The following is a 107169-nucleotide window of genomic DNA, read 5'->3' on the forward strand; positions in this document are numbered from 1 at the left end:
ATCTCATCCTGAATTATAGTTCCCATAATCCCCATGTGTCATGGGAGGGACCTGGTAGGGGGTAATTGAATCATGGGGGCAGGTTTTTCCCATACTGTTCTTGAAGTAGTGAATAAGTCTCACAAGATCTGATAGTTTTATAAATGGGAATTCCCCTACACAAGCCCTCTCTTGCCTGCCACCACGTATGATGTGACTTTGCTCCTCATTTACCTTCTGCCATGATGGTGAGGCCTCCCCAACCATGTGGAACTGTAAATCAATTAAACCTCCTTTATAAATTACACAGTCTCAATTATGTCTTTATTAGCAGCATGAGAACAGACTAATACACAGGGTTAAACTAAGAAGAATTGATTTGAATTACAGACTGGCTATCTATCACATTGAGCATCCTCAGAGGGAAAGATGTGTAGACAATGCTATGCAAAGATTTTCTTAGAAACATTTCTAATGGGACTATTTCATATTGGAATCACAGATTAATCAGTGAATGTTTTGTGTGTGAAAAGGAACCTCAGAGACTACCTTGAAGCTACTGTCATGTTTCTGAATACTTCAATGTAGAAATACAAAGTGTGCTTCCATTTTGGTCACTCATACCATGCAAGTAAATGAATAGCTGAATACCTTTGATTTTAAATGTAATTATGACCTTTAGAAATAACAACTGGTTTAAAAATGAGCCAAAGTGTAAGTAAAATGGGCAACGGATATACTTTAGTTTCCAAAGAACATTTATAAGAAAAAGTCATGTTTCCTTTGCAGCTTTCAGTCTTAGAGAAAAGACTTCATCATCTTATATGTGATGCGACTTTCTGGGCTCCTGACATCTTTATAGAGTTTGACTGGAATTTCCTTCTCTTGAAAATGAATGGGCATTTTCTTGCTCTTCACACTCATAAGCTTCACTCCCAGGGGGCCCAAGTTTACATAATCCTATGGGGAACAGACACAAAAAAAGAATAGGAGAAGTGATTCAGCAAATTACCAGCTTTGATAGATTAGGCTTGCTTTATTACAGTTGGCCTTTATCTGACAGAGTTCATTGCCCCCTAATTGCCTGATGCTGTGTAAAACATGAAATATGAGAGCCACTATAAATGAGAAAAAAACAAAACACTCAGTAAACTTATATACCCAGTAGGGCATATACAGTAGGAAAGATCTCCTAAAAAGCAGGCAGCAAGGCTGGAAGGCTTGTCTCATAGTGGGTTAATGGGGGAGGGATGCTGGCTATAGTTAGTGCAAAACTATCTACAGTATGTGAAAAGAAAATAAAAACATGGGACCCCAATTCACTTTGCCAAAAGGAAAAAATTAAGCTGAAAGCTGAGTCATGTAAGCAACTACCTTTCCTTTTGTTCCTAAGCAGATACGTCCAGATAAAAGGTTTGCTGTCTCCACAGGTAGCTACTCTATGTTCACCTGATCTTTTGTAAAGTGCGAGGTGAATACATAATTGACTGTTCCCCTACCTGCTCCTTTTCTCTTGCAACATGTGGATGACTGTAACTTCCTGCCTTCCCCTCCAGCCCACTTTTCTCCTTTAAATATTGAAGGCCTCCAAGTCATCTTTGGAGACAGGCACAGACCACACACTGTTTCTGTGATTTTGAGGTTTTTTTTTTTTCCTCCCAGGTATTATCCTTAACATTGGCAAAATCAGCTTCTAAATTGATTGAGACCTGTCTCAGCTACCTTTTGGTTTACAAGTCTAAGGTATCAACAAACAGAATTAGAAGTCTAACTGACATGAAATCCATAGCCAACCCAAAACTGGGTGGACAGAGCTCATGCCCTACCCAATGTCCCTTCCTCCAGTAAGTCTCCCATGCCATAACTCTTGCTTTTTAATTCCTTGGACACATCACTTTAGCAAACCTTTCTCAGGTGTTCACTATATGCCAGGCCCTGTATCAAGTCCTGGGGTGCAATGATAAGCACAGACTGATCAGGGACACAGGTACAGGTGGTCTGTTTACTCTTATATGGTAATTGTTGATTTTCTTACCTGTCTTCTACAAGTCTATAAGTGATTTGGGGGCAAGGCCTGCTGTATAGGCATATTCAAGATTTCATTTCTTGCTGTTCTCTCCCTTAAATGCACAAGCATTTAACAAGGACCTGGCATGTTGTGGGGTTCTCAATAAATATTTATTTGAGTTTAGAAGAATCAAATAATGAAAAAGGAAGGTGATGTCTTATTTCTCAAAATACATATAATTCTATTTAGCTTTCAAAATATGTAGTTGTAATAAATGAAAGATAGGAAAAAAGCAAGTTGATGGAGACCTACCACATATTTCAGAATCACTGGGAAGAGAATTCTCAAGTAATACACCATGGCCATGGCAGTTTGACTACATCAAAAACTTTCATGGGAAGTAAGGTCTTTCATTCAACCAAATGGTATGCAATTTGGGGATTTTGTAGACAACTGTCCACTAGCCTGAGATCATCACGACATCCCAGGAGTCATGATTCCAAGATACTCATGGAGGCGTTTCAGTGCTAGAGGAACTAGAACTTTAGTCTTTAAATCATCACTTGATGGCAGCAGGATTGAATGTAGTTAGTTAAAATGGTTTGTGTTGGTTTATTCAGTTTCTTCTGCTTTCTTACATCATTTTTTCCACTACCAGACTTTAAGTTCTAGGAGAGCTTTTAAAGTACCAAGAGGGAAAATAACAAGGGATGCCGGGCGCGGTGGCTCAAGCCTGTAATCCCAGCACTTTGGGAGGCCGAGGCGGGTGGATCACGAGGTCAGGAGATCGAGACCATCCTGGTTAACAAGGTGAAACCCCGTCTCCACTAAAAATACAAAAAACTAGCCGGGCGAGGTGGCGGGCGCCTGTAGTCCCAGCTACTCGGAGGCTGAGGCGGGAGAATGGCGTGAACCCGGGAGGTCCGGAGCTTGCAGTGAGCCGAGATCGCGCCACTGCACTCCAGCCTGGGCGACCCAGCGAGACTCCATCTCAAAAAAAAAAAAAAAAAAAAAAAAAAAAAAAAAAAAAAAAAAAAAAAAAAAACAAGGGATGGCTGTGGGAGTAACTGGAATGTACTAGAAAGAAGTTTTAAAATTAAAAGGCTTAATATTCCAGGTTTTAATGAATGGTATATGTGCAATCTGTACTTTCCAAAGATAGCCTAATTCATATCCTATACCATGTGCTTCTCTTACAATGTGATACTGACCTTCCTCCATCAAGATGTAGGAGCTATGTTCCTTCCTCTTGGATGGAACTTTGTAACTACATCAACCAGTAGAATATGATGGAAGTGACAGTGTATGATTTCCAAGGCTAAGCCATATAAAACTAACTCTTTCTTTCTTTCTTTTCTTTCTTTCTTTCCTTCTTTCTTTTTCCTTCCTTCCTTCCTTCCTTCCTTCCTTCCTTCCTTCCTTCCTTCCTTCCTTCCTTCCTTCCTTCCTTCCTTCCTTCTTCCTTTCTTTCTTTCTTTCTTTCTTTCTTTCTTTCTTTCTTTCTTTCTTTCTTTTCTTTCTCTCTCTCTACTTCCTTCCTTCCTTCCTCTTTCTCTCTCTCTCTCTCTGTCTCTCTCTCTCTCTTTCTTTTGAGACAGAGTCTTACTCTGTCACCCAGGCTGGAGTACAATGGTGCTATCTCTGCTCATTGCAACCTCTGCTTCCCAGGTTCAAGCGATTTTCCTGCCTCAGCCTGCCAACTACCTGGGATTACAGGCACGCACCACCATGCCCAGCTAATTTTTTCTTTTTTTTTTTTATTTTGAGATGGAGTCTTGCTCTGTCGCCCAGGCTGGAGTGCAGTGGTGCAATCTCGGCTCACTGCAAGCTCTGCCTCCCAGGTTCACGCCATTTTCCTGCCTCAGCCTCCCAAGTGGCTGGGACTACAGGCTCCTGTCACAATGCCCAGCTAATTTTTTTGTATTTTTAGCAGAGACGGGGTTTCACTGTGTTAGCCAGGATGGTCTCCATTTCCCGACCTCGTGATCCACCCTCCTCGGCCTCCCAAAGTGCTGGGATTACAGGCGTGAGCCACCGTGCCCAGCCTAATTTTTGTATTTTTAGTAGAGAGGGGGTTTCACCATGTTGGCCAGGCTGGTCTCAAATTCCCGACCGCAGGTGATCCGCCCGCCTCAGCCTCCCAAAGTGCTGGGATTACAGACATGAGCCACCACAGCCAAACTGCTGCTTTTATCTTGGTCTCTAGGATTGCTTGTTTTGGGAGAAGACGGACACTATAACAAAGGAAATTCAAAACACCCTGTGGGGAGGCACATGTGAAGAAGAAGTGAGGCCTTCAGTTTAGCTAGCATCAACATGCTAGCCATATGAACAAACCACCTTGGAAGTAAAGACTTCTGCCTAAACCAAGCCTTCAGATGGGTGCAGCCCTAGCCAACATATGGTTGCAACTGACTGAGAGTCCACCAAGTGAGAACTGTCTAGTGGAGCCCTTCCTAAATTTCTAACCAACAGAGCCCTAAGGGAGAATAGTTATTGTTATAAGCTACTAGGTTTTTGGGATTGTTATGTAGCATTAGATAACTTACTTTATATACTATTAATGAAGGCCTACAAAGGAATAATGGAAGCAAATTGGGCAAGAGTAGGAGTGAAAATGGTATCCAAATGAGAGATATGAATGGTGGGCCAATTTTACTAATAATTGCAAATGGAATTTTCAATATCCATATTTTAGGTTAATTTTCTCAATTAATAAAACAGCGTTTTCTTGGTAGTCAAAGTTACGTTCTTATGAATCTTACCTTGAAATCCTTCTCATCCTCATATAGTAAGTACTTCATATCAGTGTCCCCAAACTCTGTGCATGAGTTTTCCTCTTTATCTGTCTTTACATACTGGAGATCTTCGATGCTATTTTCATGACTAAGATGTAAGGTACTGCTTTCATCTGATGAGGACATCAAGTCTCTACTTTCTACTTCTATGGGTTGCAATTCTGACTTCTCTTCTTGGATGAATACAAAGGAATTAATTATGTATACATTTTGAACATATAAAAATAAAAATGCAATTCATACTTTGTCACATTTTAAATTGGATAGAACTTTGAGAACTGCAAATGTAGAATTTATGTATTATAGTAAGAGGGAGTCCCATTTGTAGAAACTCCAAGTTGTATTTCTTTCTGTCAGCTAATAAGTTAAAGTAATTATATTGGTGCCTATGTATATGTTGTCATTTTGGTTGGCTAAATAGGGCCCTAAACCTTGCCAGTGTAGATAGCAGCCTCATCCCTCTCCACCAGTATTTATTTAATTTACTGTGAAACATAGTGACCTTCATTTGAAAGTGGTACTGCAGAGAGGAGATAGATTAGGACAAGCACTGCAAGAGGAGAAACTGAGAGAAGCTGGCAGGTAACTAGTCTCTGAATAACTTTTGTATGTGGGGCACCTGCTCACAATAGTTAAGTGTATTTTAAATAGAAAAACAAGAGTTTGAAAAAAATCACCATCATTATTGCAATAAAATAATACCTATATGTGTTTCTGGCAATTCCAAAGGCATTTCTTCAGGTGGCACTTCTAGTCCAGCAGCTTGGGTAAGATATAGTCGCCTAAAAGAACAAATAAGAAAAACAGTCTATCAGTCAATAAATATTGTATTGCATGCTTACTAGGGTCTATCTCTCTACTAGGTGCTAGAAATGCATAGATGAAAAATGATACATAATTTCTACCCTGAGGAGCATAAAGTCCAATGGGGTGACAGACAGCCTTACAGTATTTTAAAGTCATGATGTGTACCATGATGGGTAATTAGCATAGTGTGAGAATGCTGGGATGCAGAAAGAAGCAGCACCTGAGTCAGCTTTAGGAGGAAGCAAAGTTTTCCTGGATGAAACCTGAGCTTAGTCTTTGATATGGTTTAGCTAGGCCCACCCAAATCGCATCATGAACTGTAGTTTGCATAATCTGCATGTGTTGTGGGAGAGGGACCCAGTGGGAGGTAAGTGAATTATGGGGGCAGTTACCTTCATGCTGTTCTCATGTTAGTGAGTTCTCATGAGATCTGATAATTTATAAGGGGCTTTTCCCCAGCCTTCGCTCTGCACTTCTTCCTGCTGCCATGTGAAGAAGGTCATATTTGCTTCTCCTTCTGCCATAAATCTGTTTCCTGAGTCCTCCCCAGCCTGGTAGAACTGTGAGTCAATTAAACCTCTTTCCTTTCTAAATTACTCAGTCTTATGCAGTTTTTTTATAGCAGCATGAGAATGGACTAATACAGTCTTGAACCTGGAGGTGCTTGCCAGGGAAGAGCTAGGGGTGAAAGAAGAGCATTCCAAATAAGGGAATAACACACTTAAAGTTCAAAAAAAATGAGAGTGAGCGTGGCACTAGTCAGGTCACTGTTGTAGTATTTCCGGTGTGGAATGATAGTGGCCTGAAAGACATGGTTTTGAAATGAAGAGAGAAAGAGAAAGCGAGCAGTAGGAATCCAAGATGCCATCTAGGTCCTGGCTTTCATTTAGTGGTATGCTTCACCTACAAGCAGTGAATTGATGTCCATATGCTGTTGTAGCTCTCTCTACATTGTTTAATTCTGTGCTCTCCTTTTTAGAGTGTCCGCTGAATTTTTAATCAGAAAATATGATGCTTTGAAAACTCTGTATGGCATTTCCATGAGGTTTACCTGAAGACAGCAGGAAGTAATTGAACACTTGCAAATGTGCAAACAACCCTTCATGCTTAGCAGCTAAGCAACCAAAGTGAGTCCCTTAAATTAGAGGCTGTCAGTTATTTAAGAACATGAATAAAGTGTTATCCAGATGCTAATGGCTCCAGCAAATACTGTAACTACATAAAATATTTACACCTATGAAACCTTCTAAAAACTTAACTTTAGTTAAGGCAAGTTTAGTAAAGGTACCTTAGTAAAGATAAGTTTCACATGTAGCTGTGGTCTGCAGGGAGACATGTCTGAGGCTATAGAATTCTTTTCTTTCCTAGTTTTACCATTGTGAACAATTAAGATCTTTCTAAATGCCATAACCTTCAGGAATCTAGCTTTTTCTATTAATCACTAGTTTACTGTCACTTCTGTACTACTACAGGGTAACAACACTTGATACTTAATGATATGGAAAATAGTTCAAAAGATGTTCTTATTGTAAGTTAGTGTTAGATTTGTAGGTATTGGCCCACTTAGCCTCAGCCCTGTGGCACTGGAGTCCCGGGCAGTCACCTCTGGCTGACAGTTTCCTCATCTGTTTGTCCCAGTGTGTCAAACAAATCCTATGACATTCTATGTGAGTTGTGATGGGAAAAAGTTTGAGTAGCTCTACATAGGAAATGTGGTAACTCTGTTAACCACAGTATCCCATTCCTCATCCAAATAGGAAAATAGAACTTCTTCTGTGTCCACTGGAGACAGTTCATGTCTATTTCTTACCACCCTACTAGTATTTTACAAAACTTAATCCTCAACAAAGAGATGGAGGGGGAAGTTACCATAAAATATAATATGTGTAATATTCCTTTGGCTTGGAAATGGGTACAGTAAAAGCTCCTGAACGCCCTCAGGTTGTCTTTCTGCATAAGAAGTCTAGTAGATAACTGAGGGCTTTCACATTTTCCGGTTTCTTTATGCGGGTCTTTCTAAAGTGTCCAAAAACAGTTGCCTCAGAGAGTTTACAATCTAGTAAAGCAGCAGACATTAAATAAGTAATCAAAAGTGTGATAAAGGTTGGTTACAAAGGAAAAGTTCAGGGTGTTGTGGAAGCATATAGCAAGGACACATATATCAGTTCCTATAAATGTCACCCATGCTGTTTCTTTTCCCTTGGAAATATTTTGCCTTCATTTCTTCCAACTCTGAAGCTAGACTAAGCATTCCATTCCTCTCAGTAAGGAAAGCCAGCCCCTAAAGCACTGATGAACAATGTGGATTTTACAGAAGATTTTTACGGGGAAGAGCGAGGATGAGGTTAAATTATATACTGCACAGTAAACAACTCAATGAAAAATCCCCATTAAAAGTTTCTCAATCTCCCATTCTGTTCTTGCCAAGTCCCCTCTGGCCTATGAAATAATTCCCTTTTTTAAGAATTATTAGCACTTTACAACCATGTCAGAACAAAATCAAATATACCAGACTGAGTTGATCCAGGTAGAGACACAAGTCTGGCAGTTTAGAGGGTAGCTCTTTCCTAAAGTTTAGCCAGTTCAGAAAAGAAGGCAGTGGACAGCAGGTATAGCAGTAGTTAGAAACCACATTCCAGGAATGCCTGGCAGAGATTAAACATGATTCCAAAGGCAGCAGCAGCAGATGACGAGGATTAGAGGTGGGACAGGAATGTAGCACTGGAGACCTGATCACAGAGAGGAGGGCTGGCAAAAGGGAGCATTGCCTACTGGGCAACAGTGAGCACCTACCCCTGAGGGGCCCTCTAGGGCATCAGCTGAAGAGACTGGACATACAGGAGTTCAGTAATCAGTCCTCATTCAGCCTCATCTCATCTATATTGGTATCTACTGTCTCTGAAGCACACAAGTACTCATGCAAAAAGGGCAGATGGCCTCATTCCTCTATCCTGCCCCACCCAGCTTATCTCCCAATTTCTCTAATCTTGTATCCTGATACCCATCATTTAGCCTGGCAAACAAGGAACCCATAATTTACCTGTATCCACCTTTCTTGGAAAACAATAGAAAGTTTAAAAATAACAAATGCATGATCATGTCTCAAATAGTAGTTTTCCATGTCACACAAACAATAGGAACTACTTGTGTAGACAATTTTTCTTGGCTATTCCCCCAGGTTCAACTTAACATCTGCTTTAATTCCTAGACCTAGACATTTCTCTCCCATACTTGCACACATGCACCCTACATTTGTGTGACTTACCCTCTCTTCCTAAACATGCTATTAGATTATTTTTTGGTTTTGACTACTTGTCTAAATTATGAGTGCCATTTTGAATTTTAATTTTATATTCAAGGGCCCTAGGTTTCTGTCAGGATTAATATATTAAGACTTTTTTGTCAGATAAGGAAAGCAGCTAACCAAACATACATACCTTTATAAGGTGTATGCACCACTTGGTTTCTTGTGTGCAAGAACAAATGTGACTTGAAATGCCAAACTCTTTTCTCGGCCTCCAGAGTAGTTTTGATTCTTTCAACCAAAAGAAATAATTCTACAATACATAGGAGCCCAGATCACCTCCATGAAACTTCCAGCAAGTGGATCACCTCTTCCTCTGTGCTAACTCTCTACGTCCTCCATCTTCTGCTGTACTGTTATGTACTTACTTTCATGACCATTATCCCTGCTGGTCTGGAGGCTCCAGAATGTTGGCAGTTATGATGTTCATGTTATGTGCTGGCTATTGGGACTCCAGTGCATTGCAAGAAAAACCAAGCCAAACTTTACATTGTACCAACGGTCAATAGTAATAATCCTATACCTTCATCCATTTTGTGTGTTACTTTCTTTTTGACTACTGCTGGAGCACTGAAGAATTAAATCATCTTTTTTTTTTTTTTAAAGCAACTTTTTACAGTAGATACAAATGTTTACAAAATACTCTATATATATTAACAATTTTCACCTGGGTATCTTGAGATCCACAAGTCTACAATTGAATAGTTGATCAATAAGCACCAAATTTTCTGCTTCCAGTTCATGAATAGCATTTTCTAATTCTTCAACTTCCTTCCTGTGAATTGCAACCTGTTCTCAGAAGGAGGGAATGAATGTCGGTACTTATTGATTCAGTTCTATTAAGTTTTCTTTTCTTTCTTTTTTTTTTTTAAGACAAGAGTTTCACTTTTGTCGCCACGCTGGAGTGCAGTGGTGCAATCTTGGCTCACTGCAACCTCCACCTCCCGGGTTCAAGCAGTTCTCCTGCTTCAGCCTCCTGAGTAGCTGGGATTACAGGCATGTGCCACCATGCCCAGCTAATTTTGTATTTTTATTAGAAACAGGGTTCCTCCACGTTGGTCAGGCTGGTCTGGAACTCCTGACTTCAGGAGATCTGCCCACCTCGGCCTCCCAAAGTGCTGGGATTACAGGTGTGAGCCACCATGCCCCGCCAAGTTCTATTAAGTTTTCTATAGTAAACTCAACTTCTAAAAGAGCATTTGCCTGAGGGGAAGACCTATTGTGTATCATTTATTACCGGGCTTGCTTTGTCCTTCCTCCCTAAAAAGGAATAGGTGGAAATCATTTTTAGATCATCAGTAGAACCTGTCTGAATAGTTAGGCAGTTATTATAGAATAGCAGGAATTGTCCTTTTCTACTCTTCAAAAACACTGCTGAACTTAGATATGAGCCAGAGGCAGAGATAACTAAGAAAACATGGCTTAATGTTTACTGAAGAAATGGACTAACTTTGGTACATTAATTGGGCCTGTAAAAAAGGAGAAGAAAAATAATGTGGCTAATTCAAATAGGAAAAAATGTCCTGGTTCTGTTGCCAGAGTTTTCATCTGTTTTTATTTTTTATTTTTCTTTTTATTGATTTATTTATTTTTTATTATACTTTAAGTTCTAGGGTACATGTGCACAACGTGCAGGTTTGTTACATATGTATACATGTGCCATGTCCATGTGCTGCACCTATTAACTTGTCATTTACATTAGGTATATCTCCTTATACTATCCTTCCCTCCTCCCCACACTCCATGACAGGCCCTGGTGTGTGATGTTCCCCATCCTGTGTCCAAGTATTCTCATTGTTCAATTCCTACCTATGAGTGAGAACATGTGGTGTTTGGTTTTCTGTCCCTGCGATAGTTTGCTTAGGATGATGGTTTCCAGTTTCATCCATGTCCCTACAAAGGACATGAACTCATCTGTTTTTATGGCTGCATAGTATTCCATGGTGTATATGTGCCACATTTTCTTAATCCAGTCTATCATTGATGGACATTTCGGTTGGTTCCAAGTCTTTGCTATTGGGAATAGTGCCGCAATAAACGTACGTGTGCATGTGTCTTTACAGCAGCATGATTTATAATCCTTTTGGTATATACCCAGTCATAGGGTTGCTGGGTCAAATGCTATTTCTAGTTCTAGATCCTTGAGGAATTGCCACACTGTCTTCCACAATGGTTGAACCAGTTTACAGTCCCACCAACAGTGTAAAAGTGTTCCTATTTCTCCACATCCTCTCCAGCACCTGTTGTTTCCTGACTTTTTTTTTTTTTTATTATTATACTTTAAGTTCTAGGGTACATGTGCATAACCTGCAGGTTTGTTACATATGTATACTTGTGCCATGTTGGTGTGCTGCACCCATCAACTCGTCAGCACCCATCAATTCGTCATTTATATCAGGTATAACTCCCAATGCAATCCCTCACCCCTCCCCCCTCCCCATGATAGGCCCTGATGTGTGATGTTCCCCTTCCCGAGTCCAAGTGATGTCATTGTTCAGTTCCCACCTATGAGTGAGAACATGCGATGTTTGGTTTTCTGTTCTTGTGATAGTTTGCTAAGAATGATGGTTTCCAGCTGCATCCATGTCCCTACAAAGGACGCAAACTCATCCTTTTTTATGGCTGCATAATATTCCATGGTGTATATGTGCCACATTTTCTTAATCCAGTCTGTCACAGATGGACATTTGGGTTGATTCCAAGTCTTTGCTATTGTGAATAGTGCCGCAATAAACATACGTGTGCATGTGTCTTTATAGCAGCATGATTTATAATCCTTTGGGTATATACCCAGTAGTGGGATGGCTGGGTCATATGGTACATCTAGTTCTAGATCCTTGAGGAATTGCCATACTGTTTTCCATAATGGTTGAACTAGTTTACAATCCCACCAACAGAGTAAAAGTGTTCCTATTTCTCCACATCCTCTCCAGCACCTGTTGTTTCCTGACTTTTTAATGATTGCCGTTCTAACTGGTGTGAGATGGTATCTCATTGTGGTTTTGATTTGCATCTCTCTGATGGCCAGTGATGATGAGCATTTTTTCATGTGTCTGTTGGCTGTATGAATGTCTTCTTTTGAGAAATGTCTGTTCATATCCTTTGCCCACTTTTTGATGGGGTTTTTTTTTTTTTTTTCCTGACTTTTTAATGATCGCCATTCTGACAGGTATGAGATGGTATCTCATTGTGGTTTTGATTTGCATTTCTCTGAGGGTCAGTGATGATGAGCCTTTTTTCATGTGTCTGTTGGCTGCATAAATGTCTTCTTTTGAGAAGTGTCTGTTCATATCCTTTGCCCACTTTTTGATGGGGTCGTTTGATTTTTCCTTATAAATTTGTTTTAAGTTCTTTGTAGATTCTGGATATTAGCCCTTTGTCAGATGGGTAGATTGCAAAAATTTTCTCCCATTCTGTAGGTTGCCTTTTCACTCTGACAATAGCTTCTTTTGCTGTGCAGAGGCTCTTTAGTTTAATTAGATCCCATTTGTCAATTTTGGCTTTTGTTGCCATTGCTTTTGGTGTTTCAGACATGAAGTCTTTGCCCATGCCTATGTCCTGAATGGTACTGCCTAGGTTGTCTTCTAGGGTTTCTATGGTTTTAGGTCTAACATTTAAGCCTTTCATCCATCTTGAATTAATTTTTGTATAAGGTGTAAGGAAGGGATCCAGTTTCAGTTTTCTACATATGGCTAGCCAGTTTTCCCAGCACCATTTATTAAACAGGGAATCATTTCCCCATTTCTTGTTGTTGTCAGGTTTGTCAAAGACCAGATGATTGTAGATGTGTGGTATTATTTCTGAGGGCTCTGTTCTGTTCCATTGGACTACATCTCTGTTTTGGTACCACTACCATGCTGTTTTGGTTACTGTAGCCTTGTAGTATAGTTTGAAGTCAGGTAGCATATTGCCTCCAGCTTTGTTCTTTTCCTTAGGATTGTCTTGGTAATATGGGCTCTTTTTTGGTTCCATATGAACTTTAAAGTAGTTTTTTCCAATTCTGTGAAGAAAGTCATTGGTAGCTTGATGGGGATGGCATTGAATCTATAAATAACCTTGGGCAGTATGGCCATTTTCACGATATTGAGTCTTCCTATCCATGAGCATGGTATGTTCTTCCATTTGTTAGTGTCCTCTTTGATTTCACTGAGCAGTGGTTTGTAGTTCTCCTTGAAGAGGTCCTTAGCATCCCTTGTAAGTTGTATTCCTAGGTATTTTATTCTCTTTGAAGCAATTGTGAATGGTAGTTCACTCATGATTTGGCTCTCTGTTTGCCTGTTAATTAGTGTATAGGAATGCTTGTGATTTTGCACATTGATTTTGTATCCTGAGACTGCCGAAGTTGCTTATGAGCTTAAGGAGATTTTGGGCTGAGATAATGGGTTTTCTAAATATACAATCATGTCATCTGCAAACAGGGACAATTTGACTTCCTCTTTTCCTAATTGAATACCCTTTATTTCTATCTCCTGCCTGATTGCCCTGGACAGAACTTCCAACACTGTGTTGAATAGGAGTGGTGAAAGAGGGCATCCTTGTCTTGTGCCAGTTTTCAAAGGGAATGCTTCCAGTTTTTGCCCCTTCAGTATGATATTGGCTGTGGGTTTATCATAAATAGCTTTTATTATTTTGGGATACGTCCCATCAATACCTAATTTATTGAGAGTTTTTAGCATGAAGGGCTGTTGAATTTTGTCGAAGGCCTTTTCTGCATCTATTGAGATAATCATGTGGTTTTTGTCTTTGGTTCTGTTTATATGATGGATTACATTGATTGATTTGTGTATGTTGAACCAGCCTTGCATCCCAAGGATGATGCCAACTTGCTCGTGGTGGATAAGCTTTTTGATGTGCTGTTGGATTTGGTTTGCCAGTATTTTGTTGAGGATTATTGCATCGATGTTCATCAGGGATATTGGTCTAAAATTATCTTTTTTTGTTGTGTTTTTGCCAGGCTTTGGTATCAGGATGATGCTGGTCTCATAAAATGAGTTAGGGAGGATTCCCTCTTTTTCTATTGATTGAAATCGTTTCAGAAGGAATGGCACCAACTCCTCTTTGAACCTCTGGTAGAATTTGGCTGTGAATCCGTCTCATCCTGGACTTTTTTTGGTTGGTAGGTTATTAATTATTTGCCTCAATTTTAGAGCCTGTTATTGGTCTATTCAGGGATTCAACTTCTTTCTGGTTTAGTCTTGGGAGGATGTATGTGTCCAGGAATTTATCCATTTCTTCTAGATTTTCTGGTTTATTTGCATAGAGGTGTTTATAGTATTCTCTGATGGTAGTTTCTATTTCTGTGGGATCAATGGTGATATCCACTTTATCATTTTTTGTTGCATCTATTTGATTCTTCTCTCTTTTCTTCTTTATTAGTCTTGCTAGCAGTCTATCAATTTTGTTGATCTTTTCAAAAAACGAGCTCCTGAATTCATTGATTTTTTGAAGGGTTTTTTTGTGTCTCTATCTCCTGCAGTTCTGCTCTGATCTTAGTTATTTCTTGCCTTCTGCTAGCTTTTGAATGTGTTTGCTCTTGCTTCTCTAGTTCTTTTAATTGTGATGTTAGGGTGTCGGTTTTAGATCTTTCCTGCTTTCTCTTGTGGGTATTTAGTGCTATAAATTTCCCTCTATACACTGCTTTAAATGTGTCCCAGACATTCTGATATGTTGTGTCTTTGTTCTCACTGGTTTCAAAGAACATCTTTATTTCTGCCTTCATTTTGTTATTTACCCAGCAGTCATTCAGGAGCAGATTGTTCAGTTTCTATGTCGTTGAGTGGTTTTGAATGTTTCTTAATCCTTAGTTCTAGTTTGATTGCACTGTGGTCTGAGAGACAGTTTGTTTTAATTTCTATTCTTTTCCATTTGCTGAGGAATGCTTTACTTCCAACTAGGTGGTCAATTTTGGAGTAAGTGCTATGTGGTGCTGAGAAGAATGTATATTCTGTTGATTTGGGGTGGAGAGTTATGTAGATGTCTGTTAGGTCCACTTGGTGCAGAGTGAGTTCAATTCCTGGATATCCTTGTTAACTTTCTGTCTCATTGATCTGTCTAATGTTAACAGTGGGGTGTTAAAGTCTCCCATTATTATTGTGTGGGAATCTAAGTCTCTTTGTAGGTCTCTAAGGACTTGCTTTATGAATCTGGGTGCTCCTGTATTGGGTACGTATATATTTAGGATAGTTAGCTCTTCTTGTTGAATTGATCCATTTACCATTATGTAATGGCCTTCTTTGTCTCTTCTGATCTTTGTTGGTTTAAAGTCTGTTTTATCAGAGACTAGGATTGCAACCCCTGCTTTTTTGTTTGTTTGTTTGTTTGTTTTCCATTTGTTGGTAGATCTTCCTCCATCCCTTTATTTTGAGCCTATGTGTGTCTCTGCACGTGAGATGGGTCTCCTATATAAAGCACACTGATGGGTCTTGACTCTTTATCCAATTTGCCAGTCTGTGTCTTTTGATTGCAGTATTTAGCCCATTTACATTTAAGGTTAATATTGTTATGTGTGAGTTTGATCCTGTCATTATGATGTTAGCTGGTTATTTTGCTTGTTAGTTGCTGCAGTTTCTTCCTAGCATCGATGGCCTTTACAATTTGGCATATTTTTGCAGTGGCTGGTACCCGTTGTTCCTTTCCATGTTTAGTGCTTCCTTCAGGAGCTCTTGTAGGGCAGGCCTGGTGTGACAAAATCTCTTAGCATTTGCTTGTCTGTAAAGGATTTTATTTCTCCTTCACTTATGAAGCTTAGTTTGGCTGGATATGAAATTCTGGGTTGAAAATTCTTTTCTTTAAGAATGTTGAATATTGGCCCCCACTCTCTCTGGCTTATAGAGTTTCTGCCAAGAGATCCACTATTAGTCTGATAGGCTTCTCTTTGTGGGTAATCCAACCTTTCTCTCTGGCTGCCCTTTACATTTTTTCCTTCATTTCAACTTTGGTGAATCTGACAATTATGTGTCTTGTAGTTGCTCTTCTCGAGGAGTATCTTTGTGGCATTCTCTGTATTTCCTGAATTTGAATTTTGGCCTGCCTTGCTAGGTTGGGGAAGTTCTCCTGGATAATATCCTGAAGAGTGTTTTCCAATTCGGTTCCATTTTCCCTGTCACTTTCAGTTACACCAATCAGATGTAGATTTGGTCTTTTCAGATAGTCCCATGTTTCTTGGAGGCTTTGTATGTTTCTTTTTACTGTTTTTCTCTAAACTTCTCTTCTTGCTTCATTTCATTCATTTGATCTTCAATCACTGATACCCTTTCTTCCAGTTGATTGAATTGGCTACTGAAGCTTGTGCATGTGTCATATAGTTCTCGTGCCATGGTTTTCAGCTCCATCAGCTCATTTAAGGTCTTCTCTATGCTGTTTATTCTAGGTAACCATTTGTCTTTTCTTTTTTCAAGGTTTTTAGCTTCTTTGCGATGGGTTTGAACATCATCCTTTAGCTTGGAGAAATTTGTTATTACCAGTCATCTGAAGCCTTCTTGTCTCAACTCATCAAAGTCATTTTCCTTGCAGCTTTGTTCCGTTGCTGGCGAGAAGCCACATTCCTTTGGAGGAGAAGAGGTGCTCTGAATTTTAGAATTTTCAGCTTTTCTGCTCTAGTTTCTCCCCATCTTTGTGTTTTTATGTACCTTTGGTCTTTGATGATGGTGATGTACAGATGGGGTTTTGGTGTGGATGTCCTTTCTGTTTGTTAGTTTTCCTTCTAACAGTCAGGACCCTCAGCTGCAGGTCTGTTGGAGTTTGCTGGAGGTCCACTCCAGACCTGTTTGCCTGCGTATTACCAGTGGAGGCTGCAGAACATCAAATATTGCAGAACAGCAAATGTTGCTGCTTGATCATTCCTCTGGAAGCTTCATCTCAGAGGGCCACCTGGCCGTATGAGGTGTCAGTCAACCCCTACTGGGAGGTGCCTCCCAGTTAGGCTACTCGGGGGTCAGAGACCTACTTGGGGAGGCAGTCTGTCTGTTCTCAGATCTCAGACTCCATGCTGGGAGAAGCACTACTCTCTTCAAAGCTGTCAGACAGGGACATTTAAGTCTGTACAAGTTTCTGCTGCCTTTTGTTCCACTATTCCCTGCCCCCAGAGGTGGAGTCTACAGACGCAGGCGGGCCTCCTTGAGCTGTAGTGGGCTTTACCCAGTTCAAACTTCCTGGCTGCTTTGTTTACCTACTCAAGCCTCAGCAAAGGTGGGTGCCCCTCCCCCAGCCTCGCTGCTGCCTTGCAGTTCGATCTCAGACTGCTGTGCTAGTAGGGAGTGAGACTCTGTGGGTGTGGGACCCTCTAATCCAAGTGTGGGATATAATCTGCTGGTGTGTGGTTTGCTAAGACTGTTGGAAACGTGCAGTATTAGGGTGGGAGTGACCTGATTTTCCAGGTGCCATCTTTCACAGCTTCTCTTGGCTAGGAAAGGGAATTCCCTTCCCCGTTGTGTTTCCCCGGTGAGGCAAAGCTTCTCCCTGCTTTGGTTTATGCTCCATGTGCTGCACCCACTGTCCTGCATCCACTGTGTGACAAGTCCCAGTGAGATGAACCTGGTACCTCAGTTGGAAATGCAGAAATCGCCGGGCACGGTGGCTCAAGCCTGTAATCCCAGCACTTTGGGAGGCCGAGATGGGCAGATCATGAGGTCAGGAGATCGAGACCATCCTGGCTAACACAGTGAAACCCCGTCTCTACTAAAAAATACAAAAAACTAGCCGGGCGTGGTGGCGGGCACCTGTAGTCCCAGCTACTCGGGAGGCTGAGGCAGGAGAATGGCATGAACCCAGGAGGCGGAGCTTGCAGTGAGCTGAGATCCAGCCACTGCACTCCAGCCTGGGCGACACAGCGAGACTCCGTCTCAAAAAAAAAAAAAAAAAAAAAAAAAGGAAATGCAGAAATCACCCATCTTCTGGGTCACTCATGCTGGGAGCTGTAGACTGGAGCTGTTCCTAATCGGCCATCTTGAGGGGGGAATCCCAGTTTTTATCTGTTTTTAAGAAGTGTATTTTGTTGGGAGGCTGAGGCAGGAGAATCACTTGAACCCGGTAAGTGGAGGTCTCAGGCTGAGATCATGCCACTGCACTCCAGCCTGGGTAACAGAGTGAGACTCTGTCTCATAAAAAAAAAAGAAAAAAGTGTATTTTGATAACTTTTGTCCAAAGAGGGCTTGATAGTGGGAAGAGTATATAGAAGAATGTTACTAGATAGAACCTCCAAACTCACCTCTCCACCACCCAAAGCAGCATGAGCTACACAGGTGCTGGGTTAGGAGGTGCTCATGGTGACAGAACAGAGCAACAGGAGAATTAGAAGCAAGAGCATATAATAGAAAGAGGTATGCTGGTGAGAATAGTGGTGATATAAACTGGAGGAAGTAATAAAAGTCTTGAGGGAATATGATGAAAGAAAAAAAGCACAGGGGTTTAGATTCAGTATCTCTTGTCAAGAGCTGCCAAGAGTGTAACTGAGATGGGTACTTAGAAGGAGATGATAACATTTTCTGCTTTGTCACTGAAATTTAACTGTATTTTGGTATCTTAAAACATTCAGTATGTTACCACATGCATATCTCTATCACATGATCTTTTATTAAATGCATGAATTCTTAGCAAATAACAGAGAAACCAAAAATAAAAATAAAAAATTAGCTGGGTATAGTGGTGTGCACCTGGACTACTTGGGAGACTGAGGCAGGAGGATTGCTTGAGCCCACAAATTCAATGTTATAGTGAGCTTGATTGCACCATGACACTTCAGCCTGGGTGACAGAGAAAGACCCTATCTCCAGAAAAAAAAAAAAAAAAAAAAAAAAACCTAAAAACATGAGATAGGGCTTGCTCTGTCACCCAGGCTGGAGTGAAGTGGTATCATCTCAGCTTACTTCACCTTCAACCTCCTGGGGCTCAGGTGATCCTCCCACCTCAGCCTCCTGAGTAGCAAAACTGCAGGTGTGCCACCACACCTGGCTAATTTTTTTTTTTTTTTTTTTTTTTTGGTATTTTTTGTAGAGATGGAGACAGGGTTTCATCATGTTGCCTAGGTTGGTCTCAAACTCCCGGGCTGCTTGCTTTGGCCTCCGAAAGTGCTGGGATTACAGACGTGAGCCACCCGGTCAATTATTTATTTATTTATTTATTTATTTATTTATTTATTTATTTATTTATTTATGCTGTGTCACCCAGACTGGAATGCAGTGGCACGATCTTGGCTCACCACAGCCTCTGCCTCCTGGGTTCAGGCGATTTCCTGCCTCAGCCTCCATGGATGCCTTCCACGGGCACCAGCCATCACGCCCAGCTATTTTTTTTTTTTTTTTTTTTTAGTAGAGACGGGGTTTCATCATCACACCTGGGATTATAGGCATGAGCCACCACGCCCGGCCATAAATTCTTATTATGGGCAAGGTTCAGAGCTAGATATAGAAGGATGCAAGGGTGAATAAGCCTTGGCTCCTTCCCTCAAGAGAGCTTATAATCCAGTGATAAAAACCACCAATAATTATAAAGCAATACCAGTCCCATGGAAAAGGCTTAAATATTGCTGGTGGCTTGAAGTCAGAAAGAAAGGCATATATTATTAATCTGCCTCAAACAATTTAGTAAAACCATTTAAGTCCATAATACTAAATTACAAAGCTAGGGTTTGGTGTTTTAGGATCTCATATGTTGAGAGATAATTATGTTGATTACAAGCTTGAATGCCTTAAGGAAAATTTATGATTTTTCAGATGTCAAAGGATGAGAAAAAATATTATAGTTAGGCACTGTAAACAGAAGGAATTAATACAATATTTGGGAGATGTTTGACCTAAGGGCCGGCATGCTTGGGAGGTAGCACACACAGTTCTTGGTCTCTTTCCAAAGCTGGAAATGGGGGCCCTTTTGAGATGCTGCATCCACTCTTTCAGGCTAAGGCTCTCCTCTGACATCACGTATCCCTTTAGAATAGTAATGTGCTCCTCAATAGCTATCCCCCTCAGTATTTTGAAATGTTAGGGAATAAAAACTAGTTCTTTTTCATAACCCTACAAACACCTTTGGATTTCTGGGGTCAGAAAGTAAAAAGGAGGAAGAAGCGGAAGACCATATTTCCTTCCCTGCCTCAGCCGCCCCCCAGCAAAATGCCCAAGAAATGTACATAGAAACTGGGAGAGATAATTTAGTTAAAACATTAAGTTGGGGACCTAGGATCCTGATTAAAATATATGTTCTTGAAATTTTCTCCTGAAAGATACAAGTTAGCCTTATGTCTCCTCATACTTGAAATCCGGATGGTAACTTCCTTGATTCCCTTTGTCTAGTTTCTCCAGCTTTCCATTTGTTAATCTCAATCATTTGGAAATTCCAGTTTCCTTCATTTTCTAATAAGCATGCTAAATAAAACCAGATAATTAAAAATCATGTAGTGTTACTTATTACAACTAATACATGAAAAAAAGAAAATAATTATAAATTAAAACAACAAGAAAGACAATCATGTAACAAAACAGCTCTGTATCCTTCCCAGTGATCTAAATATTTCTTTATTGCTGAGATATAAATGTAGAAATATTTTCATTAGTTCCATTATTAAATATCCTTTGTTACTCATTCTAAACTTTCCCCAAAGAAATTAATTAACATATATTGTTCTGTTTCCAGGCAATTTTCAGTTCTTGTGATGGTACCAGAAATAGTTTTAATTACTTTTGCAAGTAAATTTAATAATGTTAAAAATGAATATTTATTAAAACAAAGACAAATTAAATCTATTAAATTTTCATAAAATGATTTGTTATTTTATTTTATTTTATTTTTTGAGACAGGATCTCATTCTGTCACCCAGGCTGGAGTATAGTGGCCTGAACATGGCTCAGTACAGCCTCAACCTTCCAGGCTCAAGTGATCCTCCCATCTCAGCCTCATGAGTAGCTGCGACCACAGATGTGTGCCACCATGCCTGGCTACTTAAAAAACAATTTTTTTTTGTAGAGATGTGGTCTCACTATATTGCCTAGGTTTGTCTCAAACTCCTAGGCTCAAGCAATCCTCCTGCCTTGGGCTCCTGAAGTGCTGGTATTACAGGTGTGAGCCGCCATGCCCCAGTGATAAAATAAATTTGTTCTTTATTATAAAGTTCTTTTTGTTCCTGATGCCATTAACCTTAGACTTTTTTTCCTGTCATTTATTTCCATTGAACTGTGAGAAGCAGAAACATAATTTCTGGCTTTAGTAGGAAGAGTCAAGTCATGAAAACAGCCCTTATTAGTCAAATGCAAATTTTTTTGTAGCCATTTTACCTAAACCTAAGATTTATAACTTCTCATGAGATTAAGTGAATTGAGGCCGGGAGAGGTGGTTCACACCTGTAATCCCACCATTTTGGGAGGCCGAGACTGGTGGATCACCTGAGGTCGGGACTTTGAGACCAGCCTGACCAACAAGGTCGGGACTTTGAGACCAGCCTGACCAACACTGTGAAACCTCGCCTCTACTAAAAAATAGAAAAATTAGCCAGGTGTGGTGGTGGGCGCCTGTAATCCCAACTAATTGGGAGGCTGAGGCAGGAGAATCGCTTGAGCCTGGGAGGCGGAGGTTGCAGTGAGCCGAGGTTGTGCCATTGCACTCAAGCCTGGGCAACAGAGTGAGGCTCCGTCTCAAAAAAAAAAAAAAAAAAAGTATTGTTAAATTATTTGATTAGGATCATACTTTGTATTTAATAAATGTATAGGCCGGGCGTGGTGGCTCACGCCTGTAATCCCAGCACTTTGGGAGGCCGAGGCGGGTGCATCACGAGGTCAGGAGATCGAGATCATCCTGGCTAACAAGGTGAAACCCCGTCTCTATTAAAAATACAAAAAAAATTAGCCTGGCGTGGTGGCGGGTGCCTGTAGTCCCAGCTACTCGGGAGGCTGAGGCAGGAGAATGGTGTGAACCTGGGAGGTGGAGCTTGCAGTGAGCCGAGATTGTGCCACTGCACTCCAGTCTGGGAGACACAGGGAGACTCCGTCTCAAAAAATAAATAAATAAATAAATAAATAAATAAATAAATAAATAAATAAATGTATAAGAAGTAAATTTATCTCTAATACTCTTTTTCTTTTTTTGAGACGGAGTCTAGCTCTGGTTGCACAGGCTGGAGGGCAGCCGCGCAATCTCGGCTCACTGCAAGCTCCGCCTCCCAGGTTCACGCCATTCTCCTGCCTCAGCCTCCCGAGTAGCTGGGACTACAGGTGCCCGCCACCGCGCCCGGCTAATTTTTTGTATTTTTAGTAGAGACGGGGATTCACCGTGTTAGCCAGGATGGTCTGGATCTCCTGACCTCGTGATCCGCCCGCCTCGGCCTCCCAAAGTGCTGGGATTACAGGTATGAGCCACTGTGCCCGGCCCTCCCTAATATTCTTTAACTGTTGAGCTCACCTTGAGGTTTTAAAATTATTACCTTTAAAAACTTTTTTTTTTTTTTTTTTGAGACTGAGTCTCGCTCTTGTTGCCCAGGCTGGGGTAAAGTGGCACAATCTCTGCTCAGTGCAACCTCCACCTCCTGGGTTCAAGCGATTCTCCTGCCTCAGCCTCCCATGTACCTGGGATTACAGGTGCACTCCACCACGCCCGGCAAATTTTTTTTTTTTTTTTTTTTGAGACGAAGTTTCATTCTTGTTGCCAGGCTGGAATGCAATGGCACGATCTCGGCTCACTGCAACCTCTGCCTCCCGGGTTCAAGCAATTCTCCTGTCCCAGCCTCCCAAGTAGCTGGGATTGCAGGCATGCACCATCACGCCCGGCTAATTTTGTAGTTTTAGTAGAGACAGGGTTTCTCTATGTTGATCAGGCTGGTCTCTAACTCCCGAACTCAGGTGATCCTCCTGCCTCAGCCTCCCAAAGTGCTGGGATTACAGGCGTGAGCCACTGCGCCTGGCCCATGCCCAAGCTAATTTTTGTATTTTTTGTAGAGATGAGGTTTTATCATGTTGGCCAGGCTGGTCTTGAATTCTTGACCTCAGGTGATTTGCCTGCCTCAGCTTCCTAAAGTGCTGGGATTATAGGCATGAGCCAACAAAATGCCCAGCCTTAAAAATTGTTAATACCTTTTTAAAAATTGTGAATTCATCCTAGTTAGTTTGGGGAGATAGTATGAACTCCTATTCACCATGACTTAATAATGACAATTTAAAGATAATTGTCAATTATCATAGAAAGCATATGAATGTTTAAATTCCTTGTTTCCTAGACTCACTATACTCAGTCAAATAGAGAGCAAGAAAAAGGAAAGAGTAGAAGCTGACAGTGACATTTTTATCTTGAGTGTCTGGGCAGATGGTGAAAAAGGAAATGTAAGGAGGAGAGAATATTTGAGGAGAAACTTAATGAGTTCTGCTTTAGGTACACTGAGTTTGAAGTGTCTTTGGGATATCCACATGAAAATATTTGGCAGGGAAAAAAATGTAGTTTCGGAGATGAGGACACACACCAGTTAGTGCTGAAGATGTATGTTTGTGAATCACATAAGAATAACTCATTAACAAGAACTGCGTGTAGCTGAAGCGCGTCCCCTCAAAAGGCAATGAACTTTGTTTCATAGATGGCATTGAAGCACAGGTTGGGTGGCTACTTTGTATCTAAAGAGAATTTCAAGTAGTAGGGTAGATTGGGCTAGATAAGCTTAAGGTACCGCTGTCCTCATAAACCGGAAACAGGCTACTAAGAAATAGAATTCAATGACTCTGTTTGACTGCTAGAGTTCAAACTTCTCTGCATGGCACACAATGTGGGCCAGACGTACTTCTCCATTTATTATGATAGATGTGCCATACAATGTAAGATGTCAGTAATAGAGGAAACTGGCTGTGGCGTATATGAGAACTCTCTTAGTATCCTTGCAATAATTCTGTAAATTTAAAACTGATTTTAAAAGTTTATTTTTTAAAAAAGCAGTCAAGAGCAAAACCCCTTTCATGCTTCCTGGAATCTCTGAACTTACTGGAGAGTCATTCATTGAACGGTTTTATGCAGAAGATTGACAAGACCAGGTTTATGTTTCATTTATTTATTTATTTATTTATTTATTTAATCATTTATTTTATTTAATTTTTAAATGTTTTTAAAATTTAATTTAATGTTTTGAGACAGAGTCTCACTGTGTTGCCCAGGCTGGAGTGCAATGACACAATCTTGGCTCACTACAACCTCCGCCTCCTGGGCTCAAGCAATCCTCCTGCCTCATCCTCCCAAGTAACTGGGACTACAGGCAGGTTTATGTTTTAGAAAGATAACTCTGAGGCAGTGTGAAGGAGAAAGGGGAAGATTCCAGTCTAGGCAGGAAACAAAACCAGGTAAGACACAATTGAAAGATCTGGGTGAGAGATAATGAGGCCTGAAATAGGACGATAGCAGAGAAGGAGAGGTAGTCAAAGTAGAACTGATGGGACTTGGAGGCCTTCTGAATGTGGTGAGTGAAAAGAACATTTCTAAAATAGTTGGCTCTTTGGCCAGGGGTGGTGGCTCACACCTGTAATACCAGCACTTTTGGAGGCCGAGGCTGGTGGATCACTTGAGGTCAGGATTTCGAGACCAGCCTGACCAACATGGTAAAACCCTGTCTGTACTAAAAATACAAAAAAAAAAAAAAAAAAAAAAAAAAAAAAAAAAAATTAGACGGAGCATGGTGGCATGTGCCTGTAATCTCAGCTTCTCGGGAGGCTGAGGCACAAGAATCACTTGAACCTGGGAGGCAGAGGTTGCAGTGGGTCGAGATCATGCCACTGCATTCCAGCCTGGGCGACAGAGTGAGACTCTGTCTCAAAAGTAAATAAATAAATAAATAAAATAAAAATAAAATATTTAGTGCTTGAACAACACATGCAGATTTTTTGTTTGTTTGTTTTAGATGGGGTCTCGCTCTGCCACCCAGGGTGGAGTGCGGTGGTGCAATCTCAACTCACTGCAACCTCTGCTGCCTGGGTTCAAGTGATTCTCCTGCCTCAGCCTCCTATATAGCTGGGATTATAGGTGCCCACCACTACGTATGACTAATTTTTGTATTTTTAGTGGAGATGGGGTTTCACCATGTTGGCCAGGATCCACCTGCCTCAGCCTCCCAAAGTGTTGGGATTACAGGCATGAGCCATTGTACCTGGCCAACATGCCAATTTTTTTCAACCAAACACAGATAAAAAATGCAGTATTCCTGGGATGCAAAACCTGCCTATACAGAGGTATATACTATAAACACGCTATAACCCATGCTATATACTATAACCCATGTTATAAACATGGGCTCTGCTGGGCTGACTGCCAGATTTGAGTGTGCTTGGATTTTGGTATAAGTGGCGGGGTGGGGGTGGGGGTCCTGGAACAAATCTCCTGAGTATATACAGGCGGTGACTTAACTCGCAAGTTTCTGGCTTGGGTGACTGGATAATGGTGGAATCCTTAAGTGGGACAGATAGAGTAGGAGAGGAGGTAGTTCTGGGAAAAAGGGAAGATGCAGTCAGTTTAGGAGTTTGAGATGTCTGCGGTGCATTTAGGTGGAGTTGCACAGCTGGCTGTTGAATATGTGGGTTTAGAGCCTGGGATTGAGATCAGTTTCAACTTGGGCGGCATGCTTTTTAGGCCTGCAACATAATTATTGTCCTTAGACACTTCTTCCCTAGTATACTGGGAAGTATACTGTTTCCTGTTTTTCTCTTCATCAGTTTACTTTCTTGTTTTGCTGACATACATGGTTAAGTAAATTCTTGAGAAAGCATGAGAAGTGTTGTGAGCCCTTGCATTTCTGAAAATAGCTTTATTTGTCCTTAATCTAGTTTAGCTGAGTATAGAACTCCAAGTTAAAAATAATTTTTCATCTGAACTTTGCTATTGAAAAAATTGAATGTCAGTTTGGGTCTTATTCCTTTGTAGTTAACTTCACCCCCACCTCCACCTGCTTCTGCCAGAAACTTTTAGGATTTTCTTTTTGTTCTTGGTGTTCTGAAAATTCATGTCCTTTTCAGAACCCTGATATTTTCTTCTATTATTTCATTGATGATTTCCTTCCCTCTGTTTGCCCTTTTTTCTTTCTTTGAGACAGTCTGTCACCCAAGCAGGAGTGCAATGGTGTGATCATAGCTCACTGCAGCCTTGACCTCCTGGACTCAAGTGATTCTCCCACTTCAGCCCCGCTGAGTAGCTGGGACCACAGGCATGCATCACCATGCCTGGCTAATTTTTTAAAATTTTTTGTAGAGCCAGGATCTTGCTATGTTGCCTAGTCTGGTCTTGAATGCCTGGGCTCAAGCAGTCCTCCCACCTCAGCTTCCCAAAGTGTTGGGATTACAGGAGTGAGCCACTGCTCTGGTTCTTATTCTTTCTTTCTGAAATTACTATGTATTAGTTGGATATTGTACATCTTACATTAGTACTCTATGTCTCTTATTTTTCTTCTTCCCCCTTTTTTTTTTTTATTGTGGTCTTCCCTGTTTTGAGAGTTGTTCTCTGTTCCCTATTTTATTTTATTTTTGAGACAGAGTCTCAATCTGTTGCCCAGGCTGTAGTGCAGTGGCTTAATCACAGGTGACTGCAGCCTCGACCTGCTGAGCTCAAGCAGTCCTCCCACCTCAGCCTCCGGGGTATTTGGGACTACAGGTGCTCACCACCATGCCTGGTTAACTTTTCTAGTTTTTGTATAGATGGGGTTTCACTATGTTGCCCAGGCTGGTCTCAAACTCCTGGGCTAACGCGATCCTTCTGCACTGACTTCCCAAAGTGCTGGAATTACATGTGTGGGCCACCATGCCTGGTCTATTTCTTGTTTTATATTTTATTTTTGTTCTTAAAACATCTTGTTCTATAAATAAAATACCTTCTCAGATTTAAAAAGTATATATATATATTGAGATGGGAGTTTCACCATGTTGCCTAGGCTGGTCTCAAACTCCCGCACTCAAGTGATCTGCCTACACTGGTCTCCCAAAGTGCTGGGATTATAGGTGTGAGCTACTGCACCTGGCCAGATTTTTTTGTTTTGTTTTGTTTTTCCACTCTGTCGCCCAGGCTGGAGTGCATTGACGGGATGTTGGCTCACTGCAACCTCTTCCTCCCGGGCTCAAGCGATTCTCATACTTTAGCCTCCCAAGTAGCCTCCCAAGGTGGCATGCGCCACCTTGCCCTGGTAACTTTTGTAATTTTAGTAGAGATGGGGTTTCACTATGTTGGCCAGGCTGGTCTTGAACTCCTGGCCTCAAGTGATCTGCCCTCCTTGGCCTCCCAAAGTGCTGGGATTAGAAGTGTGAGCCACTATGTCTGGCCAGATTTTTTTGATTATACTAATAAAAGACCTTTACAGTTCCCTAAATTTTTTCTATTTCTTCCACAGGCTGTTTTTGTTGTTATTGTTTACTTTTTATTTTGTTGTTAATTCACTTGGTCTTTCTCTTCTGTTGTGCTAAATGTACTCAAATGCCTGGTGGTCCTTGGATGTCTATTTATATTAAAGAAAAGTCTGGGGAATGGCATGGATTTTCCCCACCACTGTGTAAACAGGTCTGTTTTCATACCAAATTTTTCCTCTGAATGGGAATGTGGACTGGAGACTGTATGTGGTATGGCAGGTGGTGTGAACTGGCAAATCCCAAAGGATGAGAAGGCAGGAGTGGGATATTAGGTTGTGGCTTCCTAAATGCCAACATAGAAAGGATTTTCTGTGGGGCACAGAAACATCTAATGTCTACACTAGAAACCTTTGCCTTTATCTGATAATTTGTTTAGTGTTCTCAGAGGACAGTCATCAGGTTCTTAGTTCAAAAGTAAACACTTTGGTGGTATGTGAGGGAAATTGTAGAGGGTGATGGTGGATGCTTACTGATACAGATATTCCCTATTCAGACCATCAAGTAACCCTCTTGTTTTCTGCTCCAGTTCCCATTCCCACCATCTATAGCTCACACAGACTCTGAGCAGAGACTCTCCCAGGTTTCCAAAAACATTGAGTTTTGCACATCCTCTGTAGTTCTCTTGTAACATCTGGCCCAAGTAATAGCTTCCCGTTTCATCCAACAACATACTCTCACATCTGCTTTTTGTCTTTCAGAAGATTTCTGAAATCTCACCTGCTAGTTAACTCCTCTTGTTCTCTTTGTGGATGAGTTCTTTTTGTATTTTTATAATTTTTATAATTTTATTTCAGTGGGCCCTCCGGAGAGGTAGGATGCAGCCTACCATCTTGAACTACAATAAACAGTTCACAAAGGTTTTAACCTAGCTGCTTCCTTCACCTATGATCTAAGCTGTTTATTTGATTAATGCCTTTAATGAGTATATCTATATTCATTGACATTCATTCATTCAATAACTAATGAGCACAGATTATTTATCAGGTGCCATGGACATATAGTTGAAAAGCTATAGCCTGCTCTGTGTATTAATGAGACAGATGCATAAATAGACAATTTCAACATATTTTAGCAAGAGCTACAATAAAGCAAGGAAACACTGGGGAAGGAGCACCCAAAATTTCCTGGAGGGATTACAAAATGATTCACAAGGAAATTGATAATCAAAGTCCAAGCCTGAGGATGAGTTGGAGTTTTCTAGACAGATGAGGGTAAGGAGATATGGAAGGAAGAGCAGACGACCGGCATGTACAATCTAGGGAAAACAGTACAGTACTTCATAACAAAGAATTATCTGGTTCAAATATCAGTGGTACAGACCAAAGGAGACCATGTCATCCAAAAGAGGCAATTTAACCCAGCAGAGAATCAGCTTAGAATGGTCCTTTAGACTTGCCCCATCACCCAGGAGGAAGTAGGCTCATGAGGAAGACCAAATCAAGTTTTAGGACATAAAGAAACTTTGCACATTTGAGTTTACTGTGTGAATTATAAACCCCAACTTTTTTTTGGTTATTATTGAGATTATTTATGTTATTTGTTGAGTAACAGCTTGTAGTGAGATGAGGACTCCACTTGAATTTTATTTTGTCTCAGTCAGTCAAGGTACCATGCTTTTCTCATGACTTCAGTTCATAATTAAAAGTCATTTCTAGTTAAAAAAAAGTGAGAACGAAGAAATTGTTTTTGATAAATTCCACTTACCTCTTTTTTGAGCCAGTCATTCTCCCAGATCTCTAGATAGCTGCCCTTGTCAATGAGCTTTACAGCATTCTAAAAGAAAGTTTCCGGGTTAAGGAAGAGTTGCCACATGCTGATTCACAATTTTAGCAACAGTGATGTGCAGTTAACCTGCATTTAGATTGTGTCTGCAATTACTTTAGGAACATACTTAAGAACTTTTGGTTTGGTTGTTCATTCTTTACTATCCTATTATATTGCTTTTTCTGATTTACACTGTCCATTATAGGTGATTTGGAGAACTGGACAATGTGTAACTGACCATTCAATTGACCTGCATTGTGACCAAATCTGACTGCTATGGTGAAATCATGTTTCACAATTCAGATGGCTAAACTGCAGTGATCAAACATTCTTTAAGTTTATAGTCACAGACATAATCCAACATATAGCAAAAACATGAACAGATTACTATCTTTTTAATTTGAAAAGATTTTGCATGTCAGTAATAACAACATACATATTTGTAAATCTAACAGCAAGTAGTTTCAGGATAGGCTGTAGCTGGATAGTCTCCTGAAGAAAGGCATTTTAGACAAAGAAGACAAAATAGTCTTACTTTGTCAGTAGGTTCATGAAATATAAATTTATTTTCAATTACATGGATATTGAAAAGAATTTTATAGTGAATAACCAAATATATTTCTCTGTAAGATGCTTTTATATGGATACCATAGTACAAGTTTAATATTTAGTAACTGAAGGGCACAACCAAAAGAAGAAAAATTAAGAAAAATAATCTAGATCATAAACATGGACAGAAATGATTGAAAAGTGTGTTAACCGTAAATTTATGTTAAAGTCTTTTTTTTTTTTTTTGAGATGGAGTCTTGCTCTGTCACCCAGGCTGGAGTATGGTGGTGTGATCTTGGCTCACTGCAACCTCTGCTCCTGGGTTCAAGAGATTCTTCTATCTCAGCCTCCTGAGTAGCTGGGATTACAGGTGCCTGCCACCATGCCTGGCCAAGTTTTGTATTTTTAGTAGAGATGAGGTTTTACCATGTTGGCCAGGCTGGTCTTGATCTCCTAGCCTCAAGTGATCCACCCGCCTTGGCCTCACAAAATGCTGGGATTACAGGTGTGAGCCACCATGCCCAGCCCTATTAAAGTCTTTAAGAGTTGAAAGATTTGCCATAAAAGTTTTTCTTTAGGTCATGCTTATTAAATTACAAGTGGACCTATATTTCTTAGGAGCCAGGAATTTTTATACTCCAGCTACAACTAATAATTCTAGTTTCCTCCAACATAGAATTTCATTTGGACAAAAGCAAGAAGCTGCTCCTAACTGAAGTTAATTGGCTAATGGCTGAATTCACTAACAGTGGCTCGGCGATTTCAACCTTAGTTACACATTTGAATCTCCTAGAAGCACTGAAAAATCCAGAAGTCCACACAACATCCCAGGGCAATATATCAGCCTTCTCCATGGGTGAGATACAGGCATCACCTGAGTTAAAAAAAATTTCTCAGGTGACTCTAATGTGCATCTGAGGTTGCACAGCATTGTGATTATAGGATGTTGAACTGTATGATAAAATAGCCAGCTAAAATGAGGAAAATTCATTCAAGCATGTGAGTGTTTGACATTATGTGGAGAAAAGAAAATGTATAGTTTAGTGATTAGGAGCAGTGATCTGAAGGAGCCCTCCTGAAATGAATCTGGATTCTCCCACTTGCTCTGGGCAAGTCATAAAACTTCTCTGTGCTCCAGTCTCCTCATTAGCAAGTCTCTATAGCTTACTGGATTGCTGAGGGAGTTAAATGTGAAATGCTTGAAAGAATATTTAGAACAGTCCTCATGATATATGCTTGAAGCTATATGCTTATTTGGCCTATATATCTACTTTGAATCATCTTAACTATGGTCAGATTACTTAATGGTTGATTTCACCATGTGAGTGAGTCAGATTCACTTATAAAGTGACTGAATTGCATGAGCAAACAGATTGCTGATCAGTTTTCCAAAACCTTCTGTATTTGTGTAAATTAGTAAAAATAATGCAATAAGAGAGTAAGACTAAAAGAACAACTAAACCAACAGGGATGCAACAAATAACAGCAACTGAAATTCAGTAAGGAACCTTTTTGAAAAAAGACCAGATGTTTATGATTCTGAGAAAAGAATGTCCCAGATGAACAGACAATCTCAGTGGGGGACCTCACTGAGGTGAGGATAGTTTGAAAAGAGGTCAAGACTGTTAAAAAAAAAAAAAAATTCAGGTATTTTATGTAAAAACAAAGGAATTAGAGAACATATAAGATTGAAAATTATGCCTCAAAAATATATTATGTCCCAAATTTTTAAAGTGCCAGCAATGTAGAGTACACTCTTCTAGGTTTAGATATATAAGAAAGTACTTTTTAGACAAATTATATTTCATTTTATAATTCTTTCAAAACTTTTATTTCAATATTTTGTTACAACCATTATTACAGGTTGAGCATGCAAAATCTGAGAATCTGAAATCTAAAATGCTCCAATGAACATTTCCTTTGAGCATCATGTTGGCACTCAAAAAATTTCAGATTGTGGAGAATTTCACTTTTTCAGTTTTGTTTGTTTGAGACAAGGTCTCACTTTGTTTCCCATGCTGGAGTGCAGTAGTGCAGATACGGCTCACTGCAGCCTTGACCTCCTGGGCTCAAGCAATCCTCCCTCCTCAGTGTCCCAAGTAGCTGGCACTACTAAGCTGGGACTAGCTGAGACAGGGTTTTGCCCTGTTGCCCAAGCTTGGTTCAAACTCCTGAGTTCAAGCAATCCACCCGCCTTGGCCTCCCAAAGTGCTGGGATTGCAGGAGGGTGCCACTGCACCCAGCCCGGACTTCTTTGGATTTTGGATCTGGGGATTTGAGATGCTCAACTGGTATAATACAAATATTCCAGAATCTGAAAAAATTCAAAATCTGAAACATGTGTCAGATAAGGGATATTCAACCTATATTTCTTATACTTAAAAAGATAACTGATTAATAATTCACTGATTAGCCAAGAGTGGTGGCACACACCTGTAGTCCCAGCTACTCAGGAGGCTGATGCGAGAGGATTGCTTGAGCCCAAGAGGTGAAGACTGCAGTGAGCTGTGATTGTGTCACTGCACTCCAGCCTGGGCAACAGAGCAAGATCCTGCCTCAAAAAAAAAAAAAAAAAAAAAAGATAAAAAAAAGAAAAAATTCACTGAGCTCTTGTTTCTTGTGAGAGATTATAGTACTTAAATCATCTCATTTAATCCTCACACTATTTCTTTAAGGTAAATACTAGTATTATTCTTCATCTTATAGGTTAGGAAACAGAAGCCCAGAAAAGCTAAGTAACAAATTCATTATACAACCAGTAAGTGTAGAACTGTGATTTGAACTCAAACTATCTACCTTCAGAATCCACATTCCTAGGTTTGGATATAAAAGAAAGTATTTTTTAGAAAAATTATATTTCATTTTATAAATCATTCAAAACTTTTATTTTAATATTGTGTTACGGCCATTACTACAGGTTGAGCATCCCAAATCTGAGAATCTATCCAAAGTTCTTAACCACTATAATATACCCAAAGAAAAAATAGTGGGAAAATGTTTGTTTTGTTCTGTTTTTAAGAAAATTGAATTATACCTGTGTGGCCCATTCCTTCTTTTGGTCCAGCTGCAACAAAGTTTCTTTGGTTATTTTCTTTCTAGCATCTTCCAGAGTGATTTTATAGTGTTCTTAAAAAAAAAAAAAAAAAGAAAAGAAAATTAAAAGCCTTATCAAGGCTGATTCTAGGTAAAACTATGACGTCAGTAAATTTTATTTTCCATCATCCTCAGTTCTCCTTTCTACACATTTTTTTTTTTTTTCTGAATTTTCAGGGTACATTTTTACTGAAGAATCTAGTTCCTCCAGTTGGAAGATAGACTCTAAGAATTTACTAATACGTTAATGTGAATTAGTTTAAGATCTCTTACACAAGAACATTTGTATTTTCAAAGGACTCTCTCTCCAAAGGCAGAATTTCAAACAATTTAGCATTTGTGTGGCAGTCTACCCTTCATACACACAACTTACTACTCCACAACAGAAATATGAAGACTTTATTATCTATTCAAGTAGCATTCTGTCTGACTCCATCTAACTAGATTTCCACTATTCTTGGCATGTGTTTCCTGGGGCAGGAAAGACAGAACGAGGAGAGGAGAATAGGGAGGGAGTAAGGGGGCTGAGAAAGTTGATAGACCTGGTCATAAGTTAGGCTCAGGTGAGAAAGACAGACAGAAAATGAAGCACAGGATTCTCTGTCCTCTCAAGATTTTTGTATGCTCACAAATGTCATTATTGAGAGAGCAAAGAATCATAAAATTTTAGGCCTTGAAAGATGCTTGGAGATCATGTAATCAATATTCCTTCTTAAGGACTATGAGACACTGTGACAGCAAGGCTGCTTTAAAGAATGGAGAATAAGAAAGCTGGACAGATGAGTCCAATTTGTTCATTCCTTTTTTCAACAAATAACTATCAAGTTCTTTCTGTATGCCAAACAGTGTGTAAGACACTGCAAATATTACTGGTTAAGACAGAAAAAAACCCTGTCCTTGTGATATGTACATTCTAATGGGGAAGCGAGATCATAAATAAGTAAACAGGTAAATAAATAATATTTCAGGTGGTGATGTGTGTGAGGAAGGAAAACTAAAATTCTCAATTTTAGATCGGGTGATCAGAGAAAGCTTTTTTTGAGGAGGTAATCAGGGACTGAGTTAGGTAGTCAGTAATGTGAAAAATGAGGAAACTGTACTACTCCAAATGAGTTAATCTGAGAATAATCAAGGTTAGTTGTGTTTTATTAGTTCCGTGTTATATGTTCCCATTAGTTGTGCTTTATTTATATAACATAGGTGGACAATTATTTGGAATTCAGAAAGTATTTTCCCATACAAATGATGTTGAAAATCATGGCTGCTAGATTTCTGGACAGATTCAGAGGCTCACTAAACTTATTCTACAGCTAAACAACAGTATTGTACTAACAGTACTATTGAACCTTATTTCCATTTAGGACAGCAGTCCCCAACCTTTTCTGCATGAGGAACTGTTTTCGTGGAAGACAATTTTTCCCCACATTGGGTGGGAAAGGGGGATGGTTTTGGGATGATTCAAGTGCATTACATATGCACTTTATTTCTATTATTATTATATTGTAATATATAATGAAATAATTATACAACTCACCATAACGTAGAATCAGTGGGAGCCCTGAGCTTGTTTTCTTGTACCTAGATGGTCCCATCTGGGGGTGATGGGAGACAGTGACAGATCATTAGACATTAGATTCTCATAAGGAGCATGCAACCTAGATCCCTCACATGTGCAGTTCACAATAGGGTTCACGCTCCTAAAAGAATCTAATGTTGCTGCTGATCTGACAGGAGGCGGAGCTCAGGCAGTTATGCAAGTGATGCAGAGTGGCTGTAAATACAGATGAAGCTTCACTTGCTTGTCCACTGTTCACCTCCTGCTGTGTGACCCGGTTCCTGACAGGCCACAGACTAATATTGGTCTGTGGCCTCGGGGGTTGGGGACCCCTGACTTAGGGCATTGTTTCAAAGGGAAACAGATTCAGCCAAAGCAGAACCCTCAGGGATTTTATGCTGTAGGGAAGGACATCTGCAGGTCTGGTCTTTCAATTGACCAGGAGCCCAACTAAGGCAGCTGCCACCGGAACTCTGGCCAGAGAGCTGGGCAAGAGTTATTCAGCCCTCATCTATACTTTGTACTAGCATAGCAGTTTCTCCTATTAGATGAAATTGCTAAGAGCAGAAAGTAAACATTTCTCTTCCATATATTTTCATTACTGTATCCCTGGGACACAATACATGCCAAAAAATACTTTGAAGAAAATCAAACTTGGCAAACTGCAAGTCTTTGGTGGGCAGTGATCTGAGGCTTCAGCACCAGAAAGCAAATATTGGCTCTTCTCCTTCTCTGGCAGCTTTGGTGGGGAAGGGAAGAGGGAGTAGAGAGAGAGAAAAGGAGCATTCTCCTAACTTGTGGGGTGGCCAGAAAAGGTGGTCAGGAGAGGGCAGTTTCTGCCTCTAATAGAGATGGACTAGAGTGAGGCAGTAGTTCATAAGGAAGAATTCATTAGGTTTTTGGAGTTAGTCTAATTTGACATCTAGAGAATAAGAAGTGGAAGGCTTTATTATTCCAACCTACATATTCCCGTTTATACAGCCTGCATTTTTCTTACTTATTTGAACTAATCTCATGAATATTTTAATCCTTCCAAACTCATTTTCTGATGGAATTTCTTTTTTCAATTCACTCCAGCCCATCAGCTTAATGCTGGTTATTTATTTGAACTTCTACCCTACAAAACACAATAATCAATCTAAAAGTTGCAATGGATCAGGAGCATAATGGATTTTACATTCTTAGCATCTAAAAGAAACCATAAAACCTGGAGCTTGATAACATGAAATATTAATTCTTTGCTATAAATAATTTAAAAACAGATTATCAAATATACTCTGACTAAAGATGTAGCTTTTTCGATTGCCTTATTAATACTGAAAAAGCAATGTTCATATTTGATTCTCTTCCAACTTCCATATAAAATTGTATGGACCATTTTTCTTCTTAAAAACACAGTACTCAGCACAAGGGTGAATGTGAGAATCTCATTGTTACCCTTTGTGATTCAGATGATGCTTCTGGTAACAATCATTTATTGGTGAATGCAGCCAAAGAAAGTAGGGGCATGTAAAAGTCTCCTTGTAAAAGCTCCAGACACTGCAAATGGGAGCTTGGGAGATTAGTACTGTGCAGAAGACTCCTTGCTTCTCAGACATCCCATCTAATGGGGTCCCTTCCCAGAAGCTGACCCCAAACTGTATTGGCTAAAGTTTGCTTTGCACTGTTGCACCTTTCCTGCTGTGTCTGGCTCTGCTTTGGTTTACTCCTCCATGGCCTGTTGAGAACTTTGTTATCTACTCTTCTCTGACTTCTGGGGTCACATAGCTCCATTGTGGTGACCCTCTCCTGTGGCAGTGGCCTCTTCTCAGCCCCTTTTGGAGCAAACTGAGCAGGAGCTAGCAGAAACACTGGCCAGGTAGTAATCTCTTTAGAGCCGCCCCAACTCACTGAATCAGATTCAGGGGACTATTTGAAGCAGATGGATTTGGGGCCTAACACATCTCGGTTCAAATTCCTGTTCCATTTGTTACTAACATTGTGAGTTTGGTTAAGGCAGTTAACTTCTCTGGGCCTCTGTTTTCTTATCTTTAAGCTGGCCTAATTATATCTAACTCAACGGAACTTGTAAGGATTAGACAAGACATGGATAAGCAGATGCTAGAAATGTGAGTCCTCTTGGAGATCACCTAGGGACTCTGATTTTATAGGCAAGAAAAGTAACATTCAAAGAAGCAATGTTACTTTTTTGTAAGGAGTCTTGAAACTAATTTTAAAAATTTTGCTGTTAGTGTACAAAGAACTCTTAAGAATCCCTGTCCTGTGCCCCAGTAAAGGACAAAAATAAAAATGCTGTGTGACTGTAGTTATCTAATGACTTGTAATAACCTCTCACCTTCTGTATTCCTGGGCTTAATCTAAGGTTCCTTTTCCTTTTATTGAGGAGAAGTAGTCTTGGCCTGGATGTGTTAGTGACTTTTCTATACTGGTATCCCAATATCCCATTCTAGCTAAAGTTCAGGGAAGCAGATCTAAGTGTTTTCTGCTCCCACCCCTGGGTTTCAGGGGAGGCTGCTGAATAAGGCAGGTGACTGAGGAACAGTTTGTGCCGGGGCTGACTGGTGACCCATGAGGTGGCATGGACAAAGGCTGTTGGTCATCTTTGATGAGGTGGATGATGGCACCAGCTGTCTTTAGAACTGAGCTGGAGAATACTGCAAGAACTGTTTTGTGGGAAGTAGAAGAGAAGGGGGACAGGTATGCAGAGCAAAGCAGAGGCGTCAATGAGAGGGACAGTCACAGATCAGGGGAGAGAAATGTCGGGAGGAGCCATGCCTAGAACCACCGCTGATATTATTCTGTCTTCAGTCTTCCCTTTCCTATTTGTGTTACAGCCAACAAGCATTACTGTTGGGAAGTCAAGCAACTTAATTTTTGTCTCTCTCCTTTAAAACTCATACTGTGAGGCTATTGACTTCTGCTCAATAAAATATATGGTAAATCCTATGACTTCTGGTTTCTTTGTGGTAACAAAAGGTCCTCCAACAAGTAATTAATATGTCCAGAATATTGGAACAATTTAAACTTCTTTCAAAGTTATGCCAATCCCCCTTCCTAACTTGGGCCTGCTGCCATTTCCTCTGCCTTGAGCTTCTGTGATTCCTCTCTCAGTGCTGAAGGAAAGAGGGGAGTATGGAAAACGGTAAGAAAGCTCTCACTTGACTGATGCTGTCTCAAGCTCATGTCCACTTTCGGGACCTAGATGGCATTTAAGGCTGATGCATTGTCTCATGGGAGTGTTTTAGTAGGTTCTTTGGAGGACAAGCTTCCCATTTCAAATGCTATTTCATCTGCATTCCCTTGATCCAGGGCAAGTACTGTCCTTAGAGGTTGGTAACAACTTTTCTGTTGGTCTCTGGTTTTCAATTCTGCACTCCCCTCCCACACAAACAAAATCCCTATTTTTCTGTTGGGGACCTATCACCAGCCCCCAACACCCTAGTCAGCTGTCTCAGGCAAGATTTCACATGACTGTTCCCCAACACTCTCATAACAAGTCGACAAGAGACACTCCTCCATTCTTTGCCCTGACAAACTCGGGAGTGCAGGCCCAGCCCAGGGCAGCAGCCATCTCTTTTGTGTTCTGCTGTCAGCGCGGTTAGCTCCTCAGCCATGTATTCCCTAGATTTCTCAGGGATGAGTCATAAACTAGACCTGAATGCCCAAACTACAGGGGACACATACTGAACCATCTGAGAAATCTCTCTGAAGACCTTTCACCCAGATTTGAGATGGAGGATGAATTACCTTTTACCTACTCCTTGGTGGGAGAAAGAGTAGGACTGATAGCACACCAAGAGCTCTTTCCAAAAGTTGTCCCCTAATTTCTAACAACCTTTTCCTCTCTAACTTCTTGTATAGACTGGAATTCGATGGTCAAAGGTGTGAAACTGGTTTTCTTCTTCATCAAATTGCAAATCTATGTGGCGGTATCTCATTTCATTTTGCCACTTCATTGTAAACTGAGACTTTAAAAAGTTATAATATCCTGTTTCACTTACAGCAACCTCCCAGCGCCCAACAATAGCCTGAGTCTATCTCTGTTCTTTGCATATAAAGCAGCCTAACTAACACAAACCCAATAATCATTGGAGGAGAATTCCAGGAAAATCATGAAAAAAGGAAGCCTGTGTAGAAGGTAGGAGAAAAAGAGGGGATGATGGTAGTAAGCCTTCAGATAGATTGATTTAAGAGTCTTGCTCATATTCATTGTGTCCAGTTAGTGGTTCCCAATATGTTTTAATAGTTCCCCTGGTGGAGTGGCTGCTGCTACCTGGATGGTTAAGAGAAGTCCCTAAAACTAATGGAAAATAATACAAGCCCATAACAACCATTTTCTTATGGCTGCGCCCCATGGCTTGACCAGCAAGTAATTCAATATATAAATGTTTTTACCACCCCAAAGTTGAATACAACCACATGAAAATTTAAAGTCAAAGAAATCATCCTAGTTAATAATTAATTCATTAATTTAAGACAAGGTCTCTGTCGCCCAGACTGGAGTGCAGTGGTGCAATCTTGGCTCACTGCAACCTCTGCCTACTGGGCTCAGGTGATCCTCCCACCTAAGCCTCCCAAGTAGCTGGAACTGCAGGTGTGCGACACCACACCCAGCTAACTTTTGTATTTTTGGTAGAGATGGAGTTTCACCCTGTTGCCCAGGCTTGTCTCTAACCCCTGAGCTCAGGTGACCCACCCACTGTGGACTCCCCAAAATGCTGTGATTACAGGCGTGAGACACCATGCCTGGCCCAATCATCCAAACTTCTGATCAAGATAATGGGTTAAGTTTATATGAGAAGATCACTTTTCCTACTTTAAAAATGTAAAATAAATACTGGCTAAAATATTTAAAAATTTGGAAACTACCAGAACAATAACTTTTAAAAAGTATTCTGCTGGTTAACAAATGCGTAGGCAGATCAGTGAATCAGAATAGAGAGTAGAGAAAAAGATTCAGATATATATGAGGAATTAAAGTATAATAAAGTTAGCACTTCAAATCAGTACGATAAAAATTGATGATAAATGATGTTGGAACACCTGGAAAACCATTTGGTAAAAAAATGAAGTTGGATTGCGCTCTCACACAAAAACAATGACTTAAATATGAAAACAAAACCATAAAAATTTTAGAATAAAATATTGGATAATTCATTCGTAATCTCATAAACATAAAATCAAAGACTGGTAAGTTGGGCACTTTAAAAGCACAACATTTCTTCATTAAAAAAACCCACAAACAAAAAAACTAATGACAAATGGGAAAAATATTTGCAATTTATATCACAGTTAAACAGCTAATTTCTTTAAAATATAAAAAGTGCCAAAACACAATAGAAAAATGGGTGACATGTGAAAGTTCATGGAAAAGGAAATTCATACGGCTCTTGAAGTTATGAAAAGACACATTCAGTGTCACTTTTAATAAAAGAAATGGAAATTAAAACTACAATGAGATACCATTTTCTACCCATAAGACTGACAAAGAACAAAAATTTGGATACCACCCCCTGTTGTTGAAGATGTGGGAAAATAGGTATCCTCATGCATACTGGTAGAAGTACTACTTGGTACAACCTTTATGGAGGGCCACATTTATCACAGTAAAATAAACAGTCTGTTTCACACAACCATTTCTTTCAGAGACGCACATAAATGAAATGACATAAATACAAGAATATTTGTCACAGGACAACAAGGTATGTGTAAGGATAGTTATTGCAGCATTATTTGTAATAGTAAAAGACTAGAAACAACCTTAATGCTTATGTGTAAGAAACTGGTCAAAAAAATTATGGTTACCAGCCTGGGAAACACAGTGAGACCTCTACAAAAATAAATAAAATTAGCTAGATATGGTGGCACATGCCTGCTCTCCCAGCTACTCAGGAGGCTGAGTTGGGAGGATCGTCTGAGCCTGGGAAGTTGAGGCTGCAGTGAGCTGTGTTCACGCAACTGCACTTCAGCTTGAGTAACAGAGTGAGACCCTGTCTCGAAAAAAAAAAAGGGGGCCGGGTGCGGTGGCTCAAGCCTGTAATCCCAGCACTTTGGGAGGCCGAGACGGGCGGATCACAAGGTCAGGAGATCAAGACCATCCTGGCTAACACGGTGAAACCCTGTCTCTACTAAAAACTACAAAAAACTAGCCGGGCGAGGTGGCAGGCGCCTGTAGTCCCAGCTACTCGGGAGGCTGAGGCAGGAGAATGGTGTGAGCCCGGGAAGCGGAGCTTGCAGTGAGCTGAGATCCAGCCACTGCACTCCAGCCTGGGCGACAGAGCGAGACTCCGTCTCCAAAAAAAAAAAAAAAAAAAAAAAAAAAAAAAAAAAAAAAGAAAAAAGATTTAAAAAAAAAAGAAAAAAAAAGGTACAATAAAACAATGCAACCACTGGAAGAATGAGGCAGTATTAAGATATACTGATTTAGAAGGATGTTCATATTGTTACATGAAAAGCAAGTGAGCCATCATATATATAGCATGCTATTTCTGATATATACATATATATATATATGTATATGCATAGAATATTTCTGACTGCTACATAAGAAACTGGTAATAGTGGGAGAGGATTTGAGTGGGGACAGAGGGAGTAGCAGGCTGGCACTCTCATTCTCTTTTCAGAAGAAGAACCTTTTGACAAATTGAAACTCTAAGCCCAGACTGATATGGGGCCAAGTTTACACGACCACTGTGGTGCAGAGGCCCTAAGCTGAGAAACTTACATACAAATTGGTCCACAAGCAGAAAGCCCTGACAGTGGAATGTGGGAACCACCCACAGGAACCCCTCCACAATGCAGGGCACTATTTCCAGCTGGGTCCTGGACTATCATCCACCCACAACAACTCTTTTGGGCCATATTTCCCCCATTAATTCTGTCCTATGACTCTTCTGTGTCTGGGTCTCTGGTGTTCTTTGAAGCCACTATGCTTGCCTCAGTAACAGACAGCTGGCCCTCATCGTGTCCAGATCCAGTTCTGGTAAGCTTCATTGCTCCTGATGGCATCCTACTCTATAGCCTCTCCACTTCTCATCTCATGTTTGTTCCCCAGTTTTTCCCTGGTTACAACTTAATTGACTTTGACATTTCTCCATGATGATTCTGGCTATCCAGTGTGGCTAATCTGACTTAGCTTGCCCCACGTGAATTCTCTTTCTAATATAACCTGGCCTCAGGACACTTCTATTTTGGTGGAATTGCCCCTGCCCCCAGTGTGGAAACATACAGACCCCATCCATTGAATGAAGCTTCTTTCTTCTTTTTTTGAGACAAAGTCTGCTCTGTCACCCAGGCTGGAGTGCAGTGGCACAATCACGACTCCCTACAGCCTTGACCCTGGGGCTCAACTGATCCTCCCATCTCAGCCTCTCAAGTAACTGGGGCTACAGGCACGAGCCACCACGCCCAACTGATTTTTAATTTTTTTTGTAGAGATATGGTCTCATTATGTTGTCCAGGCTGGTCTCAAACTTCTGGGCTCAAGCGATTCTCCAGCTTCAGGCTCCCAAAGTGTTGATATTACAGGCATGAGCCACCGCATCCAGCCAGAAACTTCTTTCTTAAAGTCAATTGGTCACAGGGCTTCTCCACACCACGCCCCACCCGCCCATTTCTTTATTTCCCCTTCTCAGTTTCACAGGTGGTCCTGGGATCATTTTTCTGCTTCCTCCCTCCACCTTTACCCTTAGGCTCACAGCTGCTTGTGCTGACAGCAGAATAATGAATGATTCAGGGAGTACGCACTTTTTTCTTCCACCAATGTATGCCCTACTAAATATGTTTTTTATTAAACTTGAACTAGTTTTGTTGCAACTGACCTGACATTTTCTCTGCATTCTCTTTTACTGTGTTGATGTCATTTTGTAAGGAGGTAATGAGTTTAGCATGTCGTTCACTCCCTACATTCTTGTACTCCTCCCAATATTCCTTTTCACTGAGTTTCTCAAGAAATAGTTTCTCAGCATTACTTATTTGCATGCGCATATCTGTTGAAAAAAGACACTGTGTCATTTCTGTTTTCCTTGTAACCATTATATGTTGCAATCTGGTTTTAAGAAGTTAAGATCTGATATTAAAATACTGTTAACTCATAAATACTATTTGATATCTAAAATTTAGGGAATTCTAAACTATTCAAACTATTGTTATCTATCTCTCCTGATTCAAAATCTAAGTAAAATTAAACTTCTGATTATAAAGTAGATGTGTGGTTTGAGGGTTGATTGAAATACATAATAGACAACCCATATGCCTAGGAAGCTGCAAGTTTACATCATTCCTGTGATAGCTTAATAAAGGTCCTATTTTGTATAGTGTATCATATGATATGTATTCTTTATTAGTAAATTGTCATTTTTCTGGCCATTATACCCTCTGAGCAAAAGTGATTTCAACTTGTGTCCTTCCCAGATCCTTGGCAACCATTTTTGTAAGTAAATTGTTTGATGCAGTCATCTAAACTTCATTTGTTTAGATTTCTCTTGTATGAAATAATAGCCTCTGATGGTCATACTAACATGTCTTCTCCCCCACCCTTTGGTAAAACCAGAGTAATAGGTAAGTTCCCAAGTTAAATATTGAACTATTTCAAGGATATAAACTTTGTTTGCTAAACATGATATTCTATTCAATCTTTAGGCCAAATATCATGTTGCTGAATATTTTTGAAAAAGAAGCATTACAAAAGAGTCAAGTACAACGAACTTAATGGCTGTTTGTCTCATCACCATACATCACCTTGTTTGAGAGTTCTTTGAAGGCAAGACTACGTTATATTCATCTCTGTAAATCCAGCACTTAGCACAGAGCCTGGCAATTAGTTGGTGCTCAATAAATGTCTGTTGAGTGACTGAAGCATTTCAATCAGGCCAGGGTGATATTCTTCAGTTCAGAGGTCCAGAAGGACTCAGGACTCATCTTTTTCCAAAGATGTACATGAGATACTAATTTTTTTTTTTTTTTTTTGAGATGTAGTTTCACTCTGTTGCCCAGACTGGAGTGCAGTGGCATGATCTCGGCTCACTGCAACCTCCTCCCAGGTTCAAGTGATTCTCCTGCCCAGCCTCCCAAGTAGCTGAGATCACAGGCACCCACCAACACTCCCAGCTAATTTTTGTATTTTTAGTAGAGACAGCGTTTCACTATGTTGGCCAGGCTGGTCTCGAACTCCTGACCTCAGGCAATCTGCCCGCCTTGACCTCCCAAAGTGCTGGGATTACAGGCGTGAGCCACCGTGCCTGGCCACAAGATACTATATTTAAAATCTCTTAACAAATGGTGCTTGTTATTTTCATTAAACAATTATTAATACTACTATAACCTAGATGGGTAGTTGTTCTCTCATTCGAGCAGACTGCTACTGTCTAAGGCCTGTGCCCCATTTGGCCTTTGAAGGGAGGGTTGGTAGATGTCACTGAAGATTGTAAAAGGGAGAAGGATGTAGTGGCTGTTTTTCTACTTAGAAGCTTTTCCCTTCCCTTCTAGTAACACACACGCCCCAGAGATTTTTGTTTGTTTAAGCTGAGATCTGACAGCATATGAGGCCTTGCATCCAGGTGAGAAGCACTCTGTCTTTCTGTGTTAAGTGATGTGAAAAGACTAACATCTCCTTTATGCTTAGGCTAGTTTGAGTTGGATTTTTTATCCTTGCAACTGAAAGAGTCCTTACTAAAAGTTGGATGAAAAGGGTTGCAGCAGTAGTTTTCAAACCTTACTGTGCATAGGAATCCTCCAGGATCTTGTCAGAATGCAGATTCTGATTCAGTAGGGCTGGGTGGGGCCTGGGAATTGGCATTCTAACAAGCTGACAGGTGAAGCACCTGCTGCTGCTTCACACCAAAATGAGTTGCAAGGGACTACCTGGGGCATAAAGTGACTACTTTGGAAATGTTTTCCAGACACTTCTGTTCTCTTACTTTCCCTTTCTTCCTCCATGTCTGTGAGCTTCCTTTCTTCCCATACATGTCCAGTCCTCCTCTACTGTGCTTAGCCATGCAATGTGGCCCAGTCTTGTATGACACATCCCCATGCTCAGCCCAAGCCATAAACAGGCACATCTCAACTAACTGGGCCCATTCCTTTAGAAGGCAGTTTAACGAGTATGCCTGAGCATCCTTTGGGGTCTCACTCCCATCTCAAGGGACTTACTAAAGTATTCCTTCCAAACGTAAGCAGAACTCTCTTGGAAAGAAGTCGTGCAAAATATACTATCTACCATGTCATGACATCCCTATTGCCAATGAAGAGACTTGGGTAGGAGGAGGTCTATGGGAACAGTTTTGGACTCCCCTAAAAATGAAACTTGCCTGTTGATGTTTGGTCTTGTAAATGATTTCACTCAAAACAACAAATATCTATTGAGTGGAGAGTCTGCTTTGTGCAAAGTGCTCAGCTAAGTAGGCACTTGGAGAAATCCAGAAATACGTGGATTTCCTAAGGGCTAACAAATGATAGCACTTAGGTCTCTTTCTTGTGTTTTCCAGCTTCCTAGCAGGGATGTTATTTATGGAGGTTTTGGAAAAAGTGGTCCTAGAAATCTTAGCAGTAAGTTTAGAATGAAGGAATAGGAATTTCAAAATGAGTATGTCAGAACTGCATGATTTACCCTCAGTACCACGGTATTTCCTAAGCCTACAACAAGAGTATGCCCTGCGTCTTTCATTGCCTGCACCTAGTGTCATTACTACCCATGTTCTCCAAACTTCCCCTTTCCCAACTCTAATCCCTATTTCCCCCTAATGGGGTGCTTGGCTCCCTTAGAGATATTGGGGGAAACACTTTTCATGGTTATATTCGCCTTATCATTCCCAAATCTAAACTGAAGCTGAAGCCAATGAAACCACCAAACAACAGAATTAAAAAAGAAAAAGAAAAAGAATAAAATCCTACTAAGAGTAATGGTGTTTAACAGGATACTGTCCTGTTGTAAGAGTCAGATGAGGCCAGGCATGGTGGCTCATGCCTGTAATCCCAGAACTTTGGGAGACTAAGGTGGGACTATCCCTTGAGCCTAGGAGTTCAAGACCAGCCTGGGCAACATAGCAAGACCTTATCTCTACAAAAAAGGAACAAAATTCCCAGGCATGGTGGTGTGCACCTGGAGTCCCAGCTACTTGGGAGGCTGAGGTGGGAGGACTGCATGAGCCCGGGAGGTTAAGATTGCAGTAAGCTGATTGCACCACTGTGCTCCAGCCCTGGGTGACTGAAGTATACCCTATCTCAAAAAACAGTCAGATAAATTTCATCAGTTTTTGATCACTATCCTTCTTCCACCTCCTTGTTTGGCTTAATTACCTCTACCCACTTTATTATTTCCCTCTCCTGCCCATTTACCTACATGTGTTTGTGGTTGTGGTGGTAATGATGCCATTTAAAATACACTCACAGCACTTTGAACATATTGGAAGAATAAAGCATTAATATATTCAAGAAATAACTTGGCACAATTCTATGATAGTTTTCTATGTTCCTAAATCACCTCTCAAGTTTTTTTCCTGGTCTCTTTCAAACTTCCATTTTTCCTTCATTGCTTCTTCAACATCCTCTCTTGTTACAACTGGCAATCCCTCTGCCTTCTCTTCACTCAGTTCTTTTAGTAGATGCCGTATGTGCCAAATCTGTTCTTCTTTTAAGCGGCTATTCTATCATGAAAATCAACAGTAATTCATGTTTGATCAACTATGCACACTGTTTTTCCTCAAAATAGAGTCAAGAAGCTCCCCGCCTTTGGGTGTCACAGGAAGCCAACTAGGAAGCCTGGACTTCTCCTTCCACCAGGCATGATGAGGTGGTATCCCTACTTCCGCTGGCAGAGCAATGCCAATAAAAGCTAGGTAAAACAGAAGATTACAAGTAAGATCTAGAGTCTTATGACATTATACAAAAATGTCCTACTAAGGTGGCTGACATCTTTTTTTTTTTTTTAGAGATGAGTTCTTGCTACGTTGCTATGCTGCTCTGAAACTCCCTTGGCTTCTCAAAGTGCTGGAATTACAGGTATGAGCCAGCAAGCCTGGCCTATAACAAGAGATTCATGTTATTGGAGTATTAGAGGGAGAGAAAGAGGGCAGGACTGCAAAAGTACTCAAATAAATAATGGCTGGAAACTTCCCAAATTTCCAAGAGACGTAAGCCTATGAATTCAAGAAGCTGAGCATACCCCAAACAAGATAAGCAGAAAGAAATTCATGTTAAGACACATCATAATCAAACTTCTGAAAACTAAATACAAGGGAAAAGTCTTAAAAGCAGTCAGAGAAAAGCCACACCTTACCTATAGGGGAAAAAAAATTAGCGTACAGGGCATACCTAATTAGAATATCCAAAATCTGGGCAGCATGTAGTGGTTCATGTCTGTAATTCCAGTGCTTTGGGAGGCAGAGGTGGAGGGATTACTTGAGGCCAGGAGTCCAAGACAAGCCTGGACAACATAGTGAGACTCTGTCTCTACAAAAAATTTAAAATTTAGTCAGGCATGGTGGTGCCTGTAGTCTCAGCTACAGGCTGAGGGAGGCATTGCTTTAGCCCAGGAGTTTGAGGTTACAGTGAGCTATGATTGCACCACTGCACTCCAGGTTGGGTAACAGAGAAAGACCCGGTTTCAAAAAATAAAAATAAGAAAATTCAAAATCTGAAATGCTCTAAAATCTGAAACTTTTTTTTTTTTTTTGAGATGGAGTCTTGCTCTGTCACCCAGGCTGGAGTGCAGTGGTGTGATCTTCCTCACTGAAACCTCTGCCTCCCCGGTTCAAGTGATTCTCCTGCCTCAGCCTTCCAAGTAGCTGGGATTATAGGCGCCCACCACCACACCCGGCTAATTTTTTTTTTTTTTTTTTTTTGTATTTTTGGTAGAGATGGGATTTCACCATGTTGGCCAGGCTGGTCTCGAACTCCTGACCCCAGGTGATCCATCAGCCTTGGCCTCCCAAAGTGCTGGAATTACAGGCATGAGCCACTATGTCCAGTCTAAATTCTGAAACTTCTTGAGTACTAACATGATGCCACAGATGGAAAATAACACACCTGTTGTCATGTGACAGGTTGCAATCAAAATGCAGGCACGCCAAACACAGTTTATTCAACATCCCCAAGGGAAAAATAAAGTTAACTTCAGGGTATGTATATAAGGTGTATATGCAACATAAATGAATTTCATGTTTAGACTTGAGTCCCACCCCCAAGATATATCATTCTGTATATGCAAATATTCCAAAATCTAAAAGAATCTGAAACTGGAAACACTTCTGGTCCCAAGCATTTCAGTTAAGGGGTACTCAAACTAAGTCAGCACGTTTCATCAGAAACCATGCTAGCTAGGAGAAAGGTAATAGGAAGTGGCACATTATTTTTTGTGTGATGAAAGTAAAGAACTGTCAATCTAGAATGCTAGACCCAGTGAAAATATCTAACAAAACATGTATAGGACTTGCATAGTGAAAGCTAGAAAATGCTGTTTAAAAAAAAAATCAAGATCTGGGCCTGGCACAGTGGCTCCTGCCTGTAATCCCTGCACTTTGGGAGGCCAAGGCAGGTGAGTTGCTTGAGCTTAGGAGCTCAAGACTAGCCTGGGCAACATGGTGAAACCCTGTCTCTACAAAAAATTTAAAAATTAGCCAGTTGTGGTGGTCCACGACTGTAGTCCCAGCTACTTGGAAGGCTGAGGTGGGAGCCCAGAAGGTTGAGGTTGCAGTGAGCCATAATTGTGCCACTGCACTCAAGCCTGGGTGACTGAAGGAGATCCTGTCTCAATAAATAAATAAATTAAATAAAAATAAAACAAGATCTAAATAAATGGAGAAACATACCATGTTCATGGATTGGAAGACAGCATAGTAAAGATATCCCAATTTTGATATACAGCTTTAATATAATCCCTATGTAAAACTTAGTAAATTTTCTTTGGGTGGGGGGGCAAATATATACAAGATAATTCTAAAATTTATATGGGAAGACAAAGGAACCAGTATAGCTAAGATGATTTTGAAAAACAAGAATAAAGTAAGAGGAAATAATTTACCTTATTTCAACATGTATTATATAGCTATAGTAATCAAGACTATATGGTATAGACAGAGGGATAGGCATAGAGATCAACTGAAGAGAACAGAGAACTCAGAAACAGACCCACACAAGGTGGGGCGTGGTGGCTCACGCCTGTAATTCCAACACTTTGGGAGGCTGAGGCGGGCGGATCACTTGAGGTCAGCTTAAGTCTACTAAAATTATAAAATTAGCTGGGCATGGTGGCCAAATAGAACAGCTCCAGTCTACAGCTCCCAGCGTGAGTGTTGCAGAAGAGGGGCGTTTTCTGCATTTCCAGCTGAGGTACTGGGTTCATCTCACTGGGGCTTGTCAGATAGTGGGTGCAGGACAGATAGTGAGTGCAGCCCACCAAGCATGAGCTGAAGCTGGGCAAGGCATTGCCTCACCCAGGAAGTGCAAGGGGTCAGGGAATTCCCTTTCCTAGCCAAGGGAAGCTGTGAAAGATGGCACCTGGAAAATCGGGTCACTCCCGCCCTAATAATACTGCACTTTTCCAACGGTCTTAGCAAACGGCACACCAGGAGATTATATGCTGCACCTGGCTGGGAGGGTCCCACGCCCACGGAGCCTCACTCCCTACTAGCACAGCAGTCTGAGATTGAACTGCAAAGTGGCAGCCAGGCTGGGGGAGGGGCGCTCGCGATTGCTGAGGCTTGAGTAGGTAAACAAAGCAGCCAGGAAGCCCGAACTGGGTGGAGCCCACTACAGCTCAAGGAGGCCTGCCTGCCTCTGTAGACTCCACCTCTGGGGGCAGGGAATAGCCAAACAAAAGGCAGCAGAAATCTCTGCAGACTTAAATGTCCCTGTCTGACAGCTTTGAAGAGGGTAGTGGTTCTCCCAGCTCAGAGTTTGAGATCTGAGAATGGACAGACTGCCTCCTCAAGTGGGTCCCTGAACCCCGAGTAGCCTAACTGGGAGGTACCCCCCAGTGGGAGCAGACTGACACCCCACACAGGTGGGTACCCCTCTGAGACGAAGCTTCCAGAGGAACAATCAGGCAGCAACAGTTGCTGTTCAGCAGTATTCGCTGTTCTGCAGCCTCTGCTGCTGATACCCAGGCAAACAGGGTCTGGAGCGGACATACAGCAAACTCCAACAGACCTGCAGCTGAGGGTCCTGACTGTTAGAAGGAAAACTAACAAACAGAAAGGATATCCACACCAAAACCCCATCTGTACGTCACCATCATCAAAGACCAAAGGTAGATGAAACCACAAAGATGGGGAAAAAACAGAGCAGAAAAGCTGGAAATTCTAAAAATCAGAGCACCTCTCCCCCTCCAAAGGAATGCAGTTCCTCGCCAGCAATGGAACAAAGCTGCAAGGAAAATGACTTTGATGAGTTGAGAGAAGAAGGCTTCAGACGATCAAAATTCTCTGAGCTAAAGGAGGAAGTTCGAACCCATCGCAAAAAAGCTAAAAACCTTGAAAAAAGAATAAACAAATGGCTAACTAGAACAAAGAGCGTAAAAAAGACCTTAAATGACCTGATGGAACTGAAAACCATGGCATGAGAACTACGTGATGCATGCACAAGATTCAGTAGCTGATTCGATCAACTTGAAGAAAGGGTATTGGTGATTGAAGATCAAATGAATGAATTGAAGCAAGAAGAGAAGTTTAGAGAAAAAAAGAGTAAAAAGAAACAAACAAAGCCTCCAAGAAATATGGGACTATGTGAAAAGACCAAATCTACGTCTGATTGGAGTGCCTGAAAGTGATGGGGAGAATGGAACCGAGTTGGAAAACACTCTTCAGGATATTATCCAGGAGAACTTCCCCAACCTAGCAAGGCAGGCCAACGTTCAAATTCAGGAAATACAGATAATGCCACAAAGATACTCCTCGAGAAGAGCAACTACAAGACACATAATTGTCAGATTCACCAAAGTTGAAATGAAGGAAAAAATGTTAAGGGCAGCCAGAGAGAAAGGTCGGATTACCCACAAAGGGAAGCCCATCAGATAATAGTGGATCTCTTGGCAGAAACTCTATAAGCCAGAGAGAGTGGGGGCCAATATTCAACATTCTTAAAGAAAAGAATTTTCAACCCAGAATTTCATATCCAGCCAAACTAAGCTTCATAAGTGAAGGAGAAATAAAATCCTTTACAGACAAGCAAATGCTGAGAGATTTTGTTACCACCAGGTCTGTCTTACAAGAGCTCCTGAAGGAAGCACTAAACATGGAAAGGAACAACCGGTACCAGCCACTGCAAAAATATGCCAAATTGTAAAGGCCATCGATGCTAGGAAGAAACTGCAGCAACTAATGAGCAAAATAATCAGCTAACATCATAATGACAGGATCAAACTCACACATAACAATGTTAACCTTAAATGTAAATGGGCTAAATGCTCCAATTAAAAGACACAGACTGGCAAATTGGATAAAGATTCAAGACCCATCAGTCTGCTGTATTCAGGAGACCCATCTCACGTGCAGAGACACACATAGGCTCAAAATAAAGGGATGGAGGAAGATCTACCAACAAATGGAAAACAAAAAAAAGCAGGGGTCGCAATCCTAGTCTCTGATAAAACAGACTTTAAACCACTAAAGATCAGAAGAGACAAAGAAGGCAATTACATAATGGTGAAGGAATAAATTCAACAAGAAGAGCTAACTATTCTAAGTATATATGCACCCAATACAGGAGCACCCAGATTCATAAAGCAAGTCCTTAGAGACCTACAAAGAGACTTAGACTCCCACACAATAACAATGGGAGACTTTAACACCCCACTGTTAACATTAGACAGATCGAGACAGAAAGTTAACAAGGATATCCAGGAATTGAACTCACCTCTGCACCAAGTGGACCTAACAGACATCTACAGAACTCTCCACCCCAAATCAACAGAATATACATTCTTCACAGCACCACGTCACACTTATTCCAAAACTGATCACATACTTGGAAGTAAAACACTCCTCAGCAAATGTAAAAGAACAGAAATTATAACAAACTGTCTCTCAGACCACAGTGCAATCAAACTAGAACTCAAGATTAAGAAACTCACTCAAAACTGCTCAACAACATGGAAACTAACAACTTGCTCCTGAATGACTATTGGGTACATAACAAAATGAAGGCTGAAATAAAGATGTTCTTTGAAACCAATGAGAACAAAGATACAACATACCAGAATCTCTGGGACACATTTAAAGCAGTGTGTAGAGGGACATTTACTCAATGCCCACAAGAGAAAACAGGAAAGATCTAAAACCGACACTCTAATATCACAATTAAAAGAACTAGGGAAGCAAGAGCAAACACATTCAAAAGCTAGCAGAAGGCAAGAAATAACTAAGATCAGAGCAGAACTGAAGGAGATAGAGACACAAAAAACCCTTCAAAAAATCAATGAATCCAGGAGCTGGATTTTGAAAAGATCAACAAAATAGATAAACCACTAGCAAGAGTAATAAAGAAGAAAAGAGAGAAGAATCAAATTGACACAATAAAAAATGATAAAGGGGATATCACCACCGATCCCACAGAAATACAAACTACCATCAGAGAATACTATAAACACCTCTATGCAAATAAACTAGAAAATCTAGAAGAAATGGATAAATTCCTGGACACACTCTCCCAAGACTAAGCCAGGAAGAAGCTGAATCCCTGAATAGACCAATAACAGGCTCTGAAATAGAGGCAAATAATTAATAGCCTACCAACCAATAAAAGTCCAGGACCAGACAGATTCACAGCCGAATTCTACCAGAGGTTCAAAGAGAAGCTGGTACCATTCCTTCTGAAAGTATCCCAATCAATAGAACAAGAGGGAATCCTGTACAAAGAAACTTAAATCAATCAATTCCAAGCTTTGAAGAAGATAATTTCCTAGAGTATATTTCACCATAATCCACAAGTTTTTAAGTCTGAGTGTAAATGTTTAACGACTACATAGAGGTTCTAAATTTTATACTCACTCTTTCATGGTATTTTTGGTTTTTTTCCCTAAGTGTCTTTATTTGAAACATAAATCGCTCCACTGCATTTTCCTTTATTTGACATCTGAGAATCAACAAAGATAAAATGTGTTAGAATCATTTATCTTAGGAAATAAGAAAAAATTTTAAAAGTATTTGAAGTGAATTATTAAATGTATTATGAAAACACATTTAGGGATAAAAACCTCTCCTAAATGGTTCTGAATCTATTTAACTCACTAAAATATATATTGTAGAGATAACTTCAAGGTTTTTTTTTTTGAAAAAAATCTCTGTTCATGTTTTATATTTGTAATTTTATACTTTCTAATTGTTTATAAATAATTTAGCCTAAAGGAAAACTAGGAGAGGGCAAACAGAAAGCATGCTTTCTAGAATTCTAAAAACATTCAGACAAAAATGACAAACAAAGCTAAGAATTTATAAGGGAAAGCTCACCTTCTTGAAATACTAAGGTAAACTAGGCATGCCTATTGGTTCAAGTTCATTAGTGTGCTGTCTCTTCTACAAATAATAAAAACTTCTTTCCTGGCACAAATACATTTCTTTAACACTCAACAAGTATTTGTTGAGTGGCTGTAAGGTATGAAAGAGATAGAATAGTGCAGAAAGACTTTCTTATAGGCTATTTGATAGCTATTTGAGGTGTTAAGTATAATATATCTCTTTAAAAATGGGCTGGGCATGGTGGCTCAGACCTGTAATCCCAGCACTCTGGGAGGCTGAGGCAGGTGGATCTGGTTTTGTTTGTCTGTTTGTTTTTGAGACAGAGTCTCACTCTGTTGCCCAGACTGGAGTGCAGTTCCATGATTTTGGCTCACTGAAACCTCTGCCTCCTGGGCTCAAGTGATTCTCCTGCCTCAGCCTCCCGAGTAACTGGGATTGTAGGTGCGCACGACCATGCCCGGCTAATTTTTCTATTTTTCGTAGAGAAATAGAGTGATCTGCCCGCCTTGGGCTCTCAAAGTGCTGGGGTTACAGGTGTGGGCCACCGTACCTGGCCAGCAGGTGGATCTCTTGAGGACAGGAGTTCCAGACCAGGCTGGCCAACATGGCAAAACCCTGTCTCTACTAAAAATACAAAAATTAGCCAGGTGTGGAGGTGAATGCCTGTAGTCACAGCTACTCAGGAGGCTGAGGCATAAGAATCGCTTGAACCCGGGAGGCAGAGGTTGCAGTGAACCAAGATCATGCCACTGCACTCCAGCCTGCGCGACAGAGTGAGATCCAGTCTCAAAGTAAATAAATAAAATAATTTTAAAAAATTTATAGTATATCTTGTATCACTGTGATCTAATAAATCTTATAACTTTAAATCTGAGACCAAAATAAGGCAACAGAAATGTGTTACCTAAACCCTTTGGCTCAATTAAAAACAAAATAAAACAAAAACAGAAATCTAGTACCTCTGTAGTAGAGCAAAGAGTAGCTAAAGAATGAGAAACTCTGGTTTTAAATCTTGCCCTTACCACTTCTTGTTCTTGTCTACATGATCTCAGGCAAGTCAATTCCCTGGGCCTAAATGTCCAAGCTGTCACATGGGATAACAATACCTAGCTCTGCATATTATCATAAGGATTAAAATAAGAAATCATATGTGAATGTTTCTAGCATAAAGTAAATGCTTAGCAAATTTCAGTTGAATTAAACCTTATATCCTTAGCCCTTTCCCCCAAACATCAATTGTATTTGTAACATTGTATACTCAGTAGAGAGAAAAACTAGGCTCTTTCTTTCCCAATAATGAGAAAATGCAACATTTAAAAAAAAATCCTTTACTGGTCAAAAACCTCTCTGTTTGGATACTATGAAACTTGAATTTTAGAGCTGATTTTCCAGTTCTCTAAGGATATTTAACCTCCAGAAATAAGAGGATTGATGGAGATGAACTCTATGCTTCCTTTTCAGTTACAAAATTCTGCAATTTAAATGGACCAATATTCCCTTTCAAACAGTCATACATACAATGTAGATTTAAAGAGCTGAAAGGTGTTCAGCACTGTTTTGGGCATTATAGAGACAGTTTTTTTTTTTTTTTTTTTTTTTTTTTTAATTGTACTTTAGGTTCTAGGGTACATGTGCATAACGTGCAGGTTTGTTACATATGTATATTTGTGCCAGGTTGGTGTGCTGCACCCATCAACTCATCAGCACCCATCAATTCATCGTTTATATCATGTATAACTCTCCAATGCAATCCCTCCCCCCTCCCCATGATAGGCCCCAGTGTGTGATGTTCCCCTTCCCGAGTCCAAGTGATCTCATTGTTCAGTTCCCACCTATGAGTGAGAACATGCGGTGTTTGGTTTTCTGTTCTTGTGATAGTTTGCTAAGAATGATGGTTTCCAGCTGCATCCATGTCCCTACAAAGGACGCAAACTCATCCTTTTTTATGGCTGCATAGTATTCCATGGTGTATATGTGCCACATATTCGTAATCCAGTCTGTCACAGATGGACATTTGGGTTGATTCCAAGTCTTTGCTATTGTGAATAGTGCCGCAATAAACATACGTGTGCATGTGTCTTTGTAGTAGAATAATTTATAATCCTTTGGGTATATACCCAGTAGTGGGATGGCTGGGTCATATGGTACATCTAGTTCTAGATCCTTGAGGAATTGCCATACTGTTTTCCATAATGATTGAACTAGTTTACAATCCCACCAACAGTGTAAAAGTGTTCCTATTTCTCCACATCCTCTCCAACAACTGTTGTTTCCTGATTTTTTAATGATTGCCATTCTAGCTGGTGTGAGATGGTATCTCATTGTGGTTTTGATTTGCATTTCTCTGATGGCGAGTGATGATGAGCATTTTTTCATGTGTCTGTTGGCTGTATGAATGTCTTCTTTTGAGAAATGTCTGTTCATATCCTTTGCCCACTTTTTGATGGGGTTGTTTGTTTTTTTCTTGTATATTTGTTTGAGTTCTTTGTAGATTCTGGATATTAGCCCTTTGTCAGATGAGTAGATTGCAAAAATTTTCTCCCATTCTGTAGGTTGCCTGTTCACTCTGATGGTAGTTTCTTTTGCTGTGCAGAAGCTCTTTAGTTTAATTAGATCCCATTTGTCAATTTTGGCTTTTGCTGCCATTGCTTTTGGTGTTTAGACATGAAGTCCTTGCCCATGCCTATGTCCTGAATGGTACTACCTAGATTTTCTTCTAGGGTTTTTATGGTATTAGGTCTAACATTTAAGTCTCTAATCCATCTTGAATTAATCTTCGTATAAGGAGTAAGGAAAGGATCTAGTTTCAGCTTTCTACTTATGGCTAGCCAATTTTCCCAGCACCATTTATTAAATAGGGAATCCTTTCCCCATTTCTTGTTTCTCTCAGGTTTGTCAAAGATCAGATGGCTGTAGATGTGTGGTATTATTTCTGAGGACTCTGTTCTGTTCCATTGGTCTATAGCTCTGTTTTGGTACCAGTACCATGCTGTTTTGGTTACTGTAGCCTTGTAGTATAGTTTGAAGTCAGGTAGCGTGACGCCTCCAGCTTTGTCCTTTTGACTTAGGATTGTCTTGGCAATGCGGGCTCTTTTTTGGTTCCATATGAACTTTAAAGCAGTTTTTTCCAATTCTGTGAAGAAACTCATTGGTAGCTTGATGGGGATGGCATTGAATCTATAAATAACCTTGGGCAGTATGGCCATTTTCACGATATTGATTCTTCCTATCCATGAGCATGGTATGTTCTTCCATTTCTTTGTGTCCTCTTTTATTTCACTGAGCAGTGGTTTGTAGTTCTCCTGGAAGAGGTCCTTTACATCCCTTGTAAGTTGGATTCCTAGGTATTTTATTCTCTTTGAAGCAATTGTGAATGGAAGTTCATTCCTGACTTGGCTCTCTGCTTGTCTGTTACTGGTGTATAAGAATGCTTGTGATTTTTGCACATTAATTTTGTATCCTGAGACTTTGCTGAAGTTGCTTATCAGCTTAAGGAGATTTTGGGCTGAGACGATGGGGTTTTCTAAATATACAATCATGTCATCTGCAAACAGGGACAATTTGACTTCTTCTTTTTCTAACTGAATACCCTTGATTTCTTTCTCTTGCCTGATTGCCCTAGCCAGAACTTCCAAGACTATGTTGAATAGGAGTGGTGAGAGAGGGCATCCCTGTCTTGTACCAGTTTTCAAAGGGAATTTTTCCAGTTTTTGCCCATTCAGTATGATATTAGCTGTGGGTTTGTCATAAATAGCTCTTATTATTTTGAGGTACGTTCCATCAATACCAAGTTTATTGAGCGTTTTTAGCATGAAGGGCTGTTGAATTTTGTCAAAAGCCTTTTCTGCATCTATTGAGATAATCATGTGGTTCTTGACTTTGGTTCTGTTTATGCTGGATTATGTTTATTGATTTGCGAATGTTGAACCAGCCTTGCATCCCAGGGATGAAGCCCACTTGATCATGGTGGATAAGCTTTTGGATGTGCTGCTGAATGTGGTTTGCCAGTATTTTGTTGAGGATTTTTGCATCGATGTTCATCAGGGATATTGTTCTAAAATTCTCTTTTTTTGTTGTGTCTCTGCCAGGCTTTGGTATCAGGATGATGTTGGCCTCATAAAATGAGTTAGGGAGGATTCCCTCTTTTTCTATTGATTGGAATAGTTTCAGAAGGAATGGTACCAGCTCCTCCTTGTACCTCTGGTAGAATTCAGCTATGAATCCATCTGGTCCTGGACTTTTTTTGGTGGGTAGGCTATTAATTGTTGCCTCAATTTCAGAGCCTGCTATTGGTCTATTCAGGGATTCAACTTCTTCCTGGTTTAGTCTTGGAAGAGTGTGTCCAGGAAATTATCCATTTCTTCTAGATTTTCTAGTTGATTTGTGTAGAGGTGTTTATAGTATTCTCTGATGGTAGTTTGTATTTCTGTGGGGTCAGTGGTGATATCCCCTTTATCATTTTTTATTGCATCTATTTGATTCCTCTCTCTTTTCTTCTTTATTAGTCTTGCTAGCGGTCTGTCAATTTTGTTGATCTTTTCAAAAAACCAACTCCTGGATTCATTGATTTTTTGGAGGGTTTTTTGTGTCTCTATCTCTTTCAGTTCTGCTCTGATCTTAGTTATTTCTTGCCTTCTGCTAGCTTTTGAATGTGTTTGCTCTTGCCTCTCTAGTTCTTTTAATTGTGATGTTAGAGTGTCAATTTTAGATCTTTCCTGCTTTCTCTTGTGGGCATTTAGTGCTATAAATTTCCCTCTACACACTGCTTTAAATGTGTCCCAGAGATTCTGGTATGTTGTATCTTTGTTCTCATTGGTTTCAAAGAACTTCTTTATTTTTGCCTTCATTTCATTATGTACCCAGTAGTCATTCCGGAGCAGGTTGTTCAGTTTCCATGTAGTTGAGCGGTTTTGATTGAGTTTCTTAGTCCTGAGTTCTAGTTTGATTGCACTGTGGTCTGAGAGACAGTTTGTTATAATTTCTGTTCTTTTACATTTGCTGAGGAGTGCTTTACTTCCAATTATGTGGTCAATTTTGGAATAAGTGCGATGTGGTGCTGAGAAGAATGTATATTCTGTTGATTTGGGGTGGAGAGTTCTATAGATGTCTATTAGGTCCGCTTGGTGCAGAGATGAGTTCAATTCCTGGATATCCTTGTTAACTTTCTGTCTCGTTGATCTGTCTAATGTTGACAGTGGAGTGTTGAAGTCTCCCATTATTATTGTATGGGAGTCTAAGTCTCTTTGTAAGTCTCTAAGGACTTGCTTTATGAATCTGGGTGCTCCTGTATTGGGTGCATATATATTTAGGATAGTTAGCTCTTCCTGTTGAATTGATCCCTTTACCATTATGTAATGGCCTTCTTTGTCTCTTTTGATCTTTGATGGTTTAAAGTCTGTTTTATCAGAGACTAGGATTGCAACCCCTGCTTTTTTTTGTTCTCCATTTACTTGGTAGATCTTCCTGCATCCCTTTATTTTGAGCCTATGTATGTCTCTGCATGTGAGATGGGTCTCCTGAATACAGCAGACTGATGGTCTTGACTCTTTATCCAGTTTGCCAGTCTGTGTCTTTTAATTGGAGCATTTAGTCCATTTACATTTAAGGTTAATATTGTTATGTGTGAACTTGATCCTGCCATTATGATATTAACTGGTTATTTTGCTCGTTAGTTGATGCAGTTTCTTCCTAGCCTCGATGGTCTTTACATTTTGGCATGTTTTTGCAATGGCTGGTACCGGTTGTTCCTTTCCATGTTTAGGGCTTCCTTCAGGGTCTCTTGTTAGGACTGGTGGTGGCAAAATCTCTAAGCATTTGCTTATCTGTAAAGGATTTTATTTCTCCTTCACTTATGAAACTTAGTTTCGCTGGATATGAAATTCTGGGTTTAAAATTCTTTTCTTTAAGAACGTTGAATATTGGCCCCCACTCTCTTCTGGGTTGTAGAGTTTCTGCCGAGAGGTCTGCTGTTAGTCTGATGGGCTTCCCTTTGTGGGTAACCTGACCTTTCTCTCTGGCTGCCCTCAAGATTTTTTCCTTCATTTCAACTTTGGTGAATCTGGCAATTATGTGTCTTGGAGTTGCTCTTCTCGAGGAGTATCTTTGTGGTGTTCTCTGTATTTCCTGAATTTGAATGTTGGCCTGCCCTACTAGGTTGGGGAAGTTCTCCTGGATGATATCCTGAAGAGTGTTTTCCAACTTGGTTCCATTTTCCCCCTCACTTTCAGGCACCCCAATCAGACGTAGATTTGGTCTTTTTACATAATCCCATACTTCTTGTAGGCTTTGTTCATTTCTTTTTCTTCTTTTTTCTTTTGGTTTCTCTTCTCACTTCATTTCATTCATTTGATCCTCAATCGCTGATACTCTTTCTTCCAGTTGATCGAGTCGGTTACTGAAGCTTGTGGATTTGTCATGTATTTCTCATGTCATGGTTTTCATCTCTGTCATTTCGTTTATGACCTTCTCTGCATTAATTAGTCTAGCTGTCAATTCTTCCACTCTTTTTTCAAGATTTTTAGTTTCTTTGCGCTGGGTACGTAATTCCTCCTTTAGCCCTGAGAAGTTTGATGGACTGAAGCCTTCTTCTCTCATCTCGTCAAAGTCATTCTCCGACCAGCTTTGATCCGTTGCTGGCAATGGGCTGCGCTCCTTTGCAGGGGGAGATGCGCTCTTATTTTCTGAATTTCCAGCTTTTCTGCCCTGCTTTTTCCCCATCTTTGTGGTTTTATCTGTCTCTGGTCTTTGATGATGGTGACGTACTGATGGGGTTTTGGTATAGGTGTCCTTCCTGTTTGATAGTTTTCCTTCTGACAGTCAGGACCCTCAGCTATATGTCTGTTGGAGATTGCTTGAGGTCCACTCCAGACCCTGTTTGCCTGGGTATCAGCAGCAGAGGTTGCAGAAGATAGAATATTGCTGAACAGCGAGTGTACCTGTCTGATTCTTACTTTGGAAGCTTCCTCTCAGGGGTGTACTCCATGCTGTGAGGTGTGGGGTGTCAGACTGCCCCTAGTGGGGGATGTCTCCCAGTTAGGCTACTCAGTGGTCAGTGACCCACTTGAGCAGGCAGTCTGTCCGTTCTCAGATCTCAACCTCCATGTTGGGCGATCCACTGCTCTCTTCAAAGCTGTCAGACAGAGTTGTTCGCTTCTGCTCAGGCCTCTGCTGTTTCCCCTGTTGTTTTTTAGCTGAGCCCTGCCCCCAGAGGTGGAGTCTATAGAGACAGGCAGGTTTCCTTGAGCTGCTGTGAGCTCCACCCAGTTGGAGCTTCCCAGTGGCTTTGTTTAACTACTTAAGCCTCAGCAATGGCAGGCACCCCTCCCCCAGCCTCGCTGCTGCCTCGCGGTTAGATTGTCGCAGACTGCTGTGTTAACAATGAGGGAGGCTCCGTGGGCGTGGGACCCTCCCGGCCAGGTGACGGATATATTCTTCTGGTGTGCCCGTTTGCTTAGAGCGCGGTATTGGGGTGGGAGTTACCCGATTTTCCAGGTGTTGTGTGTCTCAGTTCGCCTGGCTAGGAAAAGGGATACCCTTCCCCCTTGCGCTTCCCAGGTGAGGCGATGCCTTGCCCTGCTTCAGCTCTCGCTGGTCAGGCTGCAGCACCTGACCAGCACCGATTGTCCGGCACTCCCTAGTGAGATCACCCCAGTACCTCAGTTGAAGATGCAGAAATCACCAGTCTTCTGTGTCGCTCGCGCTGGGAGTTGGAGACTGGAGCTGTTCCTATTTGGCCATCTTGCTCCGCTCCCTGTTTTGGTTTTTGTTTTTGTTTTGAGACGGAGTCTCGCTCTGTCACCTAGGCTGGAGTGCAGTGGCATGATCTCTGCTCATTGCAACCTCCCACTCCCAGGTTCAAGTGATTGTCCCACCTCAGCCTCCCCAGTAACTGGGATTACAGGCACACGCCACCACACCCAGCTAATTTTTGAATTTTTTGCAGAGATGAGGTTTCACCATGTTGGCCAGGCTGGTCTTGAACTCCTGGCCTCAAGTGATCTACCTGCCTCGGCCTCCCAAAGTGCTAGGATTACAGGTATGAGCCACTGTGCCTGGCCTACAGAGATAATTTTGAACAATCCTTCATGATCCTTGCCTTCAAGGAGTACCTTTTATTGGATAATAAGAAGTAAACACATAAACATATTGAAACATATTGTTTACACATTATGATAAATACCATGGGGAAAAATAGCAGGATATAAGGAGGACCATAAATGGAGGGGACTACTATAGTAGATAGGGCAGGCTCGACAAAATAATAAGAAAATAAGGCTCTATCCTGCCCAGGCTGGGCTTGAACTCCTGGGTTCAAGGAATCCTCCAGCCTCAGCCTCCCAAGTAGATGGGGTTAGAGATGTGCACCACCACACTTGGCTCATCTTTGACTTCTTACCTAAAGCTTATATTTGTTCAAAAATTTTGAAGGAGTGCCTTCTCTACCTCCCGTTTTTCCGGAGATTAAAAAAAAGTATTATAAATGAAAATTATCGGAAAAGAACCTATGCAAATGTCTAAATTACTCATATAATTTCTGCAATTATAAATATAGTAATACTATTTCTTTACATGGGTAGAGCAGGCAAATGAATCTCAGGATGTGGTCTTCATTGGTTAAACTGAGTCTACAGATGGGCTCGTTAATAGACCAATTCCCTGGGTGCAGCTGAGAGCTTTCCTTGGTGATGACTGGGCATGCAATGATTGGGCTGGAGACCACGTGCAGCCCCAACCCCATTGCATGGGTCATATTTATACTAAAAAAATTATGTGCTATTTATCTGAAACTCATATTTAATTGGGCATGCTTTATTTCTATTTGCTACATCTGGCAACCCCACACTTAAGCCCACCACCCCTCCCTCAGAGCATTTAGGAGCAAATGGCCTCGGGCTCTGTCTCTTGTCCATTTGTGGAGTGAGCAGTTCAGGATGATGTGAGTGGCAGCAGCAGGCCTCAGTGGGGAATTCTGAGATGCCCTAATTGTTTTGGCAGCTTCACTGGCCCTCTTGTGGAGCTCATGGTAGCTGTGGGTCTAATTTAGCTGAGCCTGTCTTTGAAATCCACTTCAGCCTTCTCTGGCTTCACGAAGAGGTATGTTTTACCAGGAAGCAGATGAACCTTAACTTCAGAACTCAACACTTTATGGGGACTTCAAGCATCATTATTCCTTATACACTTTTTCCTTTTTAATATCTCTCCCATCTACTCAGTACCCTAGAATCTGACATGTCACACTAGGTGCTGAAGCAAGTGGGGTGATAATAAACCAATATACATTAAAGCAGTTTGAAAAGGATATGGCACAATTCTAAAGCACAGTGATATTAAATTGTTAGTAAGACAATATGTCATCTTTCTCCCACTCTCCATATTGTTAAAATGTTAGTAATGTGTCAATGTTCCCCCCACCCATGCAATTTCATTGAAAATTCTGGGAAGGAAAATAAATACATTTGAATTCCAAAAAACCTATATTTTTGTGTTTTGTTCTTTAAACCCATAACCATACTCACATGTTTTTATATATCTATCCATATTCATTGTAGAAAACTGGGAGACAACAAGTATAAAGGAGAAAATAAAAACTACCTTACTTAGAGATGATCACTTTATAGATTTAGTATTGACAGTATCAGTTCTTCACAAACAACCATAGAAGTTCAAGACTTTATGTTCTGGGAAAGACTTCCTATATCCATGAAATTACCTGATAAAAGGGCAGGATTGCTTTGTTACAGATGTTTTCAGAATATTTGAACAATTTATACTCAAGAGTGGGTAAGAAAGAGCTTGTTTATTGGTGGACATTTCATCACTGAGTGTTAGTACGTTAAAAAATTTGTTTCCTGTATCAACTGGCAAAAATAACATTGTATTTGTTTTCATGAGTGTGATTTTGCTTTCAGACAAGATTCAACAACATTTACTCAACAAAGAATCTTTGAGCTCATACTATAAGGCTGTGCTAGATACTAGAGGTACAGAGATGAGTAGAGAATAGTCTTCAAGGAGCTCACAGTTTGTTGAGGGAGAGCCAAACACAAATGACCCACCATATTTTTTCCTTCACTTCAAATATTCTAACTGCCTTATCCATATAAAACACAAATCTGGGCTGGGCACAGTGGCTCACACCTGTAATCCTAGCATTTTGGGAGGCTGAGGTGGGCTGAGCACCTGACCCCAGGAGTTTGAGACCAGCCTAGTCAACATAGGGAGACTCTGTCTCTATAAAAATAAACAAACATGGCTAACACCTGTAATCCCAGCACTTTGGGAGGCCGAGGCAGGAGGATTTCCTGAGATCAGGAGTTCAAGACCAGCCTGGCCAACATGGCAAAACCCCATCTCTACTAAAAATACAAAAAATTCGCTGGGTGTGGTGGTGCATGCCTGTAATCCAGCTACTGAGGAGGCTGAGGTGGGAGAATTGCTTGAAACCGGGAGGCGGGGGTTGTAGTGAGCCGCGATCATGCTGCTGCACTCCAGCCTGGGTGACAGAGCGAGACTCTTGTCTCAAAAACAAACAAATCACTGATCCAAATAAACTTGACTTTCAAAAAATCTATATCATAATCTCCATATTTTCACTCACGACCATATTGTCACCTATTTCTATATCTATATTCATACTTATTGTAGAAAACTGGGGACAAGACAAGTATAAAGGAGAAAATAAAAACCATCAGTATTCAGAGACGATATTTTATAGACTGAACATTGGTAGTATCAGCTCTTCACAAACAACCATAGAAGTTCATGACTTTCTTTTCTTGGGATAAATTTGAAAAAAGTTCAGTTGCTCAAAAACCATGAATTAACTAACTACTGCGTGCTCATTGCTTTGTTAGGAGCTGAGAGAGATATAAGAGGCTGCCAGGAAACTCCTGGACAATCCTGCCTCTGATGGTGAAAGGGAGTGTGTTGGCTATTTGTCATGTGACAACAGTTCTGTCACCGAGGAACACATGGAATGCATAAACTATCATCAGTAGAGCATGGTACAGAAGACCGTGGCTGTTCCAGTCCATGAGATTATTTATTTAGTTTTAACAAATACAAAAGAACAAGGGTATGAGATGTTCGGTTTCTATCTTGCACTGGATCATGAGAATTTTTAAATGTATGCCTCTTTGTAAACCTTTGTTAAAGAGGGGAAAGACTGGTTTCTGGTTGACCCAAAAGAGAGAGAAACAGCTGTTAACTGGATGTCACCAGTTACACCATGGGAGCAAATTAGAGACCAGGTTTTGTCCACCTCTCCTAAGATGAGATGAAGGAAGTTTTCAGTTATGTTGAGAAATGAGTATGAATAGTATCTAGTTATTAATGTTACTTCAAGCAGAAAGTAAAAGGAAACAGATGAAAGCCTCTTCTCTCTTGGTGTTCTGATCCCTTCACTCACTGCATCCTAAAAAGTACACATGAATATATTGGGGTCTCCAAAGGAGATAGATTTTCCCTGAATGCTGTTAAGAACACCATACATTTTTTATGGTACATTTTAAAATCTAAATCCTTCCTTTAGATTTTAAAATCTAAAATCTTTCTTGGCCAGGTGAGGTGGCTCATGCCTGAAAGCCCAGCACTTTGGGAAGCTGAGGCAGTGGATTGCTTGAGGCCAGGAGTTTGAGACCCAGCTCTACCCAAAATTTAAAAATTAGCTGGGCATGGTGGTATATGCCTGTCATCCCAGCTACTCAGGAATCTGAGGCAGGAGGAACACTTGAGCCCAGGAGTTTGATACTGCAATGAGCTATAATCAGGCTACTACACTCCAGCCTGGGTGAGAGACTGAGACTATGTCTTTTAAACAACAATGACAACTCTCTTAAACAAAGACCTAGTCATTAGCATCATGGGCTCTCCATTTACAACCTTATACTCCTCTAATAAAAACCTAAGTGTTCTTCTTGATCTGACCCTTGCCTAAATCACCAGTGTCTGCTCTTGCCCTGCCTCCCTCACCCTCCCTTCTCTCAGTTCCCGGTCTGATAATCTCTTTCCCACCCTCCTGTCTTCCATAAGTCATGCTCTCCACTGCTCTGTGTCTCCATAATGCCTGTTCCTTTTCCAGAAATCAGCTCAAAGCTTTCTCAAACAAGCTTTTCCTAACTCCTCTGACTAGGTCAAGTCCTTTAGTTACGCTGTTAAACAGCAACCTACAGTTTTCTTTCATAGTACCTTTGGTATAGCCATGGGTTTTTTGTTTGTTTGTTTGTTTTGAGACAGGGCCCCTCTCTGTCACCAAGGCTGGAGTGCAGTGACACAGTCATGGCTCACTGTAACCTTGACCTGCCTTGGCTCAGGCAATCCTCCTATCTCCACCTCCTAAATAGCAGGGACTAATTTTTATTTTGTAGAGATGGGTTTTCATCATGTTACTCAGGCTGATCTCAAACTCCTGGGCTCATCCACCCGACTTCGCCTCTCAAAGGGCTGGGATTACAAGCATGAGCCACCACACCATCCTGTCACTTTTTTAAAAGCTCAAATTCGTGGTTTATTGTCTGTCTCCCATGCTTCATCAAGGCAGGGACCATGTAGTCCTGTTTGCTGCTACACTCCAGTACCCAGCACTTGACTTGCACTTGGTAAACACTCAAGCACTTACTGAATGAGTACATGAATGAAGTACATTTCAGCCTTACATGAGAAAAGACTAACGTCTATTAATTCTCTAAGAATTACACATTAAAACGCCTACTTCATGCCAAAAGCTAAGGTTCACAGACCCTCAAGGAGCTATTTGTTGGAATAAAACATAAACATAGAATAAATGTTACCTATGGTTTTGTCTCCAGCTCCTAGGATGGAGACATTATAAAATTTTATTATTATTAAAAAAATTTTCTGTAAATCATTTGAATTTGATATGTAGCCATTTAGGAATAATGTAAGTCAGAATGTCTAAGAAATAAAGGGTCACATAAAGGGAAATTTTCTCTTCTATTCTCTCTCTCTCTTTTTTTTTTTTTGAGATGGAGTCTCAATGGAATCTTGCTCTGTTGCCCAGGCTAGAGTGCAGTGGCATGATCTTGGCTCACTGCAACCCCTGCCTCCTGGGTTTGAGCAATTCTTCTGCCTCAGTCTCCCGAGTAGCTAGGATTACAGGCATGCACCACCATGCCTGACTAATTTTTGGATTTTTAGTGGAGACCTGGTTTCACCATGTTGGTCAGGCTGGTCTTAAACTCCCAACCTCAGGTGATCCACCCACTTTGGCCTCCCAAAGTGCTGGGATTACAGGTGTGAGCCACCACGCCCGGCCTCTTCTACTCTCTATAAATGTAAACTAACCATTCTGTGTTGTATTTTAAGAGGTAAGCTAGCAAGCTGTTGTATGCATAGGTGAGAGTAACCAATAAACAACTGAGGGAGCCAATACTACATTAATGAAAGCTGTTTCATAGCAGCTCTCATTTCATTTCATAACATAGTCCAAGTAGTTGTAGCTACTACTTGGACTATGTTATATTCAAAGTTTCAAAAACCTTTAAAATATGTGCATAGCACAAGAGTGCGATTAGGCCTCCAAATCCACCTCTATTCTTTGGCAGTTGCTGCATGCATTGCTTGCATTTAGAGTTATATGAGCCTTAACAATGACTGCCCTTTATCTATGGCAACTTTTGGATTTCAGAATAAAAACTTACTGATAGTCTAGAAGTGCTTCACTTGTAGGCAATTTAACTTCTTTTGGTGGCCCATCATGTGTATCCTTTTTATTTGCTTTCCCTGAGTTTTCCATTGTGCTGGTTAGCTATTAAGAAATATACCTGTTTAGAAAAGAGACATAGGAAAAGTGAAAAATTCCATCTTTGCCTCCCTACTTTTGTTTACTCTAGATAAGGTACCTCTGGGACTTAATACTGGCTTTCTATCCTGATTGCTTCCATGACCCCAGATCTAACATTCACCACAATGGTGGAACATCATGAAGTGATTGGATTCTTGATTCTGGTGAATTCCATGTTTATCCCAGGTATAGCATTCCCTCCACCCAAAACTTTCTAAGATACTCCTTCTTTTATGTTATTCATCTATATCTGTTGCCCCTATCTAGCTCTTTTGAGAGCAAAGAACTGAGCTTTTTCAATCATTTTATTTCCCCACAGTGTTTGGCAGAGAGAGATTAATTTTTTATTTTTTTATTATTTATTATTTTTTATTTCTTATTTTTTATTATACTTTAAGTTCTAGGGTACATGTGCATAACGTGCAGGTTTCTTACATATGTATATTTGTGCCATGTTGGTGTGCTGCACCCATCAACTCGTCAGCACCCATCAATTCATCATTTATATCATGTATAACTCCCCAGTGCAATCCCTCCCCCCTCCCCCCTCCCCATGATAGGCCCCAGTGTGTGATGTTCCCCTTCCCGAGTCCAAGTGATCTCATTGTTCAGTTACTGCCCAAGGTTATTTATAGATTCAATGCCATCCCCATCAAGCTACCAATGAGTTTCTTCACAGAATTGGAAAAAACTGCTTTAAAGTTCATATGGAACCAAAAAAGAGCCCGCATTGCCAAGACAATCCTAAGTCAAAAGGACAAAGCTGGAGGCATCATGCTACCTGACTTCAAACTATACTACAAGGCTACAGTAACCAAAACAGCATGGTACTGGTACCAAAACAGAGCTATAGACCGATGGAACAGAACAGAGTCCTCAGAAATAATACCACACATCTACAGCCATCTGATCTTTGACAAACCTGAGAGAAACAAGAAATGGGGAAAGGATTCCCTATTTAATAAATGGTGCTGGGAAAATTGGCTAGCCATAAGTAGAAAGCTGAAACTAGATCCTTTCCTTACTCCTTATACGAAGATTAATTCAAGATGGATTAGAGACTTAAATGTTAGACCTAATACCATAAAAACCCTAGAAGAAAATCTAGGTAGTACCATTCAGGACATAGGCATGGGCAAGGACTTCATGTCTAAAACACCAAAAGCAATGGCAGCAAAAGCCAAAATTGACAAATGGGATCTAATTAAACTAAAGAGCTTCTGCACAGCAAAAGAAACTACCATCAGAGTGAACAGGCAACCTACAGAATGGGAGAAAATTTTTGCAATCTACTCATCTGACAAAGGGCTAATATCCAGAATCTACAAAGAACTCAAACAAATATACAAGAAAAAAACAAACAACCCCATCAAAAAGTGGGCAAAGGATATGAACAGACATTTCTCAAAAGAAGACATTCATACAGCCAACAGACACATGAAAAAATGCTCATCATCACTGGCCATCAGAGAGATGCAAATCAAAACCACAATGAGATACCATCTCACACCAGTTAGAACGGCAATCATTAAAAAGTCAGGAAACAACAGGTGCTGGAGAGGATGTGGAGAAATAGGAACACTTTTACTCTGTTGGTGGGATTGTAAACTAGTTCAACCATTATGGAAAACAGTATGGCAATTCCTCAAGGATCTAGAACTAGATGTACCGTATGACCCAGCCATCCCACTACTGGGTATATACCCAAAGGATTATAAATTATTCTACTACAAAGACACATGCACACGTATGTTTATTGCGGCTCTATTCACAATAGCAAAGACTTGGAATCAACCCAAATGTCCATCTGTGACAGATTAAGAAAATGTGGCAAATATACACCATGGAATACTATGCAGCCATAAAAAAGGATGAGTTTCAGTCCTTTGTAGGGACATGGATGCAGCTGGAAACCATCATTCTTAGCAAACTATCACAAGAAGAGAAAACCAAACACCGCATGTTCTCACTCATAGGTGGGAGAGAGATTAATTAAATGTCTATTAAGTTTTCAAAGAAAATGAAAACAAAACCACAATTTTCTATGAGCACGAAGAAGCTAGGATCCAAAAGACTTAAGAATTAGAATCAGGATCCAAAAAAAATTAGGTTTGGGCAGGGTTGATATAAAGAGCAAATAAAAGCACACATTGAAGTACTTTTTAAATGGTTGATATTTGCAAATGCAAATAATAATGTATTAATAATAACTGCTCATCAGCTATTAATTGGTTTCATACCTAATGATAATAAATCAAAAATACATTTTAAAAGGGAAAATCAAGACCCACTGTTCACAGATGTTTATAGTAAGCAGGAGTACTTTCATAGGTTTGGTTTGGGTACTAACGTAGACTTTTCAGATTATGGTCTTCCTTAACATATTTATATCTTTTAATTTCCACTAATCTTAAAAGAATAAGTACCTAGCCTTAAATAAATGTATCAGTAGTTAGGTATGGCGGAAAGCATATAATATAACCTTTGTAATTATTTGTTTAAATGGCTGGAAACTCTCATGAGAGTAGGAATGATGTAATTCTTGTGCACTATTGTATTTCCTCACCAAGCACAATAAACACACAATAAATGCTTGTCAAATGAACACATGAGTGGATGCATGAACGAATCAGGCAGACATGGGCTTTAATCCTAGATCCTTCACTATTATCTGTGTGACCTTGCATAGGTTACTTAATCTTTTTGAAGAACTTCAGTTTCATCATCTGTCAAGGGAGAAGGATAACAATTCTACGCTAAGAGCTATTGTAAGGATTAAATAAGCTAATATTTAAAGCACCTAGCATAGTGTCTGAGATACAGAAAAAGGTATGTATCTCTAGCTCTATCTCTGTATAGTGCCCCTTCCTCTTTCCCTTCAGTTGTTTCTCCAGGTTAAGCTTCTTCAGGTTCTGGGTAACTAAAGCATAGAATGTCTGCCTGCTGCAAGTACAATGATGTGTGGGAAGACTAATCCATGAGGCTTGCTATTGTCAACCTTCATTGATTTGGGTCACTGAATTGGCAATCCATGTAAATCTTTGTAGACCATTCAGCTCCAAAGTGGAAAAACTTGTTAAAATGAAAACATGCTTTTTCTCTGTAGACATGCTGCCTGCACACTCAGACTTCCAGTAAGTCTGTCTTAATGTCTGCGACTTTTCAAACCAGGTTTGCACTACTGTGTATGCTAACTAATTTGAGCATATACACGAATGCAAATATACCACAATACTTTCCAACTGAAAAGCACACAGATGATACAACAAAAAGATTTAATACATTAGTACATTAGTGTCTTCTCAAATATGAAAGTGTTGATAATAATTTAATAGGCTCCACACCAAAAGGTGTCATCATGATACCACCACAATTCACAGAAATTATCAGTTAAGAAAAGATTACTCTTTTGTTTCAGACGCAGAGTTGAATTTTTATATTATTTTCCATTTTAGAATTAGAATTTTAAACTTTACTGTTGCACAAAAAGCATACTGACAAATGTTTCATTTTAAAACAATAACTTACTATTTAGTAATAATTTTTACCATAAAATATTTTATTTAAAAGTTAAAACAAATGTCAACATTTACCTCTTTCTAAGTCATATGGAAGAGACCAAGTGTTATGGTTTTTACCTGTGGTACCCATCTGGTGCTGGAGGAAAAATGACCTCATCCTGCTCAATTACCTCAGTTACCTGGCTTTTATGTTTTTAATTTTCTGACTAATGTATAATTACTTACCTAACTGCAGCTTATGGCAAAGGATTTTAATAAAATATGAGTGAAAATGTGGACCCATTAAAGCACAAATGCTTTATACATAAACTCTATTAAGATTCACTGTTTCACACACTTCAAGAAAATTGGTAAGCCAATTGGACTGCCTGCTTAATAGCTGCATTTTTGCAATGGGCTAATGATAGTACCTCAACATCTATTTTTGCATTTGATAATGTGCTATAAACCATGGGGCCTTTCATAAACATTTACGAGGATTCACAGTTCCTGACCACCCAGAAGATTTCTCTCAGTAAAGGGTGAGAATCCTAGAAAAATATTCACAAAGTAAATGCAGTTATCTTCCAGGAAGGTTACACTTAGAATATCTGACAAACAGACGTCGAATCTGTCAGTAACTACAAACATCTATTCAATGCCTGCTCTGCATGGTGCTTTAACTAGCCCCCAGTTACAAAGTATAGATGAGGCAAGATGCTACTGAGACAGGAAGAAAGAAGCACACTGCAGCAGAACTTTAAAAAAAATGCCCTACAAGAGCTGTGGGTACTTTGTGTGGATGAGGTTGGTGGGGGCCCCAGCAACATCCAGAATCATGTTGAGGAGCCCGTCTTTGAAGTGTAATGTCTGCTTGGTGCACCACAGGTACTCCTTCTCCTCTGTTTCGCCCTTCTAGGCGTACAACTGGAATGCCAGCCTTGGCAATGGCAGCTGCCACATGGTCCTGGGTGATGTTGCAGTTGGACCACTGCAGCTTGGCACCCAGGGTAATGAAGGTCTCAATGAGGATGGCCATATCCATGGGTCACATGGAGGCAGCTGGCAATGTGGGTGCCCTTCAGGGGCTTGGAGGGCAAGTACAGCTCCCACATGCACATCAGGCCTGGCACCTGGTTCTCCACGCTATCCAGGGCTTTGCATCCCCAGGAGGCCAGGCCAATGTCGGCGACTTTGTAGGGCAGTTTGTCAGACCTGCTGGTGGTGCTTGTGATAGACACGGCTGAAGGGGCCCAGGCCTCGATCTGGGGACAGGCACTGGGGATATGACACCGGACAGGGGGTTCCTAGGTATTTTATTCATTTTGTGGCTACTGCAAATGAGATTGCACAGAACACATTTTTAACTCCATTAGAATTGGTCTCCAGTAAATGTTTTTAAAAATCGTGAATTAATTTAAAGCCATTCAGTGGTAATAGTACCACCTAAGCATTAATTTTAAAAATTGAGACATCTTTTTGTATTGATTATGTATATATGTCAGGGTCCAAAAGCATTAGTGTTAAAATGTAAAATTTGTCTTGTTTGGAAATATGTTAAAATCGTATATTAAAATCAAGGTATTTAAAAATATCTAGATGAGTGACATTTTCAAGTTTCACTTGGATGATTGATGATGTACATTACATTAGCATGTATTTTCTTCACCAATGCAAATCCTTTAGTCATGGCACATTTTTCTACTGCAGTACCCAAATTATATTGGAGTTTTAGCTTTAAAATTATTCTGTCTTCTGATCCAGAGTTGCTAATATCAAATAGTTTGAAATGCAGTCTATTACACTAACTTCTCTAGTAACCAGAACTACATTTTTTCCAATTCTTATTGTTCTTCAGTTTTAGAATTATCAACAAAGAAAAGAAAAATAACTATGAGAATATTATTATTAGGATAAGGGAAAAATATGCAATAATGATGGTAGAGAACAAAAAGTGTTTCTTTCTACCTTCAAATAGCAGTAGTGAGTCTAAAGAGGATCTTCTGGAGGTGGCTGTAAGGCAATCCATGAGCAATTATCACACAGACTGATAAATATCCAGTCATTATTTTTCTCCTCTGTCATAACATGAATCTTTTTTTTCCTTTTTTTTGGGGGGGGGGGTCGCTTAGATAGGGCACCTTTTCCCATCTCTTAATCACTTCCTCAACTCTCTCTCTTGCCCAGCAGAAAATTATGGGATAAGGGAGTGAGGAAACAAACATGGTACTGTACAAATGTGACAAATTCATAAAAGAAGCCAAGTTCTCTTTAGAAGAATGTTGTGGTTATCCAGAGCAAGAAGTTGAAACCAATCTATGAGTTGGGATATGAGGGTGAAAGACATCAATAACACACTTAGCACGTATGAAGTACCTACAGGGGAAGATCATTGCACTGATATTGAGAAGGATGCAAGAATATGTGAGGTTCTCACTTAGAAAGCATTCACTAGACTCAGAATTTGGTGAGAGGGGCACTAAGAGAACAAGACTGAGCTTGGTCCCCGTTCCTGCACGGAGTTGTATAACCTCGGCCAAGTCTCTGAACCTCTGACCTGTTTCCTCCTCCATCTGTCCTAGCTGCTGTCCCGGCTATTATGAGGCTCCAGACACTTTGGGAAAACTGTCAAGTGATAAAGCCTCGCAAGAAGGGAAGGCATTCTTAGTCTACTCTGCATCTGCTGTGTGCTAGGGGCTGTGTGAGGGCACCGTGAAGGTTATAAACCTGAATCAAATTCAGAGCCTGCCTTTCGAGAGGGCAAATAATGTATCCAGGGATTCTACCGCAAGGTGGAGAGATGGGTTGACATTCTTACCAGATTAAAAAGGACTGCCTTCCTTCTCATCTCCTGGGTGGAGAAGAGGGGTAGGCCTATCAGAGCCCTTCCCAGCAGCTCCTAACGGCCCAAGAACGGCGCTTCGGGACAAGACCAGGAGGGCGCGACCCCCAGGCTGATCTCGAAGCGGCGCAAGCCCAGGCCCGTGGACAGGGGGGCCCATGGACAGGGGGGCCCGTGGAGGGGGGTCTGTGGAGGGTGGGCCGGGGATGCTTATAAAGTCTTCAGTGTCACACTGGAAGGAGTCGAGGACCAAGAAGAGAGGCCAGCCAGTCTCCTGACATCCCCTCCACAGCCTCCAGCGGTGGATACCCCGCCGTGGGCCGATAGTTCGCACTTCCGTTCAGCCAGTGGACCAGGCCCACCGGCTCCACCGCAGCCGGTGCCGCGCCCTGCGTTTCCAAGGCACCCGACGTCCTCCTTCCCACTCCCTCCCCACCCGCCCTAGCTTAGCCGCGAACGGCGGGCCAAGCGCGCCATCTGGTGGCGGTGCAGGGAAGAGTCCCGGCCGAGGGCCTGCACCGCCGCCGTGGTAGCCGCGGTCGCTCTCTCCAGCCTTTTTCCGCTGACCCAGCTGGTCTCAAACGCTCACGAGCTGCTTGGCTCCCTTTAGTCGCAAGCCCGGAAGTTGGTGACTGTAGACACAGGACCCACGGACTTTGTGCTGTTACCGTGAGCAGCTCATTTGGGTCTCAGAGTCTGTGTGTTCCGCTGTAAAATGAGACGCCTGGACTCGGTGGTGGTTTCCGCACAGTTCGGGGGACGCGGACCCGGACGGGGCCGGGCCCGGCCCGGTGGTCTGTGAGGGTTCTGCGCGCCTCTACCCCGCTCCGCTCCTTCCACCGTGGCGGCTTCTCTTCTTTCCGCTTTTGTGCACTCATTGTTTGGTTTTAGCTCTTAATAAGAATGGCAGATCCCTGGACTAAATGCTTATAGGACAACTTCCTGCTGTACAAGTCCTTGATTCTGTTTTCCTTTTCGCTTTCCTTTTTTGTTCCTAAACCTTGAGAAAGGAATTTAAGTCCAGTATTTCCCACTCTTCGCTTTTTGCTGTTCTCTCCTCCGAGAGAGAAAAAGAAAATCCTACACGTAACAGCCCTTAAAGTTTCTCCTTCCTCTCTTGCATTATTTCTCATTATCTGCCTCAAGATAATTTTCTTTTTTTTGTACTTTGACACTGGCTCTAAATGGACGATTTTCTTTTACATCCTAGGAGCGTCTATATCCTGGTAGTTACAGTTCAATTACTTGTCCTTTTGTCCCAGGAAGACAGAAATGAGGCTCCTTTAGGCTTCCCTGCTCCCTTCGTAAGTCACCTGTTTGGCATTCATGAATTTGTTTTTTTAAAAATGGATGATAATATTTTTGATTCATGCTGTGTTATATTAATAACGTATTAAGAACTTAAAGGAAGGGAAATGAAGCAGTTAATGAAAATATTAAGCAACTTTTGGTTAAGGGAGTTTTTCTCAGTAAAATATCCAAAAATTAACCATTATTAGAGACAATTTATGTGTTCCACCTCATTTAAACCTCCCTTTAGTCTATCAGTGTTGTATTTATTAAGTGCCAGGAATTTGCTATGATCTACACATCTGATATAAAGGTTCTTCTGTTAACCTGGTTTTCCCTAAAATAACATCATCAGATGGGATTATAGGATAAAATTATTAAGAATGCAAACTCAGGAGAAAAAGCTACCAGTGGAAAATTTTTAAAGCATGGAGATTTTTTAGTCAAATATAAAAGCAATTTGTGATTCTTCAGCACTTTGAATTCATTCCCACATCATTTCCTATAAATCTTAGGCCTGCTTCTTTTATGAGAGCCTGGGCCCATAGTGAAAGACTGTACTTTTACCTATCATTTGTATCCTGCACAGTTTTTCTTATGGTGTTTACCAGTTGGTGGTCAGTGTGAAGCCAGATAAAAACCATTTGCTGAGTTTCCTCATTTGACCTTGATTTTCTGTTAGCCTTGCCACATTGAATGATGTAGAAATAGACGTAGGAAAGTATCTATGGTAGAAAAAGCCAAATAGGCTGTCTGTTTTGGCAAAACCGCAAGGAACCTGTTTGATATGAGCAATTGCTAAACAAAAACAACTGCAGGGTCTTATTATTATTAAATCTCACAATAGTTTCTAAAGACCTGAACTAGAAATGAACTTACTGCCTTTGTGAACCAGTTCAAACTTTTGGTAAATCAGACATTTTACCTACAGTAGTTACTTTTGAGAAATAGAAAAGCTGTGCTACAACTTCCTATCCAATAACTTTGTTCCTCACAAATTTGAAACAATTAAATAGATGCTTTGCAAAAATAAATAATCATGAACTAAAATATTCTCTTAAGATGAAAAATGTATATGCTACCTTTAAGAAGGAGATCGTTTTAACCCAACATCCATTGTCACGTTGCAATATTATATTATAAAATGGGATGGTGTCTCACTATTTATAAGGGTCATATTTTTTCACTTTAAGCCAGAGGCATATACCTGCAGTTCACTTTTTTTCTTTATCTCTCCAAACCAAGTTTAACTTAAATAACCAGAATTCTGGCAAAAAGATATCACATCTCTTTTTTTTCTTCTTACTTCCTCTGCCTAATTAATTTTTGAAATTACTCTTATGATCTCTCTGTTTTCTCAGGTATAAGAGGAGCCCAGGACAGTAAGCTGGAGCCAGGGTTTCTTATCCCAGGAACCTGGGCTATATTATTTGAATTGTGCCTGAGAGTTTTAGCATGTGACATCACAAGAGCATTTAGCAACAATGAATTGCTGCATGCTTGCTGTAGTTTTAAAATATGAACACAAAAGGACAAACATATAGACCAATAGACTAACAAAAAATCAAGAAATACACTTGTACATATATGATCAGTTGCTTCAGACAAAAGTGTAAAAGTAACTCAATAAGCAAAGCATAATCTTTTGAACAAATGCTACTGTAACTATTGGATATCTAGCTGAGAAAAAAAAAAAAAGTGAAGCTTCACTCTGACCAAAAACCATACAAAAAATTAACTCAAAATGAATCATAAAGGTGAAAACTATAAAACTTCTAGAATAAGACAAAAAATCTTTTTGACTTTGCATCAGCCAAGTCTTACATAGGACACAAAAAGCATGATTCAAAAAAGAAAAAAAGAACTTGAACTTCATCAAATTTAAATTTAAAACATCTGCTTTTGAGGGTTTTTTTTTTTCTTTTTTTCTTCTTTTGGTTTGTTTTTTGAGTCAGGGTCTTGCTCTGTCACGCAGGCTGGAATGCAGCAGTATGGAAATGGCTCACTGCAGCCTCGAACTCTCAAGCTTACGTGATCCTCCTGCCTCAGCCTACCAAGTAATTGAGACCACAGGCACATGCCACCATGCTCAACTGATTTTTTAGTATTTTATTTTATTTTTTGTAGAGATGGGGGTCTTGTCATGTTGCCTAGGCTGGTTTCAAACTCCCAGCCTGAGGTGATTCTTCCGCCTTGGCCTCCCAAATTGCTGGGATCATAGGCGTGAGCCACCATGCCCAGCCTGATCTTTAGTTTTAAGAAGATGAAAAGGCAAGCCATGGTCTGGAAGAAAACATTTGCAATACATGTACCTGCCATAAGCCTGTGATCTAGAATTTATAAATAATTCCTCAAATTCAATAATAAGAAAAAGACCAACTAATTACAAATGCCAAAAGATTTGAATAGACACTCCGAAAAGTAGATATATTCATGGCCGGTTAGCACATGAAAAGATGCTCAATATCATTAGTTATCAGACAAATGCAAATTGAAACCACAGTGAGATAACTACTACATACCCACTAGAATGGCTAACCCTAACAGACTGACAATACCATGTGTTGACAAGGATGTGGAGTAACTGGAACTTTCATATGTTTCTGATGGAAAAACAAAATGGTGCAACCATTTTGGAAAACAGTTTAGCAGTCTCTTATAAGGTTAAACATATACTGTATGACCCAGCAACCCCACTCTTATTTATCCAAGAGAAATGAAAATGAATGTTCATAGCCACTTTATTTATAATACTACTTAATAAAAAAAGGAATGTTGCCAGCACTTATGAATGGAAAAAAAAAGGGGTGGGGGGAATGAGCTATTGATACATGCAGCAACCTGGATGGGTCTCAAAAGAATTGAGCTAAGTGAAGAAGCCAAGTGTGAAAAACTATATGCTGTATCATGAAATTCTAGAAAAGCCTGGAAGCAGATCAATGGTGGCCTTGAGCTGAGGGGCTGGGGTGTGGGATTGACTGCAAGGGGGCAGGAGAGTACTTCTGGAATAAAGGAAGTGCTCTATATCTTGATTATGGTGGTGGTTACAAGGATGTATAGATTTGTTAAAACCCATTGAACTATATATTTAAAATGGGTACATTTTATTGTATATGAATTGTACTTTAACAATGTTTCTAACAATTTAATTTTAAAAATTTAATTGTACTTTAACAATTTAATTTTTTAAAAGTGGTTTCAGGCTGGGCATAGTGGCTCACGCCTGTAATTCCAGCACTTTTGGAGGCTGAGGCAGGTGGATCACCTGAGGTCAGGAGTTCGAGACCAGCCTGACTAACATGGTGACACCCCGTCTCTACTAAAAATACAAAATTAGCTGGGTGTGGTGGTGCATGCCTGTAATCTGAGCTACTTGGGAGGCTGAGGCAGGAGAATCGCTTGAACCTGAGAGGCGGAGGTTGCAGTGAGGTGAGATCGCGCCACTACACGCTCCAGCCTGGGTGACAGAGTGAGACTCCGTCTCAAAAAAAAAATGGTTTCAGCTTGGGCGTGGGCGTGGTGATTCACCTCTGTAATCCCAGCACTTTGGGAGGCTGAGGTGGGTGAATCACCTGAGGTCAGGAGTTTGAGAGCAGCCTGACCAACATGGTGAAGCCCCATCTCTACTAAAAATTCAAAATTAGTGGGGTGTGGTGGTGCATGCCTGTAATTCCAGCTGCTTGGGAGACTGAGGCAGGAGAATCACTTGCACCTGGAGGCAGAGGGTAGAGTGAGCTGAAATTGCACCATTGTATTCCAGCCTGGGCAACAAGAGCAAAAACTCCATCTAAAAAAAAAAACAAAACCACAACAACAGCAAATAAATAAATGTTTCATATTCTACTGGGGGAACCCGCCCCGATAGTTAACATGGGTTCTTTTCTATTTCCCTAAGTGTCGGCTGGTTTGAAAAATAAACGGAAAGAGTATAAAAGAGAGAAATTTCAAAGCTGGGTGTCCGGGAGAGACATCACATGTCAGCAGGTTCTGTGATGCCCCTGAGCTGTAAAACCAGCAAGTTTTTATTAGCAATTTTCAAAAGAGGAGGGAGTGCACGAATAGAGTGTGGGTCACAGAGATCACATGCTTCACAAGGTAATAAAATATCTCAAAGTAAATGGAGGCAGGGTGAGATCACACGACTTACAGGATGGGGCAAAATCAAAATTGCTAATGAAGTTTTGGGTATGCATTGTCATTGATAACTTCCTATCAGGAGACAGGGTTTGAGAGCAGACAACCTGTCTGACCAAAATTTATTAGGTGTGGATTTCTTCATCCTAATAAGCCTGGGAGCGCTACAGGAGACTGGGACTTATTTCATCCCTTCGGCTTCGACTGTAAAAGACAGCCACCCCCAAGGGGGCCATTCATAGGCCTACCCTCAGGGGCAGATTCTCTTTCTCAGGGATGTTCCTGCTGAGAAAAAGAATTCAGTGATATTTCTCCTATTTGCTTTTGAAAGAAGAGAAATAGGACTGTGTTCCGCCCAGCTCACTGGCAGTCAGAGTTTGAGGTTATCTCTCTTTTCCCTGAACATTGCTGTTATCCTGTTCTTTTTTCAAGGTGCCCAGATTTCATATTGTTCAAACACACATGCTCTACAAACAATTTGTGCAGTTAACGCAATCATCACAGGGTCCTGAGGCGACATACATCCTCCTCAGTTTACGAAGATGATGAGATTAAGAGATTAAACTGAAGACAGGCATAGGAAATCACAAGGGTATTGATTGGGGAAGTGATAAATGTCCATGAAATCTTCACAATTTATGTTCAGAGACTGCAGTAAAGACAAGCGTAAGAAATTATAAAAGTATTAATTTGGGGAACTAACAAATGTCCATGAAATCTTCACAATTTATATTCTTCTGCCATGGCTTCAGATGGTCCCTCCGTTCAGGGTCCCTGACTTCCTGCAACAATATTCTTTTTTTTTTTTTTTTTTTTTTTTTTGAGACGGAGTCTCGCTCTGTCGCCTAGGCTGGAGTGCAGTGGCCGGATCTCAGCTCACTGCAAGCACCGCCTCCCGGGTTTACACCATTCTCCTGCCTCAGCCTCCCAAGTAGCTGGGACTACAGGCGCCTGCCACCTCACCCGGCTAGTTTTTTGTATTTTTTTAGTAGAGACGGGGTTTCACCATGTTAGCCAGGATGGTCTCGATCTCCTGACCTCATGATCCGCCCGCCTCAGCCTCCCAAAGTGCTGGGATTACAGGCTTGAGCCACCGCGCCTGGCTAACAATATTCTTTAACACTCCTCTCTTCAAGAGGTGGCATCTCTGTTCCCTCTCCTTGAATCTGAGTGGTCTTATGACTACTGTAAGCAAGAGAGTATGGAAATAACTCTGTGTTCCTTCTGAGGCTAGGTTTTTAAAAAGTCATGCAGCTTCCTCCTGGTTCTTTTGGGATACTTGCTCTAGAGGAAGCCAGCTGCAATGTAAGAAGTCCATCTCCTGTGAGACAACCATGCTGGAGAGGCCAAGTATAGGTACTGTGGTCCACCATTCTAGCTGACCCCATCTTATAACCCACAAAGTGCCAGACATGTGAACAAAGTAATCTTGGACTGTCCCAGCTGGCCCATCCATCAGCTAAGTATTGCTGAGTTAATCTCAGTTGAAGCCACAGGAGTGAGAGATCACCAGTTACTAACCTACAGGATCTGTGAGCTGTAATAAAGTGGTGATTGTTTTATTTTATTTATTTTTAAATTTTTTTGTAGAGACCAGGTCTCACTGTGTTGCCCAGGTTCATCTTGAACTCCTGGGCTCAAGTGATCCTCCTGCCTCAGTCTCCCAAAATGCTGGGATTACAGGCATGAGCCACGGCACCGAGCCCAGGTTGTTTTGAACTAATTAGTTTTGTTAGTGTATTTGTTGTCTATTATTGCACAACAAATTCCTCCAAAATGTAGCAATTCAAGACAATAATAATCATTTATTATCCCACAGTTTCTATGGATCAGGAATTCGGGAGCAACTTCACTGGGCAGTTGTAGCTTGTTATAACTCATGAGGTCAGATGTTGGACAGATTCTGTCTCTGCCTGAAGGAGTTCTCATTCTAGGGGAAGTGAGGAGCAATCAAGTTATTCTGCAATTATAAAACAGCTGGATACTTTCCAGAAAAGGGGTAAAAGCAAGGTGCTATGGAAAACGTAATCCAGTCTTGCGAGTCAGGGAAAATTTTCCAGAGGAATTGAGATATAAATTAAAACTTGACAATGAGCAGGAACTTGACAATGAGCAGGAAGTTTGGAGCATTGAGTGGGAGGGCCTGGGACAGAGGGCATTGCAAATACAAAGCCCTAGAGGTAAAAATGAAAATGATGAGTTTCTAATGGAGCAGAAGAGATTACCGTGGTTGGATAATAGGTTCCCAGGGATAGGAGAGAAGTGAGACAGGAGGCTGGAGAAGCAAGTAGGGACAGATCATGGTGGGTCCTCTGAGCCATACAGAAGATTACAGGCTCTGTGATGATGACAGAAGTTCACTCTGGCAAGTGTGGAGGAGGGTGGGAACAGGCAGGACAGGGTCAGGTTCTAGAATGAGTTCCACTGACCACAGTTTCAATCTTTCTTTTGCCTAAGGGTCACTCCCTTGGTTCTAGTTTCTGGTCCAAGGAGCTTGTCTCAGGCTCTGCCCTTTGCAAGATTGCAGTGACTGGCAAAAAGAATGACCTCATCTCTTTGGCTCAAGTTGTCAGCTTGCCTAATCTCTGGAATCTTCTGTGGCTCAGGTGAGATGCCCACCTCCACACCGGGAAGTAGTCTATGAAACTACTATCACCACACCACCAGAGAATAGATAGAGTAACACTACCTCACATCTGGAGAATGAGGCAGTAGACACTCTAACTTCCAATTTTAAGAACTGTATTTGTTTATGGAAAGGAAAATAAACTGACATTTTCAGGAATATCTACCAATATTAGCAAACCCAAGGTAGTGTGCTCCATTTTTAAATAAGGGAGTAAGAAGTTTGTGAATTACTCCCTACACACTTCATATGGTTTTGAGGACATACTATTTTACCCTTTATACAGCACACTAGCTAAGAAAATCTATTGCCAGAAGACCACTTTCTTATTCTATGTAAATGAAATGTCTAGAAAAGGCAAATTTACTGAGACAGAAATTGAGAGGCTTCAGTTAGGGCTTACACGATAGAGTCACCAGCAGGGGGACTGCTTGGAGAGGAAGCTGTCCAAGTGAAGCCATGAGCAGTTGAAAGAGGTATTGCAGAGAATAGTCTTTGACCCTGAAATTGAAAAATCCTTCTTCTATCAAATGCCCCTGACTTTGGGAAGTACCCACTGATGCATCTGGTGAGACTGAGAGATATAATTCCCATAACCACACTTTGTTGATGCTTATTTTGTTTAAGAACATGAAATTTGGAGTCAGTTCAGGGTTCTGAAACTGCTTACTAGTTGTGTGACCTCGGACGAGTTACTCTACCTTTCTGTATCTCAGTTTCCTGACCTAGAAAATGGACATAATATTACATACTTCTCAGGGCTGCTCTGAAGATTGCTGGGTACAATTCCTGGCACACTGTAGGTCCTCAATAAATGTTAATTCTTCCTTGTAGCCTTTTAACTGTTATGTGAGAATTCTGGAAAGTAGGAGAATGTGAAACTTTTCTGTGTCATATTTTCCGTGTAGCCAGAGAGGGCTTTCTCCACCTAGTTAGTGTCTAAATTTGATGGGACCCAAATATGCATCTCAGACCCAGCTCCAAGACTACACACACACACACACACTCAGCATCAGTTAGATGGCTCACAGTCACACCATGCCCCAAACTCATTATCTTGCACCCCCTCCAATTTGCCCCTTCTCCTTGAGGCTATGTTTCATATTTAGAAAATGACACCAGCCTCCACTTAGCTTTTCAAGCCTGAAGATTAGGAGTCATTCTAGACTTTTATTTTATTTTATTTACTTTATTTATTTTATTTTATTTTATTTTTTTATTTTATTTTATTTTTTCATTTCATTTCATTTTTTGAGATGGAGTCTTGCTCTGTCACCCAGGCTGGAGTGCAGTGGCGTGATCTTGGCTCACTGCAAGCTCTGCCTCCCAGGTTCAAGTAATCCTTCTGCCTCAGCCTCCTAAGTAACTGGGATTTCAAGAGTGTGTCACCACACCCAATTTGTATTTTTATTAGAGACAGGGTTTCACCATGTTGTCCAGGCTGGTCTTGAACTCCAGACCTCAAGTGATCTGCCCGCCTTGGCCTCCCAAAATGCTGGGATTATAGGCACGAGCCACCATGCCTGGCCCATTTTAGACTCTTTAATTTTCCTTACCTCCAGATCTAATCAAGCTTCAAGTTTCAATAGTCTATTGACAGATTCCACTGGCCACAGCTGGAATTGAACACATTCTACAGTAGATTTAACCCAGTCATTAATTTTCATCCAAAAGTATTTTGGATTATATTTGTTGGGCAGCTACTATGAGCTAGGCACTATGTCAGGCTTTCTCTTCACTACCTCCTCCCTAGTACAGGTCCCAATCTTTCCTGAGTTGACTGATGAAATAGCTTCCTATCTAGCCATCCTGAATTCAGTCCTTTCTTCACATTCTTCCACAGACCCATTCCCTTAAGACCATAAATGGCTTTCCACAGATCTCTTAGGAAAGGGTTTCTGACATGGCTGATAAGGCCCTCCAAGATCCAGGCCCACCCAGGTCTAGGTCAGGTCCCCTTGTTATATGCTCCAGTTCGGTTCCCCCAGAAACACCTTTATATGGGGGTTTGAGTGCAAGTAGTTTATTAGGGAAGTAGTCTTGGAAAGCTATGGTAGGAAAATGGGGACATGAGGGAGGAAGAAAAGCCAATTCAGGATATGTTAGCAAACAAGTTATTGGGAGATGGGTAACAGGGGCTTGGTTTCACTGGAAACCCTGGGAGACAGCAGAGAAAGCAGAGAATATGCTCAGAATTGTCCCACCCAGAGGGTGAGGAAGCTGGGTGGTTAACTCTCATTTATCATCAGTTGAGGACGCTCCTGAGGGCATTGATTCCCCAGTCCCAGTAGCCTGCAGGGGCTAACCATGCCCCTACCCACTGCGGGTCAGAGAAGTACTCACTCAGGACTGAGTGTTGAGGTGCTTGCAGGAGGAAGCCCTTAGTTTGCCTGGTGAATGCTGCGGGGATATGGGCAGCTACTAGAGTGACCACAGCTTTCAGAATGCACTTGACCTCCCCCTTGTAGCTCTCTTTGCCCTTGAAATGAACTCATTCAGTGTCAATCTTTCAAGCTAATCTCTTAGCTCTATAAGGGTGTAGACCATGTCTCTCTGCTTCACCATTATACCACCAGTGCCTAGCACAGAGCCATGTAAAACGTGCTCAGAGATATTTAGCAAATGTTTAGATAAATGAATAAATGGTTATTCTTTCCAGAAAGTAAACCAGGCATGCCATACTGTGAGAATGCCAGAAAGTAGTACCTGACAAATAAGTTACACATGCATGATAATACCTCTATGTTATTGTGACATCTGAATTCACATAAATCACTGATTTTTAAAAAAGTTAACTTTTATTTTAAGTTTGGGGGTACACGTGCAGGTTTGTTATATAGGTAAACTTGTGTCATGGGGATTTGTTGTACAGATTATTCCGTCACCCAGGTACCAAGCCTAGTACCCATTAGTTATTTTTCCTCATCCTCTCCCTCCTCCCACCCTCCATCCTCTGATAGGCCCCAGTGTGTGGTGTTCCCCTCTATGTGTCCATGTGTTCTCATCATTTAGCTCCCACTTATAAATGAGAACATATGGTATTTGGTTTTCTGTTCCTCCATTAGTTTGCTAAGGATAATGCCCTCCAGCTCCATCCATGTCCCTGCAAAGGACATGATCTTTTTCTTTCTTATGGCTGCATAGTATTCCGTGGTGTATATGTGCCACATTTTCTTTATCCAGTCTACCATTGATGGTAATTTAGGTTGATTCCATGTCTTTGCCATTGTGAATAGTGCTGCAATGAACATACATGTACATGTGTCTTTATAATAGGACGATTATATTCCTTTGGGTATATACCCAGTAATGGGTTTGCTGGGTTGAATGGTATTTCTGTTTTTAGGTCTTTGAGGAATTGCCACACTGTTCTCCGTAATGGTTGAACTAATTTATACTCCCACCAACCTTGTATAAGCATTCCTTTTTCTCTGTAACCTCACCAGCATCTATTTTTTGACTTTTTAATACAGCCATTCTGACTGATGTGAGATGATATCTCATTGTGGTTTTGATTTGATGATCAGTGATGTTGAGCTTTTTTTAATGTTTGTTGGCCACATGTATGTCTCCTTTTGAGAAGTGTCTGTTCATATCATTTGCCCACTTTTTAATGGGGTTGTTTTTTGCTTGTAAATTTGTTAAAGTTCCTTATAGATGCTGGATATTAAACCTTTGTCAGATGCATAGTTTGAAAATATTTTCTCCCATTCCATAGGTGGTCTGTTTACTCTGCTGATGGTTTATTTTGCTGTGCAGAAGCTCAATTTTTGTTTTTGTTGCAATTGCTTTTGGTGTCTTTGTTGTGAAATCATTGCCTGTGCCTATGTCCAGAATGGTATTACCTGGGTTGTCTTCCAGGGTTTTTATAGTTTTGGGTTTTTACACTTAAGTTTTTAATCCATCTTGAGTTAATTTTTATATGTGATGTTAGGAAGGGGTCCAGTTTCAATCTTCTGCATATGGCTAGCCAGTTTTCCCAGCACCATTTATTGAATAGGGAGTTTTTCCCCATTGTTGGTTATTGTCAACTTTGTTACAGAACAGGTATTTGTAGGTGTGTGGCCTTATTTCTGAGCTCTCTATTCTGTTCCATTGGTCTGTGTGTTTGTTTTTGTACCAGTACCATGTTGTTTTGGTAGCCCTATAGTATGGTTTGAAGTTTGGTAGCAGATCTCTGATATTTTTTGACAATACCCAATTGAGCACAAGCCCTCAAAGTGTGAAACTACTGCAAGAAAACACTGGGGAAAATCTCCAGGACATTGGACTGGGCAATGCTTTCTTGAGTAATACCCCACAAGCACAGGCAAGCAAAGCAAAGACAGACAAATGGGATCACATCGAGTTAAAAACCTTTTGCACAACAAAGAATACAATCAACAAAGTGAAGAGATAACCTACAGAATGGGCAAAGATATTTGCAAACTACCCATTTGACAAGGGATTAATAACCAGAATATATAAGGACCTCAGATGACCCTGTAGGAAAAAAATCTAATAATCTGATAAGAAATGGGCAAAAGATTTGAATAGACATTTCTTGAAAGAAGACATACAAATGGCAAACAAGCATATAAAAAGGTACTCAACATCATTGATCATCAGAGAAATGCAAATCGACATTACAATGAGATATCATCATCTCACCCTAGTTAAAATGGCTTATATCCAAAAGACAGGCAATAACAAATAGTGGCGAGGATGTGGATAAATGAGAATCCTTGTACACTGTTGGTGGGAATGTAAATTAGTACACCCACTATGGAGAACAGTTTGGAGGTTCCTCGAAAAACTAAAAGTTGAGCTACCATATGATCTAGCAATTCCACTGCTGGGTATATACTCAAAAGAAAGGAAATCAGTATATTGACGAGATATGTGCACTCTTATGTTAACTGCAGTACTGTTTACAATAGCTAAGATTTGGAAGCAACCTAAGTGTCCATCAGCAGATGAATGGATAAAGAAAACGTCATGCTTATACACAATGGAATACTATTTAATCATAAAAGAATGAGATTCAGTCATTTGCATCAACATGGATGAAACTGAATATCATTAAGTTAAGCAAAATAAGCCAGGAACAGAAAGACAAACATTGCATGTTCTCACTTATTTGTGGGGTCTAAAAATGAAAACAATTGAACTCATTGGAGTTCAACCATCCCCACCTCCCCTCAATCCCCCATTACCCTTCCCATCTGCTGGTAACTATCCTTCAGATGGGCTTCAGATGTGCTGGGGGGAGGTGGAGATGGTGAAATTGAGAAAGCCTGGTTTGGAAAAGATCAGTTACAGAAGGATGAATATCACTGTGGGATAGCAGACAGTAAAGTATTCCATCATAGTTAGAAAGAGTGAATAAGATTTGCTATTTGATAGCACAACATGGTGACTACAGTCAATAATAACTTAATTGTACATTTGAAAAAAAGCAAGAATGCAAGTTCCTATAGCTGTTTAAGTTTAAAAAGGAGGTAAAGTAGCATTTATTTTTTTTTATTTTTTATTTTTTATTTTATTTTATTTTATTTTATTTTTTATTATACTTTAAGTTCTAGGGTACATGTGCATAACGTGCAGGTTTCTTACATATGTATACTTGTGCCATGTTGATGTGCTGCACCCATCAACTCGTCAGCACCCATCAATTCGTCATTTATATCAGGTATAACTCCCAATGCAATCCCTCCTCCCTCCCCCCTCCCCATGATAGGCCCCGATGTGTGATGTTCCCCTTCCCAAGTCCAAGTGATCTCATTGTTCAGTTCCCACCTATGAGTGAGAACATGCGGTGTTTGGTTTTCTGTTCTTGTGATAGTTTGCTAAGAATGATGGTTTCCAGCTGCATCCATGTCCCTACAAAGGATGCGAACTCATCCTTTTTTATGGCTGCATAATATTCCATGGTGTATATGTGCCACATTTTCGTAATCCAGTCTGTCACAGATGGACATTTGGGTTGATTCCAAGTCTTTGCTATTGTGAATAGTGCCGCAATAAACATACGTGTGCATGTGTCTTTATAGCAGCATGATTTATAATCCTTTGGCAAAAGTAGTGGGATGGCTGGGTCATATGGTACATCTAGTTCTAGATCCTTGAGGAATTGCCATACTGTTTTCCATAATGGTTGAACTAGTTTACAATCCCACCAACAGTGTAAAAGTGTTCCTATTTCTCCACATCCTCTCCAGCACCTGTTGTTTCCTGACTTTTTAATGATTGCCATTCTAACTGGTGTGAGATGGTATCTCATTGTGGTTTTGATTTGCAGTTCTCTGATGGCGAGTGATGATGAGCATTTTTTTATGTGTCTGTTGGCTGTATGAATGTCTTCTTTTGAGAAATGTCTGTTCATATCCTTTGCCCACTTTTTGATGGGGTTGCTTGTTTTTTTCTTGTAAATTTGTTCGAGTTCTTTGTAGATTCTGGATATTAGCCCTTTGTCAGATGAGTAGATTGCAAAAATTTTCTCCCATTCTGTAGGTTGCCTGTTCACTCTGATGGTAGTTTCTTTTGCTGTGCAGAAGCTCTTTAGTTTAATCATATCCCATTTGTCAATTTTGGCTTTTGCTGCCGTTGCTTTTGGTGTTTTAGACATGAAGTCTTTGCCCATGCCTATGTCCTGAATGGTACTACCTAGATTTTCTTCTAGGGTTTTTATGGTATTAGGTCTAACATTTAAGTCTCTAATCCATCTTGAATTAATTTTCGTATAAGGAGTAAGGAAAGGATCCAGTTTCACCTTTCTACTTATGGCTAGCCAATTTTCCCAGCACCATTTATTAAATAGGGAGTCTTTCCCCATTTCTTGTTTCTCTCAGGTTTGTCAAAGATCAGATGGCTGTAGATGTGTGGTATTATTTCTGAGGACTCTGTTCTCTTCCATTGGTCTATATCTCTGTTTTGGTACCAGTATCATGCTGTTTTGGTTACTGTAGCCTTGTAGTATAGTTTGAAGTCAGGTAGTGTGATGCCTCCAGCTTTGTTCTTTTGACTTAGGATTGTCTTGGCAATGCGGGCTCTTTTTTGGTTCCATATGAACTTTAAAGCCGTTTTTTCCAGTTCTGTGAAGAAACTCATTGGTAGCTTGATGGGGATGGCATTGAATCTATAAATAACCTTGGGCAGTATGGCCATTTTCACGATATTGATTCTTCCTATCCATGAGCATGGTATGTTCTTCCATTTGTTAGTGTCCTCTTTGATTTCACTGAGCAGTGGTTTGTAGTTCTCCTGGAAGAGGTCCTTTACATCCCTTGTAAGTTGGATTCCTAGGTATTTTATTCTCTTTGAAGCAATTGTGAATGGAAGTTCATTCCTGATTTGGCTCTCTGTTTGTCTGTTACTGGTGTATAAGAATGCTTGTGATTCTTGCACATTGATTTTGTATCCTGAGACTTTGCTGAAGTTGCTTATCAGCTTAAGGAGATTTTGGGCTGAGACAATGGGGTTTTCTAAATATACAATCATGTCATCTGCAAACAGGGACAATTTGACTTCTTCTTTTCCTAACTGGATACCCTTGATTTCTTTCTCTTGCCTGATTGCCCTAGCCAGAACTTCCAAGACTATGTTGAATAGGAGTGGTGAGAGAGGGCATCCCTGTCTTGTGCCGGTTTTCAAAGGGAATTTTTCCAGTTTTTGCCCATTCAGTATGATATTGGCTGTGGGTTTGTCATAAATAGCTCTTATTATTTTGAGGTACGTTCCATCAATACCTAATTTATTGAGCGTTTTTAGCATGAAGGGCTGTTGAATTTTGTCAAAAGTCTTTTCTGCATCTATTGAGATAATCATGTGGTTCTTGTCTTTGGTTCTGTTTATATGCTGGATTACGTTTATTGATTTGCGAATGCTGAACCAGCCTTGCATCCCAGGGATGAAGCCCACTTGATCATGGTGGATAAGCTTTTTGATGTGCTGCTGAATCCGGTTTGCCAGTATTTTATTGAGGATTTTTGCATCGATGTTCATCAGGGATATTGGTCTAAAATTTTCTTTTTTTTGTTGTGTCTCTGCCAGGCTTTGGTATCAGGATGATGTTGGCCTCATAAAATGAGTTAGGGAGGATTCCCTCTTTTTCAATTGATTGGAATAGTTTCAGAAGGAATGGTACCAGCTCCTCTTTGTACCTCTGGTAGAATTCAGCTGTGAATCCATCTGGTCCTGGACTTTTTTTGGTGGGTAGGCTATTAATTATTGCCTCAATTTCAGAGCCTGCTATTGGTCTATTCAGGGATTCAACTTCTTCCTGGTTTAGTCTTGGAAGAGTGTAAGTGTCCAGGAAATTATCCATTTCTTCTAGATTTTCTAGTTCATTTGCATAGAGGTGTTTATAGTATTCTCTGATGGTAGTTTGTATTTCTGTGGGGTCCATGGTGATATCCCCTTTATCATTGCGTCTATTTGATTCTTCTCTCTTTTCTTCTTTATTAGTCTTGCTAGCGGTCTATCAATTTTGTTGATCTTTTCAAAAAACCAACTCCTGGATTCATTGATTTTTTGAAGGGTTTTTTGTGTCTCTTTCTCCTTCAGTTCTGCTCTGATCTTAGTTATTTCTTGCCTTCTGCTAGCTTTTGAATGTGTTTGCTCTTGCTTCTCCAATTCTTTTATTTATTTTTTTATTTTTATTTTTTATTTATTTATTTATTTTTTTTTTTTTGAGGCGGAGTCTCGCTCTGTCGCCCGGACTGGAGTGCAGTGGCCGGATCTCAGCTCACTGCAAGCTCCGCCTCCCGGGTTTACGCCATTCTCCTGCCTCAGCCTCCCGAGTAGCTGGGACTACAGGCGCCCGCCACCTCGCCCGGCTAGTTTTTGTATTTTTAGTAGAGACGGGGTTTCACCGTGTTAGCCAGGATGGTCTCGATCTCCTGACCTCGTGATCCGCCCGTCTCGGCCTCCCAAAGTGCTGGGATTACAGGCTTGAGCCACCGCGCCCGGCCTTCTCCAATTCTTTTAATTGTGATGTTAGAGTGTCAATTTTAGATCTTTCCTACTTTCTCTTGTGGGCATTTAGTGCTATAAATTTCCCTCTACACACTGCTTTAAATGTGTCCCAGAGATTCTGGTATGTTGTATCTTTGTTCTCATTGGTTTCAAAGAACATCTTTATTTCTGCCTTCATTTTGTTATGTACCCAGTAGTCATTCAGGAGCAGGTTGTTCAGATTCCATGTAGTTGAGCGGTTTTGATTGAGTTTCTTAGTCCTGAGTTCTAGTTTGATTGCACTGTGGTCTGAGAGACAGTTTGTTATAACTTCTGTTCTTTTACATTTGCTAAGGAGTGCTTTACTTCCAATTATGTGGTCAATTTTGGAATAAGTGCGATGTGGTGCTGAGAAGAATGTATATTCTGTTGATTGGGGTGGAGAGTTCTATAGATGTCTATTAGGTCCACTTGGTGCAGAGATGAGTTCAATTCCTGGATATCCTTATTAACTTCCTGTCTTGTTGATCTGTCTAATGTTGACAGTGGAGTGTTGAAGTCTCCCATTATTATTGTATGGGAGTCTCTTTGTAAGTCTCTAAGGACTTGCTTTATGAATTTGGGTGCTCCTGTATTGAGTGCATATATATTTAGGATAGTTAGCTCTTCCTGTTGAATTGATCCTTTTACCATTATGTAATGGCCTTCTTTGTCTCTTTTGATCTTTGATGGTTTAAAGTCTATTTTATCAGAGACTAGGATTGCAACCCCTGCTTTTTTTTGTTCTCCATTCGCTTGGTAGATCTTCCTCCATCCCTTTATTTTGAGCCTATATATGTCTCTGCATGTGAGATGGGTCTCCTGAATACAGCAGACCGATGGGTCTTGACTCTTTATCCAGTTTGCCAGTCTGTGTCTTTTAATTGGAGCATTTAGTCCATTAACATTTAAGGTTAATATTGTTATGTGTGAACTTGATCCTGCCATTATGATATTAACTGGTTATTTTGCTCGTTAGTTGATGCAGTTTCTTCCTAGCCTCGATGGTCTTTACATTTTGGCATGTTTTTGCAATGGCTGGTACCGGTTGTTCCTTTCCATGTTTAGGGCTTCCTTCAGGGTCTCTTGTAAGGCAGGCCTGGTGGTGACAAAATCTCTAAGCATTTGCTTATCTGTAAAGGATTTTATTTCTCCTTCACTGATGAAACTTAGTTTGGCTGGATATGAAATTCTGGGTTTAAAATTCTTTTCTTTAAGAACGTTGAATATTGGCCCCCACTCTCTTCTGGCTTGTAGAGTTTCTGCCGAGAGGTCTGCTGTTAGTCTGATGGGCTTCCCTGTGTGGGTAACCCGACCTTTCTCTCTGGCTGCCCTCAAGATTTTTTCCTTCATTTCAACTTTGGTGAATCTGGCAATTATGTGTCTTGGAGTTGCTCTTCTCGAGGAGTATCTTTGTGGTGTTCTCTGTATTTCCTGAATTTGAATGTTGGCCTGCCCTACTAGGTTGGGGAAGTTCTCCTGGATGATATCCTGAAGAGTGTTTTCCAACTTGGTTCCATTTTCCCCCTCACTTTCAGGCACCCCAATTAGACGTAGATTTGGTCTTTTTACATAATCCCATACTTCTTGCAGGCTTTGTTCATTTCTTTTTCTTCTTTTTTTTTTTTTGGTTTCTCTTCTCGCTTCATTTCATTCATTTGATCCTCAGTCGCTGATACTCTTTCTTCCAGTTGATCAAGTCGGTTACTGAAGCTTGTGGATTTGTCATGTATTTCTCATGTCATGGTTTTCATCTCTGTCATTTCATTTATGACCTTCTCTGCATTAATTATTCTAGCTATCAATTCTTCCACTCTTTTTTCAAGATTTTTAGTTTCTTTGCGCTGGGTACGTAATTCCTCCTCCAGCTCTGAGAATTTTGATGGACTGAAGCCTTCTTCTCTCATCTCGTCAAAGTCACTCTCTGACCAGCTTTGATCTGTTGCTGGCGATGAGCTGCGCTCCTTTGCAGGGGGAGATGCGCTCTTATTTTTTGAATTTCCAGCTTTTCTGCCCTGCTTTTTCCCCATCTTTGTGGTTTTATCTGCCTCTGGTCTTTGATGATGGTGACGTACTGATGGGGTTTTGGTATAGTATAGGTGTTCTTCCTGTTTGATAGTTTTCCTTCTAATAGTCAGGACCCTCAGCTGTAGGTCTGTTGGAGATTGCTTGAGGTCCACTCCAGACCCTGTTTGCCTGGGTATCAGCAGCAGAGGTTGCAGAAGATAGAATATTGCTGAACAGCGAGTGTACCTGTCTGATTCTTACTTTGGAAGCTTCCTCTCAGGGGGGTACTCCACCCTGTGAAGTGTGGGGTGTCAGACTGCCCCTAGTGGGGGATGTCTCCCAGTTAGGCTACTCAGGGGTCAGGGACCCACTTGAGCAGGCAGTCTGTCCGTTCTCAGATCTCAACCTCCGTGTTGGGAGATCCACTGCTCTCTTCAAAGCTGTCAGACAGGGTCGATCGGGTCTGCACAGGCCTCTGCTGCTTCCCCTGTTGTTTTTTAGCTGTGACCTGTCCCCAGAGGTGGAGTCTACAGAGACAGGCAGGTTTCCTTGAGCTGTTGTGAGCTCCACCCAGTTCGAGCTTCCCAGGGGCTTTGTTTACCTACTTAAGCCTCAGCAATGGCAGGCGCCCCGCCCCAACCTCGCTGCTGCCTTGCAGTTAGATTGCAGACTGCTGTGCTAGCAATGAGGGAGGCTCCGTGGCCGTGGGACCCTCCCGGCCAGGTGTGGGTATAATCTCCTGGTGTGCCCGTTTGCTTAAAGCACAGTATTGGGGTGGGAATTACCCGATTTTCCAGGTGTTGTGTGTCTCAGTTCGCCTGGCTAGGAAAAGGGATTCCCTTCCCCCTTGCGCTTCCCAGGTGAGGCAATGCCTTGCCCTGCTTCAGCTCTTGCTGATCGGGCTGCAGCAGCTGACCAGCACCGATTGTCCAGCACTCCCCAGTGAGATGACCCCAGTACCTCAGTTGAAAATGCACAAATCAGCGGTCTTCTGTGTCGCTCGTGCTGGGAGTTGGAGACTGGAGCTGTTCCTATTCGGCCATCTTGCTCCACCCCCCTAGCATTTATTTTTGTATGTTCATGGGATAACTCATGAATATCCCCCATATATATCATATGACTTTCTCTGGAACTAATAAACTTTATGCTTCCCTTAAAATTTTAAATTACAAAAGGCCCAACACAGCAGTGGGCATCTACAGTCTCAGTGTTCGAGAAGATGAGGAGGATCCTTTGAGCCCAGGAGTTTGAGGCCAGCCTTGGTAACAGAGTGAGATCCTGTCTCTAAAAATAAGTAAACAAAACTTGCTTTTAAATGTTCTATATCTTGATTGTGCTGTTGGTTTCATGAGTGTATACATATGTGAAAACTCATATGACTATTATATATGTGGAGATATCTATGCTGATAGAGTTTGGATATTTATCCCCACCCAAATCTCATGTTTAATTGTAATCCCCAATGCTGGAGGTTGGCCCTGGTGAGAGGTATTCGGGTCATGGGGGTGGATCCCTCATGGCTTGGTGCCGTCTTTGCCACAGTGAGTTCTCTTGAGATCTGGTTATTTAAAAGTACGTGGCACCTCCCCTGACTCTCTCTCTTACTTGTTCCTGCTTTCACCTTGTGGGGTACCTGCTCTCCATTCACCTTCTGCTGTGTTTGAAAGCTTCCTGAGGCTTCCCTAGAGGCCAGGCAGATGCTGGCACCATGATTCCTGTAAGGCCTACAGCATTGTAAGCCAATTCAACCTCTTTTCTTTATAAATTACCCAGTCTCAGGCATTTCTTTATAGCAAAGCAAGAACGTCCTAATACATACACCTATGTCTATATCTGCATCCATATCTATGTTTATATCTCCGGAGAAAATAGCTTTGTGCAGTACAAAATATGGATACATAATATCTCTCAAGAAATAATATATTTCCTGCTGGTATCACAAGAATTTTTTTCTCTTTGCAATTCCTGTCCCAATGCTTATATTTGAGGGGGGAATACAGTATTACTTTTCATTATCACTTATTTTTGACACAGTGGTTTGTCAGAGGTTGACAGGTTTTAATAACTGTAGCCCAGAAGAACTAAAGGCTAAACAGTGGTTCTTAACCAGGGTGATTTTGTTCCCCTGGGGACATCTGGCTATGTCTGGAGACATTTTAAATTGTCATGACTGGGGAAGGGGTGCTAGTGGCATAAATAAATAAAAACTTGCTTTTAAATATTCTATAACATTTGTGGGTATAATTAGTGGGTAGAGGCCAGCGATGCTGCTAACCATCCTGCAGTGTACAGGATGTCCCCAACAATTGGCCTAAATTTCAACAGTACTGAGATTGAGAAAGCGTGGTTTGGAAAAGACTGGTTACAGAAGGGTGAATATCATTGTGGGATTGCAGAAAGTAAAGTGCTCCATCATTATTCACCTATTCTTCATCTGCTCTTTTAAATAATCAGAGGCTCCATTTTGAGGGAGGACTAGTCATTATAATGTGTATCCCTCCGGGGTAGAAAGCAGATTTGGAGTCATAGCAGTAGAGGCCCTGGTTCTGCAGTCACTAGGGCTTAATTCTGTTGTCAGCAATCATCAGGAGAGTAGCTCCATCATATGGCTTCCCGGTCTCATCATTTTGACTTAAAAAGGATGTATTCAGAAAAATAGGGGGAAGTATTTTCTTCTGCTAGGGCAGCCATAACACAATACCACAGACTGGGTATAAACCGTAGAAAGTGGTCCAGATTAAGGTGCCATAGGGTTGGTGTTTTCTTCCTGACCTGGGGAGGGCTTTCCTCCTAACTTACAGATGGCTGCCTCCTTACTGTGTCCTCACATTGCCTTTCTTCTGTTCACGTGGAGAAAGACAGAGATCCCTGCAAGGTCTTCCTCTTCTTCTGAAGATCCCAGTTCTACTGAATTGGGCCACACTCTTATACCCTTCATTACCTTAATTGCCTCCCTGAAGGCCCTGCCTCAAAATGCAATCACATTGTGGGTTAGGGCTTCAACATACGAATTTGGAAGGATACAATTCTGTCTCTAAGAGAAGCATTACACATAAATGTGGGATATAATAATGACTGATTTTGGAGCCTGATTCTGTAAATGGAATGTTAGAAAAAGGGTTCATATTGATTGCTTGATGAGAAAATTTGGAATTTTCTCTCCTAACTACTTTTTGGGTTAATTACAGAAAGGAGCAAAAGGTTGAAACCAAAACAGAATAAACAACTTCTGTAACAGTGAAGCCATAGAATGGGGTGGAGAAATAGTCATTTCTGAGGGTTAAAAATGCCAGAAGGAATATATGTCTATGTATCTAAATGACCTTGTCTATCTATTAATCATCTATCTACATATCTGTGTGTGTGTATGTGTGTGTGTATACACATTTCCAAACAGATCTAAGGTCACATTATTACTCTGGAGGCATAAAGTATACTGAATATAACAAAGTTTGTAATAAAATATGATATGTAATATATTTCATATTTATTAACTGGAAATATGTTTTCTTTCAATTACTAAGTAATTATTTTTTACTTCTCAACTCATCTCTTTGTTATATCATATGCATCAAGAGCCATGATGCATATCTACCCTGAGAAACTCTGTGATGTTAAAGGCCTGTTTGTAAGAGGGCCCCTGGGGCTTTGGGAGAAATGGTAGAATGGGGCATTTATGGTGGATTACCATTATTCTTAATATATTATTATCATGATAATTCTATATACCTCATAGTGCCACACATATATACATATATGAGACTATAAGATTAGAGATTTCCAGTTAAACATGGCAGAGTTTAATGTCCTCTTCCTACTGAAACCTCACTAAATGTATATGTGTGTGGTGGGGTTGGGTAAGTGTCAGGTGTGGTAGGTGTGGGGTGTGGTATAAATCCCAAAAGACAGAGAATTGGAAAGGAGACATTAGCAAATGGGAAATTTCAGAAAAAAAAATTTGGAAGGTGGAAAAGTAGAGGAGAGAAACATGATTTTGAGCAGAAGAGGTTACTATGTGAGAACCCATAGAGGACACAGGACTTAAAGTGGTATCAATACCATGGAAGGTAAGTGAGGTGCAAGGATTAGTTATACGTTTGTTTGGAGCTATTAGCACCAAAGGACATCTTTCCCATCTCTTGATGCTAAGCAGCTACCCTCCACAGGTGACAGAAGACAAGTTCTCTGGAGACAGTGAACGAGAGAGCCCAGACAGACTCAGGAACACTACACATGTAGGGGTGAGGTGGAACTGAATTTATGGCAGGAGGCTGAAACATGCTGATTATGGGAAAATTCGAGTAATGAACAGCGAGATCCTCAGCCTTCTTTCTCAAACCTTGTCCCAGAAAGACCCTACTACCAAATAGCAACTAAACATATGCTGCCCTCCCCTGCAGGCAGGAGATCAGGAGATTGGAAGCTTTTTCTCAAGAGAAAACACCTCTACATACTGACATTTGAAGCCTCCAACACAAGAAAGCAGTGAAGGAAATCCCATTATGATAGTTCTGCAGTAGATCTAGAGAGTAATAACCCCATCTGGAGCAGGAGAGTTGGAGGGTTCTGAGAGGGAGATTGCCAGGAAAATAGTGGAATAGAAAGATTATTTGATATATATGAGTATTTGGAAAATAATAATAGGTCTTTGACAGGCCCAAATAAGCATTTGTATAGATTCACAGAAAACTGTGCAACTGAAAATAACAAGGCAAGTATTAACACTTGGAAAAATAAAAAGTTGTTCAAGAAAGGAAATATAATCATAGTATACTAACTGGCTCAACCCTGCATAATATTTGCATGCATTTTTGTTATATAAATAGTGACTAATGATTTAACCAAAAATTGGGAGGCTAGAGGACGGAGTAAGTGAAGTTAGAAGTTGTTGGATAACTTAATTCTCATCTACCATAACAAGAAATTAATTTAGTTTACGTTAGAAGTGATACTTCAAATTAGTGAGAAAGAAAGGTATATTTAATAAGCAGTGCTGGAATTTCCAAATGTAATCTATTAAAAATAAAAATTAGACTCAATATAAAATCCGTATTTAAATAATTAAAGTACAGATATTCCTCAACTTATGATGGTATTATGTTCTAATAAACCCATCATAAGTTGAAAATGTTATATGCCAAAAATGCTTTTAAGGGCTGGGTATGGTGGCTCAGTCTCGTAATTCCAGTACTTTATAAGGTTGAAGTGGGAGGATTGCTTGCAGCCAGGGGTTCAAAACCAGCCTGGTCAGCATAGTGACATCCAGTCTCCACAGAAATTTTAAAAAGTAGCCAAGCATGGTGGTATGTATGTAGTCTTAGCTACTTGGGGTGCTGAGGTGAGAGGATCACTTGAGGCCAGGAGTTTGAGGTTCTGGTGAGCTATGATTGTGCCACTACATTCCAACCTGGGTGACAGAGAAAGACCCTGTCTCAAAAAAAAAAAAAAAAAAAAAAAAAAGAAAGAAAGAAAGAAAAAGAAAAGCATTTAATATACCTAACCTACTGAACATCATAGCTTAATCTATCCTGCCTTAAATGTGCTCAGAACACTTACATTAGCTTGCAGTTGGGCAAAATCACTGAATATAAAGCCCATTTTATAATAAAGTATTGAATGTCATGTAATCTATTAAATACTGTACTGAAGTACAGTTTCTACTGAAGGTGTATTGCTTTCACACCATCATAAAGTCATAAAATTATAAGATAGTTATTATTAATTTGAATATCATCAGGTGAGGACTGTCTGTAATAAACATTTTAAGATAAGGATTTTAAAAATAACCTTGGAATAGAAACAGCCTTCCTAAGCAAGAGACAAGCTGCAAAGCCATAAAGAAAAATGATGGACAGATTTGACTTCAAAAGAATGAAAAACTTAGAAGTAATAAGAAACAAAGTAAACAGAAGCAACAAACTTGGAAGAAAATATGTGCAACATATTTAAGAAATAATGGATTAATACTATTTATCTAGCTACATATATACTTTTTATTAACAGTAGTCCTATTTTGTTCTTTTTCAATCTATCTTATATTGTGAATGTGATAGTATCTGCAGTATTTGTAGTTCTGATTCTACTTTTTATTGTTTCTCTTAACTGTTGTGCATGGTAGCTTGTTTCCTTGTGTTTTAATTGCAAGTTCATGTTCATTAAAACCTCATATGTAAGAACTCTTTGAAACTTTGGCTGGATGTGGTGGCTCACACCTGTAATCCCAGCAATTTGGGAGGTCAAGATGGGCAGATCACTTGAGGTCAGGAGTTTGAGACTAGCCTGGGCAACCTGGTAAACCCCCGTCTCTATTAAAAATACAAAAATTAGCTGGGCATGGTGGCATACACTTGTAATCCCAGCTACTCAGGAAGCTGAGGCAGGAGAAAAGCTTGAACCCGGGAGGTGGAGGTTGCAGTGAGCCACGATCGTACCACTACACTGCAGCCTGGATGACACAGTGAGACTCTCTCAAAAAAAAAAAAGAAAAAAAAAACTTTGACTCAAAGGTCCTTTTCCTGAAAGTTTGGTTTTACTAACTAAATGCCTCAGAGCATTACCAACCCAGAACCACTTTGAAGGACATTTATGTGTGAGGTTTTCTTATGCTACACAGATTTGTGGATTCTGGTTCCAAACCTGCCTGAGGGCTGAACTTATAGATAGCAATTTTCCCCCTTCATTTCTCTCCAGGGTCCAAATTGCTTACCCGTTATTAGTCTTGCAAATCTGATCATGTCACTTTCCTCTACTTAAAAACATATATATAATATATAATCATATGTATGTGGTATATATATATGATATATATGTATATATGATATATATATATATCATATATATGTATATATGATATATATATATATTATATATATATATATATGATACAATGATGTACCCAAAGACATACATAATGGAGTCTGGCAATGATAGATGTCCTATATGATATATGATATAATTTTTTTTAAGGATTCCTTCCTTCCTTCCTTCCCTCCCTCCCTCCCTCCCTCCCTCCCTCCCTCCCTCCCTCCTTCCTTCCTTCCTTCCTTCCTTCCTTCCTTCCTTCCTTCCTTCCTTCTTTCCTTCCTTCCTTCCTTCTTTCCTTCCTTCCTTCCTTTCTTGCTTTTTAAGAGACAGGGTCTCCCTGTGTTGGCTAGGCTGCAGTGCAGTGGAGCAATCATAGCTCACTGCAGCCTTGACCTCCTGGGCTCAAGTGATCCTCCCAGCTCAGCCTCTCAAGTAGCTGGGACTATAGGCACAGGCCACCATACCCAGCTAATTAAATTTTATTTTTTTTTGTAGAGACAAGGTCTCACTATGTTGCCCAGGCTGGTCTTGAAGTCCTAGGCTCAAACAATTCTACTGCCTCGGTCTCCCAAACTGCTGAGATTAGAAGCATGAACCACCACACTAGGCCTTAAAAACCTATAAACCAACTCATTTGTCTGGTCTCAGCTTGAATATTACTTCCTCATAAGTACCTCCTCTAACTGCCTGTCCTGAAACTAAGTCAGATTTCCAATGCATGTTCTTACACCTCCTTGTACTTCTTCTCATAGCATTCGTGACACCTAAATTCAATTATTTGTGTAATTATATTTCAGTGACTCTCTTCATCACTGGCTGTAAAGTTACCGTTGTTGGGAACTTTGTCAACAACCTTCACTGCTATATGTCTAACATCTAACTTAGGGCCTGGTGCATATTTGTTGAATGAATACAAAAATAAATTAATAGTTTGGGAAATATTACCATGGAACAAATTTAGTTCCCAGCTCTGCAATGTTCTCACTATATAAATGTATCTAAATTATTTAATGTCTCAAAGTCTTGTTCACTTATAAAATAGAATTAGTAATACCCACCTCATATGGTTGTTATGAGGGTAACAAATGATGTACCCAAAGACTTACATAATGGAGCCTGGCAATGATACATGCCCAAAAAGTGGTAGCTTTTATTATTATTTGCCAGATATGCCTCCTAAGTTCTGCAGAGTTGTGCCAACCAGTTTTTTGCACATATGCACTTTTAGCATACTCCTGTAGCATTTCAGATACAGAATAATGTAAAGAGTTTTCAGCCCTTGATGAGTCACTATATAAAGATAATAATTAATGGATTATTCCAGAAATTGTCATTTAAAAGTGATATAGACTTAAAACTAGGTAAAATTTACTTTTTGAAAATAAGCCAACGTGATGGTTTCACTGAGGTATACATATGTCAAAATTTATTAAGTTGTACATTTTAAGTATATGCAATTTATTATTATGTGTAGCTTCCAAGTTTGTTGCTTATGTTTAGTTTATTTCTTGTCACTCCTGAGTTTTTTGTTGTGGTCAAATCTGTCCATCATTTTCCTTTATGGCTTTTGCAGTTAGTGTCTTGATATGCAAACAATTGTACACATTTAATGTATATATCTTTATGAGTTTGGACATGTGCATACCCTATGATACTATCACCACAACCAAAGTACTAAACATATCCATCACCTCCAGAATTTTTCTTATGTTTTTTAAAATCTGGTTTTTTTAAAATAAGAAAAATATTAAGCCACCACCATGTAGAATGAACTACATGAATTAGTTCTACTATTTAGGAGGAAGTTTGATCTTTTTTTTTTTTTAACCAAAAAGATCTATTTCCATTATTTGGCTTCAACTTGAGGAGGGCAGTTTGTTTTTCAGATGGGTTTTTCTCTTTGAGATTTGCTCTGTGGTTTGACAAATGTTGATGCCATCACTGCTTAAACTCCACTCCTCAAATGTAAATATTTGCTGAAGGTTAATCTTGCTTTGAGAGCACAAAAGCAAACTTTCTACATTTCAAAGTTGGCAGGTGCTTTTCACAGTGCTGCCCTGAAAAATCTGCATAATGCCAGTTTTTTTTTTTTTTTAAGCTGGTATACTTCATAGATTGGATACTGGTGAACTTGAGACTTTTTCTGAAGAGTGACTACTTAAGCATACAATTGATGAATTAGGAGTATACACATATGACTCAATAGTCTGTATTTCTGCTATTGTTTTTAAGGCAGCAACAATCTGTATTATTTATTTATTAAGACCCATTGAATACACTCAACTTGGGTTAGCCAGCCCAAAGACCCATGAATAAAACCCCAGGGCATAGAACTGAAAGTTGATCAAGAGCAGGTGCTGCTTTCATGAATTTGTTGAAGAACTTTGAGATATAGTGGTCTAGTTTTTGTTGCCGCCGAAGTTGACCCTAATGCAAGAACTTGGGATGTCAGTAGTTTTTTTAGGACGTGATCCCAGGAAGCATAAATCAGGAAGTGGAGGAAATGGAGAGGGAAGGGAAAAATGTTAATTGAAAAAATGTGTTAATGAGTAAGTTTCTGCTGTGGGAAACCGGGGCTCCATCTCACTAGGGATGCTGTAAGGACACTGAAGGAGGAAGCTTCAAAATTGTCTCACCATGGAACAGAGAAGCTAGAGTATTTATCCACATACTCCTATCTTCATTGTTTGAAAGATGCCCCTGAGAATTAGGGGCATCTGTCCCTTTACCCCACCCCTTTGTGGACTGAGCAAACTCTTGTGAGCTGAAGAAAGTCCTAGATGAAGACACAAAGAGACATCAGCCACTGAGATAGAGCTGCAGGTAAACTCAGAGGTTGGACAAGGGGATATGTCTAGAGCATAAACACCACAGGCTGCATGGAAGGTTTAGGATCTTTGATGTAACAGACTGTCAGTGCAATGTGTTATTGAATGTGTAGTGGCATGGTTAAAGCAATGGGTTTATAAACTCTGAAGGAGTCCTTCACCATTTTTTCCCCCAGAATGAAAATTGATGAAATGCACAATTGGCTAGTCAACTCAGTTGTTTGGTATCCAGTAGACCACTGGTTTTCAGCGCATGGTCTCCAGTCCTGCAACATCAGCATCATCTAAAATTAGTTAGGAATGAAATGAATAGGGGCCCACCACAGCCCTACTGACGCAGAAACTCTGGAGTGGGACTCAAAAATCTGTGCCAAGTCCTCCAAGAAATCTTGATACGCACTGAAGTTTGAGAAGGATTGATATAGACAAAACACTGTACTGTGAGATGTAACTTTATCCCAACCACAGGGTAGTTAACTGTGTGTAAAGAGAACTGTTTGGTTTCTGGTCTTAGCTGGGTGTGAATATGGACAAATTACTTTATATTTAGAAATCATTTCCAATCTGTAAAATGAGAAGTTTGGATTAGTGTACTGCTGTTTCAAACTTTTTTAAGAAGTAGAATACCTACCTTCTTCCAAAGAAATTTTACTTGAAATATCAACCCTTATATACTGAAATGTCAGTATATAAGACAATAAAAACAGAGCTCCAACATCATTAATCATCAGAGAAATGCAAATCAAAACTACAATGAGATGCCATCGTACACCAGTCAGAATGGCGATTATTAAAAAATAATGGATGCTAGGGAGGCTGTGGAGAAAAGGAAACACTTATACACTGTTAGTGGGAATGCAAACTAATTCAGCCACTGTGGAAAGCAGTTTAGAGGTTTCTCAAAGAACTTAAAACAGAACTACCATTCGACCTGGCAGTCCCACTACTGAGTATATACGCAAAGGAAAGTGATTCATTCTATCAAAAAGACATGTGAACTTGTATGTTCATTTCAACACTACTCACAATAGCAAAGACATGGAATCAACCTATGTGCCCATCAACAGTGGACTGGATAAAGCAAATGTGGTACATATACACCATGGAATACTACACAGCCATAAAAAATAACAAAATCATGTCCTTTGCAGCAACATGGATGGACCTGGAGACCATTATCCTAAGAACTGCATGTTATCACTTATAATTGGGAGCTAAAGATTGAATACACATAAACATAAAGATGGGAACAGTAGACACTCAGGACTACCAGATGAGGGAGGGAGTGGGGCATGGGCTTAAAAACCACCTGTTTGGTACTATGCTCACTACCTGGTGACCAGATCATTTGTATCTCAAACTTTAGCATCACACAATATACCCCTATGACAAACCTGCACATTTACCCCTTAATCTATAATACAAGTTGAAACTACAAAACAAAACAAAACCAAACAAAACAAAACAGAGCTGTTGGTTGGGTATAGTGACCCAGTATCCTGTCTTCTTACCTTCCCTAAGGTGGCTTCCCATGAACTACTGTGGATCTTCAGGGTTTTAAGAAGTATAGTTTGAGAACCACTGCAGTAGAACATCAGGGTCCTTCTACAATATGACCTGAGACAGCAGGCAGACTTAACCTCTATTTACTTGATGATGATGACATTAACATAGACCTGGGATCACAAACCTTGGGTTCAAGGCCCTGGCTGTACCCCTACTAGCAGGACAACCATGGACAAATCATGTAGTCTCTGTGGCCTTAAGCATCCTCATTTATTAAATGACATTGACTCTGATTCTTGTCAAACCTGTCTTAGAGGGCTGTTGAGAGGATCAAATGAAATCATGCATGTGACCAAATTTATAAAATGCTAAGTCTTGTTTAGTTGAAAGGGATTATTGTGAAAGAAATTATCCTTCCAGGTAGTTTTCCTTTGTAACCGGTGCCAAAGATAGGTAGAGATAGAGAGTGTAAGTAGTTAAATGGTCTGTAGTTTCTCCCTTATCTTGGAGGGATGCAAATATAATTTTGCTTCTTAATTAAAAACCTGTTTACCATGATGAGTCACTTAAGCAGAGACTTGAGTTAACTGGTTGAATCATTCTACAAAGCTTGTAAAAGTAATGTTTGAGTAATACTATCTAAAGAGATCATTTTTCTTAACTATTTCCTGCCTACATACTAATAATTCGAACATATTTTGGCATATGTTGACCTTAGTGTTTGCAGCTGCTTGCATATGCAGAAAAAATTTAGTATAACATTAATTCATATTTATTTAATTTATTTTTCTGTCAGATAAGTCTTCTGGGAGTGACTCATTCATCTACCACAGAGATGCCTGAGAAATACCAAACAGTATGTTTTATGGCTGTATTTTGCCATCAGGGAAGTTATAAATAATTCCTCGTGGAACTTTTGGAAGACAATCTAGTAGGAATACCAAATGTAGTCACTACAGTTAGCTAGTGGTCAGGTCTAAGACCTACTTATTTCCAAACCCTCAGGATGGCAGAGGGTTCAGATAATATCTGAAAACTGTCATCCTAAGAAACAGATATTTGCCAGTAACTCTCAGTGGCCACATTGAGGTCGCCTGGACCTAGCAACTTTTTGTGAGTGTGTCACTTTGCATTTGCTCAATGCATTCTTATCACTACCTAGATCTGCAACCTAACGCCGTTGTACTCCAGTCAAAACTCTCTTGAGTGGGAATCAACACAGACTTGACAAAGATTTTCCTATGACTACCCATTATCTGGGTGGAGGGCCTGTCAACATTTCTGAACCTTGGAGCTAGCTAGGAAGACATAGAACAAGCTTCCTGTAAGTGTGCTTATTCACTCATTCAAAAAAGAGACAGATACCCAGGACTTACCATTTATAAGGCACTGTGCTGGCCACAATGGACAAAACAGGCCTTTACTAAGATCCATAGAATATGGAGGAGTCAGCAGACAGGAATTGGGGGTGGGGAGACAAAGAAGCATGGAGGGGAACAGAGACTGCTTCCATCAGAGAATAGCACCTGGAAAGGCCCAGAAAAGAATGAATGGCATATTCTGAAGCCTGAAGAGAGACCACAATAGATAAAGTACAGGGAGCCATAGGGGTAGTGAGGTGAGCTGGTGCCAGATGCTGGAGGACCTTGTCATCATGGGCTCCCTTTTCCTCATTTCTTTAAAGCTAGGACTGGTGCAGAGCAGTGCTTCCCAACTGCTCCATGGAATCCAATGGGGTCCACCTAGGGGCCTCAGAGGGCCTTGGGGAATAGAGGTGGGAAGGGAATGGATCTGGGATCTAAATTCTGCCTCAGTAAGAACAGCATTGCTAATATTCATTTCAAATGTTGGGGATCTGAGTAAGATCACATTGGAAGACAGGGCTCTGTGGATTAAAAAATGATTGCAAGCCACCAGGTCCCCTCTGGCTCTGACATCCTTGGATAATAGTATTCCATGCTGATCCCTCAGAGACTGTGCTATCTGGGTTACTGGGTCCTTTGGCTTATTATCTCCAAAGGAGGAGCCCATTCCTGGCTGAAAACACTCAGGGTTGTGGTGTGAGCAAAGGTCCCGGGACTTTCTAGCCTATTTTTCACAGAACTTTCAGAAATGGTCCCTGAAATTTCACTTCCCCACTTTCACTGTTCATCTCTTCATGTCAGCAGGAGAGAAGACCTTCCAGCAGGACTCATACCTGCCTTCATGAGGAGCAAATGTGTCGTGATGCTGAGTCCCTGCTGACTGTGAACATAGAGCTTTGTAGCACATCCACCTCCAGGCTGAAGGGAGTTAGACGAGCATGGGTAGCAACTTCTCCTAAAGTGAGAGCTCTCTCTCTGACATACCGTTAGAGGCTCAGCAAATATCAGCAGAATTGTCTGCTTTCTGTTTCTCCCCAGCCTCTTGTCCTCCAGAAGCTGGCTTCCTGGGCTAGCACAGCCTGTTTTAGCTTCTTTCTTACCTGACTCCCCTGGACTTGACTTCTTGCCTCCTTGACTTCTGGACATCGCCTCAAGATCAGTCTCCTGTTCTGAAACTCAACCTTTGCTCACATACACATGCAATCTGTAGACTGTCTCTGGACAGACGGATTGAGGCCCTGGTTCCTCTGATGCAGAACAGCCTGGCCATCTGCCCAAACCCTCACAGACAGTGGTCCTAGTTTAGGGTATCAGTTTGGACACTACTTGACAGCTCTGCTGTTCCCAGCCGCTCCCAGCTGCAGCCACTAGATGCCTTCCAGCAGGAGATGCAGGCTTCCTCATTTCCTCCTGTGCATCCTGACATAAGCAGTGCTTTTCAATGTTTAATGTCAAAAGACTCACCTGGGGATCTGGCCAAAATGATAGGTCTGGGGTGAGGCCAGAGAGCCAGCAGTTCTAAGACGTTCCCAGGGGATATCAATGTTCATTAACTCCACTTTGAGTAATAAGAAAGAGAATGTGTATAGACCAGCAGCCTCAGCCTCATCTGGGGATGGGATCCGGAATTAGGTTCTCGTTTTTCACTTATTAGTACACATTTATTAAACACTCTTTCTCCTGCAGCAGTTGCTATGCTGCTAAGACCCATTCTTTGCTTTCAGGGAGCTTACAATCTAACAGAATAATATTTTGAGCGTATATACTTTCTATAGCTTAATTCTCACAAGATCCCTATGAAATCATGATTAGTGCCACTTTATACATAGGGAAACAATCTTAGAGAAGTTAAGAGATTGGTGAAAGGTTACACTAATAGGAAATGACAGCCCGGATTCCAGTTAAAACCTTGCTCTGGCTCTGGGCCTTCATGCTTTCTAGGATATCTCATGCACCTTTTTCTTGATATTTTTATGCTGCCCAAATCCATGCAGTTGGGTTTCTGCCTGTTTCCTTGCCTGACACTTTAGTTGTGGATTAGATTGAGCTCCGCTCTAATCCTCTTCCCCCAGTCTTGCTAGAGATCAGGGACCCAGCTCTTTCCAGTCTTTCCTCACCTACCCACCCCCTGTGGGGTCTTCCTTTAGATAGTCCAGTTGCCTGGAAACACAAACCATTGCTCCATGTTGCAAAATACCTTCTAGGAACTAGTCAGGGAAATGTTCCCTTCCCTCTATAACTCACCCTCGTGGGCCTTTAGAGCTGCACACTCAGCATCAGGCCCTTCAAAACATAAATAAGCTATGTATTAGGCATAGTGAACAAAGAAAGAAGTGACGCTGATTTATGCAGCATTCATTCTCCAGCCTCTTAACCCAGGACGGTACACTAATGATCCAGACACCCTTTTCCTAGGGATGGATGTAGCAGCTAGTAGAGCTCCTGAAGTGACTTGTCCCAAACCCTATCTCAGCTGTGCTAGTCTCTCTGCCAGGGCTCTAGGGAGAGCAGAAAGGGTGGGATAGATTCTGGAGGAGTCATCTTCACAGGATAAATGTTACACAGACCATAAGCAGCTCAGCTCTGTGGTCATGGCTCTGACTTCTCCTAGTGCCCACACTTTCTTTTCCCCTGCCCTGCTAAGCAGGACCTGCTTCTCAAGCAAGCAAGGAACTTACTTTCTGTTGGCTCCCTTACTCATTTAGTTTTCCTGGAGGGCAGGGAAAAGGAGAAATGTTTGCTATGGCCTCAACTATTTTATCTTAGAATGGCAGAATTTAGAAATAGTTAGGAATTGAGAAATGTATAATTGCCAGTTCTCACCAAACATTGCAACATTTTCTATTGCTCAATACA

The 107169-nt window shown here is 40.6% G+C and overlaps 1 protein-coding gene across 3 annotated transcripts; it reads right to left on the minus strand.

Annotated features, from left to right (window-relative positions):
* Positions 1-273: 273 nt before the first annotated feature.
* Positions 274-73178, minus strand: CCDC83 (coiled-coil domain containing 83). Of its 3 annotated transcripts, none has more exons than XM_030918445.1 (11): positions 72667-73178; positions 66297-66419; positions 52171-52255; positions 45669-45831; positions 42010-42177; positions 32576-32667; positions 28933-29001; positions 9564-9685; positions 5488-5567; positions 4753-4958; positions 274-939 (listed from the first exon to the last, which is right to left on the minus strand). In XM_030918445.1, exons 2-11 carry the CDS (start codon positions 66389-66391, stop codon positions 778-780), a joined length of 1242 nt encoding a protein of 413 aa, XP_030774305.1. In that variant the 5' UTR covers positions 66392-66419; positions 72667-73178; the 3' UTR covers positions 274-777. The 3 variants fall into 3 exon arrangements, with proteins under 3 accessions (XP_030774305.1, XP_030774304.1, XP_030774306.1); XM_030918444.1 differs by lacking the exon at positions 72667-73178 and adding an exon at positions 8230-8321 and having other exon boundaries at positions 778-939; positions 5488-5568; positions 66297-66391; XM_030918446.1 differs by lacking the exon at positions 72667-73178 and having other exon boundaries at positions 778-939; positions 4753-4955; positions 66297-66391.
* Positions 73179-107169: the final 33991 nt, after the last annotated feature.

This window comes from Rhinopithecus roxellana, chromosome 15 (assembly GCF_007565055.1).
Source record: "Rhinopithecus roxellana isolate Shanxi Qingling chromosome 15, ASM756505v1, whole genome shotgun sequence".
NCBI lineage: Eukaryota > Metazoa > Chordata > Mammalia > Primates > Cercopithecidae > Rhinopithecus > Rhinopithecus roxellana.

Excerpts from the sequence above, each read along its gene's own strand:
- CCDC83 (XM_030918444.1), bottom strand. The coding sequence starts at position 66,391 with ATGGAAAACTCAGGGAAAGCAAATAAAAAGGATACACATGATGGGCCA. Across the intron at positions 29,002-32,575 it reads AGAAGGAATGGGCCACACAG|AATGCTGTAAAGCTCATTGA; the intron begins GTATAATTCAAT and ends ACTTTCTTTTAG. Across the intron at positions 940-4,752 it reads AGGATGAGAAGGATTTCAAG|GATTATGTAAACTTGGGCCC; the intron begins GTAAGATTCATA and ends TGTTCCCCATAG.